This window comes from Homo sapiens, chromosome 16 (genome assembly GCF_000001405.40).
Source record: "Homo sapiens chromosome 16, GRCh38.p14 Primary Assembly".
Lineage (NCBI taxonomy): Eukaryota > Metazoa > Chordata > Mammalia > Primates > Hominidae > Homo > Homo sapiens.
In genome coordinates, this window is record NC_000016.10 from 35,165,044 (window position 1) to 35,286,939 (window position 121,896).

Here is a 121,896-nt window from a genome sequence, read left to right on the forward strand (position 1 = left end):
AAAACCATAAAAACCCTAGGCATTACCATTCAGGACATAGGCATGGGCAAGGACTTCACGTCTAAAACACCAAAAGCAATGGCAACAAAAGCCAAAGTTGACAAATGGGATCTAGTTACACTAAAGAGCTTCTGCACAGCAAAAGAAACTACCATCAGAGTGAACAGGCAACCTACAAAATGGGAGAAAATTTTCGCAACCTAGTCATCTGACAAAGGGCTAATATCCAGAATCTATAATGAACTCAAACAAATTTACAAGAAAAAAACAAACAACCCCATCAAATAGTGGGCAAAGGACATGAACAGAAACTTCACAAAAGAAGACATTTATGCAGCCAAAAAACACATGAGAAAATGCTCACCATCACTGGCCATCAGAAAAATACAAATCGAAACCACAATGAGATACCATCTCACACCAGTTAGAATGGCAATCATTAAAAAGTCAGGAAACAACAGGTGCTGGAGAGGATGTGGAGAAATAGGAACACTTTTACACTGTTGGTGGGACTGTAAACTAGTTCAACCATTGTGGAAATCAGTGTGGCAATTCCTCAGGGATCTAGAACTAGAAATACCATTTGACTCAGCCATCCCATTACTGGGTATATACCCAAAGGACTATAAATCATGCTGCTATAAAGACACACGCACACGTATGTTTATTGCGGCACTATTCACAATAGCAAAGACTTGGAACCAACCGAAATGTCCAATATTGATAGACTGTATTAAGAAAATGTGGCACATATACACCATGGAATACTATGCAGCCATAAAAAATGATGAGTTCATGTCCTTTGTAGGGACATGGATGAAATTGGAAATCATCATTCTCAGTAAACTATCGCAAGAACAAACAACCAAACACTGCATATTCTCATTCATAGGTGGGAATTGAACAATGAGAACACATGGACACAGGAAGGGGAATATCACACTCTGGGGACTGTTGTGGGGTGGGGGGAGCGGGGAGGGGGGAGGGGTAGCATTGGGAGATATACCTAATGCTCGATGACGAGTTAGTGGGTGCAGTGCACCAGCATGGCACATGTATGCATATGTAACTAACCTGCACATTGTGCACATGTACCCTAAAACTTAAAGTATAATAATAAATAAATAAATAAATAAGAAAAAAAAGAACAGAAATTATAACAAACTGTCTCTCAGACCACAGTGCAATGAAACTAGAACTCAGCATTAAGAAACTCAAAACCGTTCAACTACATGGAAACTGAAAAACCTGCTCCTGAATGACTACTGGGTCCATAACGAAATGAAGGCAGAAATAAAGATGTTCTTTGAAACCAGCGAGAACAACGACACAACATACCAGAATCTCTGGGACACATTCAAAGCAGTGTGTAGAGGGAAACTTATAGCACTAAATGCCCACAAGAGAAAGCGGGAAAGATCTAAAATTGACATCCTAACAACAAAATTAAAAGAACTAGGGAAGCAAGAGCAAACACATTCAAAAGCTAGCAGAAGGCAAGAAATAACTAAGCTTAGAGCAGAACGGAAGGAAATAGAGACACAAACAACCCTTCAAAAATCAATGAATAAAGGAGCTGGTTTTTTGAAAAGATCAACAAAATTGATAGACTGCTAGCAAGCCTAATAAAGAAGAAAAGAGAGAAGAATCAAATAGATGCAATAAAAAATGACAAAGGGGATATCACCACTGATCCCACAGAAATACAAACTACCATCAGAGAATACTATACACACCTCTACGCAAATAAACTAGAATATCTGGAAGAATTGGATAAATTCCTTGACACATACACTCTCCCAAGACTAAACCAGGAAGAAGTTGAATCTCTGAATAGACCAATAACAGGATCTGAAATTGAGGCAATAATTAGTAGCTTAGAAACCAAAAAAAAGTCCAGGACCAGATGGATTTACAGCCGAATTCTACCAGAGGTACAAGGAGGAGCTGGTAACATTCCTTCTGAAACTATTCCAATGAATAGAAAAAGAGGGAATCCTCCCTAACTCATTTTATGAGGCCAGCATCATCCTGATACCAAAGCCGGGCACAGACACAACCAAAAAAAGAGAATTTTAGACCAATATCCTTGATGAACACTGATGCAAAAATCCTCAGTAAAATACTGGCAAACCTAATCCAGCAGCACATCAAAAAGCTTATCCACCATGATCAAGTGGGCTTCATCCCTGGGATGCAAGGCTGGTACAACATACGAAAATCAATAAACGTAATCCAGCATATAAACAGAACCAAAGACAAAAACCACATGATTATCTCAATAGATACAGAAAAGGCCTTTGACAAAATTCAACAACCCTTCATGCTAAAAACTCTCAATAAATTAGGTATTGATGGGACGTATCTCAAAATAATAAGAGCTACCTATGACAAACCCACAGCCAATATCACACTGAATGGACACAAACTGGAAGCATTCCCTTTGAAAACTGGCACAAGACAGGGATGCCCTCTCTCACCACTCCTATTCAACATAGTGTTGGAAGTTCTGGCCAGGGCAATCAGGCAGGAGAAGGAAATAAAGGGCATTCAATTAGGAAAAGAGGAAGTCAAATTGTCCCTGTTTGCAGATGACATGATTGTATACCTAGAAAACCCCATCGTCTCAGCCCAAAATCTCCTTAAGCTGATAAGCAACTTCAGCAAAGTCTCAGGATACAAAATCAAGGTGCAAAAATCAGAAGCATTCTTATACACCAATAACAGACAAACAGAGAGCCAAACCATAAGTGAACTCCCATTCACAATTGCTTCAAAGAGAATAAAATACCTAGGAATCCAACTTACAAGGGAGTGAAGGACCTCTTCAAGGAGAACTACAAACCACTGCTCAATGAAATTAAAGGGGATACAAACAAGTGGAAGAACATTCCATGCTCATGGGTAGGAAGAATCAACATCGCAAAAATGGCCATACTGCCCAAGGTAATTTATAGATTCAATGCCATCCCAATCAAGCTACCAATGACTTTCTTCACAGAATTGGAAAAAACTACTGTAAAGTTCATAAGGAACCAAAAAAGAGCCCGCATTGCCAAGTCAATCCTAAGCCAAAAGAACAAAGCTAGAGGCATCACAGTAGCTGACTTCAAACTATACTACAAGGCTACAGTAACCAAAACAGCATGGTACTGGTACCAAAACAGAGATATAGACCAATGGAACAGAACAGAGCCCTCAGAAATAACGCCGCATGTCTACAACTATCTGATCTTTGACAAACCTGAGAAAAACAAGCAATGGGGAAAGGATTCCCTATTTAATAAATAGTGCTGGGAAAACTGGCTAGCCATATGTAGAAAGCTGAAACTGGATCCCTTCCTTACACCTTATACAAAGATTAATTCAAGATGAATTAAAGACTTACATGTTAGACCTAAAACCATGAAAATCCTAGAAGAAAACCTAGGCAATACCATTCAGGACATAGGCATGGTCAAGGACTTCATGGCTAAAATACCAAAAGCAATGGCAATAAAAGCCAAAATTGACAAATGGGATCTAATTAAACTAAAGAGCTTCTGCACAGCAAAAGAAACCACCATCAGCATGAACAGGCAACCTACAGAATGGGAGAAAATTTTTGCAACCTACTTATCTGACAAAGGGCTAATATCCACAATCTATGATGAACTCAAACAAATTTACAAGAAAAAAACAAACAATCCCATCAAAAATGGGCGAAGGATATGAACAGACACTTCTCAAAAGAAGACATTTATGCAGCCAAAAACCACTTGAAAGAATGCTCATCATCCCTGGCCATCAGAGAAATGCAAATCAAAACCACAATGAGATACCACCTCACACCAGTTAGAATGGCGATCATTAAAAATCAGGAAACAACAGGTGCTGGAGAGGATGTGGAGAAATAGGAACACTTTTACACTGTTGGTGGGACTGTGAACTAGTTCAACCATTGTGGAAGTCAGTGTGGCAATTCCTCAGGGATCTAGAACTAGAAATACCATTTGACCCAGCCATCCCATTACTGGGTATATACCCAAAGGATTATAAATCATGCTGCTGTAAAGACACCTACACACGTATATTTATAGCGGCACTATTCACAATAGCAAAGACTTGGACCCAACCCAAATGTCCAACAATGATAGACTGGATTAAGAAAATGTGGCACATATACACCATGGAATACTATGCAGCCATAAAAAATGATGAGTTCATGTCCTTTGTAGGGACATGGATGAAACTGGAAACCGTCATTCCCAGCAAACTATCACAAGGACAAAAAACCAAACACCGCATTTTTTTTTTTTTTTTTGCAGTAACATTCCCCTTTAATAGCCTGGTGGGACCTCCAGAGGTGGAGGGGTGGTTTGTCTGGGCCCAGCTACCCAGGCCCTTTGGCTGAACAAGCACCCAGCAGGGGGGCTAGAACAGCCAATTCATTTCCCATCGCTGAGTGGGTCGGGGGAGGCAGCGCTGACCTTAATCACATGGTGTTAATAAAAAATAACTAGGGGCACGTGGCAGGAAGGGGAGGCAAGGCCAAGGCAGGGGATTCCCCCACCGGCCGCCCCCCAAACCCCTACCGATGGCCCCCAATAAATATTTGCAGGGGATGCCAGGGCTTGCGGCCGTGGCGGGGGTGGGTATGCGCCAACCCTATTTCAGGCAGCGCTCGAAGTAGGTGGAGCCTATGTAGCCATCCCGCATGGATGGCTGCACGTTCTGCTCCAACAGCTGCCGGTTGTTCTGCAGGACCTCTGCGGCCTTCTTGTTCAGTGGGTCCTCGGGGTTGGGCTCCAAGTAGAGATACTGCAGGCCATAAATTATGGAGTTTATCGTAAGGACTGGCTTCCAGTTCTCTCTGAGGATGTTGAGGCAGACGTTGCCCTCGATTTCAATGTTGGGGTGATAGACCATTGTCTCACACTTCACCTTGGGGGGATCATGCGGGTAACCCTGGCCCACCTTAAAACTGAACACAAACTTCCCACTCTTGTAGAAGCCCTCATCAGGACAGATGACCAACTTGAAGTTGAGGAGGTCGTCTGGATCTGAGAAGCTGATATCACACGTCTTGGGCAGGTTCAGCTCGTTTATGTCCTTCTGGATCCGCAGCTGCGCCGCCGACGCCTTCTTGCTGCTGCGCTTGGTGCCTCCCGCCGACTACTCCTCCTTCTTCTGCTGCTTCAGCGAGAACAGCTTGATCATCCTACCGCTGCCGCCGCGGGGCCCGGGACCCCGGCCACCCGGCCCCCAGCCGCCGCCCGCGTCGCCTCCGCTCCTGGGACTCGCAGCTGCGGCCTCCTCCGCTACTGCCGCAACCCGCCCGGCCTGCCGCGCCGCTCCGCTCCTCTCCGCGCCCACCGCGCGGCCCGCCCGCATGTTCTGACTCATAGGTGGGAATTGAACAATGAGAACACATGGACACAGGAAGGGGAACATCACACACCGGAGACTGTTGTGGGGTGGGGGGAGGGGGGAGAGGGGAGGGATAGCATTAGGAGATATACCTAATGCTAAATGACGCGTTAATGGGTGCAGCACACCAACATGGCACATGTATACATATGTAACAAACCTGCACGTTATGCACATGTACCCTAAAACTTGAAGTATAATAATAATAATAATAATAATAAAAGAAAAATTTAATGTCATAGTATTGACTTTAGTGCATTGCAAGCCCCTTTTGCTCAGTAACACACTCACTACTGGAGAAACCAAACCCTGAAAATTCAAGAACCTGGGCATTAATAATATTGCTGACAAGTTATTTATACACTGCCTACATGAGTATTGCAGATATATGTTAAAGACAAAGATCCAAGTCAGACTGGGTCAGCTTTATTCATTCATTCATTCATTCATTCCTTCATTCATTTATCTTTTGAGACTGAGTCTCACCCTGTCTCCCAGGCTGGAGTGCAGTGGCACAATCTTGGTTCACTGCAACCTCCGCCTCCCAGATTCAAGCGATTCTCCCGCCTCAGCCTCTCAAGTAGCTGGGATTACAGGCGCCCACCACCATGCCTGGCTAATTTTTTGTATTTTTAGTAGAGATTGGGTTTCACCATATTGGCTACGCTGGTCTTGCCTGACCTCAGGTGATCTGCCTGTCTCGGCCTCCCAACGTGCTGAGATTACAGGCATGAACCACTGTGCCGGCCCTTGGCTCAGCTTTATACTTGGTCATTTTAGTTCCAATTCTTCTCTCTCAAAATATAAGTCGCTTGTTGCCATTTTGATTATTCCACATGCATTGTGATCATATGGAACTGGTGACACGTGTTCTTATTTCCCTTTCAATTACAAAATGAGCTCCATGTTCTTAGCCATCAAATCTCACCAACACCTACTTACTTTAGTTTCAACTCTGGTTCCTATTACAAAGATCACTCAAATCACAGAAAGACAAAAATGTTTTAATCAACCAAAAAAATTTTAACCCCTGGTGTCATGTAATTTGGTTTTTATTTGTTGTATTTTCAGGTCCATAAAGCCTACAAATATTAATAAAATACAGTTCATGATGACTTAATTTTTATTGAATAGTAAAATAAATACATGTCAAGAGTGGATGTGGCTTCAGGTATAACTGTCATCAGGGCTGAAGTGTTATAACCAGTGGTCAAGGAGAAATGTCAGTGTATAATCTGACTTCCTACACTGGAATTATGCATCAATGCTTTAAATGTCTGAAAAGAATCAAAGTCACAGAGGGAAATAAATGAAATGGAAGAAAATAGAAAAGTTACAAATTAGTTTAAGAAGGAATTAAACCTGGTTTTAAAATAAAGACATACAAATAAGAAAAATACTGAAGAACAATTAGGTTAGGTAGAGCAACACTGAAAGTATGATAGGAAATAAATGTATTTAGAAATATTAGTCTCTGAGTTAAGTTTATAGCTGTAGAGACCTGACAAAGAGTTGCTCCTACATTAAACAAACAAAAAAGCTGGAGAAAATGCAAATGAATGAATGGCTTGTTCCGAGCCCTTTGGAGAATTGAGGTCACAGAGGAGACAACAAACCCAACATCAAGGCATGCAGGAGCCTGCAGGTCACACAGGCCCCAGGCTTTTATGTATACCTGGAAGACCATGGAAACTAGCAAAATTAAAGCAGGACTTTTGAACTAGTTCCTGGTGGCTGTGTGTGGGTGGGTGGGTGGGTGGGTGAAGGGGAATGAGAAATCCTGGAGTCTACAGACATAGAGTTTACACCTTTGTGTATGATTTTTCTAGGAACCCTACAAGGCCTGTCAGGGAGGGTGGGGTATAATCCTGAGAATGCTTCCCCCATGGTGCTGATAGGGAGGGACCACTATCCCACCCACTGCTACAACTCTGGAGACATAGCTTTCCCATCTCTGCTATAGAACACAAGGCCGGGGAAAGAGCATCCAAACTTGAACCAGAGGGAACTGTGAAAAAACTCACTGCAGCTGATGGTGGAGAAACAAGGTCAACACCCACATCTCTGCCCAGATACATCTCCCATAAAGAAACTAAAGCATTAGTTTACAGGGCACTGTTGCAGACCCACTCACACTTCAACTAGAAGCTAGGAACGTGGACAAGGAGCCTCTCTACCACTGGGGGAGGGACAGGAATGTACTCTTGTTCTGGCATTGCATCTACAGGAGGGGCAGGAAACTTTGAAGGTCGGTAACCCCACACCCCAGTTCACAGTGCTGAGTGTGAGGCTTCCTCAGAACATCAGATATCTCCTCATTCCCTCACCCCTGCCACCAGGCTAAGAAGCACGGAATAAAAAGAACAGTGGAACATATTATAGCTGGGCCAAGTGCAAGAGACCATCTCTGGTAAGCTGCACAAAGGAAAGGCACAGTAAACCTGGGCGATATTAGCAAAGTATCATGAGAAGGATTTGAATTCCCTGGTTCTCAGAAGGATATTGCTGCCATAACAAACTCTAATCCCAGCCTACCTCTCAAACATTACCAGAAACCCCTACCTTAAGGCATACCTAAGGGAAAACTGCTCATCAATAACCTAAAAACTGCCCTCGATCAATGTCAGTGAGCTGATGAAAACAATAAAAATAAAAAACCTATTTACCCCAATACACTATCCTATACAACAATACTATTGCTTTCAATAAAAATTACAAGCCAAGACATCCCATTTTATGTTTATGTGAGATCTTTATTTGTGTCAAAACCAAATTAAGGTCAGAGCGGGGAGTTCAGGAGGCTCAGACCAAGGCGATGCCGGGCGTCACCCCTCCCGCCCACCATGGCAGCGCAGCGTTCTGGAAGGCCGAGGGGACTCTCCCGGGGAAGGCGATCACGGCAGGTGGCCTGGACGGCAGCATCCACACCTGTATTCCGTTTCCCACCGAGCACGTGAGGACCAACGAGCGCTCGCCCCCGCCGGGCACCCGGCATGGGGGCCTGTGGGGCACAGTCACAGCCACGGCGTCCTGGGCCTGAACCGCGGCCTCAGCTTCCTGCTCTGCGGCTCCATCCCCGAGGCAGAGTCAGGTTCGGGAAGTTGGAGTTCCTCTGCACCCAGATGTGGAATGCCCAGGGACTGCTGAACAGCAGGCGCGGGCTGCTGTGAGGTCTAGACACCGGCATGGCCGAGGCCATGGTGGTCGTACGTCCCATGGAGACCATCAAAGTGAAGTTCATCCACTACCAGACCTCCCCAAACCCAAGAACAGATAATTCTTCGGGGTTAGGGAGATTATGCGGGAACAAGGGCTGAGGGGACTTACCAGGGCCTCAGGGCCGCCGGGCTGAAGCAGGGCTGGAACCAGGCCATTGTTTCTTTGTCCTGACCTCCCTGCAGCAACTGGTACCAAACAGATAAGCCCATGAACCCGCTGATCACTGGGGTCTTCTGAGCCATTGCAGGCACAGCCAGCGTCTTCGGAAACACCCCTCTGGACGGGATCCCGAGGGGCTCAAGGCCTTCACAAGGGCACTGTCCCATGCCAGTCACTGACGGAGTCTGCCTGGATGTGGCCATAACATTTATCATCTACAATGAGGTGGTGAAGCTGCTCAACAAAGTGTGGAAGAAGGACTAAGCCCAGAGGGGCTGCGAGGGGACACTCCAGGCACCTGCAGAGTGGCTGCCACCCCTGTCTCACAGGATTCCAGGGCAGAAGGGCCAAAAGGCCCCTTCCCACATCCCTTGAGCTCTGCGGCCTGCTCTGTGCATTGTGGCGTCAAGTCACTGTGTCACATAGAGCCATGTCTTCCCTGTGGTCTGTGTGTGAAGCCACCACTGTGTCCACAGGTCTGGCCCAGCCATGGCTGGCTGTTCATCTGGCCTGTGAATCTGCGCCCACTTGTCCATGTGCTTACTGTGAGCCTGGGCCTGTGTTTCATGTTCTGTGTCATCTGACACTGTGCCTCGCCTGCCGGGGGTACTCATGTGGCCTGGGTCCTTGGCTTTGTAGGTCTGACTAGGTCCCAGTCCAGTGCCTTCCACCCTGCCCCAGCCTACCACAGCTGCCTCCTGGCCTTGGCCTGTTTTCACCTCATTCAAGGGGCTGCACCCCCACCTTCGCCTACCATTGGCCTTAACTGGCCCTCTGGGCCTCCCTTAGTCCAGGACAGGGTGGCACCTACGACTCTCAGGACCACCCTGCCAAGGCAGAATAAACCTAATCCTGTTGTTAGGAGTTTGAGACCAGTCTGACCAACATAGCGAAACCCCGTCTCTACTAAAAATACAAAAAATTGGCTGGGTGTGGTGGCAGGTGCCTGTAGTCCCAGCTACTGGGGAGGCTGAGGCAGGAGAATCTCTTGAACCTGGGAGGCAGAGGTTACAGTGAGCTGAGATTGTGCCATTTGCACTCCGGCCCAGGTGACAGTGGGAGACTTTGTCTCAAACAAATAAAAATTAAATTAAATTAAATTAAAATTAAAATATGATTAAATCATTATAAATTAGTTCATATTTAGTGTCAAGATAAAAAATGTCATAAGTGAACAATTTGTTGTAAAATGAGAAATAGTCGAGTAAAACTGCAATTAGAGTATAACATTTAAAAAATCACACATTTTCTTACAAATATGTTTATGTGTTCATAATATATGGTATGTAGAAACACCTACCAGTTAGTTATAATTCAGTGAGACACAAGAGCAAAATCATGCAAAAATTATAGACCTCATTGATAAAATTCTGCCTCCTCCAACTTTCCACCTGAGACTTGAGTACTCATCAGTAATGAAGCTAAGAAACAGATACCAAGGTTTGTCTTGGAGTCATTCTGTGTATATGAATTTTTGTCCCTGAGACATGGGTATAAAGAATAAATGCTATCATTTCATTTCCCTCTGGATTTATTACTGTCATGTCACCTGTAGAAGTAAGACACTAGGCTCTGGGATTGGTAGAAATGAGAGTCACCAAAGCAAAATCTGAACTTACCTAATTCCTGGAAAAGTAGAGTAGCAGCAGCTGGGTCCTAAACTTGGTAATGAGTGAGCTCATTTTCTTCAGTAACATTGCTCAGGTGCATTGTCTGGTCTCAGTACTCATCAAAAAAAAAAAAAAAAAAAAAAAAAGTTAAAGAATAACTATAGCTTCAGACATTTTTATTTTTATATCATATTACCAAATGTATTATTGCTGAATAATGAACAAATTATATGTACATGTAATGAGATGGATAAACATCACAAATATAATGTTGCATAAATTCAACCAGATTAAAAATATGCATACTATCTAATCCCATTTATTAAAACTTCAAAAAGCGAACAACATTCAGTTTCTGTCTTCAAGTAAGGGTGGAATAACTGGTGGAACTAATACACTCACAGAAAAACATAATAAATTCTTGATAAAATATTATATGTAGTAATATACAAACATCTCTACATGTAATACATATGACATGATAAGGGTAAGAATTGAATGATAATTTTAGCTTGGTCCACTGTAGCGGATATGGGGATATTAGCCACCATACCCGGCTAATTTTTTGTATTTTTAGTAGAGACGGGGTTTCACTATGTTGGCCAGATGGTCTTGAACTCCTAACCTCATGATCCGCCCGCCTTGGTCTCCTAAAGTGCTGGCGTTACAGGCGTGAGCCACTGCGCCCGGCCATATTTTTATTTTTTTAAATTTGAAGATATTTTAATATATCTCTAATACTTAAGAACTGTTTGAACAATTACGTGATAAAACAAAATTTTAAAATATTTTACAATAATGATATTTTAGCAGATGGCCATAAGGAACATTGTGTTTAATTGTATTAGAGTAATTGCTAATAAACAGGTCAGTTTTTTTTTTTCTACCACAAAACTATCTGAATTATAGATATTATCTACCACTGCTGCCACCAGGCTTGCAAGGAAGCATGGAGCCTGGGCACCTCTGTGCACCTAGCAGTGAAATCCATGGCTGGCTCTGCAGGGGAGATGTTCGAGTGGGCCACATGCCCACAGCTGTCACTCTTCACTGCACCCACCAAGGGAGTGGGGCAAGGCTCACCAGTGACAGCCCTGGAGCACAGCTGCTCTGCCTGCACCCTGGAATTTTGGCTGCTGCCCAGTGTTCTTCTGAGATTACAGCCTTGCGTAGGTCTGCATTCTGTCCTGGGGCCCCCACTGTCATCACCACTGCTGCCACTGCCACGGCCACTGCTGGGCCAGGCAGGCAATGGGTGACCAGGCACTGCCACACACCCCAATGAAGGATATTGCTGCTGCTCCTGTGGGAGAAAAACGTGGGTGGACAATGTGCCCGGCATCTGCCTGCCTCCACTGCTCCCCCTGAGGGAGCCCTGCCTTCCCTGGAACAGGCCAGCAGCACAGCTGCCCTCCTTCCATGTGATGATTTTAGCCGTGGCCTGGGGCCTTGCTGCGAGACCAGCCCTCACAGGCCTATGATCTGTCCTTGAGCTCCCACCATCTGAGTGCTCTGCTTGGCCCTGCCTGAGAGTTAAGCTGGTGACCTAGGGACCAGCCTGCTCCTACATGTCACAGTCAACACCTGCACCCTGAAGACCTGAGGACAAGTTCACTGGCCCAGTTCAGGTCAAGGACCTCCAGGACTCATTCATGCTGTATAGAGGACCATCGAGAAGCCTGAAGATTGGGAGACTGCCTAGCCCAGTCCACCACTCCTGGCACCTTATCACTCACCTCAGGGTCTGTGGCTAGGCTGACCCTACCAACTGACACCACCACAGACGGCACTCACCTATATGTGGCAAAAGGCAAAGCCTGGCCTCTCTAAAGAAAGCAGCAACATCCCTGCCTGGAAGATCAGGTGAACCACAAAAATGTCTGTATTGGGCTGAGTTAATAGGTTCTGCCCCATAGCCGCTCCTATGGAGAAGAGTGGAACAGAAGTTTTCTGTGGCTCTCGGGTACACTGTGGTCTGGAGAAAGATGACAGCGTCTGTCTGAACGGAGAGTCTTGAGCCCTAGAACAGAAGTTTGATAAGGAAGCAGATCACATTTTTTTTTTTTCTGTACAGGGTGACCAGTCTTTTGGTTTCCCTGGGCCAGGTTGAAAGAATTGCCTTGGACCACACATAAAATACACTAGCAACAGCTGATGAGCTAAAAAAAAAAAACGCAGAAAAAATTACGTAATGTTTTAAGAAAGTTTATGAATTTGTTTTGGGACACATTCAAAGCCATACTGGGCCACATGCACCTTGTGGGCCACGGGCTGGACAAGCTTGGTTTAAGATGTGTAGCTGATATATCTCCATTCCCCTCTGCAGCCTCACCAGGAACTCTCTCAGCCATCCCCAACAGGGCTAGTGTCTGTGCTCGTCATTGGGGTATTCATAGATGAACTTGGTGGTTCAGCTCTGCCCAGCTTTGTCCCCTCCTGGATGAATGGGGAAATAAAGGCACTGAACTTTTCACAAACCAGATCATCACCTGAAACAACAAAGAGCACCTCTCATTAAAGAAAGATCAAGTACATTTGCATATACTTCTGCCGCAACTGGCTGTTATCCATAACCACTATCTATGACTCATTTTGTTCCTAACATAACCCAGTTCTGCATGTACTCAGCACATATATGCAGGGCCTAGATGCGCTGGCCTCAGTAAGCATCACTGTGAGGAGAGAAATTTCCTGGAAAAAAGTGTTGCATTAAAAAAATTAACACTATGCCACTTTTCAAATTTAGGTAAAAATAAAAAGACCTTGTTTCACTTGATAATTAGGGCATGAATAGACTTCTGAATATTCAAACTCATCTAATAATGTCATGAGAGAACATGTCTGCTTTAACCAAAACAAAATACTGTTGTTATTCTGAGATTTTGGGTTGGATTTTATGTGAAAATATGTAATATTTTCATCACTTTGTGATGTACGACAGGCATACAAAAATACATTCACAAAGTATTCATGCAAAGCTTGATGAATTATTGCAGAGCAAATACACTTGTGTAGCCAAGAAAGAGAACCAGCATCACTCATGCCCTGGCAATTACTCTTTTCCTCCCTCCCTCCCTCCAATGGCAGCTAAGCTTTTAATAGCCTACATTGTACAGTAACTTTGTATTTTTATACAAAATATTTTATTACAGAAAATTTTAAACATGTACAACAGATACAAAATCGTATAACAGACCCATCACCCAACCTCAACAACTACTAATCATGTGCCATTTTGTTTTATCTATACTTCAACCTAGCTCACCCCTACTTTATTATTTTTCTATTTTTCTTTGTGAGGTCATATGTACATTGAAAGGCATGAATCTTAAATGTATGACTTTGACAGACAAATATACAATATAACATTCATAACTTTTAAGAATAGAATTTTTACCATCTCCAAAAAATTCTCTCATGCTCCTCTCTGGGCAATTTTTTTTTTTGCCCCCAGAGTTTATTTCTTTGTTGATTTTTTTTAAATTATAGGTTCATTTTGTCTGAAATTATACAATATGTATTATTTATGTGCAGCTTGTCTCACTTAGCAGGTTCATGAGAATCATCCAGGCTGTGTGCTTCAGTAGTTTGCTCCTTTGTATTGATGAGTAGTACTTGGTTGTATGAATGCTCTACACTTTGCTCATCCATTTTCTGTTGAAAAACATTTAGGTTACTTTCTGCTTTGGGTTATTATGACTAAAAGGTCTATACACATTCTTGTACAATACTTTTTATATGTAATTTAATTTCTGTATCAGCATTTAAGTGACACCGCTTTGCATTTTTTTAGTGATTGGTCCAGAGATTACAATATGTATTTTTGACATATCACAATCTACTTAGAATTAATACATTTTAATACATGTAAAATATAAAGACTTTCCTACATAACAGTTCCATTTTCCTCCTTCTATCCTTTGTGCTGCTCTTGTAAATTTTACATTGAAACACTACAAATCTCATAATACACTGTTAATTTTTTGCCTTAAGTAATTATAGGTCTTTTAAAAAATTAAGAGAAAATAATATTTTAAAAATATTTGGAAGCCAACACTTTGGGGCTATGAAAATACATTTTTTCTCCTTTAAATTTTATCCACAATTTAAAAACTCGTTAGCAACTTTTGCCTACAGTCGTTATTACTGGGGTGTTCTAGGAGTGATTTTCTGTTTTGAAGTATTCATCTACATTGGTAGATACAGTACTTGGAATTCTGTAAAGATTTTCTTTCTTCCTCCCCTCCTCATTCCCTCATTTCTTCCTTCTTTCCTTATTTATTTCATCTTTTCTATATTGGTATGGATGTGTGGATATGTATTTTATTCTTTGGTTATAATTTAATGCTATCATTGTTTATTTTGCTGCTCACATTGTTCCACCTTGGGCCATTGGGAGGTCTTACAGGGTCGCTCCTTTTGACATGCTCTCTTGTATGTTTTTAAAGCACTTTTTGAGTTTCTGGCTGTATAAGATACTCTAGGCTCAACTTGTATTTTCTATCTCCTGCCCTAGAATTATCCACTGTTACAAGTAGCCCTGGTTCTTTTTACTGAAGAACAGTATTTAGAAATCAAGATCCGAAAGTTAGGTGTGCTCATTGATACTGAAATGTCACTGCTTCTGGGCCCTATTAGCAGACAGGGTTTGGAAACGTATGTATAAACATAAACTAAGGTGTGCACACATATCTCCTTCTCTCTCTCTCTCTCTGGATGGATATATTGCAATAGAAATGTTTATTCTGATATTTCCAGCTCCAGATCAGCATGACAGGGTTCATTATAGTATACCCTTTTTATTTTCAACTTTTTTCAACTAGAGTGAGGAACAGGCACTAATAATCAATCATATATAAATATATACACTAATATGTAAAGCAGTTTCAAAATTGCTAATTCATAGCTTTACAGGAAAAAAAAACCCAACTAGAATACAGTGTTGGTGTACAGCTTTTGAGAATTACAGCATTCAATCAAAACACTGTTTTCCAAAGTGACTCAGGTCAAGAATTTTCATCCCCACCATCTTCAATAGGTTTAGGCCATACATTTGTAGTACGGTTAAACTCATTTATCACCTACTGCATTTCATCTAAATGTCCCAACTTTCTGGTTATTTTTTTCAATTTGCATCAAGGACATTTACTCTTTGTGGTCTACAGTTCAATGTGATTTGTCAACTGTTTAGAGTAACATCCGCCTTCACAGTACCACACAGAACTGTTTCATTATCCCCCGATTCTCTCATGCTGCCCCTTCTTAGCCAACACCTCCCCTCATCCCATTCTTTGGCATCCACTAATCGCTTTTGATCTTTATAATTTTCTTTTTCTACAATATCATATACATATATAGAAACATATAATATGTAGCCTTTTGGATCTGACTTCCTTCGTTTATAGAAATAAACTTAAGATTCATCAGTTTTGTGGTGTGAAGCAATAGTTCCATTTTGTTGAAAAGTAGGATTCGATTCTGTGGCTACATCACAGTTTATTGATCCACCTGTTGGGGGACATCTGGTTTATATTTAGCTTTTTGCAGCATGGCCCTTCCCCAATTCTGAGCATTCTCAAAGCTAGACCATGTATCCTCACCTCTCCCAACCTGCTTCCCCCAAGTGGTTGCTCCTGCTAAGAGGGTCAATGTGCTCCCTCCTGGCCTGGGAAGCTTCTGGACATAGAGGTATCTCCCTAGGGAGCTCCGTCCCACCCAGGAAAATACACTGGGGCAGGCCCAGGACCCAGTGGTAAGCTCAGCTGAATGGATGAGGCAGGACAGGCCTTGGAAGCAGTTTGCTAGGAGGGGAAAGCCAGCTGCCTGCAGAGCTGGGAGCCTCAGAGGCAGCCAAGAGGTATCAGCCCACTAGGATCTGAGACCCTACCCCACTCTCCGAAGAGCTCCAGGGCCTGGCAGGCACCAGGTGAATGAGGATGGCATCCTTGAGGCCCCACCTCTTCCCCTCCTGGTGTCCAGGGCTGCCAGTAACCACTTCCTCACAGCTCAACTCATGTTCCTTCTTGGGGTCTGCCTTCCTGCTGGGACTCCTGGGGAGGCTGGCGTATCATCCCCCAGGAGGGAGGCGCCAGAAGCCCAGGAAAGAAAAGGGAGGCATTCCCCTCTCCAAGTTGGCCTCACTGCCATCCACCCACAGGGACATGACCGTCACATGGAGGAGGACACTGAGGCACAGGTGAGAGCAGTGTGGCAAACACTGAGAAGAGCCAGCTCCCAGGGCTCTGGGCTGCCCTCCTGAGCATCCTGGGGTGGGAGACAGAGACCCCTGGGTGATAGAGACAACCTGTCAGGCTGTGGAAAGGGTTGTTTTCTGAGACAAGGAGACCACAGTGTTTCGATGCTGCCCACTGCCAGATGGTGCCTTCTGAAATGCAGACTGGTAACCCTCAAACTCAAGTCCACAATGCGAGAAACACCTAACACCTGCCTAGGATGGCCAGGTGGGCAGGGGCAAGCAGAAACTCAGGGTGAGGTCACTGGAGAGTGTGGTCCAGGCAGGGTTTGAGGGCTCAGTTGAGGCCAAAAATTCTGATTCCCTCCCGGGTATGCTCCTCTCCTGGGACCTGCTGCCCTGGTGTCCCCCATGTCCATCCCCCTAGCTGAGTCCTCCTCACCTCCTTTCCTGCTCTCCTGTGTGGGCTCAGGGCCTCAGCCCACATAGCATCAGTCCCTAAGTTGTAAATTTCCCCATATTCATTCCACAAAGACCTTTGTCTGCACAAGCACATCTGTCTCTTGGTCCTCCAAAACTAGAAGTCCCATCTCTCTGACCAGCCCTCCACAGCTGGGCAACATCCACCTGCCACTGCTGGAGGCCAAAACACCCCAACATTGTCCCACTGACAGCTCTCTCAAACCCACAGTCCCTCTGCAGGAAATGCTGTAGACATTGCTTTTACAGCTGCCCTCTGCTCCCACTGGGCCAGAGCATTCACCTCTGGGTGCCCTCAACCCTGGAACCACTTGTTCCCTGGCAGCCACCTGAGCCACATGCCCTGCTATCCTCACATCTACAGTAGCCCACCTCTCCAAGGGCTAGCACCAAAGTTCCCAGAGTCCAGCCCTGGCCTCCTCACTGCTCCTGGATCCCCCATAGTCCTGGGCCTCAGTCTCTCCACCTGCAGTATGGGTGCCCCTCCATCACCCCCAGCCTGCCACCCAGAGCCCAGGCCAGGAATCTAGAATCATTTTGATAGCCTGGCCTCTATTCCATCCTGTTGGGACCCGGGCTTTTGGTGTGACCTGAAGGAGATTGTCCACCAGGCATTTGTCCCTCCCCTGCCTGTTGAGGACAGAGCTTGGTGGTGAAAAGCAGGCCCATCCCTGTCTAGCCTGTGTGCTGGAAGCTGATCTCACCTGAGTCTTCAGCCTCATTCTTCAATCTTTCTCACCTCCCAAGGATGCAGCACCTACAATGCAGGAGAGGGTGGGGGGTGGGCAGTGGCCCCATGATGGCCCATATCTAAGAGCCTGCTGCTTCTCAGCTGGAATGTGCATCTTTCCCTCCCAGGGCTCAGACCCTGACCTGCCCCCAGAGAACCCCAGGTGCCTCTCATGGGCTGGGCTGGGGCCCCTCATTCACACAGCACTTCCCGGGGATGCTCTTATCTCTACCAACAAACAGCAATACCCTAGGGCAGGGATGCTGCAGCCATACCTCCTGAGACCCCCTAGCCACCCCTGGGCCATGTACCCACTCAGGGAACTTAGTGGCCTTGGTAGGCAAACACCTGTCACGCACACACTGAAGGGGCACAGTGTAAGTGGGCGAGCAGCTGCCAACAGCTGTTGGCCCTGGCACCCTCAGGGATGGTGATCAGCACTGCAGTAGCTGGGGCCCTTCCAGCCTGCAGTTTAGTACACCACCCCTGAGCCATCCTTGACCCAGACAGTGGGCCTCACAAAACTACCTCCAGATGGGAGGCAGCTGAGCTCCATGTTGTCCCTGCAGTGAAAGACCAGCTGTTCCTACTGGTTTCGACCAGGCTTGGGACCTCTTTGGGTGAGATACGACACATGAGGAAGGTACCCCGAAACCTGGCACACCAGCCCTTGACCCCCCCACCCATGGGAGGCACAGTGGGCATTCCCACATTACACACACACCAGCAAAGGCCACAGCAGACCCTGAGAGAAGAAGGATGTGACCAAGAGCCTAGGTTTCCACCACACAACCCCCAAATCAGGGTCAGAGTTCAACATTTTTCATTTTGCCAACCTACCTCTGTTCTAGGGGCTCAACTCTGTCACTATAGCATGACAGAATCTCACAGATAGCCTGAGAATGAACGGACATGGCTGCACGCCCATAAAACTTCACTGATGGACATGAAAAATGTTGATTTCAAAGGTCGTGAAGTATGATTCTTCTTTTGATTTGTTTGAACATTTGGAAATGTAAAATTCATTCTTGGCTCATGGGCCATAAAAGAGCAGGTGGGGACAGGTTGCATTTTTCTGACCTTTGGCAAAAATGGAGCTCAGAGCAGGGAAAGATGGGGTGGGGCAAACCTAACCTCCTCACAGCAGAGATTTACCCAGGAGGGGTCCCTCTCAGCACCCCATTTCCCATCCTTCATCTTGGCTTCAGGAGCAGTTCAGGTGGAGAGTGAGGGATCAGAACAGGCCTTAGCAACAAGAAGAAAGGAGTTACAGGGCCAGGCAGGCATGTAGATGGAGCTCACTCAGCAGTGCATGCTCCAGGAGCCTTTCCATTAAGCTGAGCACAGGATTGACCAGACCTGGCAGTGCCTGGGGTGGGGCTTTCCGGTATGGGCAAGGCTCTGCACCCTGCATCTTAGATGGAAATTCCACACAGCAGTTGGTTACAGAAGAAACACACTGAAGAAAAGAGCAAAGTACAAATAGGACACCAGGTCTTGCTAGTTGGGTCTCAAAGGCCAGTGGGGTGAGGAGGCCCAGGTGGGCCCACAGGGCAGACTGGTGGTGGGCTTCTGCCTGCAGAGGGACTGGGATCTCTGTCTCACAGAGGATAATGCAGGCTGTTGGGAGGAAGCTGTTAGAATAACCAGGGGAGCACAGCAGAGCTGGAGCAACAGAGCAGGTGAAGACCCTGGCTGCTTCTACCTGAGGGCAGAGAAGCTGGGGTGGGAGCACATCCCCAGGGGCAGAGGCACACAGGTGGCTGCTGGACACTGTTGAGTGAGATCCATCCACATGACTGCCTGAACCTGCATCTTCTTCCTTCTTGTAGCTGAGGTCTGTTCTGCTCCCTTGCTCTCCCCCTGAAGTATTCCTGAAGCCAAAATGAAGGATGGGGAGGTGGGTGCTGACAGCGATTCCTCTTGGGGTGAAACCACACTGGGAGGATGCTGGGCTTGGCTAAACCTCTCCCCTCCCCTGAGTTCCATTTCAGCCAGAGATTGGCAAAGTACAACCTGTCTCCACCTGTGTTTGGGCCACCTGTGAGCCCAAACGGCTCAAAGAATGGATTCTACATTTCCAAAGGGTTGAACGAATCAAGAGGAAAATTATACTTCAGGACACTTTAAAATTGGGCACAAGAATGATACAATGGACTTTGGGGACTTGGGGGTAAGAGTGGGAGGGAGGCAAGAAATAAAAGACCATAAACATGGTGCAGTGTATACTACTTGGTGATGGGTGCACCAGAATCTCACAAATCACCACCAAAAAAACTTACTCATGTAACCAAATACCACCTGTACCCCAATAACTTATAGAAAAATAAAAAGTAAAAATAAAATAAACCCTTTGTGTCCATAAGTAAGTATTTTGGAAGTGCAGCCATGCCCATTCATTCACAAGTTGTCTGCAAAATGTTTCTCATGCTCAACTGCAGATTTGAGTCTTTGAGACAGAGACCAGTTGGCAAATCTGAAAATACTGACCACTGCGCCTTTATGGGGACAGTTTCCAGCCCCTGTTTTGAGGGTTGTCTGGTGAGATTCCAGGCTCTGTGTCAAATATTTCCCCACTCAGGGCCTGCTGTGGTCTCCACTGGTGTGTCTGGAAAGTGGGGGTGCCATGAAGCTTTCTGTGGGGTTGTTGAGTTCTGCTGAGACCCATTTTCAGTTGCCTGCCTAGGGTCATCTGACTCACCCACAGAGGTCCCAGAGCCTGAGCAGGGCCTGCAGAAGCAATTCGCATTTGGCAGCAGGAACACCATGGAACTGATGGGGTAACCTGCCCAGAGATGATCCCACGGGACCCACTGTCTGAGTCAAGATTGGCTCAGGGCTTGTGTTGTGGACCACATCCTGGTTGGGCTCCAGCATTTGCAGGTGCTGAAAATCTTCCCCAAAGATGCTGGGGCCAACAGCTGCTGCAATCAGCTCACACAGCACATGCTGTGCCCCTTGAGTGTGTAAGCAGGTAAGCACCTGCTGGGGCCATGCCAGGCTGGAAGGAGGAGGGGGCTGCTTAGCTTCCTGAGTGGCGGAGGGGACCATATGTGGCCTGGGGGTCTTGGTGTGTGTGGCTGCTTCACCCTTTGCCCCAAGGGCCTTGATGGTGTCAGTAGAGAGGAGGGCACCCCCAGGAGGTGCTGTCTGAATGAAGATCCCTGCCCCACCTGTGAGGGACACCTAGGGTCCTCCTGGGGCAGGTCAGAGGCTGAGTCTCAGGAGAAAAAGACCTTTCTTTCAGCTGAGAAACAGCTGGCAACTGGATGTGGGCCATTGCAGGCCACACCCACTCACATCCTCTCCTGCATTGCTGGCCACACCCACTCACATCCCCTCCTGCAATGCAGATGCTCCATCACTGGGAAATGAGAAAGATGGAAGGATGAAGCTAAGGCACAGGTGAGACCAGATTCCAGGCACAAGGCTGGCCAGGGGTATGGCCTGCTTCCCACCCACCAAGTACTCTCCTCAACAAGTGGGTGAGGAACCAAGGTCTCTAGAATGACTTTCCTGAGGTAATACCTTGGGTTGGGGTCCCCTCAGGGTGAAGCAGAGGCTGGGTCATCCATATGGCTCTGGATGCCTGGCCTTGGGCTCTGGGTTGCAGGCTGGAGATGAGAGGTGATACCTGTGCTAAAGATGGGGAGACTGAGACACAGGGCTCTGGGGCTCCAGGTGTGGTGAGAAGTCCAGGGCTGGCCTCCTCATGCCATTGGTATTGGGGACATTGGTATTGGCTCTGGGTGAGGTGGGCCACCTCAGGTATGAGTACAACAGGGCATGTGGGCTCAGGCAGTGACCATGGGGTGAGTGGACTAAGGAGTTAAAGGCATGAGGAGGTGACAGTCACAGCCCAGTGGGAGGGGAGGGTTACTGTGGGGGCTGTAAAGGGGGTGCCAGTGGCATTTCCCTGAGAATGGTCTGTGCATGTGAGAGAGCAGTCACGGGGACCATGCCCAGGCATTTAGGCCTGGAACAGTGGCAGGTGGACTTTGCCCAGCCATAGAGGGACCCATCAGAGAGGTGGGGCTTCTGGTTTTAGAGGAGGCAAAAGATGTGCTCATACAGATAGATCACGATGGGATGGACATGGGTGGGCAGCTACAACTTGGGGAGAGTGGTGTGTGGGCTGAGGCTTGGCCCCTCTGGGGTGAATGGGCAAGGAGGTGGGGAGGAACCAGCCAGAAAGACAAAGAAGGGGTAGACCTGGGGAGCAGATCCCAGGGTGGAAGCAAATATGGGGAGGAAAGAATGCTCAGAGATGATGAACATGTTCTGGCTCTGCCTCTGCCTGAATCCTGGTCCAGAGCACACACTCCTGTGCCCTCACCCCGAGTACCTGCTTGCACCTGCCTGCTTGGCCATTCCAGGCAGGAGTTCGGTGTCTGCTCTGCCTGGGCTCAGGCTGCGGGTCACTGGAGGGCCCATCAGAAGGCACCATCTGGCAGTGGGCAGCATTGAGTCCTTGTGATCTTCTTTTCCTGGGAACCATTTCTGCCACAGCCTACTGGGCTGCCTCCAACACCCCAAGGGTCTTCTAATCTCCACCCTGGGAGGCCAAGGAGGGCAGCTCAGAGCTCTGGGAGGTAGCTTTTTCCAGCATCTGTTCACACTGTTTCCACATGTGCCTCGGTGTCCTCCTCTGAGAGATGGGCATATCCTTGTGAGGGGATAGCAGGGAGGTCTCTGTGGAGAAGGGCTGACTTCCTCATCTGTTCTAAGGGCCCAGTGCATCCCTTCTAGGGGATGCTGGCGCAGGTTCCCCAGGAGTCCTGGCAGGAAGGCAGCTCTTATCCCAGCCTCAAGGAATGTGACAAAGTAGTTGAGCTGTGAGGGAGAAGGTGGCATCAGCCCTGGGCTTCTGAATGGGGGAGGTGGGGCCTCCAGGATGTCACCGTCAGTGGGTGCTTGTCAGGCCCTGGAGCTATGCAGAAGGTGGCCTGGGGTCTCAATTCTAGCGGGCTGATGCAGCCCACCTGGCTCTGAGGCTCCAGATTCTTCAGGTAGCTGGGCTCTCTCTATTGGCCAACTGCTCCCAAGGCCTGTCCAGGCTCCTCCACCCAGCTGGGCTTCCCCCTGGGTTCTGGGCTTCCCCCTTGGTGGAAGGGAAGAGAAAGGAAGGGTACTGCCTAGGTGGTAGGTGCTCCCTGCTGGGAGATGACCTTATTTCCTGATGGGTCCCAGGCCAGCTGGGAGCACTCTGGACCTCTCAGAAGGAGCAGCCTTTTGGGGGAATTAGAGGTGGGGGACACACATCTCAGTGCTGAGAATGTTGGGGGCAGGCTTACAAGGTGTCAAGGCCCCTGGGAGCCTCATTCAGCCCAGGTAGGGGTCCTTGAAACACTCTCCCTACACAGTAGGGAAAAGAGGCTGAGGTATTAGCAGGGGCAGCCTCAGAAGATGGATTGGGTCAAATGGGCCTCTGCTTCCTGCCTTCATGTACCTTATGGCCTTCATGTGCACCTTCACTGGGAAGGGCTCCTTGCTGGACTTGAGGACAAGAAGCAGCAAAACTCTTCATTTTCACCGCCTGTCTACCAGCAATCCCACTTCCTCCATCTCCTGGCTGAAGAAGGGCAAGGAGTTCCATTGACAGCATCACATCAGGGAATCAAGGTGGGCCTGGTGGGGGAGGTTGGGGAGTGGGGTCTGCCATTGCTCACTCGCCCTTCCACAGTGAGCTGTGACATCAGCAGTGGATTGGTGTCATTAAAAACATGGTGCTCTGAAACTGCTGGTACTCCACTAGTTGAACTTGTCATGGAGGACAAGTTTGACAGCGCCCAATAGACATACATGCTGGACAGGTGGGGTGAGGACTGAGCTCCGCCCTGGCCTGCCTATGCCAAGTGTTGTCCTCACAGATCCAGTGTGCCTGCGGGGCTGCCACCAACCACAAGGTGGTGCTGGGCTGGGAGGAGCAGTTCTGCTGCAGGGTGTACTGTGACAGCGTGGAGAGGTAAGTGACAGCAGGATGGGCCCATTGGCATGTCCTACATCACCATGCTCAAGGTGGGTGCCACTCCTGGCCATGCGCCGGGCTGGGGGCAGGGTGGAGGCTCCACTTTAATAAAATTTACCAGAATTATAGATTTTAGATTTAGATTTAGATTTTAGATTTTAAAGTAGCCTATGAAAGACAAAATTATGTCACCAGCCAGGAGACAACATCTTCAGCAGTTAGCAATTCTGGATACAAACCTGCTATTGGTTCATATAGCACTACTATTAACCAAAGTCCAAAATTAGATGCAGTTTATCCTAAAGTAAGAATATATGTGTCAGTCAATACTAATGGGAATCACTCCGGTCACTCTTGTCCCTAATAATCCTTTCAGAAACATTTGCTTTACCCTCTGCAACTCTGCACTGTCTGAATTCCTACACTGACTAAAAACCTTATGGGTGAATTTATAATTAATCTCACATATTTAACGAATATGATTTTATCTTAAGATCCACCATAAAATAATGCGACAAAGTGTATTTGAATTATAGAGGTAAAATGAAAACAAATTTGGATGGGCTATTCTTGAATATGTAGAATTAGTTATTTTTGTATTTATGAGTTTTATTAACCTATATTCATTAATAATGAAAATAATGCTAAAATACATTTTTTTCTGTCAAGCTTAAACTGATACACTTGCTAGTAAAGGAATGTAAACTAAATGAACATTGATGTCTATTCAAATTTAAAAAATATTTTAACAGTTCTTTCATTATAAAAGGCTTATGCTTGATTTGGTAAATTCACTCCTCAATATTTCTTTATTTTTGATACCATCACCAACAAAAATGTTTATTATTATTATTATTATTTTATAAAGAGAAAGTCTCACTCTGTGGCCCAGGCTGCAGTGCAGTGGCATGACTATGGCTCACTGCAGTCTCAACCTCCCAGGCTGAAGCCATTCTCCTATTTCAACCTCCTGAGTAGCTGGGACTACAGGTGTGCACCACCATGCCTGACTAATTTTTAATTTTTTTTTTTTTTTGTAGAGACAGCATCTCACTGTGTTTCCTAGGCTTGTCTCAAACCCTTGAGCTCAAATGATCCTCCAACCTTGGCCTCCCAAAAAGCTAAGGTTACAGATGTGAACAACCATGCCTGGCCTGAAATTGTTTTCTTAATTCACTTTCGGGTTTCTCATTGCTAGTATGTAAATGTACACTTAAAGTTTGTATATTGGTCTTGTATCTTGTGAAATTGCTCAACTCATTATTGACTCTAGTGGGCTTTTGTGAATTCCTTACAAATGTTTATATACAAGTTTATGTCATATGCAATAAAAGACAATTCTAAGCTCTTCAAATATGGAGAATTTTGTTTATTTTTCTTATGCATTTCCCTGGGTGATACATCTTGTTCCATGATGAATAGAGTGGTCTAGTGTACATTCTTATCTTGTTCTCAAATGTCAAGCACAAACAGCCAATATTTTTACCAGTATGATGTTAGCTGTAGGTTTTTTGTTGATTCCCTTTAGCAGATCTTGGAAGTTTTAGTTTTTTGTATTCTTAGTTTCCAGGGAGATTAATCTCGATTGAGCACTGAATTTGTCAGATGCTTTTCTGTGTCTATTAAAAGGATGTTTTTGTTGTTGCTTATCATATTATTTTTGTGTATTACATTGATTTTTGAGTGTTAGGTCAATATTACATTTGTGAAATAATTCCATGTGGCCATGGTGTACAATCATTTTAATATATTACTGGATTCAGCTCACTAGTATTTTTTGAGGATATCTGTGTTTGTTTATCAGGGATATTCATTTACAATTTTCTTTACTCCTGCTGCTTTTGTTTGGCTTTAGTATCAGAGTAACACTGGCCTCATAGAATAAATTGGGAAGTGTTCCCCATAGTGTTCTATTTTCTGAAAACGTTTGTGAAGAGTTGGTATTAATTTTTCACTAAATGTTTGGTAGAATTTGTCAATTAGCTCATGTGGCTATGGACTTCTCTTTGTGAAAGATTTTTAGTTAATTGTATCTATTTATTATATGCATATTTCTATATTCTATTTCTTCTTGGATTCACTTTGATAATTTGTGTCTATCAAGGTATTTATTTCTTATGTGTAGTATTTATATTTTTATATTTTCTAAGCAGTTGACATGCAAGATTCAGGAAGTTAAATGTAGGAGATTGAGGCTTTGGTTTAATTAATGAATGACTCAAATTTTCCTCTGTCAGAAGATGAAGAATATGATGATAACTGCCTGTACATAATAATCATATTATTGCATAATCAAATGAGTTATTAAATAGAAAGAAAATTAGTGAAGGATGCCATTTGGCTTCGGATAAATCAACACAGCCCACAGTTTTTCATCAATATTTAGATAAGAGAGAATAACAAATTTTAATAGGAACGAATATTCAACAACATAATAAATAATGAATGGTATGAACAATAATAATTTGATAAATCAAAGTACTAAGTAGTTATTTAGTCAATACAATGTGTTAGTTACTATTCTAAGTCACTTACACATATTCAAAAAAAATTTTTTTTAGAGACAGGGTCTTGTTCTGTCATGCAGGCTGGAGTGCAGTGGTGTAATCAGTGCTCACTGCCACCTCAACCTCCTGTGCTGAAGTGATTCTTAGCCCTTTGAGTAGCTGCAACTACAGGTGCACACCTCTACACCTAATTTTTTATTGTTTTATAGAGATGGTTGTCTCTTATGTTGCCCAGGCTTGTACATACAGATTTAATACCTGGTAGATTAAAATATATACCACAGTATTTATTGACAAGAAAACGATTGATATATTTACAATCTTATTAGGTGACATTAAAACCATCATAGAAATGAAATGTTTTGGTATATAACACATAAATGAGCATAAAGAAAAATAACTATTTAAAAGTGTGACTAATTAGGCACAGTAATAAATAAACAACATTCTTTACTAGTGAACATGAGACACACATTGCTTTTCAACTTATGAAAAAGTTATTTAAAATAGTAATGTTTTAGGCCAAAAAATGTCATTAACTTTATGAAAGCTCATATCTTCTATTCATGAAGGTCATATTTTCTAGACTTTGTGAAATGAAAGTAGCAACTGTGAATTAATGTGTGATTAATCAGTAATACCTAGCCACATACAAATTTTATTTCAGTTCCTTCTAATTTACTTCTGCGTTAAGTGATAAATCTAAATTGAGATTATTTTTACAATCAGGTACATGCTAAAAAGGAAGCCTGGTGATTGGAGCCAAGAAACTTCAGTTCAGGTAAATAATTCCATTCTATTAGCTTAAAGTGTTCCATGAAAACAGAAATTCTGACTATGTATAGGTACTATTAACTGCAATGATAGCTATCTTTTCAGAAATTTGCAAAAAAAAAAAAAAAAAAAAACAGAATAAAATGTTATATATTAAAAATAATCTTTCTGTTCAAATTATTACCTGCATATGGTATATCTGAGGGAGAGCAATGTTCCAAGTGAAGAACTTTACAATTTCTCATAAAATATTGTTATCCATTACAAAATATCTGTGTGAAATATTTCACACATTTGTACCCTGAGGAAAAAATAATATATATTGTAAAAACTTTAAGTAAGACCACTAAAACTCCTCAAGAAGTTACAAGAATATCTGAATTCTGAAAATAATTGAAAGGGAAATGTAAACACTTCCCAGTAGCAAAATTAAATACAGGAAACCATCCAAGGGAGTAACCAAACTAAGAAGTAGGTGCTCCCTTTACATACCGACTGACTAATCACAATGATGTCAAATCAATGTGGGGTTTGTCCAACTTCCAGGTGTGTAACTATAAAAACCAGAAATAAACTCACTACAGACACTCCAAATTTGGTATTTCCCAAAGGTGAGAATAAAATTATTTATTATGCAGCAAAACAGGATATAAGCTACCAGGATGAAGGATCAGAAGAGGGACTAGAAAACTCAACATTATTATTCACATTATTTTCTGCACTTTATCATTTCAAGGTTATTTAATTTTCAAAATATGTAAAAACAAATACTGTGATTTCTATTTTTATATAATCTGAATTAGGTCAAAACAAAAACTTTTTATTTTTCTAGACTTTACTTTTATATATGTATGACAACCATTTTTTTCTTGTTCAAATTAATTATTGTTGACTATCTTACAGGAAAAAAATTAAAAAGCACAACATGTCTACCCACCCAATGTGTTCCTCTTGCGGGCTGCTCTCAAACTTAAATTCCAGCAAAATTCAATTTTTGCTGGTTTCCTATGCTTTCTTCAGTGTCTTAAATATATAACAAAAAACTAAAATGTTTAATGAGCTGGAGTGGGAAAATATTGAAGCAAGGGCTGGGGCTGGCTCGGTGTGCGGAAATCCTGTGCAAGTGAGAGCTGGCCAGCGGTGTCTGTGGAGTCCAGATGAAATCTTTTCACAGTGGATCTTTCCAGACTTTCTGTTGGCTTTCACCCAAGTGAATCATAATGAAGGAGAAGTATTTTATGCCAAGTCAAAAGGATACCCAACCAGCATGGTTTAAATGGAACCTGTACCCTTGCAGATTTACCAGTGAAAAACTGGCCCAAGAAATGGGCATTCTGGAGGCTAGAATCCAGATTTGCTTTGAGAGATAATGTCAGATAAGACAGAAGTGATTTTGACCTCAGCTTTGGACTCATGAATGCCTCTCCCAAGAAGTCAGGAAAAAGTGGGCAGCAATTATTAGATACCAGACTAGTGTCCACATCCAAGCCTTTGAGAAAAATTGCTTTCCTAGCATCACCACCAAAGAGAAACTGGTAAAACAGACAGGCATTCCAGAGTCCAGAATTCAGATCTGGTGTCAGATCAAAGGATCAGTCGTGCAGGCTAGAGCAGAAGTGGGCCTGTAAATTCTCCAGCACTAGGCCTAAGTGAGAGGCTTCACCTGACTGTTCAGCTGCAGCAAGGCCACCTGTACATCTATCCAAGAAGAACCTATCTTCTTCCTGCCTTCAATCCATTCACCAGCAAAGGGTCAGTTGTACCAGTTCTTCCTCTACCATACACATCTTATGGTCCCTGGGATCCCTCTGTGGGCTGCCCAAGTCAGGCATCAAGGGTGGCAATGCACCAGCTCATCCAGGCCCTGCATACAAAAGAGATCTCCAAACCTCCGTGGCACTCAGGGGCCATGTGTCAACAGGACCAACTCTAGGAGGCACACTCTCACATCATCAGGATCTTAACCTCTGTACCAAAGAATGTGCCAGGAGGACAAGGACCATGAGCATGCTGGCCTGGCAGGTGTGTCCTTAAAGAGGAAGCCTCAGCTTCAATGAGAATCCAAAGTAGGAGCACCACAGCTGACTGGACACCCCAAGTCTCTCCTGTGTTGGGAGCAGACACAAGCCACAAAGAAGTTTCTCTTTCTGCTTGAGCAGCAGCACCAGCCATCTGCACAGACCTTCAGCCTTTTCGATTATCTCCTGTAGATTCAGGAGTTTCACCAAAAGGCACAATCTTTTCCGAATCTGGATCCACAGAAAGAGCAAGACTGCAATGCTGAAACAACCCATTAGTCAGGAAGAATTTCCCAGAGCTCACCAGGAAATCAGCTTAGCAGGAGGCAGACCTCTTTCCCACAGTAAGCATTTGGACACACATTTACGGGCATGTCTACCCGTCAAGCTTATATTATGATGAATGAGTTAGAGGTCAAGTTATGGGAGAAAAAATGGAAATAGATCTCTTTCTTTGAACACTGCTAAAAGAAACACACAGGTAATAGACGTGTCTGGTGGATCGGGGCTTGTCCCCAAAAAGCCGGAAAGGCTGAGCGAGTGATTGAAGGCAGGGTGAGACTGGACACCCATGGAGAGGTCACAGGATCCAGGCCATGCCCACCGAGGATGACATAGCCCTTCTGAAGGCCCAAGGGAGATGGCTCAGGATGCCAAAGACTCAAGCAGCCAATCTGATCTGTGCACAAACTGCTGAATCTCAGCGTCATTTGCAAGGAAGGCCTGGCCAGCTGCAGGAATCAAAGACACTAGAGGCAGGCAGCCAGCAGGGGGGTCAGGAGGGCTGTCTACTCCGGATACAGGAGTCCACTGGCAGGCAGGCTACAGGCTTCTCAGGTGCTGGCCCTAGAGCTATCAGTCTCTCGGTCGTTCAGGGCAAGGGGTATGATCTCTGTAGACATCCATGTAACAGAGGCTCAACTCCTTCATCCTCAGAAGCAAAGGCTAGTGGAGACCAAATAGGGCTTGAAAGGTAAATCCCCTAAAAAGGCAGAATGTCCTGGGCTTTGGCCTCTCCCCTTCAAGCACAACCGGATCATCACCTCTTTTCAGACTTCTCACTATGCTGAGAACCGGAACAAGACTCCTAACTCCCCCTCCTCACCTCTGCACTCCTGCACTCTTACCGGGCAGACCAGAAACCAGGAGACCTGAACTCTGGCCAAGCTCGGGGAGAAGAGAATCCAAAGAGGGCGGGAGCGGTGAGGGCTGAGCTCCTACGGGTGCCCCGGCCCAAGGCTTCAGGTCCAGACTGCGGTCCAAGTGGCACTCGGTGCAGGTTCTGCGATGTCGCTGGAAGGCCTGGAACAGCCTCTGCAGCTAGCTGCCGCTTCTTCCTTTTCTTAAGCGCCAAAAACGTGAACACTTCCCCCAAGGTTTTCAGATACGCCCAGGCGCCCCCAGCTGGAGGTGGGGATAATGGCATTCTACAACATGGTTTATCACCTCGCCCGCCAGGGCAGCAACCAGCCCCCGCCTCGCCAACCCAGCTGCCCCAGGCTGGAGGCGATCCTGTCGAGCCTCCTCCCTGCAGCTCCACTCCTCCTCCTTATCTTCTTCCTCAACCACTGGCATAGTTTTGGTCATCCTCCTTGTCGTCACAATGGGGCGCCTGACACCATGGAGACCCGGGAACCCCACTGATCTTGGGTCCTGCAGGGGTCAGGCGACCGTGCAGGAAGACCAGAAGGAAAGTAATCTGCCGCATCCAGAATGAACAGAACAAAACCCCCGCACTCCAGGAAGAAGTCAGGAGCCCAGTGGGGGCTGCAGGTCCAGCCCACAACAACCTAGACATGTGGGGTGCTCCATGGCTCACGCTTATGTCCTGCAGGCTGAAGCCCGCGCCAGGGTCCGCAGTCTTTGTTCCGGACGCAGAACCAGTGCTTCAGCTGGTTACCGAGGCGTCCCCGAAGGGGAAAGGGTGGACACGGTGAGAATCTACAGCACAGCAGATCACTTCGTCCTGGCAGCGACCAGCCCTGCCCGAGCGGCACCAGCAGCCTCCATGTTAGAGGCAGTACCATCAGACTTCCCCCCTACAGCATCTCTCCTGCTTTTTTTTTCCCTCACGGCTCTAATCTCCTGCTTTTGTTCATCCTCCTTGTCACAGTGGGGCACCTGGCACTATAGAGACTCAGAAAATCCGCAGATGTGGGGGGTCCTGCAGCATCCAGGCAGACATGCCGGCAGTCAGAGAGGAAAGTCCTCTGAAGCCTCTAGAAGGAATGGAACAGGACCCAGCACTGCAGGAAGAAGTGGGGCACCCAGTGGCGGATGCAGGCCCCACACACCGCCGCGGTAAACGTATAAGGCTTTCCCTGGCCCTTGCCTGTTTCCTAGAAGCTGAAGCCGCGCGGAGGCCCAGGTTCGCCCTTCCACACACGGAATAAGCTGTTGGACTGGCTGCCTCACCTAGGACCCGAGTTGCGCCAGAGAAAATCGCGGATGCTGCTTTCCCGCGGGCTGCAGTGTCTGTCACTTTAGCGACCGCAATAACACTTCTCCCACAGGGACTCCGCGGTGCCCAGCTCTCCAGCCTGGGGATTCTCATCACACAGTGATTCCAAAAGAAATGATCTACAATGGCATGACCAAGCGCCACAAACAGACAAACATCTGAGGGATGTCCATTGGTCACTTTGATTTTTCAAAGGTGACAATTGTCCCTCCTTGAAATCTTAAGAGAGCATGAACAGGCTATTCTAATGGATGTGCAATTTACACTAAAACTGATTGAAAGGTGAATTCTGATTCCAAGGTACTTTGTATTCTCAAATTGTGTCTGCTTCCCCTGACCCCCTCAAAATGGGAGTGATGACTACTTGTCTTCTTAGCACTGTGGGGACACAAAGCCTTAGATGGAAGTGTGTCAAAAACAACATTCCATAAAAGGCCATCACTTCCAATTTTCAAGAAAGGTTGGAAACCAACCATGATGTATGAAGCACTGTCAGCCAAATTGAGCAATTAGTAATACAAAATGAATGGTATAAACTATTCTACATGTGTGTGGCCATGATGGCAATTTACACATCGAAAAAACATGGCCAAATTCAGGAAGAGGAATCTGTAAACTCACGGCTGTTGGGAAGCTTAATGTCTGTGTACCGGAACCTATCAAAGTTACTTCTCCATGCCAGTCTGTCCAAACAAACCTTGAGTTGTTTATTTCTATGGAATTCCTGTAGAATCCTAATGAGCATGACCTTCTGGACCCATCTTCACAGCTCTGGTGCCAGTGGATTTGCACTTGCTCGTGTTTCTCCCTATTTTGTTAAGGGTGGAAATATTTAGTGACATGGTGGGTTGGAAAGGTACTGAAATAATGGCTGGGGCCTCCTGGGTGGGTGAGTCAGGGCTCCGGCAGCCTAAGACTTTTTACAATAAGTAAGTTATAGGTAAAGTTAGAAAAAATAAAAAGAAAATGGAAATCATTCTTTCTTTGCCCACCATAAAGAGAAACACACAGGGTCTAGACATGCCTGTTGGAGCCAGCTTGTCTTGGGAAAGTGGGAAGCACTGAGCAGGAGCACTGGGGATGGAGGGCAGTTGAGATGGGGCTCCCAGGGAGATGCAGCCACGGTCAGGGCCTGGCCCACTCAGGCTGGCAAAGACCTTCTGAAGGCCAGAAAAGACGGCCCAGAACACTGAAGGCTCAAGCGGCTCATCTGAGCCAAAGATCTGTCCAGTTGGCCCTGAATCTCAGCAGCCTTGCTGACGGTGGGGCAGGGGGTCCCTGATCAGCCCTGAGGATCTTAGTCACTGGAGGAAGGCGGCTGCCTGTGGATAGGGCAGAAGAGCTGCCTACTGCGAATGTGGGAGTCCACTGCCCGGCAGATGGAGAGAGCCTCTGCGGGTGTGGACCCTAGTGCTGTCAGTCTGTGGGTCTGTCAAGGTGGGCATGCGGACTTCTGTGGCCACGCCTATCTACCAGAGCCTTATCTCCTCAGTCTGCTCAAGTGTAGGACAGTGGAGACAGGGTAGAATTTGAATGGGAGGCCCCCTAAAAAGACAGTGTCATGAACTTTGGCCTCTCCTCTCCTCTCTGAGCAGAACAAAATGAACACCTCTGTCCTGTCTCCTCGCAGTGCCCAACAAAGGAGCAGGGCTCTTGGCGATCACATCCCTCTGATCTGCCTCCCCAACCTTGCACACTTCTCAAGCGGGACATAGAACAGGCCGTTACAATCTTGCCACAACCAGACAAGGAGCGAGGCAGGAGAGGGCAAGGGCGGTGGAGGCATGGGCTGTACTTCCACTGGTGCCCCAGACCCAGGCTGCATTCACAGGCTGCAGTCTAAGGGGTACTCGGCGTGGCTCCCTGCTCCCCTCAGCGGCCTGGATCAGCTGCTGTGGCTGATCATTTCCGAAGGTTTGCATTTATCATTTCCGAAGGCTTTCACAGAATCCCTGGTGACCTCTGGCAGGGGGTGGTTATCTGGTGACCAGCAGCAGGGCCCGTGGCCTTGCCCCCAAGCTGCAGCCAGCAATCCCCGTGCCCACCCAGGCACTAAGCATTTGCGGTGGGCCTCTTTCTGGAAGCTCCCCTTCTCCTGGTAGCCCTCTGTTTTCCTCACCCCGGTACTTCTGGCCATCCCTCTTGTCATCACAATGGGACAACTGGGTGCTGGAGACTTGGAAATCACCATGCAGACCTGCAGTCCATCCCAGGCCCTGCCAACAGGGCAGCGAATCAGGGAGAAATGTTGTCTTCTGCCTCCTGGAAGACCAGAACAGATCCGCGCACCTTTAAGTTGTGCCCCAGTGTAGGCTATAGGCACAGCTCACGATAAGACCGGAAGGTGAGAGCTCCCTGGTCCGCCCTTTTTTTCCTGGAGGCTGGGGCTTGCCTGGCCAAGGTCGCCCTTCATGAGAGGGAATCAGAACTTTGTGTGGATGCCTAACCCCGCCGGGTCAGCGCTGGAGAGAATCACTGCTGAGGCTTTCCTGCCGGCTGCAGTGACTGCCCCTTTAGGGTCCCTGCAAAAACACCACCCCTGCAAGGAATCCACCGTGTCCTGCTTGCCAGCCTAGGTTTACTGATCATCTGGTGATTCCAGAGAAAACAATCTACAGTGGAATGACCAAGTTCTAGAAAGAGGAAAACACAAACAATCTGTGGAAAGTCCGTTTGTCGTCTAGATTTTTAAAAGATACACATTTTCCCTTCTTGTTATATTGAGTAGTGCATGAAGCCGATATAATAGATGTACAATCACACTATAGCTGATTGAAGGGTGAATTCTTATTCTAAGGTACTTTGTGGTCCCAAATTTGTCTGTGCCCACCCCCAGAATTCCCTTAAAAGCAAATATTTATCATTGAGAGTGGATGAAGAAAGAAACTAGGTAGGCAGATAGAGCAAAGAGTCCTCGGCAGAACTCCCCTTCTAACGAAAACCAGCCCAAGACACCACTTCTCTTTAAGAAAGAACAGCTCTGTAAGATCAGGCTGCAATCATAGATAAGGAGGCTTGAAAGCTTTCATGGACAGGGATGCCTGCAGCTGCACTGCCCATCTTGGGCCAGACACATGCAACATGAGGGGCTCCTCCCCTCTTCATTGGACATGTAGAGTGGGAAAGAGATGAGCAACTTGTAATAGCTCAGGCCAAGAACCCGCCTGCATAATAAAAGGGTGGGATGTGGGCTGTCAGAAATTTGTGCTCTATGCAGATGACACACCTGGTCCTAACAGGTTTTTCACACCCTATGTGGATAAGATACTCCTTCCCACTAGCTCATATATAAAAACCCTTGCATTTCACTGCAGAATGGCAACTCTTTTTCAGGATCCCTCTCTGCAGCAGAGAGCTATTCTCTTTCACCTATTAAACTTCTGATCTAACCTCACCCTTGGCATGTCTGCATTCTTGATTTCCTCAGTTGTGAGACCAAGAAGTTCAAGTGTCACCCCAGACAATGAGGCTGCTGAATTATCACTCGTCTCATTGCCTGTTGGTATATGGAAACTTCAATGAAAATGTGTCCAAAAGGACATTTCATAAAGTGCTCTCTTTTCCAATCCTCAAGCAATATGGGAAACTATCCATGATGTATTAAAAACTTTTGGCTGAAATGCACAATTTCTAACACAAAATGAATGCTATTAATTATTTGATGTATGTGTATTATGGCCATTTGGACATCACCACACACTGCCAAATTTAGTAAGAGGGACTTGTGAACTCGTGACTGTTAGGAAGCTTAACTTTTGCATACTGTCACCTATGAAAGTTAGTTCTATCTGCATTTCTCCAAAGCAACCTTGAAATGTCTATCCTGTATAAAATTTCTGTATAATCCCAGGGAGGTTCACCCTTCTGGCCCTGCCCTCACAGCACTGGTATCAATGGAATTGCATTTGCTCATGCTTCCCCCAATTTCCTTGAGGTCATAAACATTTAGTAACAGGGTGAAACAAGAAGGTACTAAAACAAGGGCTGAGGGCTTCTGGGTGGGTGTGTAGAGATCTCCTGCAGCCTGGACCTCTTCACAATAAATAGGTTGTAGGTCAAGTTAGAAAAAGATGGAAATTATTCTCTTTCTTTGAACACCACATAGATGAATGCACAGAATCTCATGTGTCTGTGAAGCCAGGCTTGTTCTGGGAAAGTGAAAAGGGCTGAGCAGGAGCCCTGGCAATGGAGGGTGGGTGAGAGGTGGTCCCCAAGGAGAGACCACTAGGGTCAGTACTTGGCACACTGAGGCTGGCAGGCGCCTTCTGAAGGCCAAGGGAGATGGCCCAGGACACAAGGCTGAAGCAACCCATTTGAGCCAAGATCTGTTTAAGTCCTCCTGAATCTCAGTAGCCTAGCCAAGGTGGGCATGATCATCCCTGGGTATCAGAGACACTGGAGGTTGGCAGCTGGTGGGTGGGGTGGGACAACTGTCTACCACACTGGCATGATTTCACTGGCAGGCCAACTGCAGGGAGTGGATAAAGAGAGAGTTCTGTTTGGAAAACTCCCTTGGTGGATCATGAAGGAGGTGAAGTATTTTGCATGACCTCAAACCCAGCTTGTGGGATAGCAATTCCAGTGAAGCTGGGACAAGCTGGTACTGCTCAACAAGGCCTCCCTAGACAACACGTCCCTTTTTCACCACAGCTGGGCCTGGATTGGGATGCGGACACCCATAGAATCCAGAGGATTGGACCCTGGTCAGTGGTGGTGCTGGTGTGTAGCATAAAGGCAGCTCCGGCACGCCCTCCAGGTTCGAGGAGGAGCCAGCCTCTCCTATGGGGCCCTGGGCAAGTCATGCCCTCTTTGGTCCTCTGTTTCCTCATCTGGGAAATGCAGGAAGCCTGTTGTGCAGGCCTCACAGGGTCATGATAAGGTGCAAAGGAGGAAGGAAATTTGAGAGTTTTTGTGGCTACCTCTTCCTGAAAGAGGTCAGAACAATGGTGATAGCCACATGTGACTGAATCCTTGGGAGAACCTGTGAGGAAGGTGTTGTTCCCATCACACTTCCCAGATGAGGAAATAGTCTTAGGGAGGCCTGGCTGTATGTCCAAAGTTACGAACACATTGAATGTTGGAGCTGGGAGTAAATCTAGAATCAGGGCTCACTGGAGGTGGTGGGAGCATTGCACCAGCTGACTCAGGTGGTTATTTAAGATCTGAGGTCAGGAGAACAGAGGTATAACTGTGAGGGAAGCACAGTCTTACTGCCCCTGTTTCTGACTCTGCTAACTGGAGACGTTTTTAGAGAGTCCAGATGGGGTTGCAGCAGCAGGTGAGTTGGCCTGTGGCAGGGAGGGGCTCCAGGGAGTCAAGGACAAGGCTCCTCCCCCCAAGCTGGAGTTCTCCACATCAAGAGAGGAGAGTGTCTTCCTCTTCCGGCCCTGCCCACCTGTGCCCACAGTGCTTGGAATGCCTTCATTAGAGAGACCAGAGGCAGAGACTGGGAGAGCTTGGCTCAGAGTGAATTTGGGGAAGAGTGCAGCTAGGGATGACCTGACTTTGTGACTTATTAAAATCCCACCACAGAAGTAACTAGGAGGTTCTTGGTGTCTTTGGAGGCCAGCTGTGGAAAGAGGAGAGAAAGATTTCGGGCAAGGAGGCTGAGGGTCCTTGGTGGCTCTAAGTGGGAAACTTGGGTAGGAGGGTCAAGGAGATGTGGGTTCGTGAGAGTTCAAAGCACAGGCCTTGTGCGGGACGCTGAGAATTGGTAGTCATCATTGCTACCACCTTGATGGCACAAGGAGCTGTGCCCTTTCTGGGCACACTTCTCACTGACATGCAGATGCTGGAAGTTCGCAGAGAGGATTATATGAATGTGCGTGAGACTGGGAGAAGCAGGCAGGGTGGGGACCAGGATCCTGAAACTTGTAAGGACAGAGTCCTGGACTGAGCCCTGAGATTGCAGCACTTGACAAACCTTCTTTCCTGAGAGCCTACCAGGTGCCCCTGTGAATGGGGTGTCAGGTCCATCTTATCTATAAGTGATGGAGGCTCCAGCAAAGACACCACCCTGTTCCTTGAGTAGTGAAGCTGCAGAACTGAGGCTCAGCCTCTGCCTTAGGTGGTGCCCATTGGAGAAGAGAGAAATTGGGCCCCTCCTAAGACAGGCAGTTCCTACATGGTTGAGTACCTTCTTTGTTTCCAAATCCTCAGTTTTTCTGTCTATCATCACAGAGAATCAGGGCAAAAGTTCACTGAGCCTCAGTGTCCCTTCTGTAGAACCCAGAACTTGGTGAAGGTCCAAGTCCTGTTTTATGCTCATGCCGTGACCCTGGTGGCCCTGGTGGTGGTGCAGCATAGGAAGTACATGGGATGAGGGCTAGTCATGGGCCAGGGAACCTTTCTGAGGGATCTTGGCTGTCCACCTTCTAGGAAAATATAATCCACACTAAGTAAAGGAGTGAGATGAGCCTCTGGGGCCCTCACTGTGAGGGAGGGTGGGGATGTGAAAGTCAGAGACCACCCTAGGGAGAACACTACCTGGCTCCATCCTCTGCATCTTGGATTTGTTGGGAAGGTTTGTTTTATAGAGAAGGAGGAGACCCATTGCAGTGGAGGGTTTGATTAGGGAACTAGAATCAATTATAAGTTCTTATAGGAGGGACTGTTTATATCCAACTCTGAGAACCGGTTGGCACTACATGGGATTGGAGGGGATGATGGAACCCCTTAAGGGATAAGCCCCAGAGACTGGCTTCTGCCTCCTCCCTCCCCCACAATTTCCCTTTATCATCTTCCACCCAGGACCTGTCAGAATCCTGTCCTTCTGTCTGTCTCTAGATCAAAATCCTCCAAGAAATGCAGCTGCTTCAGTGACAAGAGATAATTGTCATCTTCCAACTGAAGAAGAATTTGGGGTTTGGTTCCAGTTCATGAAGTGTGACACAGTCAGAATAAAAGGTGAGAGCGTAGCAGATTAGCAGAGGGTAGGAGAAGACTCCATCTTGCGGCCAGCTTCAGAAAGCCTGTGGCTATGGCTCCCTGGTCAACATTTGGCCCTGTTGCATGGGGACCCCTGGGCAGGCAGTGGGAAGCCTGAGGTGTGGCTCCTGGTAGCCTCACAGCTGCCACTATTTCCTGAAACTCCTACTTGTTCTGTCAGCTGAGCCCCCATCCCAGGAGGCCAGCAACACCCCAAAGACCAAGAACAGGCCATGGTGAATCTCACTGGCACTGAGTGCCTGGGCTGGCAGGGGCAGAGTGCCTCAGGGCTCAGTGATATTTGGGCTGAGCATGGGCTTTGGGAGTCAGACAGCTGCACTGGGCTCCCAGCTGCACCGTGACCAGCCTTGTGTCTGGGGCAGGGGCCTCACTGCTCCGGAATTTGAGACACCATAGTCATAAATTGAACACAGCCTTCTAACTGCTTTTTCTTTTTTATCTATCTTTCTCTATATGCTACTGATCTCTGTGTTTATTTAAATTAAAAAACAAGTTTTTTAAATTAATAAATATGTTATACAATGTGTATTATTCTTCCTCATGATATTTTTTACTACATTGTATGATTCCACACATATGAGGTACTTATGGTAGTTCCATTAACAGGAACACAAAGTGGAAGAGTAGCTTCCAGGGGCCAAAGGGAAGGTAAAGGGGGGCTGTTGTTTAACAGGAACAGAGTTTCAGTTTTGCAAAATGAATAAAATTCCCTATGAATGTGGATGATGGTTGCAGAACAATGTCAGTGTGATTATTTCCTCTGAGCTGCACGTTAAAAAATTGTTAAAATAATTAATTTTATGTATATTTTACCACAATGTAAAAAAAGACTTTTAAAAATGAACAGACTATAGAAATCTGCAACAGTGTAAATAAATATCACAAACATAATCTTGCAATAAAAAAATTGATGTAAACGTATCTATATTATATAATTTCATTCATATTAAATCCAAAAATCAAAACTGAGGTTCTGGCTTCCACTAATGGTGAAGTAGCTAGCTGAACTAACACTCTCATAGAGAAAAATAGTGAACCCTGGATAAAATAGTATATATTGTGGGGAAAAGAAAGAGAGATCAGATTGTTACTGTGTCTATGTAGAAAAGGAAGACATAAGAAACTCCATTTTGATCTGTACTAAGAAAAATTATTCTGGTTTGAGATGCTGTTAATCTGTAACTTTAGCCCCAACCCTGTGCCCACAGAAACATATGCTGTATTGAATCAAGGTTTAAGGGATTTAGGGCTGTGCAGGATGTGCCTTGTTAACAGTATGTTTGCAGGCAGTATGCTTGGTAAAAGTCATCACCATTCTCCATTCTCGAGTAACCAGGGGCACAATGCACTCTGGAAAGCAGCAGGGTCCTCTGCCCAAGAAGGGTATTGTCCATGGTTTCCCCCAACTAAGACAGCCTGAGGTATGGCCTCGTGGGAAAGGAAAAACCTTACCATCCCTTAGCTCAACACCTGTAAAAGGTCTGTGCTAAGGAGGAGTAGTGAAAGAGGGAGGCCTCTTTGCAGTTGAGATAAGAGGGAGGCTTCTGTCTCCTGCTCGTCCTTGGGAATGGAATGTCTCTGTGTAAAGCTGACCATTCCCATTCATTCTATTCTGAGATAGGAGAAAACTGCCCTGTGGCTGGAGGTGAGATAGGCTGGCAGCAATACTGTTCTGTTACTCTTTGCTACACTGAGATGTTTGTGTAAAGTGAAACACAAATCTAGCCTACGTGCACATCAGGGCACAATACCTTTCCTTGAACTTTTTCATGATGCATATTCCTTTGCTCACATGTTTTCCTGCTGACCTTCTCCCCACCATCACCCTGTTCTCCTGCTGCACTCCCCTTGCAAAGATAGTAAAAATAGTAATCAGTAAATACTGAGGGAACTCAGAGACCACAGAGACCAGAGCCAGTGCGGGTCCTTGCACATTGAGCGCAGGTCCCCTGGACCCACTGTTCTTTCTCTATACTTTGTCTTTGTGTCTTATTTCTTTTCCCAGTCTCTCGTCTCCACCTGATGAGAAATACCCACAGGTGTGGAGGGGCAGGCCCCCTTTACAAAAAACTCCATTTTGATCTTTCTTTTCCCCACATATATCATTTTAGAGACACTTCTATTTTGCATACATATATGAGTATATGTATATAAGAACTGAATGAGGATTTCATCTGTGCTCTCCATAGGAAAAATAACTATTGAAGCTAGAATCCAGCCCAATTAACACCCTCTTTAAAATACAACACTCTTCCAAGGGACACAACAGAAACCAGAGTCTCTATAACTCTTGTACGCAGTCTGTGTGCACAATTTTTAAATCCATGAGATGTGTGAAGACACATGAGAACGTAATACTTACACAAGATAAAAAGCAGGCAGTAGACATCTCCAGGAAGTAACTAGCAGACAAGAATTTGAAGGCAGGTATTATAACTATGCTCATGGGGGCAAAGGAAAATATTCTCATAAATAAACAGATGTGGAACCTCAGCAGAGAAATGAAAAGTAGCCAAATATAAAAATATAAAATAAAAACAATAATTTTGAGCTTATCTATAGATCAGAAACAGAAGACAAAGCAATAGAAATTATCTGATGTGAAGATGGAAGTTAAAAAGAAGAAAAAGCTTAAAGAAAATGGACAGAGCATTACAGACCTGTGGAATGATTGAGTCTGACAAAAGGGAAGAGACAGAAAAAATTAAATGGGTACAAAAGTAAATCAACAAAATTTACAGAAAATAAACAGAGCCTTAGAGACCTGTGGAATGATTGAGTCTGAGGAGAGAAGAGAGACAGAAGAATTAGATGGTGTACACAAGTAAATCAACAAGGAATACCTGAAGACTTCGAAAAATTGTTCAAAAACCCAAATTTTTATATCCAAAGGTCCACCTCCTGCCCCCTGCAAAAATACAAATAAAACGATGCCCAGGCCATGTTGTGATTTAGGAAACTAGCAGGGCAGGACTTTCAATTTACTTGATATGATTTATCATTTTTGTTATTTATAAGAATGGAAATAGGTTCTCCTTAGAGTATTTTTCTTGGAGAAAGTCTGCCATGTGAGGCACAGGTGACAGTTATTAAAGGTGGATGACTTTTCCAGCCTTGTCTTAAATGTTCCATATTTTACTTTAGAAATTATTTATATTTGTTTCTTCCAAAGCCTGCAGTAATATTGATGCTCCAGAAAGATGCCCCACGGAGATTCTGCTCGTGTTTCTGCCCTGCAGGGAGCTGAGGCTGTGCCTATGACAGTTTCAACAGCGTGTAGTCTTGGAGTACTTAATCTGAAAAACTTAATGGAAACATGAATTAAGAGAATGATCACTGTTTAGTTATATCAGCAAACTATTAAAAGTGGTCCAATGGGGCTGTTTTTAAAAAGAAATATTAAAAGATTTTCCAAGGGAGCCCTATTCAGGGCAGAAACGCAGACACTGTCCCTGACCTCACCACACAAATTTCCCTCATGTGTTGGGAGCGACCAAGGGGCGCTCTGGCCCTGCTGACCTACGTTAATCACGGCCCGGAGGTTCACACTAGGATCCCGAGGCCTGGGAAGCAGCCTGGGTCGGGTCAGAGGAGTGGTGGAGGTAGCTCCCCAAGCCCCTTCCTGTGGCTGTTTTCTGACTGAATGTAACAGGGTCAGGTCTTTCCCCTGGGACGTTTTCTCCTCTTTATTGCAGTGGCGGAAGCGTCCCCGTGAGAGGCCCGACCCAGGTGTGGGCCCTGCCACCGGCCAGGGGTCCAAGGGGCGCTCCTGGGGTGAAGGAGGATTTGTGACAACCCAGAGCACAGCGGAAATGGTGGTTTTGAAAAAGCAAACGGCAGGTGACTAGTGACAGGAAGTTTTCATTTCTGGCAGTGAACTGATGGCTTCAGATACTCGCGAGGGAGCTTTTCGAGGGGATCCCAAGAAGCCTGGGAACTGGCGGGTCCGCGGCCATTTGCCAACCTCTCGGGAGGGGTGCACTGCGCATGTGTGAAATGATAGGCCTGGTAGCCCATTCCTAGCGACGCGCTGCCACTGCGCATGTCTGAATGGGCAGTCCCATTACCCTACCCCTAGGGACGGGTGCACTGCGCATGTCTGAAAGGGCAAGCCCGTTACCCCACCCCTAGGGACGGGCTGCACAACGCATGTCTGAAAGAACAGGCTCTTGACCCTACCCCAACGGACGGGGGCATTGCGCATGTATGAAAGGGCGGGACCGCCCCATAGGGACCCCACCCATAGGGACGGGCTGCATTGCGCATGTCTGCAAGGGCGTGGCAAGGGGAGGAATGAGCGGGAAGGGGCGGGGCTGAGTGGACTGGCGGGACGAGAAAAGGGGCGGGGCGTGCCCAATCCGGCCGAGGAGCGTTACCATGGCAACCGTGCCGCGGAGGCCTTGAGAGGCCACACGCCCTATGTTGGTCTGCGAGAAATCAAACTTCGAACAGGACAAGCCCGAAGCCCGCTTCTCCGGGAGACGGGGTGCCACAATTGCAAGGTAAAACTAGCAGACATAGTTGCACTGTCTCCCCAGGCGGGAGAGATTTGGGAACAGCAAGGCTTCCCTCCCCATGGCCAAAGGGCTCGGCTGCATGGAAGGGCTGGGCAGGGAGCAGAATAGTCTTAAGGCATTGCATTAGTTACAGTGTCTGGTCCGCTCCTCGCAGATTGGTTGCAGGGCAGAGGGTCTGCAATGTCGGCCTGCTCCGGGCTGGGGGAGCGCGTAGCTCTGGGGAGGGGCAGGGCGGTGCCCGCCTCGCGGGACATGCTAGGAGTTGCAGTTTCTTCACTGGTTCCCAACGGTGGATGGCGGAGCTGCAGGATGACAACACAGATTGAGACAGGAGAGGACGCGGGGGCGCATCCCTAGAGGGAGGGGCAGGGTGGTGTAAGCGGCTTCACTTGCAAAGCTTTGCTGGCCATTGATTCCATGCCAAACCGTCGCCAAGGGGACTGAGTCAGGAGAGGAACTTGAGGGGCAGGTCTGGGTTGGGCAGTGAGGAGGGTGTGTTGCTGTGAAGTGCACCCCGCATTTGCCCAAATCAGGAGTGTCTGGTCCTCACTCACCCGCCTTCCGTCTACTCAGCTCGACTTTCTATCCTACCGGCACCCAGGGTCTTTCCACAGCATCGCGCCTCCTCCAGCCCCTGGAGCCGCCAGCTTTCTTAAGTGGCTATGGGAACTAGCCTGAGGTCCCAGACGCTGTCCACTGTGCTGCTGCCCTCCGCTATCTCCAAGCAGAGCGCAGGTTCAGCTGCCTTTGAAAGACACCTACCGCCTGGCCTGGGGATGCACAAGTTCAGAGCTTTGCAGGGAGAGACCATGGGCTGGGGCTTCGCCCAATTGTCACCCTCACCAGTGCCTTTTTTGCAGATGTGGACGTGGAGGCATGAGGGAGGGTAATTATTTGGTTACCAAGGTGCTGCTAAGAGCAGAGGAGAAAACCCCAATTCCCAGTCATGTGTCTGGTGTGACATTTCACCAACCCATTTAAGTGAGCAGGCCCCCAAATACCTACCTAAAATTTTTGATGGTTTAGGCATTTTACACTTAAAATCACTGGCCTCATGTCGACTGAAGCCTAACTGGCCACTGTCTCAAACACACAGATGATGACCTGATCCCTCAGGAATAGATTTGTGGGAGTAACTTTCAACGTATGGAGCACTTGTGTGGGGGAGTCTTTCATACCTGTCAGGTTTCACATCTCTGCTTTGCGTGAAAAGCTCATCATCCACAGCAGTCAGGGATGTGCCTTTACTTGCTGGGGCTGATCTGTTGAAATTTATGTCTAAACAGTGGAAACACCCAGGAGCATTTCTGCTTTCATGTAGCCCCTTAATAATTGACGCCCTAAAGTCCTGTGTCTTCAGGGACAGTTCCTTTGATTCCTGCATGGTACCAGCTTTCATGCTGTTAAATCTAATCTGTAAAAAATCTGAGTGTTAATCTCCATGAAAATAAGATCTTGTTCTTTCTCATTTAAATGCCCTTCCTTTTTTTCTCTTTTCTAATGTTCTGAGTAGGATTTCCAGTACTGTGTTGAAAGAAGTAGTGAGAGTGGGCATCTTTATCTTAAAATAAATCTTAGAAAAAAAGATTCCAACATTTCACCATTTTCTATAGTGTTAGCTATGGGCTTGTCCTATAGTTAATAAAGAATGTATTTCTTTATCATGAGGTATATTCTTTCTGTATACCTAATTCCTTATACATTTTATTAGAAATGGATTTTAAATTTTGTCAAAATAATTTTAGGCATGCATAAAAATGTCATGATTTTTAATCTTTTTATTGTATAAATAAAGTGTATGGCATTTATTAATTTCCACATACTAAAATATTCTTACATCCCAGGAATAAATCCAACTTGATCATAATACATGATGCTTTTAAAGTGCTTTTGAATTTCATTTGCGTCTTTGTGGATGATTTTGCATCTATGTTCATTGGGGATATTGGCCTTTAATTTTTTTTCTTTTAATGTCCGTCTCTGGCTTTGGTATCAGGGTAATGCTGGCTTCATAAAATGGGTTTGGCAGTATTCCTTTTTCTTCAATTTTTTCAAAGATTTGATTCTTTTTAAATGTTTGGTAAAATTCAGCAGCAATCAGATCTAAACTTCTTACTCATTACTGATCTATTCATACTTTCTATTTTTTATGGTTCAGTCTTGGTAGGTTGTACATGTCTAGAAATTTATTCATGTCTTCTACTTTATCCAATTTGTTGGGATATAATTGTACATAGGAGTGTATGTACATAGTAGTCTTATAACCTTTTGTATTTCTGTTTTACCAGTTGTATTGTCTTCCCTTTTATTCTGATTTTATTTATTTGAGCATTTTTTTCTTAGTCTAGCTAAATATATGTCAGTTTTGTGATTCCAAAAATCTCTTACTTTTTTTCTACATTTTCTGTTGTTTTTCTAGTCTCCATTATATTTATTTCTGCTCTAATTTTTTTATTATTAATTTCATCACCTGGTAACTTTGGGATAATTTCTTTCTCTTCTAGTTTCTTGAGTTATATCATTATTTGTTTTTTTTGTGATCTGTCTTCTCTTCAGATGAAGGTGTATACTGCCACTCAATCTCACTGGGATTGGCACCCATATGCACTATGGTCATTTTGCTTGAGTCCATCAAACTTCTGATCCTAAGATTGCACCTTTGGCATACTGGTAAGCAGCAGTGCTAAAAGCCCACACGATGAGTAGGGGTTTTACAGTGAGAGAATTACCCACATGTTTTGGGAGGGACTAATATCAAATGCTCTTTTTCCTTTTTATTACTCATCAGTGCCTAAACCATAAGTCACAAGGAAGGTGCACCTCATCATGAGAATGCATGTGACAGCAGCAAAGGAAGCAGCAGCTCAGAAAAGACAAGGCCACTGTTCTTGCTTGCGTGACAGTAGCACTTGTTAGGGCAACTGAGTGACATGCATAATTCTCTCCAAAGTAAAAGTCCCTTTTGTTTCTGCAGTTTTACAAAAGACCATCCCTGGGCCTACCCTGAGAGTGTGGAATAATAAATAATGTTCAGATGACTACCCACACATTTAGTAATGATAACCATATCAGATAAAGTGACCACAGGTTTATAGCCAGACTCTTTGTAATCAGGACTGAACTGCAGACTGATTAAGGTGCTGTGTTTTCACTGCCTTGGCAGGCAAGTGTCTTGCAAACTGCCTGCCAAACACAGGCTAAACATGATGACCCATCATGCTGGAGCACAGTCAATTGACCATTTATGTCTAGGTGATGAGTGTGCTTAAGTGTGGGTAGGGAAGGCAACTCATGATAAAGGCCACAAACTTCTATTTAGACCAAAGCAAAAGCCCAACAGCAACTGGTGGTTCTGACTGAGGTGACTTTTAATGTATCGTGAAACCAGTAGGCCAAAAGCAGTTAAAGTTGAGCAGATGTCCTCAGTCATGGGTGGTTAATCCAGTTAGTGTTGTGAATTGTTTGATTAGCCTCTCCTTTACCCCATTGGCGAGGGAGAAATTACCACTCTAGGGCTACTGGAACAATTAAAACCATGGCATCAATCATTGGACAGATGAGACTGACAGCAGTTATTCATTACATATAATCATGGAAGGAGGAAAGTATGTAAGGTAAACACATCCACACAGGGATTGCACTTGGGAGCAGAGAGAAGAAACAGGAGGTGTCGGGAAAGGCTTTGTAGTATCAAGAGGGTGAGATGCTCCTGGTTTCTACAGGATGTTGTTATTGATTGGTCTGAATAATTCTGTGATCTTGGGGGAAACTGAAACACATTATACCACCAACTGCTAAGACTGCAGTAACATATTCTAATAGTGTAATGCTGTAATGTGTTATTTACTATAATACTAATTACAGTATGTTCTCACTTTGTTGATAGATTCTTGGAAACTGTGACTTTTTATTACTATATAAATGAAACCAAACTTACCATTGGCTAATGATATAAACAAGAGTTACTTTCCTATGATATATAGTTTTTTATTTCACTTAAAATCAGTTTCCAAAAACCTATCAATGACATTAAGTGAGCACTTACTGAACTTCTGTTTTAGTGATGTGTAATAGAAAGTAGCTATATAAAATATACTATTCATGCAGAAAACTGTACTTTGTGCTACACATTACAGTCATGAAACACAAAACAATGTTCTAGAAATGGACAGACCATATATATTACGTTGTTTTGTTGTAAGTAGGTAAATGTAAACCTACCTTTAAAGGCCAAAAGAGTTGAGAGGTTGAAGAGGCTGACAAATCAAGTTTCTTAGGAGAAAATATTTAAGAGGGACTTATGAATAGAAGCTATGTATCAGATGGATGAAGATGGTGGATCCCCACACTGTTACCAACCCTCCCCCCAAAACCCAGACACTTATCCCAGGAAAGGGATGTGAAGGACAATTGAAATCACTATATGAATTTGCCTAAGGTTTGGATTTATTCTAAGTACTTGTTCACAATAAATTCAAGGTTGTTTTGACTTAAGAGTAGAGCTTACAGAAACAGTAGGTTTCAATATATAACAAAGGTACTTGAACCCCCCGCCACAAAAAACATTAGAAGTACCTGTGTTATAATTTTAATTTTTTTTCAGTAATTTAAAATCTTAAAATCTTGTTATGTTAAATTAAGTAATCTTAAGTTTCTCACTAAAAATTAACATTGCTAAGCATTAAAATAATAGTTTTAAGTGCCAGGCGCGGTGGCTCACGCCTGTAATCCCAGCACTTTGGGAGGCCGAAGCAGGGGATCATGAGATCAGGAGATGGAGACCATCCTGGCCAGCATGGTGAAACCTCGTCTCTACTAAAAAATACAAAAAATTAGGCGGGTGTGGTGGCAGGCGCCTGTAGTCCCAGCTACTCAGGAGGCTGAGGCAGGAGAATGGCATGAACCTGGGTGGCAGAGCTTGCAGTGAGCCAAGATCGCGCCACTGCATTCCAGCCTGGGCGACAGAACGAGACTCTGTCTCAAAAAAAAAAAAAGTTTTAAGAAAGTTTTTACCCCAGCACCAGTGATTGGATAATAGAGCTCCAGGCCCCACCTCTTTGGGGTGAAAAGTTCCAAGCTGCAGCCCTTTTCAGGCAGGCCTTCCTCCTTATTCTGAAGCCTGGCCCTCACTGTAGGACATTTGCATTTAACCTTGTATATAACATTATTTTTTTTATAAATTATATGTATGTGGCCAGGAGTTCAAGAGCAGCGTGTACAACATACACACTGGGAAGGGTATGTATGTCGTACAATAAAATGAAAAAAATTAGCCAGGCATTGTCGTGCATGTCTGTGGTCCCAGCTACTTCATGACCAAATGGAACTATTTCACAAATGCAATGTTGACCAATCCAATAATCAATGCATTAAACAAAGTGATAGGATAAAGGAAAGTAACAGAAACATCCCTTCAACAGCCACAAAGAACATTTGACCAATCCAATATTCATTCACAATTAATCACCCTGGAAAGGAGGAGTACAAGCACATTTCCTAGATCTGCTAAAGGGCATCAGTGAAAAACTTATGGCTAACCCCATAATAATAAAATAATGGTTGTGTCTTGACATTTGAAAACAAGACAAAAATATTAACATCCAAAGAAATTACATAAGAAAAATAAAATTATCCATGTGGGAAAATAAGAGGTTAGAATTCTCTATCATTGCAGATGACATAACATGAATATAAAAGTTTATAAGAAATTCATTAAAACCCACTACAACCAATAAATGAGTTGAGCAAGGTAACAAGATACAAAATCAATATACAAAGTTCAATTGTACTTTTATGTACTAGCAATGATCAACCTGAAAATAAAATTAAGAAAACAATTCCATTCGTGTATATATGAAAAAGAAAGAAATATTTAGGAGTAGATTTAATCAAGTGCAATTTTACAGTAAAAATAAAAACTTTGCTAAAATAGATTTTTTTAAAAAGTGAAAAAAATTGGCACTGATGCTCATTTAGTTAATCTTATTCCATTATTTAGTGTATCCATTTAAACTCCACACAATAAAATAAAATGTATTTTGGCATTATTTTTAGAGTAATAAATACAGCTTGGCAGAAAACTCATAAATATAAAAGGAACTAATTCTACATGTCCAGAATGGCCTATCCTAATTTTTCTGTTTTACATATACTATAAATCAAATAGATTTTGTTCCATATTGTGAAGCACAAATTCAAAGTTTTCTTTTTTTTTTTTTTTTGAGACAGAGTCTCCCTCTGTCACCCAGGCTGGAGTGCAGTGGCGCCATCTCGGCTCACTGCAAGCTCCGCCTCCCAGATTCATGCCATTCTCCTGTCTCAGCCTCCCAAGTAGATGGGACTACAGGCGCCAGCCACCACCCCCGGCTAATTCTTTGTATTTTCAGTAGAGACAGGGTTTCACTGTGTTAGCCAGGATGGTCTCAATCTCCTGATCTCATGATCCGCCCACCTTGGCCTCCTAAAGTGCTGGGATTACAGGCGTGAGCCACCATGCCCGGCCTCATGTAATCTTACTTTAGGAGAAACCGCCTCTAACTTTAGGCATTTGCTCATAGCAGGTGCTAAATGAACCAATGCCAAATTAGCATTGTTTTTAGGGTAATAAATCTGCATATCTACAGTGAGAACTCACTGTAGAGGATTTTGTCTTCTGAGCAATGACATGATTCTATCTTTCATGGGCTACTCCAGAACTTCTATAATGATGGTAGAGTTCAGTGAAGTGGAGCCTCAGGCCTGCCATCCCCATGCTTCTGGCAAGCAGCAGCATCTCCCCTGAGCATGGTGGCATAGGGCATGCCATTAAAACCACCTTGCTGCTGTTCATCTCCACATACTAAGTTGCTGTACACTTTGCAGTGGAATTCCACCTTGCTGCATCTGGTTGGCCAGAAGCCCTGCAGATAGAATGGAATGGTCAGAAGGGCACATTGAGAGAATAGATGGGAGCTTAGAGGCTGCCCACCTTGCTGGCCCCTGCCCATGGGTCACAGCCCTCACCCAGCTGTCCAGCTTGTATGTCTGCTGAAGGCTGCTGAACTTGTTCTCCATCACAGAGGTGGTGTGACAGCAGTCTGAGGGCACCACACTCCATGACTGGGCTCTACTGCTGGTGCTGTGGGAAGGCAGGTGACCCAAAGACAGGTCCTGCCTTCCACTTCCAGGCCACACTCCCACCAACTTCCAGGCCCACCTTGATATTCTGATGTGATGCTCTTTTCAGAGCTCTTCTTATTGCCTGGGACAATTTTATATTATTATATCATAAATATGATAAAAATATGATATTAGGACATCACAATATTATGATATCATAATTCATATGTATTTATAACATCACAATGTATTATGACATCATAATCTGTATTATGACACCATTGTCTATTATGATGTCATAATTTCCATGTATTGTGACATCACAATATATTATGACTCCATAATGTGCATGTATTAAAACATCACAATATATTACGATAGCATAATGGATAGGGATTATGACATCACACCATATTACAACATCATAATTTGTATGTGTTATGACATCACAATATATCATGACATCATAATTTATATGTATTATGATGAATTCATACATATTACATAATTTGCATGTAATACGATGTATTACAAATTATTATGTAATTCGTATGTATTACATATGTGTTAGATTGTTCTGGATGTCCTGGGCTCTAGGGGGCAGGCGGTAGGTGGGAGGAGACACCCAGGTTGCAGAGGGAGTGATTGGGACACAGGGCCCTGGGGTTCCAGGAGCAGTAAAGAGGCCAAGACTGGCCTGTGGGGACTTAGATGTTGGCTCTGGGTGAGGTTGTTACCGCAGATGTGAGCACAGCAGTGCTCATGGGCTCAGGTGGCTGTTGTGTGGAAGATGGACAGAGGGGTTAAGGTACCAGGAGACAAAAGCTATAGCCCAGCAGGAGGGGAGGGTGGCTGTGGGGGCAGTAAAAGGGGTGCCAACAGCAGTTTTGGTGGATGGGCAGTGGGTGTGAGAGAGCAGGCAGGGGGATAATGCCCAGGCATTCTGGCTTGGAACAGTGGCAGGTGGACTTTGCCCAGCTGCGGAGGGGTCTGTCAGGGAGATAGGGCTTCTGATTTCAGAGGAGACCAGAGGTGTGCTCATGCAGATGAGGGTCCTCATGGGATGGACATGGAAGGGGCAGCTACAACCTGGGGACAAATGGTGGTGGGCTGAGCCTCTGGGACTTCTGGAGTGAGCAGGCAAGAACGTGAGGAGGAGCCAGGCAGGGAGCCAGAGGCAGAGGGTAAAGAGTAAAGTAGAGCCCAGGAAAGGGGCAGATCCAGCAAGTAGATGAAAATTTCCCCTCACCTGCCCCATTGGCCTCTGTCCCTGCCCACACGCCCTAGTGCCCTCGCCCTGAGTCTCTGCTTGTCTCTGCCTACCTGGCCATCCCAGACAGGTGTGGGGTAATTGTGAGGGTAACTGAAGGGCCACTTTCAGAAGGCACAGTCTAGAAGTGAACAGCATTGAGTCACTGTCGTCTCCCAGTCCTGGGAAGAGCATCTGCCACAACCCGCTGAGCTGTCTTCATCACCAATGGGTCGCCTTCCCCACCCCTGGAGGTCCAGAGGACAGCTCAGAGCTGTGATTGGTGCCTCTTCCCAGTGTCTCTCTACACTGCTCCTGCCTGTGCCTCAGCATCCTCCTCTGAGAGGTGGGCCTGTCGCTGCACGTGAATGGCGAGCAGGTCACTGTGGGGAAGGGCCTCCTCCTTCCTCTTTCCTGGGCTCCTGGTGCCTGTCTCCTGGGGGTATGGCAATCCAGCCTACCCATGAGTCCAGGCAAAAAGGCAGCCCTACTCCAGCCCCCAGAAAGAAGAAAAACTAGTTGAGCTTTCGGGGGAGGAATGGTGAAAGCCTGCACACTAGGACAAAAAAGAGTTGAGGCCTCCAGGAGGCCATGCTTACTGGTGCCTGCTGGGCCCTGGAGCTGTGCAGGAGGTGGCTTAGGGACTCAGAGACTTGTGGGCCAAGGCTTCTCAGCTGCTTCTGAGGCTCCTAGCTCTGCAAGGGGCTGGGTTTCCCCTCCTGGTAAAGTGCTCTCACTGCCTGTCCTGGCTTGTTCACTTAGCTGGGCTACCTGCTGGGCCACCTTCCTCATGGGCCCTCCCATTGTGCCTCCCTGGGTGGGTGGGGGCTCCCCTGTAGAGACTCCCTTATTCCCTGAGGCTTTCAGTCCAGGAAGAAGCACCCCAACTTCTCAGCAGGAGTAGCCACTTGGGGGAAGCAGAGGGAATGGGATGGGACACTTGGCCCATCTCTGAGCATGACTGGATGGGAACATCGTGTTGTAGCTCCTGGGAGCCTCAGGCAGTGCAGGAAGAGGTCCTTGAAAGGCCAACACTCTACCTACACAGAAGGGAAAACTGAGGCTGGGGGTGGGCAGGGCGACCTTGAATTGGGGGTCTGGTCAGATGGGTCTCTGCTCCTCACCTCAGCTATAGCCTTCATGCACACTTCCATCAGGAGAGGCCCCTTACTGGACTTGGCCCCAGTGGATGGACAGGAAACTTCCAGCGATGGTGGCCACCCAAACCAACTTTCACTGCCTGGCTCCTGGCAACCCCACCGTCTCCATCTTCTGGCTCCCATTTATCTGCTTTTTTATTTTTAGGAAATTGTGGGCATCAGCTCAGGATAGGCAGCAGGAGCTACCACTCAAATTTCTGGTCTCCTTTAATTAGTTCTGTGAGAGGAGATTCTAGGGTGAGGGCAAACCTAGATGAGGCCTTAGTAGAGGGTGGATTCAGGCAGGGCTGCAACAGAAAGTGAGCCTCATGCATCCGATGTCTGTGATGGTGGAGTATTTCCAGCTCTGTTTTTCCTAAGCCTGCCTAATAGAAACTTGACTCCTTGAGTTTGTATAATTTTTAATCTATTTTAGCCATTTTCCTATCAATTTTTATAACACACAATAACAAGGAATTTAACCGAAACTCTTAGCGTTTTTTAGGAAAATTATATGAGAATCTAAAAAGTTTATTTTTACTAAGGTAAAAGAAATAGGAATAATTCAACAACAGCAATAATTCTTCTGTCCACGAGTAGCCCTTTAGTTAGTGACATCGGAACTCACAACAGTCTATGGGAAGTGGAACAAATGCAGCTAAAATCCCCTGTACACCTCCCTTCTTTCTTCTGATCACAGAATGTTGAATTCAATTTGCTCTAGAATGAAAGTATCTGGACAGTATAAACCATACATGTTTCATCTGTTTTTCTAATGGTCATATGATAGAGTTTAGACGTTTGTTCCAAATCTCATATTGAATGTTAATCCCTAATGTTACAGTTGGGGCCTGATGGGAGGTGTTTGAATCATGGGGATGGATTTCTCATGGCTGCGTGCTGTCCATGTCATGGTGAGTACTCGCGAGATCTGGTGGTTTAAAAGTATGTTGTATCCCTCCCCCATCTTTCTTGTTCCCACTCCTACCATGTGAGATGCCTGCTTCAATTTCATCTTTCACCATGATTGTAAGCCAATTCATGGACCCCTTCCAAACCTGCAGAATCACATCACTAAGAGAGAGGCCTAGAATCAGAAATGATTTGTATGTACATTGAAACTGCACAGGCAATGCTTCTCTAAGTGGCTGTCAGCTTAGGCTTCCAACCGTAGTCACATGACCACTTTAAAGACATACCATCACCTGTGCCCTCCCCACAGATACTGTCTGTTGATCTTGGTGGGACCATCCATATGGTTTAAATTAGGAAGTCAAATTGTCCCTTTTTGATGATTACATAATATTATATACAGAAAAATCTAAAGATCACCAAAAACTTTTAGATTTGTTAAATGAATTTAATAATGTTGCAGGACATGAAAATCAATGCACAAAAATTAGTAGTATTTTTATATACTAATAATTATCAAGCTGAGAACCTAATTAAAAAGTCAATTTCTTTTTACAATAGCTACAAAAAAGGTTGAAATACCTAGAAATACAATTAATCAAATAGGCGAAAGATCTCTATAAGGAAAACTACAAAACACTGATGAAATAAATTGTATAAGACACAGACAATGAGAAAAACATCCGTGCTCATGGACTGGAAGAATTATTATCATTAAAATGACCATAGTGCCTCAAACAATCTACATATTAAATGTAATTCCTACCAAAATGCCAATTGTTTTTATAGAATTGGAACAAAATTTAAATTCATATGGAACCATAGAAAAGCCTAAATAGCCAAAGCAAATTTAAGCAAAGACAACATACATTACCTGACTCAGAATTATACTGGAAGGCTTTAATAACCAAAACAGCATGGTACTGATATAAATAGATACATAGATCAATGGAACAGAATAGAGAACCTAGAAATAAAGCCACATACCTACACACAACTGATCTCTTACAAAGTCAACAAAAACATACATGGGAAAATGACATTCTAATCAACATATTGTGCTAGAAAAATTATATTAGTATATGCAGAAGCATGAAATGGAATCCCTAACCCTCACCATATACAAAAATCAACTCAATATGGATTAGAAGACTAAAATGTAAGACCTGAAATGATAACAATTTTAGAAGAAACCCTATGATAAACTCAGCTGGACATTGGCATGAACAAATAATTCATGACTAAGATCTCAAAAGCAGATGCAACAATAACAAAAATATATAAATGGAAACATAGACCAATGGGCCCATGAAAGAGGAAGGAGGCAGCCCCTTCCCCACAGTGATTTAATTAAACTAAAAAGCTCCTGAAAAGAAGCTTTATTTAACAGGTGACCAGACAACCTATGGAATATGAAAAATATTTGCGAACTATGCATGTAACAAAGAACTAATGTCCAGAATATACAAGGAAATCAAACATCTCAACAAGAATAAAACAAGTAACCTCATTAAAAAGCAGTCAAATAATGGGAACATATATTTTTCAAAAAGAAGACAACAATAGCCAATAAGCATGTAAAAAATGCTCAACATTGCCAATGATCAGAGAAATGCCAATTAAAAACCATTTTACATCATTCATAATGGCTAATTATTTAAAAAGCAGAAAAATGACATATACTGGCAAGGATACAGAGAAAAGAGAATACTTATACATTGTGTGTGAGAATGTAAATTTCTACAAACTCTATGGAAAACAGTATGGAGATTTCTCAAAAAACTAAAAATAGAACTTCCATTTGATCCAGCATTCTCACTACTGGGTATCTACCCAAAGGAAAATAAATCATTACATAAAGAAGATAGCCACACCCATATATTTATTACAGCACTATTCACAATAGCAAAGATAGGGAGTCAATTTAAATTTATCAATCAATGATTGAATAAAGAAAATTTGCTATACATTTATACCATGGAATACTACTCAGCCATAAAGAAAAATAAAATCATGTCTTTTGCAGCAACATGAATGGAACTGGAGGCCATAACTGTAAGTGAAATAACACAGAAACAGAAAAAAATACTAAATTTTCTCACTTATATGTGGGAGCTCAAAAATGCATACACTTGGATATAGAGACTGGAAAAATAAACACTGGAGACTCAGAAAGATGAAAGATTGGTAGAGGGTTTAGGAATGACAAAATACCTCATTGGGACAATGAGCACTGTTCAGATGATTGTTACATCGAAAGACCCTACTTCACCACTATGCAACATATCCATGTAATGAAACTGCATTTGTAATTAATAAAGAGAAAAAAAAACTGACTGTTATCAAGAGGGCAGAGTGAATAGATCTCATAATTTTCATTAGTATTTAGGCAGAAAAATAATTATACAAAATAAATAAAGTATACATATATATAGAAGTCTCTTAATTCTCTTACATTTATATATATATATATATATATATATAGTTCTTTTTTTTTTTTTTTTTTTTTGAGCCAAAGTCTCGCTTTGTTTCTCAGGCTGGAGTACAGTGGTGTGATTTCGGCTCACTGCAACCTCTGGTTACCAGGTTCAAGCAATTCTCCTGCCTCAGCCTCCTGAGTAGCTGAGCCACCATGCCCGGACAATAATATTGTATTTTAAGAATGGTATAAAGAGATAATTTGATGAATTAGAGTAGTTAGTACTTATCACAGAGAATATGCAAGGAAAGATTCTAAGCCATTAGACATTTGTAGACAGAATATTTAGCAGTGTAAAATAAATAACAGGAAGATTCACTGGCAATGACAAATTGACATATTTTAATCATATTAGATGATATTAAAGCCATTATAAAATTTACTGTTTTGTTTCATAATAAAGGGTCATAATGTTAAATAATTTCATTAAAAAGTTTGACTAATTAGGCATATATATAAATGGGCAGCATGTTGACCAGTAAACAGAGAATACACATTATTTTCAAACACCAAACAAAATTATTTTGTATTTATTTATTTTTGGTGGGGGGAGCGGTTTATTAGCTGGGGATATAGTGGGGTCCTCTCCCTGGGAGGTGGGGTCTTCCGCTGGTCACACCCGGCAGTGGTCCAGGAGGCGCCATGCAATTCAGTGCTGGGCTCAGGTGGGGGCCGGGCCTTGGAGAAGGTGAACTGTGCAGGGTAGCAGTAGCTGTGGGGCTGTCGCTGCCCACTGCGCCCTGCTGCACTGGGTCCCTGGTGCTCCTCAGGCTCCCGCCGAGCCTGAGTCTCTATAAGGCAGTGGCCATCTAGCCTAGAGCCTTATCCTAAGAGCCCAGTTTGACGCAGGCCAGGCATTTCCGCTTACTCCCGCTAGGTTGGACTTTGCGCTCAGATTGCATCCAGTCCACCTTCTGGCCGCTTGTATGCCTGAGCTTAAATTACAGCCTCACAAATGTTCCAGCTGGGAAGGCCGTGTCCATGGTGCCGTACACACTGGTCTCCCAGAAGGCCACTGCACAGGCGGGTGGATTCCTCCAGGGTCACCTGCAGGCCCTGGCGCTGGGCCCCATGAGCTCGGCCCTGCCTGAGCCCCTCTTGCCCACCCCCGGGGCTAGCGGGATCCGCAGCCCTCGCTTCCTTCCGCTGTCACCCAGGCCCTGCGAAGCGGGTATGCACCCCTCAGCTTTCCGAGCCCGCGGGGAGCCGCCTCCTCCCCTTTCCTGCCCCTGGGGCCCATGGCCGCAGAACGCCAGGCAGAGGCGAAGAAACAGGGAGATGTCCCTTTCTCCAAATTGACCTTGGGGTCCGCCTGGTCCTCTCCACTCCCTCCCACCCTGCCCACACTGGGCCCCTGCCCAGGCCGGGAAGCAGTCCTGTTGCCCACTCCCACCCTTCACCCCTTTTCCGACTCATTCTCTCTTTCCACTGGGTTTCCAACAGGACACTCTTTCCTCCCTACTGTTCCCGGAGACCCTCTGTGCTTCTCTTGATCAACCTCCTCCCTGACCGCTTCTCTCTCCCCATCCTGAATCTCTGGGCTCCCACAAGGTGCCTTCCATCCCGGGGCCCAGGCAAAACCGACAAAATTATTTCAAATGGGAACATTTGAATTCCACTGAATTCATGTCAGCATAAACCCTTCTGGTCAGATTTTAAAGAATTACGAAATGATAATAGCAACTATCAATTTGAAGTGTAACCAGGGTTAAGAATACCCATCATTTTACCACCACCACTAAGGAAACCCTGTTAGAGCTAACAAACTAGTACAGTAAAATTGCAGCATACAATATTAACATGAAAATCAGTTGTATTTTGATACAGTAACAACAAAATACCTGAAAAAGGAAGAAAACAATTCCGTTTACAATATTATCAAATAGAATGAAATACTTAGTTCATTAAATAGAATGAGTTTAACCAAGAAAATTAAAGATCTGCATACTGAAAACTATAAAATGTTGATGAAAGAAATTGAAGAATACAAAATGAGAACTATATCCTGTGTTCATGGATTCTAAAAAATAATATTGTTAAAAATCTATAGTGCACAAAGTCATCTACAGAGTTAAAGAAATTTCTATCAAAATTTTAATGCCATTAAAATAAATGTAGAACAAACAATTGTAAAATTAGTATGGAGCCACAAAAGACGCCAAATAGCCAAATACTGAGAACAAAAAGGCTGAAAGCCTCAAACTTCCTGATTTCAAACTATATTACAAAGCTATAGTCATTAAAATAAAATAGTGTAGTATCTACATGAGAACCAGTGGAACAGAATAGAGGACCCAGAAATAAATGCACGCGTATACAATCAACTGATCCCACAGAATTAGGAGAAGATAGACACATCAAGAAATGGTGTAGAAAAAACTAGATATGCGCACACAAAAAGTGAACCCTTCTCTTATATAATTAGAAAAAATGAGCTTAAAATAAATTAAATACTTAAACATAAGAACTGAAATTATGAATCCTCTAAAAAAATAGAGAAAAAGCTCCTTGACACTGGTCATGGCAATGATGTTTTGGATTCTACACAAAGAACACAAGCAACAAAAGCAAAAATAAAAAAGTGATACTATATCAAAGCAAGAAGTTACTGCATGGTAAAAGAAAAAATCAACAAAATACAAAGACAATATATGGGATGGGAGAAAATATTTGTAAACCATATTAGGATAATAAGTTACTATTCAAAAAATATATAATACTAATCAATACAAAAAAACCAGCAGAACAAAAAATCCATTTCCTTGATTAATTGGGCAAAATATCAATTTTTTCCAAAGACATAGAAATGGCCAGCAAGTATATAAAAAGTATATATAAAAATCTCAACATCACTAATTCTCGGAGTAATTAAAATCAAAATTACAATGAGATATCATCTTATCATTGTGTTAGGAGAGCTATTATCAAAAAGTCAAAAGAACAAAGTGTTAGGGTGCACAGAAAGGAGAATATTTGCACACAGTTGCTGAGCATATTCATTGGTGCAGCCATTATACAAAAAAAAAAAGAAAGAAAAAAACAGTATGGAGTTTCCTTAAAATTTTTAAACTAGAAGTACCATTAATCTCAATTTGGAGTATATTGCCAATGGACATAAAATAAGCATAGCCAAGGGTATCTGCACTTCTCTGATACAAATAAATGGATAAACTGTAAGAGAATTTCAGCCTTAATAAGGAATGAAATTCTTTCATTTACAACAATATTGATATACCTGAAGACATTGTGCTAAGTGACATAAATGAAATACAGAAAGACAAATACTGCATGATCTCATTTGTATGTGGAATATTTAAAAAAAGAAAAAAACAGAGAACAAGGGTAGTTACCATGGGCTAGGAAGTGGGGAAAACTGGGGAGATATCCATCAAAGGGTGCATACCTTCAGTTATATAATGAAAAACTGCCGGGGACCTAATGTGCAGAATGGTGACTGTAGTTAATAATAATGTGTAGTTGAAATTTATTACTAAAGTAGATCTCAGATGCTTTCACCACACACACTGAAATGTATAAAGTAACTATGTGAGGGGATAGATATGTTAACCAGCTTCATTGAGATAATTTAAAGATGTATACACATCTCAAAGCACTCTATTATACACCCTAAATAGATACACTTTTAAATACGTAAATCATAGTTCAATAAATGTGGAAAAAATTAAGAGTAATCAGCAGGTCATATCTAGCCACATGTAAACTTTATTTAAAACTCTCTTGGCCACTGTTTCTGGCTCAACCCGAGAACTTCCGGACCACTTCTGGCCCCTTAACTTCGACGCTCCTCCTGCTGTTCCTGTAGCTGAGGAAGATATAATAGTTCCCATGGGTGGCCAGGTGCAATGGCTTATGCCTGTAATCCCAGCACTTTGGGAGGCCGAGATGGGCAGATCACCTGAGGTCAGGAGTTCAAGACCAGCCAGGACAACATGGTGAAACCCCATCTCTACTAAAAATACAAAAATTAGCTGGGCCTGGTGGCGTGAACCTGTAATCTCAGCTACTCAGGAGGCTGAGGCAGGAGAATCACTTGAACCCGGGAGTCAGAGGTTGCAGTGAGCCAAGATTGCACCACTGCACTCCAGCCCAGGCAACAGAGTGAGACTCTGACTTAAAAAAAAAAAAAGTTCCCAGGGATTTTCTGCTTCCCAGGTGGTGCAGATCAGGCAGGACCATCAGCCATCCCCTTGCTTGTTGCCCACAGCCCCGTTTGGCTCCAGGCAACGTGTGTCAGGGAGTGTTGGCGGGGGCTGCAGCAGCCAGCCTGGGCGAGGCTGCCTTTCGCTGCCTGCACTTTGATGTCTGATAAGGCCCCAGTGCAGCCCCTCCTCACACTACCTGTGAAGGCAATGTAACTGCAGAAGATACTGAGGAAGACAATGAAAAAAAAATGCCACCCATGTATTAGAGTAATTGTCATTAGATCACTTATGTTGCAGACAGGGTCACTGTTTATATTTTTTTATTTTTTTATTTTTAAATTTAATTTAAATTTTATTATTATTATACTTTAAGTTTTAGGGTACATGTGCACAATGTGCAGGTTAGTTACATATGTATACATGTGCCATGCTGGTGCGCTGCACCCACTAACTCGTCATCGAGCATTAGGTATATCTCCCAATGCTACCCCTCCCCCCTCCCCCCACCCCACAACAGTCCCCAGAGTGTGATGTTCCCCTTCCTGTGTCCATGTGTTCTCATTGTTCAATTCCCACCTATGAATGAGAATATGCAGTGTTTGGTTGTTTGTTCTTGCGATAGTTTACTGAGAATGATGATTTCCAATTTCATCCATGTCCCTACAAAGGACATGAACTCATCATTTTTTATGGCTGCATAGTATTCCATGGTGTATATGTGCCACATTTTCTTAATACAGTCTATCAATATTGGACATTTGGGTTGGTTCCAAGTCTTTGCTATTGTGAATAGTGCCGCAATAAACATACGTGTGCATGTGTCTTTATAGCAGCATGATTTATAGTCCTTTGGGTATATACCGAGTAATGGGATGGCTGGGTCAAATGGTATTTCTAGTTCTAGATCCCTGAGGAATCGCCACACTGACTTCCACAATGGTTGAACTAGTTTGCAGTCCCACCAGCAGTGTAAAAGTGTTCCTATTTCTCCACATCCTTTCCAGCACCTGTTGTTTCCTGACTTTTTAATGATTGCCATTCTAACTGGTGTGAGATGGTATCTCATTGTGGTTTTGATTTGCATTTCTCTGATGGCCAGTGATGATGAGCATTTTTTCATGTGTCTTTTGGCTGCATAAATGTCTTCTTTTCAGAAGTGTCTGTTCATATCCTTTGCCCACTTTTTGATAGGGTTGTTTGTTTTTTTCTTGTAAATTTGTTTGAGTTCATTGTAGATTCTGGATATTAGTCCTTTGTCAGATGAGTAGGTTGCAAAAATTTTCTCCCAGTTTGTAGGTTGCCTGTTTACTCTGATGGTAGTTTCTTTTGCTGTGCAGAAGCTCTTTAGTTTAATTAGATCCCATTTGTCAATTTTGTCTTTTGTTGCCATTGTTTTTGGTGTTTTAGACATGAAGTTCTTGCCCATGCCTATGTCCTGAATGGTAATGCCTAGGTTTTCTCCTAGGGTTTTTATGGTTTTAGGTCTAACATTTAAGTCTTTAATCCATCTTCAATTAATTTTTGTATAAAGTGTAAGGAAGGGATCCAGTTTCAGCTTTCTACATATGGCTAGCCATTTTTCCCAGCACCATTTATTAAAGAGCGAATCCTTTCTCCATTGCTTGTTTTTCTCAGGTTTGTCAAAGATCAGATAGTTGTAGATATGTGGCGTTATTTCTGAGGGCTCTGTTCTGTTCCATTGATCTATATCTCTGTTTCGGTCCCACTACCGTGCTGTTTTGGTTACTGTAGCCTTGTAGTATAGTTTGAAGTCAGGTAGCGTGATGCCTCCAGCTTTGTTCTTTTGGCTTAGGATTGACTTGGCGATGCGGGCTCTTTTTTGGTTCCATATGAACTTTAAAGCAGTTTTTTCCAATTCTGTGAAGAAAGTCATTGGTAGCTTGATGGGGATGGCATTGAATCTGTAAATTACCTTGGGCAGTATGGCCATTTTCATGATATTAATTCTTCCTACCCATGAGCATGGAATGTTCTTCCATTTGTTTGTATCCTCTTTTATTTCCCTGAGCAGTGGTTTGTAGTTCTCCTTGAAGAGGTCCTTCACATCCCTTGTAAGTTGGATTCCTAGGTATTTTATTCTCTTTGAAGCAATAGTGAATGGGAGTTCACTCATGATTTGGCTCTCTGTTTTTCTGTTGTTGGTGTATAAAAAGAAAGAAGAATCAAATAGACACAATAAAAAATGATAAAGGGGATATCACCACCAATCCCAAAGAAATACAAACTACCGTCAGAGAATACTACAAACACCTCTACGCAAATACACTAGAAAATGTAGAAGAAATGGATAAATTCCTCGACACATACACTCTCCCAAGACTAAACCAGGAAGAAGTTGAATCTCTGAATAGACCAATAACAGGAGCTGAAATTGTGGCAATAATCAATAGTTTACCAACCAAAAAGAGTCCAGGACCAGATGGATTCACAGATGGATTCTGGCCAGGGCAATTAGGCAGGAGAAGGAAATAAAGGGTATTCAATTAGGAAAAGAGGAAGTCAAATTGTCCCTGTTTGCAGACGACATGATTGTATATCTAGAAAACCCCATTGTCTCAGCCCAATCTCCTTAAGCTGACAAGCAACTTCAGCAAAGTCTCAGGATACAAAATCAATGTACAAAAATCACAAGCATTCTTATACACCTGCTCCTGCCTAATTGCCCTGGCCAGAACTTCCAACACTATGTTGAATAGGAGTGGTGAGAAGTCATCCCTGTCTTGTGTCAGTTTTCAAAGGGAATGCTTCCAGTTTTTGCCCACTCAGTATGACATTGGCTGTGGGTTTGTCATAGATAGCTCTTATTATTTTGAAATACATCCCATCAATACCTAATTTATTGAGAGTTTTTAGCATGAAGCGTTGTTGAATTTTGTCAAAGGCCTTTTCTGCATCTATTGAGATAATCATGTGGTTTTTGTCTTTGGTTCTGTTTATATGCTGGATTACATTTATTGATTTGGGTATATTGAACCAGCCTTGCATCCCAGGGATGACGCCCACTTGATCATGGTGGATAAGCTTTTTGATGTGCTGCTGGATTCGGTTTGTCAGTATTTTATTGAGGATTTTTGCATCAATGTTCATCAAGGATATTGGTCTAAAATTCTCTTTTTTGATTGTGTCTCTGCCTGGCTTTGGTATCAGGATGATGCTGGCCTCATAAAATGAGTTAGGGAGGATTCCTTCTTTTTCTATTGATTGGAATAGTTTCAGAAGGAATGGTACCAGTTCCTCCTTGTAGCTCTGGTAGAATTCGGCTGTGAATCCATCTGGTCCTGGACTCTTTTTGGTTGGTAAGCTATTGATTATTGCCACAATTTCAGATCCTGTTATTGGTCTATTCAGAGATTCAACTTCTTCCTGGTTTAGTCTTGGGAGAGTGTATGTGTCGAGGAATTTATCCATTTCTTCTACATTTTCTAGTTTATTTGTGTAGAGGTGTTTGTAGTATTCTCTGATGGTAGTTTGTATTTCTGTGGGATCGGTGGTGATATCCCCTTTATCATTTTTTATTGCATCTATTTGATTCTTCTCTCTTTTCTTCTTTATTAGTCTTGCTAGTGGTCTATCAATTTTGTTGATCCTTTCAAAAAACCAGCTCCTGGATTCATTAATTTTTTGAAGGGTTTTTTGTGTCTCTATTTCCTTCAGTTCTGCTCTGATTTTAGTTATTTCTTGCCTTCTGCTAGCTTTTGAATGTGTTGGCTCTTGCTTTTCTAGTTATTTTAATTGCGATGTTAGGGTGTCAATTTTGGATCTTTCCTGCTTTCTCTTGTGTTCATGTAGTGCTATAAATTTCCCTCTTCACACTGCTTTGAATGCATCCCAGAGATTCTGGTATGTTGTGTCTTTGTTCTCGTTGGTTTCAAAGAACATCTTTATTTCTGCCTTCATTTTGTTATGTACCCAGTAGTCATTCAGGAGCAGGTTGTTCAATTTCCATGTAGTTGAGCGGTTTTGAGTGAGATTCTGAATCCTGAGTTCTAGTTTGATTGCACTGTGGTCTGTGAGATAGTTTGTTATAATTTCTGTTCTTTTACATTTGCTGAGGAGAGCTTTATTTCCAAGTATGTGGTCAATTTTGGAATAGGTGTGGTGTGGTGCTGAAAAAAATGTAGATTCTTTTGACTTGGGGTGGAGAGTTCTGTAGATGTCTATTAGGTCCACTTGGTGCAGAGCTGATATCAATTCCTGGGTATCCTTGTTGACTTTCTGTCTCGTTGTCTAATGTTGACAGTGGGGTGTAAAATCTCCCCTTATTAATGTGTGGGAGTCTAAGTCTCTTTGTAGGACACTCAGGACTTGCTTTATGAATCTGGGTGCTCCTGTATTGGGTGCATATATATTTAGGATAGTTAGCTCTTCTTGTTGAATTGATCCCTTTACCATTAAGTAATGGCCTTCTTTGTCTTTTTTGATCTTTGTTGGTTAAAGTCCGTTTTATCAGAGACTAGGATTGCAACCCCTGCCTTTTTTTGTTTTCCATTTGCTTGGAAGATCTTCCTCCATCCCTTTATTTTGAGCGTATGCGTGTCCCTGCACGTGAGATGGGTTTCCTGAATACAGCACACTGATGGGTCTTGACTCTTTATCAAATTTGCCAGTCTGTGTCTTTTAATTTGAGCATTTAGTCCATTTACATTTAAGGTTAATATTGTTATGTGTGAATTTGATCCTGTCATTATGATGTTAGCTGGTTATTTTGCTCGTTAGTTGATGCAGTTTCTTCCTAGTCTCGATGGTCTTTACATTTTGGCATGATTTTGCAGAAGCTGGTAGCAGTTGTTCCTTTCCATGTTTAGTACTTCCTTCAGGAGCTCTTTTAGGGCAGGCCTGGTGGTGACAAAATCTCTCAGCATTTGCTTGTCTGTAAAGTATTTTATTTCTCCTTCACTTATGAAGCTTAGTTTGGCTGGATATGAAATTCTGGGTTGAAAATTCTTTTCTTTAAGAATGTTGAATATTGGCCCCCACTCTCTTCTGGCTTGTAGAGTTTCTGCCAAGAGATCCGCTGTTAGTGTGATGGGCTTCCCTTTGTAGGTAACCCGACCTTTCTCTCTGGCTGCCCTTAACATTTTTTCCTTCATTTCAACTTTGGTGAATCTGACAATTATGTGTCTTGGAGTTGCTCTTCTCGAGGAGTATCTTTTTGGCGTTCTCTGTATTTCCTGAATCTGAATGTTGGCCTGCCTTGCTAGATTGGGGAAGTTCTCCTGGATAATATCCTGCAGAGTGTTTTCCAACTTGGTTTCATTCTCCCCGTCACTTTCAGGTACACCAATCAGAAGTAGATTTGGTCTTTTCACATAGTCCCATATTTCTTGGAGGCTTTGCTCGTTTCTTTTTATTCCTTTTTCTCTTAACTTCCCTTCTCACTTCATTTCATTCATTTCATCTTCCATCGCTGATACCCTTTCTTCCAGTTGATTGCATTGGCTCCTGAGGCTTCTGCATTCTTCACATAGTTCTCGAGCCTTGGTTTTCAGCTCCATCAGCTCCTTTAAGCACTCCTCTGTATTGGTTATTCTAGTTATATATTCTTCTAAAATTTTTTCAAAGTTTTCAACTTCTTTGCCTTTGGTTTGAATGTCCTCCCATAGCTCGGAGTAATTTGATGGTCTGAAGCCTTCTTCTCTCAGCTCATCAAAGTCATTCTCCGTCCAGCTTTGTTCCGTTGCTGGTGAGGAACTGCATTCCTTTGGAGGAGGAGAGGCACTCTGCTTTTTAGAGTTTCCAGTTTTTCTGCTCTGTTTTTTCCCCATCTTTGTGGTTTTATCTACTTTTGGTCTTTGATGATGGTGATGTACAGATGGGTTTTTGATGTGGATGTCCTTTCTGTTTGTTAGTCTTCCTTCTAACAGACAGGACCCTCAGTTGCAGGTCTGTTGGAGTACCCTGCCATGTGAGGTGTCAGTCTGCCCCTGCTAGGGGTTGCCTCCCAGTTAGGATGCTCGGGAGTCAGGGGTCAGAGACCCACTTGAGGAGGCAAACTGCCCGTTCTCAGATCTCCAGCTGCGTGCTGGGAGAACCACTGCTCTCTTGAAAGCTGTCAGACAGGGACACTTAAGTCTGCAGAGGTTACTGCTGTCTTTTTGTTTGTCTGTGCCCTGCCCCCAGAGGTGGAGCCTACAGAGGCAGGCAGGCCTCCTTGAGCTGTGGTGGGTTTCACCCAGTTGGAGCTTCCCGGCTGCTTTGTTTACCTAAGCAAGCCTGGGCAATGACGGGCGCCCCTCCCCCAGCCTCACTACCGCCTTGCAGTTGGATCTCAGACTGCTGTGCTAGCAATCAGTGAGACTCCGTGGGCGTAGGACCCTCTGAGCCAGGTGCAGGACACAATCTCCTGGTGCGCCGTTTTTTAAGCCCTTCGGAAAAGCACAGTATTCGGGTGGGAGTGACCAGATCTTCCAGGTGCCTTCTGTCACCCCTTTCTTTGACTAGGAAAGGGAACTCTCTGACTCCCTGCGCTTCCCGAGTGAGGCAATGCCTCGCCCTGCTTCGGCACACGCATGTTGCGGGCACCCTCTGACCTGCGCCCACTGTCTGGCACTCCCTAGTGAAATGAACCGGGTACCTCAGATGGAAATGCAGAAATCACCCATCTTCTGCATCGCTCATGCTGGGAGCTGTAGACCGGAGCTGTTCCTATTCGGCCATCTTGGCTCCTCCCTCTATTAAAATAAATTTTTTAAAAAACTGAAAAAAACAGACATCAGTGTTCATTTAGTTAATAGTATTCCATTATCAAGTGTATCCATTTAAACTCCAGAAAATAAAATAAAATGTATTTTAGCATTATTTTTATTGTAATAAATACAGGTTGGTAGAAAACTCATAAATATGAAAGGAACTAATTCTACATGTCCAGAATGCCCATCCTAATTTTTTGTTTTACATCTATTATAAATCAGATAGATTCTGTTCCATATTTTATAGTGGACCTTAACATAAAACTTAAATTGTTTAATTTGTGAGATTGATTATAAGCTCACCAGGGAGGTTTTCACTCAGTGTGGGAATTCAGAGAGCATAAAGTTGCAAAAGCAGAAGCAAATGTTTTGAATAAATCCTGAAGGACAATACTCACAGGAGTGGTTCCCACTTTTATCAGTTGACTCATATAATCTTACTTTAGGAGAAACTGCCTCTAATTGTAGACACTGGTTCATAGCAGATGCTAAATGAACCAGCACCAAGTTCATATTCAGAACTGCTCACTGCAGAGGATTTTGTCTCCTGGCTGATGACATGATTGTGTCTTTCAGAAGGTACTCCACAACTTCTATAATGATGGTAGAGTTCAGTGAAGGGGAGCCCCAGGTCTGCCATCCCCATGTTCCTGGACAGCAGCAGCATCTCCCCTGAGCATGGTGACATAGGCATGCCATTGACACCCACCTAGCTGCTGTTCACCTCCACATAGTAGGTCACTGTACACTTTGCAGTGGAACTCCACCTTGCTGTGTCTGGTTGGCCAGAAGCCCAGTGGGTAGAATGGGATGGTCAAGAGAGCACATTGAGAGAATAGATGAGAGCTCAGAGGCTGCCCACCTTCCTGACCCCTGCCCATGGGCCACAGCCCTCACCCAGCTGTCCAGCGTGTATGTCTGCTGAAGGCTGTTGAACTTGTTCTCCATCACAGAGGTGGAGTGACAGCAGTCTGAGGGCACCATACTCCATGAGCAGGCTCTACTGCTGGTGCCACAGCTCCAGGTGGAAGTGTGGGTGAATGGAGGACAGGTCCCACCTTTCACAATCAGGCCACATTCCCACCAACTTCCAGGGACCCCTTGATGTCCTGATGTGATGCTCTGCTTAGAACCCTTGTGGTTCTTCAGCCAGGAGATGGAGAGAGTGGGGTTGCCAGTAGCCAGGCAGCGAAAGTTGGTTTGGGTGGCCAGCATGGTTGGCAGTTTCCTGTCCATCTACTGGAGCCAAGTCCAGTAAAAGGCCTCTGCTTGTGGAAGTGCAAGTGAGGGCCGTAGCTGAGGTGAGGCGCGGAGGCCCATCTGACCAGACCCTGAATCCAAGGCTGCCCTTTCTCAACCCCAGCCTCAGTTTTTCCTCCTGTATAGGGAGAGTGTTGGCCTTTCAAGGACCTCTGCCTGGGCTGCATGAGGCTCCCAGGAACTTCAAAACAATGTCCCTGCCCCGTCATGCTCACAGCCGGGCCATGTGTTCCCTCCCATTCCCTCTGCTTCTCCCAAGTTGCTGCTCCTGCTGAGAGGTCGGGGTGCTTCATCCTGGCCTGATAGCCTCAGGGCATAAGGGAGTCTCCAGGGAAGCCCCCACCCACCCAGGGAGGCACACTGGGAGGACCCCCCAGGACGGAGACCCAGCAGGCAGCTCAGCTAAGTGAACGAGCCAGGACAGGCATTGGGAGCACTTTACCAGGAGGGAAAACTCAGCCCCTTACAGAGCTGGGAGTCTCAGAAGCAGCTGAGAAGCCTTAGCCTGCAAGCCTCTGAGCCCTGAAGCCACCTCCTGCAGAGCTCCAGGGCACAGCGGGCACTGGTGAGGATGGCGTCCTGGAGCCCTCAGGTCTTTTTTTGTCTTAGTGTCCAGTGCTGTTACCATTCCCTCCCACACAGCTCAACGAATTTTTCTTACTTCTTAGGACTGGGGTGGGTCAGCCTTCCTGTCTGGACTCGTGGGTAGGCTGGATTGCCTTACCCCCAGGACAGAGGCACTGGGGGCCTAGGAAAGAGGACGGAGGGAGCCCCTTTCCAACAGTGACCTCCTTGCCATTCACGTGCAGCAACAGGCCCACCTCTCAGAGGAGGATGCTGAGGCAGAGGCAGGAGCAATGTAGAGAGACACTGGGAAGAGACACCTATCACAGCTCCAAGCTGTCCTCTAGGCATCCAGGGGTGAGGGAAGGAGGTCCCTGGGTGATGAAGACAGTTCAGTGGGCTGTGGCAGAAACTGTTCCCAGGACTTGGAGATGACAATGACTCAACGCTGCCCACTTCTAGACTGTACCTTCTGAAAGTGGCCCTTTAGTTACTCCCACAGCTCTAGCCCACACCTGCCTAGGATGGCCAGGTAGGCAGAGGCAAGCAGAGACTCAGGGCGAGGGCACTAGGGTATGTGGGCAGGGGGAGAGGCCAATGGGGCAGGTGAGCAGAAATTTTCATCCTGTTCCTGGGTCTACTCCTCTCCTTGGGCCTACTTTCCTTTTTTTCTCTCTCCTGTGTCTCCCTGGCTGATTCTTTCTCACTTTCTTGCCTGCTTATCCCAGAGGTCCCAGGGGCTCAGCCCACCACCAATGGTCCCCAGGTTGTAGCTGCCCCTTCGATTTCCATCCCACAAGGACCCTCATCTGCATGAGCACATCTCTGGGATCCTCTGAAACCAGAAGCCCCACCTCCCTGACAGACCCCTCCACAGCTGGGCAAAGTCCACCTGCCACTCTTCCAGGCCAGAATGCCTAGGCATTGTCTCCCTTCCTGATCTCTCACGCCCACAGTCCATCCCCCAAAAATGCTGTTGGCACCCCTTTTACAGCCCCCACAGCCACCCTCCCCTCCTGCTGGGCTGTAGCTTTTATCTCCTGGTGCCTTAACCCTTCCATCCATCTGCCCCACGGCAGCCACCTGAGTCCATACCAACTGCTGTGCTCACACCTGCAGTAGTCACCTCACCCAGAACCCCAACATAAAAGTCTCCACAGGCCAGTCCTGGCCTCCTCACAGCTCCTGGGACCCCAAGAGGCCTTGCCTTAATCTCCCCATCTGCAGCATGGGCATCTCCTCCCACCCCCAGCCAGCCACCCAGAGCCCAGCACAAAGCATCGAGGGACATCTGGATGGCCCAGCCCCACCTTCACCCTGAGGGGATGTCAACCATTGTGTGACTCCAAGGAGGTCATCCCCAGGCCTCAGTTTCTCCCCTGCTACTCAAGGCCACAGCTAGTTGGAAGGAAAGCAGGCCTCACCCCTAGACAATCTGTGTGCATGGAATCTGATCTTGCCTGTGTCTTAGCTTGGTCCTCCCATCTTCCCCACCTCCCAAGGATGGAGCATCTGCAATGTAGGGGAAGGTGGGAGTGGACAGTGGCCCCAGGATGGCCCAAGTCCAGATGCCTGCTGCTTCTCAGCTGGGGGCAATGGATTTCTGTCTGGATCTCAGTCTTTGTTGTGCCCCAGGGAACCCCAGGTGGCCCTCACAGGTGGGGCTGGAACCCCCTTTTCAGGCATTATCTCCTGGGGTGAACTCCTATTCACCAAGATCAGGGAGACCCTCAGAGCAGGGGTGCTGCACCCACACCTCCTGAGACCCCAGCAGCTCCTGGCCATGCACCCACTCAGGGAACTCAGTGGCCCTGGACCCCTCCATCCAGTTTCATGCAGCCCCAGAAGGCAAACATGGCCAAGTGCGTGGCTCACACCTGTAATCTCAGCACTTTGGGAGGCTGAAGCGAACGGCTTGCTTGAGCCCAAGATTTCAAGACCAACCTGGGCAACATGGCAAAACCCCATCTCTACAAAAAAATTATTAAAAATTAGCTGGTCATGGAGGTACATGCGTATAGTCCCAGTTAGGAGGTTGGGGTGGAAGGATCACTTGAGCCCAGGAGGTCAAGGCTGCAGTGAGCCATGACTGTGCCACTGCACTCCAGCCTGAGTGACAGAGTGAGACCATGTCTGAAAATAAAAAAAAGCACTCACCTGTCACATAGACAACAAAAGGGCACAGCATGCATGGGGTGAGCCCTGGCAGCTCTAGGACCCAGCATCCTGCTGAGAGGCATCCAGCACCCACAGCTCCTGGGGCCCCACAAAGATGTGATCCAGGAAACCAGTCCTGTGCCATTGTTGACCAAGAGAGTGGCTTCATCAAACCAACTGTTGTAGAAGACCAACTGCTCTTGTTGGCTGGGCTCAGGCCTGGGACCTCTGCAAGTCAGGTGGGTGACTGGCAGGAAGATACCCCAAAACCTGGCACAATGAGGCTCAACACCCCCATGGTAGGCAAAGTGATACCCCCACTTTACTGACACACCAGCATGGGTCTGAGACTTAGTAGGTGCTCAATAAACATTAGTAGATCAATGAACGCTCATTAATTTGGACAGTAAAATTGTGTCTATGGTACTCCAAGAGAAGACTGATACGATAGTCTCCCATTATCTACTGTTTTGCTTTCTGGGGTCTCGGTTACCTGCAGTCTGAAAATACTATATAGAAATTTCCAGAAGTAAACAACTCATAAATTTTAAATTGTTCACCAATTTTGAGTAGCTTGATGAAATCTCACACTCACCTGGGATGTGAATCATCTTTGCTCAATGTTTTCACTCTGTACCTGCTACTTGCCTGTTAGTCATGTTAGTAGCTGTCTCGATTATCAGATTGACTGCTATGTTATTGTAATGCATGGGTTCAACAAACTCTTATTTTGCTTCATAATGATTCCAAGGCACAGAGCAGTGATACTGGGAATTCAGATATGCCAAAGAAAAGCCATAAAGTGCTTTTTTAAAAAACGAAAACCCAAAAGTTCTAAGCTTAATAAGAAAAGAAAAACAATCTTGTAGGCTGAGGTTGCTAATGTCTATTGTAGGAACAAATCTCCTAGTGGGAAATTGTGAAGAAGCAAAACGAAATTTGTGTATAGTATAGGTAAGGTGTGGTACTATCTTTGGTTTCAGGCATTCAGTGGGTTCTTGGAACATACATAGTCCCCGCAGACAGGGGGGGATACTGTACTTGACTTTCTTAGTTTCATCTGTTGTCAGCAGTAGAAAAATACAGCTATAGGCAAAATGTATATTGTCTCACTTGGGAGCAAACTTTGTGAGACTGAGTGGGCTTCTATTTGTTGAACGAGCAAAAAGAAGCAGCCTTGTATGTGGGGAGCAACCTGCTCATGCCACTGTCTCCATGGGTCTACAGCTGCCACCCCCGCCTTGCCTACTGTCCTCTCAAAGGCCTGGAGTTGACAGAACACAACCCACACACTGCTCAGAGCCTTAGGGACATGCCTAGAGCCACTGGTTTAACTTAAAAACCCAAATAAGGCTGAACTGAGTCAGTTGGCTACTAAGCTGGAGAACTATATGGAAGAGTGAAGACTGTCTGAGGGCCTTTGGATATCTCTGAAGGTTTTGTTGGAGTGGGTGAGCTGATGTCCCATCAGTATTGAGAATATTAATAATAACATCAAAGATATTAATAAGAATGCCAATAATAATTCATGCCAGTTACCCAGCATGTGCCAGGACTTGCATTCATTTCAGGAGTATGACTCTGTTGAATCATCAGACAGATCTATGAGGTGAATGCCCTTATGCCCACTGCACTGAGGACTGGCCTCACTCAGGCCAGAAGCAGCAGGTCTCCATCGAGATCACACAGCTGCTGAGCTGCAAAGCCCCACCAACCTCATCACTAGGCTTGTGATGTTATAGCATCACATCTCTTCCCATTTGGGAATTTCTGTGCTCTGGGTCTAGGTATCAGTGATATAACAACCCAGTGGGAAGAGTGTGTCAGTACTTCTGAGGATGCCCAGGCTCCACCAAGTTTCCTGACCCATGCTGTTAGGAAAATACTATATCACTTGGATGTTCTCCCAATGCCTGTTCTCTTTTCTGTCTCAGTAAAGGGCCCCACTACATCTCTGGAAATTCTTCTGACTTGACTAACATGTAGCAGTAGTCTTGAAGATCCTTTGCCCTTTCATGCAACAAATCAACAGGTCCTATAGCCTCATGCTCAAATGTATCCCCAATCCACCTACTTCATTCTGATTCTGCATCACCCAGTCAAAGCCACCATCACTTTCACCTGACCTGTGACAAAAGACTGCTTGTTTCCATATTTGCCCTCTTTAGAATGCATTCTCCATAAAACACCTGGAAAAAACTTTTGAACATCTGATTCTTATTGTGCCTCTTGCTTAAAACCCTCCAATGACTTCTCACTGCATAGGGAATGAAATCACAGTCAGGTTTACATGTCTTACCAAGACCCTGTGAGTTCACCTCCTCCCCTTGCTTTTTGTGCCCCCTTTTTGGTCTGTGGTTTCTCAAACTCACCGTATTCACTCACATTTCAGGACCCTTGCTCCACAGAATTCTTTGCCTGGAATTTTCTTCCCAGAATCTTTGCATGTCATTCCCTCTGTTGCTGAGTTACCGGGATCTCAATGTAAACGTTACGTACTGACAGAGGCTGCTGTGAACTGAATTGCGTGCTTCCCAAAATTCATATGTTGATACTGTCACCCCCGGTACCTAAGGATGTGACTACATTTGGAGATAGCATCATCAAAGAGGTAATTATATTAAAATGAGGTATTTGGGGGTAGAGATGAGGGAGTGGGGAGATGGTCAAATTATACAAAATTTCAGCTAGACAGGAGGAATAAGGACATCAGATCTATTGCATTTGGTGACTACAGTTAATGTAATCTGTTCTTGAACATTGCTAACACTGTAGATTTTGAGTGCTCTCACAACAGAAAAATGATGGGTATGTGCAGTAACACATATGCCAATTAGCTTGGGTCAACCATTCCACAATGTATGCATATTTAAAAACAGTTCCACAAATGTAGACAATTTTTATTAGTTACTAGTTACAATAAAAAATGTTTTAAAATGATGACATTAGGGTGGGCCCTGATCCAATCTAACTGATGTCTCCATACAAGAGGAGATAAGGATACAAATGTGCACACACAGAGAAATGACCACGTGAGGACACAAGGAGAAGGTGGCCACTTACAACCCTAGGAGAGAAGCCTTGGGGGCAACACACCCTGCCCACACCTTGACCCTGGACTTCATCCCCCAGATAAAGTCCTTCATCCTCCAGATAAAGTCCTTCATCCTCCTTCATCATATGGAACCTTCTGACCCTGAATACTCTCCAAATGCTGTAATGTACCAAGGTGAAGGGACAGCACAGACCTCAGGGTGAAAAGTTTAAAGAAAGTAACATTTTCCCATTGCCCTGTCCCATCCCCAACACACACCTGTGCCAGCCTTTATTGGTCTTTTGTATTCCCCTGTCCTGGATATAGGGTAACTTATTAATCTGTGTTTATGTATAGGATAACATAAAACAAAGATAAACAATAAAATAAAAATAAACAGCAAAACTCAACTAATAGTGTTTGGGCAGGGTGACAGTGAAGGCAGGAAGATCACATAACAATGGAGGTGGAGTTCTTGGAGCTCAGTCCACATCCTGTTGTGTTTCTACATCAGAATCTATAGTAGCAGTATTCAGGTTTTGTGGTTTTGTCCTTGCCTGCCCCATAAGTGCCAGAGGGGATTATTCTAATCAGGGTGAGGAACTGGTAACTTGCACTTTGCAAGTGAGACAATCTTCCTTGCCATTTGCCACAGTGGCATGGCAGAATTTATCATGAGTGTCTCTATCCTCTAATGTGCAAAAAGTTCAACTCTGTAGGTGAGGTTCTGTTGGCTGCCAATTTGGAAGCATCTGCCTTCATGCTCTTGTCTAGGATGGTAACATCTCTCTGCCAATAGCTGATACAATTCTCAAAATCCCGTAGTCCTGTTTTCCAGTTAAGGTTCACTGGAACTATGCGGGCAGATTTACATAGCTCAGTTCTTCCAGCAGCCAAAAAATACTTGATATTGTTTTCCTCTGAAGCCTCTGAGAGAGGGAGTCAGCCTCCACCTAGAGGTGGCCCTTAGAATTTTTGACACATAGTCTCCCTGACACTACTACTTAACGCTGATTTGAAAGTCAGTGACAAGCTTGCTCCCAAGCTCCTGTCAAATTGAATCCTGACAGATCAAGGGCTTGGGGTTTCCCAGCTTGATATTCCAATATTGAACTGAGTAAATTTGAGTTCTATAAGACATCAGAAGGCTACTTAGAATACAACACATTCTAAGAGAAAATTGGGCTGCCACAGGAACATTAGCTGTAAAAAAAAATATATGTTCTTTGGTGAAAATTTTATGCTCCTTGATATGGATTGGCTGTGTCCCCACCCAAATCTCATATTGAATTTTAGCTCCTGTAATTCCCAAGTGTGGTGGGAGCGACCCTGTGAGAAATAATTGAATCATGGGGGCAGTTTCCCCATACTGTTCTCAAGGTAATGAATAAGTCTCAAGAGATCTGGTTGTTTTATAAGGAGAAACCCCTTTTGCTTTACTTTACTTTACTTTCATTCTCTCTCCTTTTGTCTGCCACCATGTGAGATATGCCTTTCACCTTCTGCCATAATTGTGAGACCTCCCCAGCCATGTGGAACTGTGAGTCTATTAAACGTCTTTTTTTGTAAATTGCCCAGTCTTGGATATGTCTTTATCAGCAGTGTGAAAACGAACGAATACGCCCCCTCCACTGTTTGAAGCAAAACTGCTGGCTCTATGGGGTCTTCAATTCACTAAATATTTCCTAAATGCCTGGCCCTAATCCCCTGACAAGTCAAGAAAGCTGCCACCTTTTGGTGCTCGCTGGGCTGCTATGGATGTCTAAATTTAGTGCCAACCACACAGAACCTGAAGCAGGGGTGGTTGTTCCACTTAATGGTAAGAGCTCAGGTTTGTGGGTCATTGCCCATGTTCTAACTGTTTGGTCTTTCACATTGAAACTAAAGGCTATTTGAGTAAGGACATCCTTTTTTGGCTTCAAATCAGAAAGAATTTCAGCTGCTGATCTGTCAGGTCATTCATTTAGGAGTCCACTGTAAGGGTCTGTTCGCTGAAAATACTAACCACAGTTAAGCCAAAAACCAAGCCTGAATCCATGTGTAATGCAGAGGTCATCACTGCATGCCAGGCTTGTGTTTCTTGTTGCAAGTTGACCTATTTGTCTCATGGTTCAGAAGGCCCCAGACCATTCCCAGCATGATAATGGCACTGGCCTTTGGCCTACCTCCTGAGGTATCAATCATGTCTCATCACTATTGACATCTTTAGCATAATAGTCAGCTGACTCCAGCCACACCATATGTCCCTTGAAGCTCATTCGTGTAACCTTTAGGCTTTTGAGACTACTTGCATTTTAATCACATTATAGCTTTTATCACTAAATCTATTAACGTGGCCAAACTATTTGATTTTACTTTCTTTTTTTCTCTTGTTCCACAAATGTTGGCTAATTTGTTGATTGAATGTGACTGTCCCCTCAGAACCCCGAAATCTCTTCTTGACTGACTCCAAGATGAAGAGAACATAATTGAAGTCTATAGGCATCCATTTTCAAAATTTGAGATTTCTCACTGACCATTACTGGACGAGATGTGCCTTTCTTTTCCTCAACTGCACACCAGGAAAATCTTGTTGCTAGATTCTCTGAATGGCAGTCCAGCCCATAGAGGGGTTGTGGTACCCAACTTACTTATGGTGAACTTTTATATAGAAGTTCTTGTGTCCATATCATCTGGCTCTACTAGAAAAAAAAAATGACTACAAGACAGCATGGGTGACTAGACCTACTTAAAATTATAGGTACTGGAATAGGGCACACAAATTCTGTGAATGTAGATGGAGGACAAAAACCCAAAACCTAAAAATGAACAAATTAGACCCCAGCAACTACAGAAATGGAGGGACATTAATAACTTTTTGTCTTTCTGAACTATCCCTAGTGAGACCCAGGGAAGAGTTGGGGAATCCTGTTGGGGCAGAAGGAGGAAGAGTATTAGTTAGACCAAATGGTAGAACAGGACCTGTGGGTTCAGCCTCTCTTAGGAATTCCATCCCTCTGTGATATAGGCATGGAATCCCAGGGAGCATCCTGCACTCTCAGTGTCCAGCTGTCTGAGGCCACACTTGTTTCTGATGATAGAGAACAATTGCTTTTTTCTGAGAGACTTAGCACTCCATGGCTGAGGTAAGCTGCATTCTATAGAGCATTGATTCCATTTTCTCATTACTCTGTGGTTCCTTCTTTAATTTTTAATCTAGAGATGAAATTATATTTGCCAATATTTGTGTAAAATAGAAATATAAGTCTGGCAAGTAGACCATTAGATGCAGCCCTCAGCAGAAATTCTTGCCTGTTTCTCTTCTCACTTTTATTCAACTATTGGCACAGAGAGATGCCCTGATATGTGGTCTCTCAGGAGTAATTAGAACATTGTACTTCTAGAAAAGCTGATGGGACAGGGCAGGGCTCAGAGTGAGGATCAAAGCTTCTGTCCAAATCTCTCAGTCTCTATCTGTATGTGGTAGCTGGACTCAGGAAAGACCCTAGAGCTCTGGAAGGGATCATTAAGAGAAAACAAAATCCCTGTAAATTAGAGTGCCAGGGAACATGTTCATCAGTCACCTTCAGGGTCAGATGCTCAGGGCTGAGCCTGTGTGGGAGGGCGCAGAGCAGTGCATGCCTGGGAAAACCTCTGATTATGTATGAGTGATGAGGCTCTGCCTCAAGGAGAAGTCCTGTATCTGACAGAACATGCTGTTTCTGTGCGTGTGAGATTCAGTGCCCTTCCTCAGCAGAGCACCACTGAGTGAATAATTGTTTTAGGATCCAGCATATGGAGGCCAATTTTATTTTGAATTTCTCATAGACAGAAACAGAAAGGATAATTTTCCACTTTGAAATTGAGTAAGAGTGTCATAAACATCAGTAAAAAAGTCACAGGAGAAAAATCTGGGGTCTTATTTATCCCCAGAAACCACAAAAATCCTGATACAACCTGTAAGAATTCACCTTGTAAAAACTTGTTTTTTTTTTTCAGTATAGATTTATCTTTCATTTGACCTTCATTTTATTGCAGGTTATAATTACTACATGATTTTTTACCTTTATGATAGAAACATCAGATTCCTAAACCCAAATCATTAATGATGGCTCCCCAGCTGTAGTTTTTATTGCCAATTTACGTTTTGCTATGATCTGAATTTGTGTCTCCTTCTAAAAACTCATTTGTAAAAGTTTAATCCCTAATGTGATAGTTTTAAAACATGGAGCTTTTTGGGATGTGACTAACTCAGGAGGGCTTCATCCTCGTTAATGTAATTAATACCCTGTAATAAAGGTTGAAGCGAGCACCCTTGTCCCTTCTGCCATGTGCAGACACAGCAAGAAGGCATCATTTATGAGAAATGGGACCCTCACCAGACACTGAATTTGCTGGTGCTTTGATCTTGAACTTTCCAGCTTCCAGAACTGTGACCAATACATTTCTGTTATTTATACATGACCCAGTCTAATGTACTTTGTTTTAGCAGCCTGAACAAAGACACTTTCTCATGTACTGTGGTTTATTTTTGAATTTATACTTCCACTGAGCTATCCATATATTCATTAATCAACTTGTCTCATAGAGTGTAATAGCCACTCTAATTATTTTTTTCAAAGTGTTCTCAGCTGTTCTTATTTGTGTTTTCATCTATAGGAGTTCTGCAATAAAATGCCTGCTTTCTCCACCAGATGGTATGTCTATTGGGACAAAATTAAATTTTTGAACTACTTGTAACAAATTGATGATTGAGTAATATTGAGTTTTTCTATCTTAGAACATGATGTGGTTTTCCACTTTTTTATGCTGATTTTCTCATATTTCAAAAACTTTTTATGATCTTTCTCATACTTTTTACAAATTTTTGTTAGATTTATGTATGGCTAGTTTATTTTACTTTGTACTGTTAAAAAGTAAACTGTAGCACAATACAAATTTTAAAAGTTTTATTGGCTGGGAATGATGGCTTATATCTGTGATTCCAGCACTTTGAGAGGCCAAGGTGAGAGATTACTTGAGCCCAGGAGTTTGAGGCCAGCCTGGGAAACATAGTAAGACCCTATCTCTATGAAAAAATAAGAAGAAATTAGCTGGGTGTAGAGGTCCATTCCTGTACTTGTAGCTACTCATGGGGTAAGGTGGGAGGATGGCTTGAGCTCAGGATGTAAGGCTTCAGAGAGCTCCGATTCTGTCTATGCATTCCAGCATGGGCGACAGAGCAGGAATCTGTTTCAAAAAACATTTTCTTGAGTAGGAAGCAACTAATGAATTGTGGAACATGAGACCAAAAAAGGTTTAGCATTTAAATGACAAAGTGTCAGAGGTAAGATTGTATTGAAAATATGCAGAAGGAAAATATTAAAGTTATTTGATTAGTTGCAGTTAAAAAACTGTCTTTTTTGGTTTACCTTATAGACATATATTACTATACCTTCTTGGGTACTTCTGATAAACTTAAGTTCTGTTATTGTTGATTTTTAATACAGGTATTCACAAAAATAGCTCACATTATGTTTTGCTTGTTTGCAAGTCAACAAGATGAGGTCACCGAAAAGGTCTAACTGATTCTGTCTGCTCAGGAATGTTTCAGGCTTGGTCTCCCTTTTAATTTACCTCGTAAATCATTTTGTAATTTTTATCTCCTACCCATTCTGTAACTTGTTAATTACTTTTATACACATGTAATATCTTTTATGTGTGATTTCTAAGTATATTACTAGTGAACATTGACTGTTACAAGGCATACCTTGTCTTATTGCAATTTATTGTGCTTCCCAAGTGTTGGATTTCTTACAAATTGAGGGGTTTTGGCAACCTTACCTTCAGTGACTCTGTCAACAATATTTTTTCCAACACCATGTGATCTGTGTGTGTGTGTGTATCTTTGTCAGCATTTTTATCAATAAAGTACATTTTTTATTAAGGTATATACATTGTTATTGTAAACCTAGTCTGTTTCAGTCTTATTCTACAGTACAGTGTAAATATCTCTTTTATATGCACTGAGAAACAAGAAAAGCTGTGTGACTCACATTATTGTGATATTTGTCTTATTGCACTGCTCTAGAGCAAAACTAGATATCTCCAAGGTATATTTGTATATTTTCATTGAATTGGCTCCATTTACTGGAATGATAAATCACTATTCTTCGACTAAAACAAGAGCTGTGGAGTGTGGAGAGGTCAGGATGAAAATAAAGAAGAAGTGAATATAAAAAGGCCCATAACTCACACATAGAGTAAATACAAGTTCAGTATGGATGAAATACAAAATTATCTAAAATTGAATATTCTCAAAAACATTAATGTTTGTATCATTATGTGTATGAAAATTATCAGGCAAAGAACAAAAGTACATTTAGATGATGAAAGATTTCATCTCACTGTAAAATTCAAGAAGAAAAATATAAATATAGCAATATGTGAAATAAATGACAATATATTACATTTAATGTCCTACAATACAGTACGATCAACTGAAATGTATAAAATAGAAGAAAGTTTAAATTTAGAAAATTTACAATGAAGCAAATGTGAGTTGGGTGAAGAATAAATAAGTATAATCAATTACATTTAACATATCTTGACTTCAATTTATGTAAAAAATATTAATAGTAAACACCTTGTGTAGTGATTTCACCATAATTTTATTAAACTATAAAAATATATTGACATTTTTTCATAGGGAGTACTATTAAAGGTTTGTGGATATTAGTCCTCCATGGATTCAGCGTGGGAGAGTGAGAGGTTACAACCTTTTCTAAATTAAAAGAGAAGAATATAATTTTATATTTATTTTTCTACAATTTAAAATATGCAAAGGCATATGAATGATTACATTCCAATATTTGTTTGATAATACAGAAATGCAAGACTTTTTCAGACATCCAAAAGACATCAAACGTCTAACAAGAAATATAAAATTTGTTTAGAATCTTAGCCCTCTACAAAATGCAGGTTTCACCATTTTGAGTATGTTGTTCAAGTCCCTTTCCTATGACTGCTTCAGGTTTTGTCATGTATTAACATAGTGCATCTAAAATTGTCATTGTTGCTTATCTGGAAGAATCTGAGAAGTAGCAGGTTATTATTCTCATTCCAAGAGCTGCATTCTCTGCTGAATAGGGTGTGGGTGCAGCCAGCTCAAGCCTCATCTGATCCACTGAGAGGCTCAGTTATCTCCTGCCCAGGCAAGGGGTGGGCTTCTCTATCCATGGCTGGATCCCCAGGGCCAGGAGTGTGGCTGAGGCAAGCCATTTCTTAGCAGGAAAGACATAACCTGCCTGGGTGGCCATAATATAGAATGTCTGCACTTGAGCGCACAGAGGTCCCAAGAGCCAAGCAAGCCGAGTGAGCTGCTCCCAGGTCAGTGGAGAATGGACCTGCTGCACCAACACCTGGAGTAGGTCTTGATAAATGGCCTTTGACCTACCTTGCAAAGTCACGAAGCTTTCTGAAGTGACGGCTATTGAACTCCTGGAGCCTGAGGCCTGTGCCGCTTGTTGCACCCAGTGTGAGCCATGAAAGGCCTTCTGTGGTGGGCCTCACAGGTCTCCTGGATTTCACTGCTGTGCACAGGGGTGGAGGACTTTAGTTTCCTTTTCAACATCAAGCTGCGCTCCTCTCCTGGACAGGTCCCTGCAGAGGAAGCATGTGAGCGAGAGACTCTCCAGAAAAGTGCCCACAGACCCTCATTTCCACAACCTCCCTTGCACCTTCAGGTGAACTTCATTTGTCTCTTCTCCATCCTGACCATCTCAGCACTTTAATGAAGTGAAGCTTAACCTCTTTTGAGTCCCCACATATTCTCTAAGTGCCAGGATCTCAAGAAATTTCCCAGTCTCTAAGAAGCCTCCTTGCTGTTCCAGCCCTGTATAAAAGTCTCCTATTTGTTTGCCCTTTGGGGCAAAAAAAAAAAAAAAAATTCTACTTGCTCTGTCTTGGCAGCCGTCCTTGGAACTGATTTTCCTTTTCTTGGAGTTTCCCTCATGTGAGCTCGACTCCGGTTCTGTTGATCTGTTGATAAAACGAGAGTTTGAGTTAGTGCCTCCAACCAAACACCCTAAGACTTAGTTCATCCTGAACACACAGGAGCTGAAGTTGCCACCAAACCAAGCTCTGCTCTGTTCTCCAAAGTCCAGGATCTCTAAGGCCCTGGCTGCCAAAGAGCTCCCAGTTTCCTTGCCAGGGGAAACGGTGTTGCTGCCATCTCTTTTTACCTTCAAAGAGTCTAATTTTACCAGATCTAGCTGTGCTGTTTCTGTCTTTGAGCTTAGTTTATTCAGAATTCTTCTCCTCATTTGGCTTTGATCCTAGCACAACATGGAGTTTAGGTGACTCAACTCTTCCAGGCACAGAGTCCCATAATCTGTCTCTGACAAGTATTTGTGGATCAGTCTTTCAAGTGAAGTTCTTCTGCCACTGTCATGAGTGAATACATTTCTCAAAGTGTCCTCGGGAATGTAAGCCATTTCCCATTTCCAATTTCAAAATAAAACCCCACCAAAGACCATACTTCAGTATCCCTGATTCCAAACCTCCTTCCAGCCTCCATAGGAACAGCCCAAGGCCATACCCTGCCTTTGCATGTGCTCCTCACTGGAATGGGAGGAAGGGGTCTTGCCTTTTTCTTTGAATAATCTCTTCACCTGAGCCCTTTTCTGTAAAGGAGATCTGTTGGAAAGAAGGCTGGTCAGTGGGGCACTGGATGGAGGAGCAGTGGGGAATCAGGGTCTTCATTTCCTTTTCCCGTGTTCAAGCTCAAGTGAAACATGCTCTGTCTTACACGTCCAGATTCAGACTATGTGTTATCCTGCTGGCCTGCCTTTTATATGCCCGTCAGCTGGCCATGTCTTACTGTTATTGGCTGAATAGTTTTCTTTTTCCTGCTACTCATTAGGGCCTCAATTAGAAAAGTTTCATGCCATATAGTTTTACTAGGGACCTAAACAAAGTTAAGGGGAGACATTTTCTGGGTCTTATCATAGTGTCCAAAAAAAAAAACCCTAAAAAACAAAACAAAACAAAAAAACAAAGCCGGGGCACAGGAATCAGAAGATAAGGGAATCATTTATTCTAATTTCTGTCCCAATTCCTACCTGGTAGTAATTAAGTTACTGCTTATTTTTCAAGATGCAGAATTAAACATACTTATATTGAAATGTGTCATATATTTTGCAAAGAAAGAAAATTTTACATAATGTTAAAATCATGTACATGGATATTATAATTTCTCAAATGCTTGGAAATGTCAAATTAAAATTATGGTTGATTGTATTAGATACAAACATATATTATAAAATAAAAATATAGAGAAAAGTAAATACCAAATAAAATGGCCCTTTCTACCTTAACGATAGGGATGATAGTTAGATCAAATACAATGGAATTGAATTGATTAGATTAGAGCTGATGCTAACTTAATCAGCCCCTGATTCCTGAGGTAGCAAAAAGTCTAGGTGGAGAGAGAAACTTCCCTATTTGTCACCCTTCCTCAGTCATCCTAGGAGCTCCACTTTTTTCTGTAGTATTTATTCAACCTCCCTAGTAAAAATGGACTTGGTCCCAAACAGGTAACCCAACTGACCACAAGAAAAACAGCCTAGATCCTGAGCATTCAGCTCCTATACTCACACAACAGACACCACCTGAGTCCCACCAAAGCCTGTGTGGTTTCCTAACATCCACCATCGAGATATTCCAGAGCAGCCTCTAAAAATTGCTTACACGAGATGGGACAAGGTATGGTGGAGCTCCAGGATCAGGACAGCTGCCTCATCCCTTCCTACTGTGAAGTCTGTATCTGCTGGTTAGAGCTCTCAAACCATAGAAGGTTTAGTGTATGTCCCAGCAAGTGTCACCTAAAAGGACCTTCTTGTTTTTCCCTCTTCTGAGAAAAGGATGCTGAAATGAGACCTTTTATGTCAGAGACTACTCGGCCTCCACTCTAAAATGACTTGGTTGATGGAAGAACTGATTCCCTGAGGAGGGGAAAGATTCAGGGAAGAGCCTGTCCTGGGTGAGTCTGTGTTTCCCCAGCTGTGCCGTCTATGCAAATAGTGCAACCCAAAAAAATATCAGATGGTAGACATATGGACACTGCCTAACAAAACTGTCTGAATTTAAATAAGATTTAAATGGAACTTATAATAGCATTATACATTGATACCATAATATCATATAAAATTTATTTGACATATAAACAAATTTTGATATATTATTTTATCATAATATCATAAAGCAGTTATTTACACAAGAGCAGATAATGTTCTTAAGTTCCATTAAATTTATATGTTAATGTTGTTACAAAATTTAACTCAATTGTCTTATAAAATTACCTAACACAGTTTTATATGTTATTATGATAAGACATACAAATTATGTCCTAATATAGTCTTATGTCATAATACATACAAATTATGATGTTACAATCTATTGTGATATCATAATATATGAATTTTGATGTCATAATATATTGTGACATCATAATATGTACTAATTATGTCATAATATATCGTTATAATATATAGATTATGATATATTGTGATGTCATGACACAAATGATATACTATATTGTGATTATATAACATCATATTTATGATATGATAACAAAGTTTTGTCAGGTAATTTTATGAAAATATTGAGTTAAATTTTGTAACAACTAACATATAAAGAAGCTTACAATCATGGTGAAAGATGAAAGAGGAGCAGGCATCTCATGTGGTAAGAGTGGGAGAAAGAAAGATGGGGGAGAGATACATCTCACTTTGAACCACCAGCTCTCGTGGGTAATTACCATGACAAGGACAGCAGAGAGCTATGAGAAATCCATCCCTGTAATTCAACCACCTTCCATCAGGCCCCACCTGTAACATTAGGGATTAAAATTCAATATGAGATTTGGAACAAACATCTAAACTATATCATATGACCATTAGAAAAACAGATGAAACATTCATGGTTTCTACTGTCCAGATACTTTCATTCCAGAGCAAATGGCTAAATGATTGAATTCAACATTCTGTAGTCAGAAGAGAGAAGGGAGGTGTAGAGGGGACTTTGGCTGCATTTGTTCCACTTCCCTCAGGCTGTTGTTGTGAGTTCTAATGTTACCACCAGAAAGGCTATTCATGGACAGAAGAATTATTGCTATTGTTGTGATTATTCCTGTTTCTTTTACCTTAGTAAAAATAATTTTTTTAGCTTCTCATATAATTTTCCTAAAAAAACCCTAAGAGTTTGGTTAAATTCCTTGTAATTGTGTGTTATAAAAACTAACAGGGAAATGGCTAAAATAGATTAAAATCACACAAACTCAAGGAGTCAAGTTTCCATTGGGCAGACTTAGGAAAGACAGAACTGGAAATACTCCACCATCATAGACGTCAGACGCATGAGGCCCACTTTCTGTCGCAGCTCTGCCCAGATCCATCCTCTCCTAAGACCTCATCCAGGTTTGCCCTCACCCTAGAATCCTCTCTCACAGAATTAATTAAAGGAGACCAGAAATTTGAGTGGTGGCTCCTGCTGCCTCTCCTGAGCTGGTGCCCACAATTTCCTGAAAATAAAAAGCAGATAAATGGGAGCCAGAAGATGGAGAGGGTGGGGTTGCCAGGAGCCAGGCAGTGAAAGTTGGTTTGGGTGGCCACCATCGCTGGAAGTTTCCTGTCCATCCACTGGGGCCAAGTCCAGTAAGGTGCCTCTGCTGGTGGAAGTGCACATGAAGGCCATAGCTCCTGAGGTGAGGAGCAGAGACCCATCTGACCAGACCCCCAATTCAAGGTCGCCCTGCCCACCCCCAGCCTCAGTTTTCCCTTCTGTGTAGGTAGAGTGTTGGCCTTTCAAGGACCTCTTCCTGCACTCCATGAGGCTCCCAGGAGCTACAACACAATGTCCCTGCCCAGTCATGCTCAGAGTTGGGCCAAGTGTCCCATCCCATTCCCTCTGCTTCCCCCAGTGGCTACTCCTGCTGAGAAGTTGGGGTGCTTCATCCTGGACTGAAAGCCTCGGGGAAGAAGAGAGTTTCCAGAGGAGCCCCCACCCACCCAGAGAGGCACAATGGGAGCTCCCACGAAGACGGAGGCCCAGCAGGTAGCCCAGCTAAGTGAACAAGCCAGGACAGGCATTGGGAGCACTTTACCAGGAGGGCAAACCCAGCCCCTTGCAGAGCTGGGAGCCTCAGAAGCAGCTGAGAAGCCTTGGCCCACAAGTCTCTGAGTCCCTAAGCCACCTCCTGCACAGCTCCAGGGCCCAGCAGGCACCAGTAAGCATGGCCTCCTGGAGGCCTCAACTCTTTTTTGTCCTAGTGTGCAGGCTTTCACCATTCCTCCCCCGAAAGCTCAACTAGTTTTTCTTCTTTCTGGGGGCTGGAGTAGGGCTGCCTTTTTGCCTGGACTCATGGGTAGGCTAGATTGCCATACCCCCAGGAGACAGGCACCAGGAGCCCAGGAAAGAGGAAGGAGGAGGCCCTTCCCCACAGTGACCTGCTCGCCATTCACGTGCAGCGACAGGCCCACCTCTCAGAGGAGGATGCTGAGGCACAGGCAGGAGCAGTGTAGAGAGACACTGGGAAGAGGCACCAATCACAGCTCTGAGCTGTCCTCTGGACCTCCAGGGGTGGGGGAAGGAGACCCGTTGGTGATGAAGACAGCTCAGCGGGTTGTGGCAGAGGCTCTTCCCAGGACTGGGAGACGACAGTGACTCAATGCTGTTCACTTCTAGACTGTGCCTTCTGAAAGTGGCCCTTCAGTTACCCTCACAGTTACCCCACACCTGTCTGGGATGGCCAGGTAGGCAGAGCAAGCAGAGACTCAGGGCGAGGGCACTAGGGCGTGTGGGCAGGGACAGAGGCCAACGGGGCAGGTGAGGGGAAATTTTCATCTACTTGCTGGATCTGCCCCTTTCCTGGGCTCTACTTTACTCTTTACCCTCTGCCTCTGGCTCCCTGCCTGGCTCCTCCTCACGTTCTTGCCTCCTCACTCCAGAAGTCCCAGGGGCTCAGCCCACCACCATTTGTCCCCAGGTTGTAGCTGCCCCTTCCATGTCCATCCCATGAGGACCTTCATCTGCATGAGCACACCTCTGGTCTCCTCTGAAATCAGAAGCCCTATCTCCCTGACAGACCCTTCCGCAGCTGGGCAAAGTCCACCTGCCACTGTTCCAGGCCAGAATGCCTGGGCATTATCCCCGTGCCTGCTCTCTCACACCCACTGCCCATCCACCAAAACTGCTGTTGGCACCCCTTTTACTGCCCCCACAGCCACCCTCCCCTCCTGCTGTGCTATAGCTTTTGTCTCCTTGTGCCTTAACCCCTCTGTCCATCTGCCCCACGGCAGTCACCTGAGCCCCCGATCACTGGTGTGCTCACATCTGCAGTAACAATCTCACCCAGAGCCAACATCTAAGTCCCCACAGGCCTGTCCTGACCTCTTTACTGCTCCTGGAACCCCAGGGCCCTGTGCCCCAATCACTCCCTCTGCAACCTGGGTGCCTGCTCCCACCCCCAGCCTGCCCCCCAGAGCCCAGGGCATCCAGAGCAATCTAATACACATGTAATACATATGAATTACATAATAATTTGTAATACATCATATTATGTGCAAATTATGTAACATGAATTCATCATAATACATATAAATTATGATGTCATGATATATTGTGATGTCATAACACATATGAATTGTTAAGTCATAATTATAGTGATGTCACAACACATACGAATTACGATGTCATAATATGGTGTGATGTCATAATATCTACTCATGATGACATCATAATATATTGTGATGTCTTAATACAAGCACATCATGGCATCATGATATATTGTGATGTCACAGTGGATGCATATTATAACATCGTAATATACAATGATGTCACAATACATAGTGTTTATGATGTCATAATATATTGTGATGTTATATGAATTATGTGATGTTACATGAATTATACTGTAATATATTGTGATGTCATATCATCTTTATATTTATCATATTTATCATAATATATTTTGATGTTATAAATACATATGAATTATGATGTCATAATTTGATGTCATAGTATTTATCATATTTATGATATAATAATATAAAATTTTCTCAGGTAATGAGAAGAACATTGAAAAGAGCATCACATCAGAATATCGAGGTGGGCCTGGAAGTTGGTGGGAGTGTGGCCTGGATGTGGAAGGCGGGACCTGTCTTTGGCTCACCTGCCTTCCCACAGCTCACCTGGAGCTGTGGCACCAGCATTAGAGCCCGGTCATGGAGTGTGGTGCCCTCAGACTGCTGTCACACCACCTCTGTGATGGAGAACAAGTTCAGCAGCCTTCAGTAGACATACAAGCTGGACAGCCAGGTGAGGGCTGTGACCCATGGGCAGGGGCAGCAAGGTGGGCAACCTCTAAGCTCCCATTTATTCTCTCAATGTGCTCTCCTGACCATCCCATTCTACCTGTAGGGCTTCTGGCCAACCAGACGCAGCAAGATGGAATTCCACTGCAAAGTGTACAGCAACTTAGTATGTGGAGATGAACAGCAGCAAGGTGTTTTTAATGGCATGCCCTATGCCACCATGCTCAGGGGAGATGCTGCTGCTTGCCAGAAGCATGGGGATGGCAGGCCTGAGGCTCCACTTCACTGAACTCTACCATCATTATAGAAGTTTTGGAGTAGCCTACGAAAGACAGAATCATGTCATTGGTCAGAAGACAAAATCCTGTACAGTGAGTAGTTCTCACTGTAGATATGTAGATTTATTACCCTAAAAACAATGCTAATTTGGCATTGGTTCATGTAGCACCTGCTATGAACAAATGCCTAAAATTAGAAGCAGTTTCTCCTAAAGTAAGATTACATGAGGCCAGGCGTGGTGGTTCACGCCTGTAATCCCAGCACTTCAGGAGGCCAAGGCGGGCGGATCACGAGGTCAGGAGATTGAGACCATCCTGGCTAACAGAGTGAAACCCCGTCTCTACTAAAAATACCAAAAATTAGCCGGGGGTGGTGGCTGGCACCTGTAGTCCCATCTACTCGGGAGGCTGAGGCAGGAGAATGGCGTGAACCTGGAAGGCTTGTTGACCAATGACGGTCAACAAGCATGTAAAAAATGTTCAACATTGCCAATGATCAGAGAAATGCTAATTAAAAATCACAATGAAATTTTGTACAATTTTTTACAATCACATTTTACACTTTCATAATGGCTAATTATTACAAAGCAGAAAAAGGATAGATATTGGCAAGCATACAGAGATTTTTCAGAAAACTAAATAGAATTTCCATTTGATCCAGCACTCCCACTATTGGGTATCTACTTAAAGGAAAATAATTCATTATGTAAAGAAGATACCCACACTCATATGTTTATTGAAGCACTATTGACAGTAGCAAAGATAGCATATCTTCAATTTAAATTTATCAATCAATTGAAATTTATCAATGACTGACTATACATTTATACCATGGAATACTACTCAGTCAGAAAGAATAAAATCATCTTTTGCAGCCACATGAATGGAACTGGAGGCCATTATTGTAAGTGAAATAACTCAGAAACAGAAAATCAAATACTGAAGTTTCCCACTTATAAGTGGTAGCTCAATAATACATACACTTGGATATAGAGACTGGAAGAATACACACTGGAGACTCAGAAAGATGGGAGGTTGGTAGAGGGTTTAGGAATGAGAAAATACCTAATTGGGACAATGAGTACCATTCAGATGATTGTTACACAAAAGCCCATACTTCATCACTGTACAACATGTTCCTGTAATGAAACTGCATTTGTACTAACATACTAATAAAGAGAAAAAGACCCTGACTTTCATCAAGAGGGCAGACTGCATAGACCACATAATTTTCATAAATATTTAGATTATGCAGAAAAATAATTTTAATAAAAATAAATACAAAATGATATTGTATTTTAAGAATGGTGTAAAAAGAAAATTTGTTGAATTAGAGTAGTTAGTACTTAGCAGATACAATATGTTAGGCAAGATTGTAAGCCATTAGACATTTGTAGACAGAATATTTAACAGTGTAAAATAAGTAACACAAAGATTCATTGGCAATGACAAATTGACATATTTTAATCATATTAGATGATATTAAAACCATTACAAAGTTTACTATTTTGTGTCATAATAAAGGATCATAACGTTAAATAACTTCTTTCAAAAGTTTGACTAATTAGGCATGTAGATAAATGGCAGCATGTTGACCAGTATATAGAGGATACACACCATTTTCAAAGACCGAACAAAAATTTAATTCATTTTTATTTATTTTTGGTAGGAGAAGCAGCTGTATTAGCTGGGGATATAGTGGGGTTCTCTCCCTGGGAGGTGGGGTCTTCCACTGGTCACCCGCGACAGTGGTCCAGGAGGCGCCATGCAGTGCTGGGCTCAGCTGGGGGCCGGGCCTTGGAGAAGACGAACTGTACAGGGAAGCAGTAGCTGTGGGGTCCTCACCTCCCACTCCCCCCAGCTGTACTGGGTCCCTGGTGCTCCTTAGGCTCCCGCCAAGCCGCCGTCTCTATAGGATACTTACTATCAGTGCCGGAACCTTCTCCTCAGAACCCAGTTTGACTCAGGCCAGGCATTTCCGCTTCCTCCCCTTGGGCTGGACTTTGCGCTCGGGTTTCTTCCAATCCTTCTTCCTGCCGCTTTTCTGCCCCAGCTTAAATTCCAGGCTCACGAATGTTCCAGCTGGGAAGGGCGTGTCCACCGTGCCTTCCATACTGTTCTCCCGGAAGGCCACTGCATGAGCGGGTGGCTACCTCCAGGGCTACTTGGAGACCATTGCGCTGGGCCCCCTGAGCTCGGCCCCGCCCACGCCCTCCGCTCCCACCCGCGGGGTCAGCGGGATCCGCAGCCATCGCTTGCTTATGCCACCACCCCGGCCCTGTGAAACGGGTGTGCGCCTCTCAGCTCTCCGAGCCCGCCGGGAGCCGCATTCTCCCCTGCTCTGCCCCTGGGGGTGCCTGCCATGCCCGCAAAACTCTGGGCAGAGGTGAAGGAACCGGGAAATGTCCCTTTCTCCCAATTGACCTTAGGATCCTCCTGGTCCTCTCCACTCCCTCCCACCCTGCCCGCACTGTTCACTGGGGCTTGCAGTTTTAGCAAATTTCCCTGCCCACTGCCCTGGCGGGGAAGCAGTCCTGTTGCTCACTCCCACCCTTCATCTCTTTTCTGGCGCGTTCTCTGTCCCCACTGGGTCTGACACGACCCCTCTCCTTGCTGCTGTTCCTGACCCCCTCTCTGCCTCCCCTGCTTAGCCTCTTCCTTGAGCGCTTCTCCCTCCCCGTCCTGAATCTCCTGGCTCCCTCGGGGCGCCGCCCATCCCAGAGGGCAGGCAAAACCCACACAATTATTTTTAGTGGAACATTTGAATTCCACTGAATTCATGACGGCAGAAACCCATCTGGTCAGATTTAAAGAATTATGAAATGATAATAGCAACTATCAATTTAAAATGTATCCAGGGTTAAGAATGCCCACCATTTTACCGACAACAACAACAACAACAACAACAACAAAACCCTGTTATAGATAACAAACTAATTCAGTAGAGTTGCAGGATACAATATTAACATGAAAATCAGTTGTATTTTGATACAGTAACAACAAAATATCTGAAAAAAGGAATAAAAATAATTCCATTTACAACATCAAATAGAAAGAAATATGTAATTTATTACATAGAATGAGTTTAACAAAGAATATTAAAGATCTGCATACTGAAAACTAAAATGTTGATGAAACAAATTGAAGAATACAAAATGAGAAATATATACTGTGTTCATGGATTCGAAAAATTAATATTGTTAAAATACCTGTACTACACAAACTCTTCTGCAGAGTTAAATAACTTCCTATCAAAATTTTAATGCCATTAAAATAAATGTAGAACAAACAATTGTAAAATTTATATGGAGCCACACAATACCCTAAATAGCCAAACACTGATAGGAACAAAAAGGCTGAAAGCCTCAAACTTCCTGATTTCAAACTATGTTACAGAGCTATAGTCATCAAAGTACTATGGTATCTACATAAAAACCAATGGAACAGAATAGAGGACCCAGAAATAAAGTCATACATATTCAGTCGAGTGATCTCACATAATTAGGAAAAGATAGACACATCAAGAAATGGTGTGGGAAAAACTAGATATGCATACACAAAAAGTGAACCTTTCTCTTATACCACCACAAAAATGAGTTTAAAATAAAGACTTAAACATAAGAACTGAAATCATGAATCCTCTATAAAAAAATAGGAAAAGTGCTCCTTAACACTAGTCGTGGCAATGATGTTTTGGATTCAACACAAAGAAGACAAGCAACAAAAGCAAAAATTAAAATGTGGAACTATATCAAAGGAAAAAGTTTCTGCACAATAAAGGAAACAATCAACAAAATATAAAGGCAATATATGGGATGGGAGAAAATATTTGTAAACCATATGTAGGATAATATGTTGCTATCCAAAATATATTTAATACTACTCAATATGAAGAAAAAAAAAACCTTCACAGGAGAACGAAACACAAGCCAATTCCCTGATTAATTGGGGAAAATATCTAAATAGCCATTTTTTCCAAAGACATACAAATGGCCAGCAGGTATATAAAAAGATTCTCAACATTACTAATTATAAGAGTAATTACAATGAAAATCATAGTAAGATATAACCTTATCATGGTTTTAGGATAGCTATTATCAAAAAGTTACAAGATAAAATGTGTTAGGGTGCAAAGAAAATAGGATACTTGTAGACAGTTGCTGAGCATGTCCATTGGTGCAGCCATTATAAAAAAACAGTATGGAGATTCCTTAACATTTTTAAACTTGATCTACCCTTAATCCCAATTCAGAATATATAGCCAAAGGACATAAAATCAGTATCGCCAAGGGTATCTGCACTCCTCTGATACAAACAAATGGATAAACTGTGAGAGAGAGATAATTTCAGCTTTAATAATGAAATTCTTTCACTTATGACAATATTGATGAATCTTGAAGACATTATGCTAAGTGAAATATGCCAAATACAGAAAGACAAATACTGCATGATCTCGCATGTGGAATCTAAAAAAAAAAAAAAAAAAGAAACAATAGAATGGTAGTTACCACAGGCTAGAAAGTGGGGAAAAGTGGGGAGATACCATTGAAAGCAGCATACCTTCAGTTATATAATGAAAAACTGCTGGGGACCTAATGTGCAGAATGGTGACTATATTTAATAACAACGTGTAGTTGAAATTTGTTACAAAATTAGATCTAAAGTGCTTTCATCACACACAAAGAAATGTATAAAGTATGTGAGGGGATAGATTAACCAGCTTCACTGAGATAATTTAAAGATGTATACACACCTCAAAGCACTCTATTATATATACCCTAAATATATACACTTTTCAATGTGTAAATCATAGCTCAATAAATGTGAAAAAAATTAAGAGTAATCAGCAGGTCATATCTAGCCACATGTAAACTTTATTGAAAACTCTCTTGGCCGCCATTTCTGGCTCAACCCAGGAACGGCCCAAGAGCTTCTGGCCCCTTGACTTCTGCAACACTCCTCCTGCTGTTCCTCCAGCTGGGGAAGATGTCATAGTTCCCAGGAGTTTTCTGGTTTCCAGGCCCTGCAGCTCGGGCAGGGCCATCAGCATTCCCCTTGCTCATTGCTCACAACCCTGTATGGCTCCAGGTAACGCGTGTCAGGGCCTCCTTGTGAGGGCCACAGCAGCCAGCCATGGCCAGGCTGGCTTTTGTCGCTGGCATTCCCGTGGCCTCTGGCTCCGCAGACGTCCTTTAGGGCCCCAGCACAGCCCCTACTCACATTACCAGTGAAGACAATGTAATGCAGAAGACACTGAGGAGGAAAATAAGACAAAACATTGGCCCCCATGTATTAGGGTAATTGCCATTAGATCACCTGTGTTGTATACGGGGTCACTGTTTATTATTACTGCTGTAAAACCGGCTACAATTGGAAGAGAAAATGATCTAGAGCATACTCTTTCTTTGAATCCCTGAAGTTGGTGTCTGTAAGTTTCAGGCAGAAATTTGACCATGACTAGCAAACTTATGTCCTTGTAGATCAGGACGGTCAAAATGGAACAATTGTTAGTGAAAAACGGATTGTTCAAGTGAAAGCTAAATGTGACCCTTACATACTTGAGCATACATAGACATGAAATGAAAATTGGAGAGACTGTGTTACCCTTTCGCATTCACCCTGGCAGTGATACCTGTGATGGCTGTGACCCACAGCAGGTCAGAGCTCACTTTCACCTTGATAAGAAAGGTGAATGTTTGTTGGTCCAACACTAAGAAGAAAAAGATTTGGAAATAAGAAAATAATTTTAAAAATGTGAGTAAAATATGGTTTACAGAATACAGACTATGAAGATGAATAGACACTAAAGCTTCCAAAATATAAAAATAGAGCTGGAAAATGTAGTGAGAAGATTGGAAGTGAAGGAACTTTCCAAAAAGATGATGCTTCTGCATCTATTCATTCTGAAATTACTGACAGCAACAAAGGTCAGAAGACGTTGAAGAAGATGGGTTGGAAAAAAGGAGATGGACTGAGGAAGATGATGGGGGAATGAAAACTCCAATTTAGTGTCAAGTTCACCAACACACATAGGCTCGGAGACAGGAAATCCATCCTCAATTGAAGATGTTCACCTTCTCCGAAACAAAACAAACAAACAACAACAACAACAAAAAACTGGGACAAAGCATGAGAAAGGTTTGCTGAAAAGTTCCCAGAAACTAAACCTTGAAAAGATGACCCAGGAACCATGCCTTGAGTAAAAGGGACTGTAGAGTGAAGTTTAATGATAGAAAAAATCTCAAGCTTTTTAAAAAATACAATTTGGAAACACTTATTTTATTTTATTTTTTGTGGAACATTTCTCCCCAAAAAAGTCTGTGGCACAAGGGAACTCTGTCACAGTTTACCTCTTCCTGATTTTGAAATGTGTAATAAAGTTTAGTTTGCAGCTTTTTAAAACCAGCTGTTAAACTAATAAATAATGACTGAATCAAGTTATACAGTAAGTGGACTAAAATTTACAGGGCACAGATAAGTTTATCAAACTTCATTATTTTATCTTGTCATTTACAACTTCAATATAAGCAAAAAGTCATATATGCAAAACACATATAACAACTAATAACTTAAATGTACATTTGTCTTTGTCTCCTTATAGTCACGGTAAGGCGTACAGCAAAAAAAAAGTAGTTTATAAAAATAAATCTGACTATATGCATCTTCGTTTATGCCCTTTAGAACCTAGATAAAAGAACTTCTTGTACTTGAAACAGCCTAAATAATATTATTGAAGAACTAATGAACAGGTGACATATTGTAGAAAATTAGTCTGTTATTGTTGTCTTCTGTGAAGAATCTGTTTATTTGTGCTATATATTCAGCATTTATATTTGGCTTGTTTCATAGCTAATGAGATATTTAGATATGAACAACTGAGTACAGTGTTGAAATAGTGTGCTGGCATTTGTAGTTTTCATAAATATTATTGCAGGCAGTGGAGTTGTGCCAGAGAAATCTGATTTCTAGTACAAAAGAAATACTTAGCCAAGGCCTTAAGTTTAGGATATTTATTGAAAATGTCCTCAATTGCAATAAAAACATTATAACATTAAAAAATCCTCTTTTGAACAATTCTAAATTAAACAAAAAATTCAAATGATGCCTTTTATGGAGGTAGGGAAGTGCTAATGAGGTAGAATGGTAATCGAAGCCAAAAGATCTTAATTCAGGTAAATAATTTTGCTCATATTAGTTTTATGTTAAATGAAACAATAATTGTAACCATATACTATTTACTGCAGTGCAGTATTTCAGAAATTCGTGCATAATACATAATTAATTTTCTAATGGTAAAAAAGGAATCACATTCTGTGAATTATTAAGGGAGGAGACAACCCCTCATATTGTCTTATGCCCAATTTCTGCCCCCAAAGAAAGAAGAAGTAAAAACTAAAAGGAAGAAATGAAATCCACAGGCAGACAGCTCGTTGCTGCACCCTGGGCCTGGTTAAAGATTGACCCCTGACCTAATCGGTTATGTTATCGATAGGTTTCAGACATTGTATGGAAAAGCATTGTGAAAATCCCTGTCCTGTTCTGTTCAGTTCTGATTACTGGTGCATGCAGCCCCCCAGTCATGTACCCCCTGCTTGCTCAATCGATCATGACCCTCTCATGCAGACCCCCTTAGAGTTGTAAGCCCTTAAAAGGGACGGGAATTGCTCACTTGGGGAGTTCAGTTTTTGGAGACATGAGTCTTGCTGATGATCCCAGCTGAATAAAGCCCTTTCTTCTTTAACTAGGTGTCTGAGGGGTTTTGTCGGCAGGTTGTCCTGCTACATTATTACAATATGGTCTATGGAAGAGAGCAGTATTTCAAATGAAGAAACATGGAATTTCTCATGAGGGGATGATCTAAGCCATAGAAAATCTATGTAAAATATTTTACTCATGTATGCAACTGTTGACATTTCTGCTTCTTAGGAAAACAACATGCTTTAAAAACTTAATGCAGATACTAAAATCACCAAGAAGTTACAAGAATTCACAAAATGCCTAATATAGTTGAAAGAAAATTATGGAAACTTTTCATGACCAGAAGAAAATAAAGGTAATGATCCACAGAAGTAACAACCTAAGAGGCCATTGCTCCATTCAGATGCATCTGATCAGAAGGATGTCAGATCCATGTGTGTTGCTCAGCTTCTGAGGAGGCATATGGAATAAATCCAGGTAAACTGCCTTCAGGCATCCCAAGTATGCTGTGTTCCATATGTGAGAACTAAATTATGAATTACATTGCACAAAAGGAGATACACTACTAGTGTGAAGCCTTAGATAAATTATACAGCACATAAAACTCAGATATAAGGTTTATATTTAAATGTTTGCCAACATAATAAAAAAACATGAAACCAAAATACTGTGGGAAAAAACTATGAGCTTGTCCAGTCATATTTGGAAAAGAGGCAAATGAAAAGTAAACTATTGAAAATATAGTAAAACAATTTAATGTACAGCATACAAATTACACATTAAAATAGACTGAGCTGATGAGCAGTCTACTACACTGAAATGTTGAGCACAATTAACGTAGTCATATACTTTATAGAGTGCAAATTAATACAAAATACAAATATTTATATGAAGATTAGATGAGAAGAAACAAAAATGATTTAATTGTTTTACTAGATTATATAAACAGGAAGGCAATATTGAAAGGATTGGTGACTCATAAGTTTCAGAAATTGGAAACAAGACATGAATCCTATTAAAGTTTAGTGTGTAATGTGTCAAAAAAGATAAAAAATACTTAAAGAATGGTTTTGGTTATTGTGAATGGTGCTTTAATAAACATGGGAGTCCAATTATCTTTCTGAAGATTGATTTCATTTCCTTTTGACATATAACCAGTGGTGAGATTTCTGGGTCATGTATATGGTAGTTCTTTTTATAATTTCTTGAAAAACCTCCATGCTGTTTTCCCTAATGTTTGTACCAATTTACACTCTCACCAATAGTGTATAAGTGCCCATCTACAGATGAATGAAGAAAATGTTACACACACACACACACACACACACACACGAATAATGTTCAGTAATAAAACAGAATGAGCTATCATTCATGTTAACATGGATGTATCTAGAGGACATTATGTTAAGTGAAAAAGCCAGTCACAGAAAGAAAAAGACCACATGATGTCACTCATATGTGAAATCTTAAAAAATTGATCTCATAGAAGTAGAGGGTAGAATGGTGGTTACCAGAGGCTAGGGAGAGTGAAGGAATGAAGGGATGGGGAGAGGATTGTCAAAGTTCCAAAGTTACAGTTAGAGAGAATAAATTCTGGTGTTCTATTACATAGTAGGGTGACTATAGCTAATAATAATGTACTATTCTGTTGGAAACAGGCTCCCAAATCTGGCCATAAACAGGCCCCAAATCTGGCCATAAACAAAATCTCTGCAGCACTGTGACATGCTTGTGATGGCTATGACACTCACGCTGAAGGCTGTTGGCTTACCAGAATGAAGGCAAGGAACACCTGGCCCACCCGGGGTGGAAAACCGCTTAAGGTGTTCCTGAACCACAAAAAATAGCATGAGCTATCTGTGCCTCAGGGACATGTTCCTGCTGCGGATAACTAGCCAGAGCCCATCCCCTTGTCTCATGTTTTAGTTAATCTATAATCTATAGAAACAGTGTTTATCACTGGCTTGCTGTCAATAAATATGTGTGTAAAACTCTGTTTGTGGCTCTCAGCTCTGAAGGCTGTCAGCCCCTGATTCCCACTCCGAGCTCTAGATTTCTGTGTGTGTTTCTTTAATTCCTCTAGCGCCACTGGGTTAGGGTCTCCATGACACAGCTGGTCTCAGCACTGTTTATTCCAACACAGCTAGTAGAGAGGTTTTTATTAGCACAGATAAATGTTTAAAGTGCTAGATATGCAAATTACCCTGATTAGGTCATTGTACAGTGTATGAATGCATTGAAATATCACACTGCACCCCATAAATATGTACAATTATTATGTATCATTATATATAAAATAAATCTTAAAAGAATAATGATCAAAATGCAAGGCATCAAAAAGAAAAAAACTCCTAAAAGTAGTGAGATAGAAGACAGATAACCTATGAAGCTGAGGGCCAACTCTTACCTCTCTATCAAGTCAGAAAACAGAAAAATTAATATCAGTAAAATATTAAAAGCTTCTGGACAGCATAGAAATTTATTAACAGAGTGAAAGGACAATCTAGAAAAGAAAATATGTGCGTGCATTTGCCAAGGAATTAATATCCAAATTACATGAGACTCAACTCAGCAGCAATAAAAATAAAAAAAAACCCAACTGAAGAGTGAGCAAAAGACCTGAATAGACATTTTTCCAAAGAAGACACAAAGAAATGCTCAACATCACCAATCATCTGGAAAATGCAATCCAGAATAACGTGAGATAGCACCTCGCCCCATGTAGAATTATGAAAAAGACGAAAGATAACAAGGTTGAATGAGGATGTGGAGAAAAGGGAACACTTATGCACTGTTGATGCGAATGTAAATTTAGTCCATTTTCAGATTTATTCATCTCTTAGAAACGTGCATGGAAAACTATGCAGGTTTCTTAAAACGAAAATAAAAACAAAACAAAAAACAAAAAGCAAAAACCTAAAAATGGAACTACCATACCATCCAGCATTCCCACTATTGAGTATATTGGAAAGGAGCAAAATAAATTTGTTTAGATACTTGGGGATATTGGTTTGCATGTGACTAGCCAAATTTATTTCACAAAGGAAGCTCCCACCATAGAGATTCACTTCAGAGTTCATGAAGTATTTTGAGGCTACAAGTATATTAATGTATTTGTTAGGGGGAAGAGCATAAGAACTTTAAGTGTTATAAATTCAGATAATGGAATGTAATTCATAGAATATAATTCAGTTTGGGGGGCATGGGAGGAAGCACACATTCTTCACATATAAGTGTAATGTGCAATAGTATTTCTTGCTCTTAAATGTGAGCAGTTTTTAATTTGGGTTGGGTTAGAATTAGTTAAATTTAAATCTAATAAAGAGGTTTGTTGTAATACTGAGGCAATATAATACCCTTAAAATGAAAGTTACAATATAGTTCTTGTAAAAGGTAACTAAATATTTTTTTCTGTTGGAAATAGTTGATTTCTGAGTAATGGTACTAGCGTTGATGACATTTTAACAGTAATTAGCTATTTTGGCACTTAAAACTTGAGTGAAAACATTTTGTTTCTCTTCAAACCAAAGCAAAATCATAATGTTGTTTTGTGTCACTTTGGAGCAACTGTACCCTGCCTCTTGTGTTTTGTAAACTCATTGACTCATTCTTTAGTGTGCCACCAAGTACCTTTTTCTTGAGAGTCAAAATATATTTGTTTCCCAATAACCAAAAAGGTACAATAGTGTAAAGGTGGTTTTTAAAAACATAACTAAGTGTGGTGGCATATGCCTTTAGTCCCAGCCACTCAGGAGGCTGAGTCAGGAAGATCCTTTGAGCCCAGGCTGTAACGCACCATGATTATGTTTGTGACTAGCTGCTGCACTCCAATCTTGGCAACATAGTGATACCTCATCTCTAAAACAAAGAAAACAAAACAAATGACATTTAAGCACTATTGCTTAATTTTAAATTGACAGTCTTTAATTGATTGTTTTGGATAAGACATTCTGGGGCTTCTCGAATCTTGGCCAAAACCCAGTTGTTTTGGAAAATTGTTTTAAATTCAGCATATTTATGTATTTTGAATAAAAATATACTACAGGGAAATTTTCAAATTTTTCATTATATTAGTCTTTTTGAAAGAGAACAACTTAGGTAAGCTAAATATATAATGCTCCATTTTTTCATGCTCTATTAAGAAGGAAACAGATTCCATATATCTAAATCAATGTTTCTCCAGAATCATGACTTTGTCTGAAAAAAAAATTATCCGTGGATAAAATTCAAAACTACATTGCTGTAAGAAAAGTTACAAGGTAAAGTTTAGAGACATAAATAATTTAATTTGGACTCAAAAACTGAATTTGTTTAACATTGCTACATAATTTGAGTGAAGTTTTCTCCTGCTCCATTTTTCTTGACCTATATAAATACATTTTAAGAAATCAAGATCTATGAACGTCAACCAGCATTGACATTGGATTGTGTGATTACAATAGAAGGTGAGCTGTCTCTTTGTTATTAATAATTAGGTCTTGAAGGTCATGGAATAGCTAAACAGGGAAGTAACATGTTGCTTTAGGACTAAAAAAGAAGTAAGACACTGAAGCTTAATACCTTAATGACCCAGAAGACCTAAATTTATGAAGCCACATAAAATAAAAATGTTAATTTATTGGTTTCTTCACAGAATTATATTTTAATGACTCTATAAATACATTCCAAATAGTCAGAGACTAATGAGAAAGAATTCTTACTAAACAAATGCTTAAAAATAACAATTCTTTTTGTTTATGTTTTGCACTTTTTATAGAGATCGGTCTTTTTGTTGTGTCCTGGCTCAGAAAGTGAGATTTGTTTTTTCATCTAAATGAGCTAAAAGACCAGCCTCTGAGAATTGATTTGGGGGCCTGAAGACATTCTTCTGCCAGATAAGATGGAGTCAGAACAATTTACTCTGTGAAGATCCTGTGGATGTGGCCTTATGTTGTGATATTGAGGTTTCCTGTAGTTTCTAACCCTAAAACCTCATTATCTGATGTACCCATTGATTCCAAATGGTTCACAGTAACAGATTTTTGCTCAGCTTTCTTTAGGATTCCAGTTGGAAAAAACTCACTGTTCATTTGTCTTTCTGTGAAAAGAATCAAAAGTACCCTTGGATGGTGATTTCCCAAGGGTTTACTGAAGCACTTTCTTATTTATTTCTGGTTATTACCTCAAGACTTAATGAATCTGCATTTTCCTGGAAACTCTATTCTCATTCAGCATGTAGATAATTGGTTGTTACACTAGAGTACACTAAAGAGTGCTCTGAAATTAACAGAGTATTAGAACACTTCTAGACCCACAAATTAGAAAATCTAGACAAAATGGATAAAATAGTTTTATTTGACTAAAATCAAGGTTAAGTGTTTGTTCTTATTTTGCTCAGTCTGTGAGCTGTATTGGACATGGATAATCCAATGGAAGACTTACTTCTTGAAACACTTTCCTGTTGAAGACCCCACTCATGATTTTTTTTTGACCTTTTCCATTCTACTCATTCTTTTCCACCACATCTCCAGTAATTCTTAGTCCTCTTCTCTCCCTACGTCCCTCTCTTCTCAGAGTGGTCCCACATAGTTTCAAAGTTTTAGGTACCATGTCTCTGCTGATGACTCCCAGGCCTGGGGCCTCTTCCCTGAGGGGAGCACCAGAAGTTATCCCTGACTACTTTTTTCCTTCTCACATCCCCATGAAATCCCACCACAAGTCCTGTCATAACAAGTAGGAGTTGCTGAGCAGGCGTTGCTGGGACATGTGACTATTGCAACAGCAGAAATACATCAGAGACCTCCTTCCTACTGAGCCTGTATATGACTTCCAGTCTTCTTTAGCACAGGGTTCCAGACAGCCACAAATTCAGTGTTGTCAGCTTACAAGATCAAAGCTAACATTGTACAGCACAGTAGAAACTGTACCAGAAGCTTCCATAAAAATTTAGCCACCAAAAGTATATGATGAGCTCTGTGCAAGAACTTGAGATCCCAAAATTCTTCCTGGTAAGGACTCAGAGCCAGATGGCTGCATTTTCTTTCTCTTAACTTATTCCCCTTCTAACCATATAAATATATTAAAATTGCAACGTTGGCCACACCAATATAAATAAGTGAATAAATAATGTAATATTGTAAAAAAAGACAAAACAACTTGCACAGTCTGATGACAGCTCTGTCACATATGTTCATTAAAAATGTTCAAGAGAGAATTTGGAAAGTATAAATTTTAAAAATAAAAATAATACTTTTAGTTTGTTTAAAGTTAAAAAAAAATGTTTGACAATAATTTGACACATAGAAAATTTAAATCTTAGCTATCCTGAAACTTCAAGTCTCTAGAATGAGTCCTTCTCCAAAGGTTCATGTCACTCAAATATTATTACAGTTTAGTAACTTTTAATGCAAAAAACTTTTAATGAATAATGCATTTTATGAAATATTATAGATTTACAGAGAAAGGACTAATCACTATAATACTACATATATTAATTTTATAACATTATATATCTTATTATATATGCACTATTGTTGTAACCGAGTGAGTTATAGAGAAAAGCCACACTTTGAGACTAATTCAGGAGTCCTTTATTTGCCAGTGACCAAGAGATGGCTAGTGCTCAAAATTCTCTTGGCCCTGAAGAAGGGGCTAGATTTTCTTTAATACTTTGGCTTAGAAAGGGGAGGGGGAGCCTAGCTGAAGCAATCTTACAGAAGCAAAACAGGCAGCAAAGTTGAAAAGATAAATTGTTACAGGAAAACAAACAGTTCCAGGTACAGGGGTCTTAAATCTATCACAAGGTGATAGACGTGGGGGCTTTGGGTGCTGTCAACCAGATACAAATGTGGGGGCTTTGGGTACTATCAACTGGGCGAATTCCTGGGAACTGCGGATGTAACTTGCCACAGTATCTTATCAGTAATTGCATTCTTGGATGTGCTGGGAATCAGCTTGCACAGGTTAAGTCCTTGAGGAAGGTGGGTGGGTAAGGGGCTGCAAGTGAAGGAGCCAAAATGGAGTCTGTCTGGCTCTCTCAGCTAAGGGAGTCAATTCAGGTTAAAACAAGGTAGGATATCACATTTCCCACTTGTGTTTTTGGGGAATCAAATCACTGATTCCTCAGTTATAACAAGGGGGCTATATTGGGCTTTAAGATACATAAGCTTGACAGAAGCTATGTGCTGCTTTACCGAAACCTATTTAATATACAAGGCCCAAAGACTAAACCTACCAATAGGAAGAGAAGGGGTCCAGCTAACCCAGTGATTAGAGTAGTTAACCATGGATTCCAGTTAAACATGCTTTGGTACCAGGGGGTGTTATTTTCCCGTTCCTGCTGGCGTCTATCTAGAGTCTCTTGAACTTTTTGAAGAGTATCTTTTATGACTCCAGACTGATTGGCTTAGAAGCAACAACTCTCTCCCAGAGCTGCGCATAACTCTCCTTGAGAGAGAAATAGCAGATCTAAGCCTCAGCGGTTTTGAAGAAATACTTCAGCTAGAGACTCTACCTGGGTATGTAGTATATTTATGGCTGATTGGAGATGGCTTAAATCAGCATCTACTTGTTGAGGTAGGGACATTAGCCCAGTTTCTCCCTGAACCAGGGCAGCCATGCCAATGGCTGCTGACCCAGCTATGCTTAGGCCGACCAGGAGGGGAACAAGGAGTGGGGCAGCTCAGTGAAACTTGGGATGCAGTTCAGGGGGAGTGATGAGAAGTTGTCCTTCTGGCCCACTGTACATGTAGGCCTGGGGGAGCACATGCACCAACACACACAGGAGAGGTCCTGGTTCAGTCCCACTGATGCAGCAAGTGAGACCTGAAGTGCAGGCTAGCCTGGTATTGTTAGGTGCCTTGTAGGAGACTGAGGTGCTTAAGGAAGTAAGTAGAGACTGATTACAGGTAGCCTGAAAGGGAGAAGAAGATAAGTTATATCCAGTGCTAATTAGACAATCACCTGAATCAGTTAAAGACCCTATTGGCTTAGGAGGGCTCCATGAGACCAGGATTTTCTTCTGGATGGTGAACGTAATTCCAACATCAAATCCTAGGATATAAAGTCTTAATACCCATGACATGCTGTAATACCATTGAGCTAAATTAGGGTTATGGATGGTTATAGTAAGAAGATTGCAATTTCCCCTAGTACAGTTTAGGATGGGAAGCACGAGGTATGGAAAGGGTTGAAGATCGGGCTGATCTCCCACAGTAGGTGGCCAAAGTTGCACGTATCCAGTCAGGGCAGAAAAACTGGTAAGAATCTCGACAACTAGAGCCAGGGTGATTTCCAGGACAGAGGTAAAAGTCAGCATTTTGGAGTCCTTTTTCTGCACCTTTGGAGCTTCCACATCAAGTCTGGCTTTAGGAGTATCCAAACCCTGCAGCAAAGTTGATGTTTCCTGCTCCTATGATCAGCAGATTGTGTTGCTCTTCGAGGGTATGGGCAGGCTCTGGGAACAGAGCACATAAATCAACTGCAAAAGAGACTTCCTTGGAGGTCCCCGCCTTCCAGGTGGTGTTTGCAAACACACGTCCTGTCGTGAAAGAAGTAAGGAGAAAAGAGTAGGAAGGAGCAGAAGGCATGACAGGCTGAAACAAACAAAAGAGGTAAAGAATTAATTTAATGGCTTCAGTCGACTTAGACACAGTTTTAAGGGGCCTGTCCCAGGCTTGGGGACCCATGTTTCTTGCTGGGCTTTGTTGGTCTTCTTGATGTGAGGGTGATGAATCCAAGCAGGAATGCTGTCTACTTTCAGAGCTTTTGGCATGGTGAGGATAACAGTATGAGGTCCTTTCCAGGCAGGAGTGAGTCCTTCCTTCTGGAACTTTTTAACATATACCAGGTCACCCAGCTGGAAAGAGTGGCAGATCCCTGTCTGGTCAGGAACTGGATTGGGATGTGCTCCCTGGACAAGTGGCTGGATGATGTCTTATACCTGTTGGAGAGACTGCAGATACTGTAACAAATTAGCTTGTGAGATTTCTGCTAAATGGGTATCCCTTAGTTTGGGCAAGACAGGCAGAGCCCTCCCATACATGATTTCAAAAGGTGAAAACCCAGCCTGGTAAGGGGTACATCTTACTTTAAGAAGGGCTAGAGGAAGGAGCTTTACCCAATTCTCACCAGTCTCTAGGATTAATTTTGTAAGAGTACTTTTTAGGGTGCGATTCATGTGTTCTATCTGCCCAGAGCTCTGGGGTCAATAGGCACAATGGAGTTTCCATTGAATGTTTAATGTCTTACTGACTGACTGAGCTGTGGACGAGGTGAAGGCCAGTCCATTATCAGACCCTATGGCAGCAGGCAGCCCATGTCGAGGGATGATTTCATTGAGTAAAAGCTTAACTACCATGGTGGCAGTCTCGTTTTTGGTGGCAAATGCTTCAGTCCATCCAGAAAAGGTGTCTACTAGCACCAGGAGCTATTTATACTCTGCCCGGTGTGGTTTTATCTCTGTAAAGTCAATTTCCCACCTTTCTCCTGGTAAGTCTCCCCAGAGGCAGTGGCCTGGGCTGGTTTAGGACCTGGCCTGGTATTTACCTGAGCACAAGCTGTACACCGGAGAGCTGCTTGGTTAGTTAAGTCCAAAGGTGGGGTATCTTGAAATGGCTCCTTAGAAGCTGGGCCAGTTTTGCTCCTTGCAAATGGGTGGTAGAATGCAGACGACTGATTAAAGTTTCCCCGAGGACTCGGGGCATGAAGATTCTGGAATCAGGAAGAATCCACCAACCTTCCTGATTTTTACTGGCCTGAAGATCCGAAGCCTGTTTTTTCTCCTTTGGGGAGTATTCTGGGTGGCCCGGCAAGTCAGGCTGCAGAAAGGATATAGCGGGCAGCAGGGTCAAAGGTGTGACTGGGTACTGAGCTGCCTCTTTAGCTGCAGAGTCTGCTCTTTGGTTACCACGAGCAACGGCCGTGTCTTCTTTTTGATGTCCTTTGCAGTGAATTACAGCCACTTGTTGAGGGAGCCAAACAGCTTCAAGCAAGGCCAAAATTTCTTCTTTATTTTTGATAGTTTTTCCTGCTGAGGTGAGTAGCCCACACTCCTGATAGATGGCTCTGTGTACATGCACAGTAGCAAAAGTATACCTGCTGTCAGTGTAGATATTAACGCGTTTGTTCTTACCCCATCAGAGGGCTTGAGTGAGGACAACTAATTCAGCCCTCTATGCTAAGGTGCCTGCTGGCAGCACCTGGGCCCACACTATGTCTGTTGCTGTAGTAACGGTTGCACCAGCCTTTCGTACTCCTTGTTCAAGGAAGTTGCTACCATCTGTAACTATGGTGGCATCCACCTCCTTTAAAGGCACATCTTGGAGATCAGGTCGGCCAGTTTCCATAGTCACTAACAGTTCCTGGCAGTCATGGATAGGTGGGGTAAGGTCTGAATCAGGGAACAAGGTACCTGGATTTAAACACCTTGTGGGAGAGAAAGTTAAACGAGGCTGATCTAACAGTAAATTGTGATACTGCAGGATGCGAGCGTTCAACATCCATTTGCCAGAAGCACTTCTTAACAATGTCTCTATGGCATGAGGAGCCATAAGGGTTAAATTTTGACCTAGAGTCAGTTTATCAGCCTCTTGAACCAGGCTTGCTGTGGCTGCTATGGCTCACAGACAACTTGGCCACCCAGAGGCCACAGGGTCCAGTCTCTTAGACAAATAGGCCACTGGGTATCACCATGGCCCCAAAGTTTGAGTGAGTACCCCTTTAGTGACTCCCTGGCTTTCATGAACAAAAAGGTAAAATGGCTTTTAGATATTTGGAGGGCTAGAGCAGGGGCCTCAGTTAATGCTTTCTTAAGGTTTTGAAACGCCTCCTCCTCTGTGTCAGTCCAAACTAGTGGGCCATTTCCTCCACTAGTGGAGTATAGGGGCTTGCCAATTTCCATGAAACCTGATATCCGTAGACAACACTATCCCATGGCCACCAGGAATTCACATACCTGTCTCTTGGTGGTGGGAATGGGGATCCACAGGATGGTTTCCTTTCAGGCACTGGCGAGTGCCCTTTTTCTCTTGTCTATCACATACCCCAGGTAGGAAATCCTGGGGAGACAAAGCTGGGCCTTCTTAGCTGAGACCCGGTACCTGAGTTCCTGGGGAAGGCAAAGCAGGTCCCTAGTATGTTGCAGGCAGCTGTCAGTAGTTTCAGTAGCTAGTAAAAGGTCATCCACATACTGGAGAAGAGTGCAGTTAGGGTGACTGGCATGGAACGGTATGAGATCTTGTTGGAGGGCTTCTCTACAAAGTGTGGGGGAATTTTTAAAACCCTGGGGTAACCGAGCCCAGGTTAATTAGGTGGTGTCTCCCAAGCCAGGATCTGTCCATTCAAAAGCAAAGATAGGTTGGCTTTTGGGGGCCAGAGGAATAGCAAAGAGGGCATCCTTTAAGTCAAGGACAGTGTATACTGTATGTTCTGGCAGGAGCAGGCTGAGTAAAGTATAAGGGCTAGGGACAGTCGGATGGACAGTAACTGTCCACTTGTTAACTTCCTGCAAGTCCTGTACTGCCTGGTAATCATTTGTTATGGGTTTCTGGACTGGCAAAAATGGAGTATTCCAGGTGGACTGACATGGTGTGAGTATACCAGCTTGTAACAGTCACTGAATATGGAGATTGATCCCCTCTCAGCCCACTGACTCACAGGATATTGTTTTACCTGGAATGGCAGGGCAGTGGCCAGGAGTTCTACAACTACCAGTGGATGATGCTTTGCTAGTCCTGGGGGTTTGACTCAGACCAAACTCAAGGAAAGAGAGTCTGTAGATCCAATAGGAGAGGATTAGCTTCATTCTTCAGCAGTTGTGAGGGTGAAACAAAGAGATATTCCTCCAACAGAGGGGTAGTAAACAGGAGTCGGGCAGTAGGGGGCATTGTGTCCCCTAACGTGAGGTGAGCTTGTTGGCCTGAGAAAGAGATAGATGCCTGTAGCTTATGGAGCAGGTCTTGTCTGAGAAGGGGAATGGGGCACTCTGGGACTACAAGAAATGAGAGGGTTACTCTTTTCTGTCCCAAACTCACTTCTTGTGAGTGTGTGACAGGATATTCCTGAATAGCTCCAGTAGCCCCTTGTACAGCCACCTTTTTATTAGAGACACTGCTCAAGGGTGTGTGCAGTACCAAGTGTTCTGCCCCAGTATCTACTAGGAAGCGTGTGTGCTGGCCCCCCACTGTAGCAGTCACCATGGGTTCCTGGGGGGCCAAATGAGAGGGAGCCCTGGTCCCATCAGTCATCAGACTCCTCCGCTGTGGGGAGGGTGAGGACCTTTTTCTTTTCTGGTTTTTCCTCTGGCTTTAATGGGCATTCCTTCTTCCAGTGTCCAATCTGCTTGCAATAAGCGCATTGGTTTCTTTGTAGGGAAGCCCACTCGCTTTTCTGGCTTTTCTGGTGTGGACCTAGGGTCCCCTGGCTAGTGCTCTGTGATGGGGGCCCTTCCTTTTTGGCTTCCTGGATGGCCACCATTAAGATTTTTGCTTGTCTTTTGGGTGCTTTATCAGCAGGCTTTTCAGCTGCCTGAGCTGCCTGTTTTTGCTTTTCAAACTCTCGATTGTCAAAAACTCTCTGGGCTACTTCTAAAAGCTGGCTAATGTTCATTCCAGCAAATCCCTCCAGCTTTTGTAATTTTCTTTTAATATCAGGGGCTGACTGAGCCACTAATGCCAAATTAATATCCCGACTATTCTTGGGAGCCACCAGGTCAAAAGGGGTGTAAGTCTGAAAGGCCTCCTGGAGGCATTCTAAAAACGCTCCAGGTGACTCATCAGGCCCCTGAACCACCTCAGTTGTCTTAGACAGATTCATGGGTTTTTGAGCAGCTCCCTTGATACCCACAAGAAGATACCAGTGAAAATCATTTAAAGCTCTCTTTCCACCCGAGGAGTTTGGATCCCAATTAGGCTGGGTAGATGGAGGAACCTCCTCTAGGAGGTTTTGGGCTTCCTCCTCTGGTCTACCGGCTGATGTAAGGAAATACTTTCTGGCCTCTCTTCAGATATGGTCCCTCTCTTCAGAGGTGAAAAGGGTTAAAAGGAGTTGCTGACAGTCATCCCAGGTGGGCCGGTGAGTCCAGAGCATGAGCTCCATCAGTGAGGTCAAGATCTGGGACTTTTCAGAGAAGTGGGGATTATGAGCCTTCCAGTTGTACAGGTCAGAAGTAGAGAAGGGGACATAAACTAAAAATAGAGCAGAGTGCTCCTCACCTAGAGGGATTTGTGCTTCTCTCATTGGGAGGAGGGGGACTACCTCCTCCTGCCAAGGCTATAATTGGGAGGCTACAGGTGGAGAGGCCACAGGGGATGTAGTTGAAGAGACTAGGGAAGATTCTGGGGGAGCAGGAGGGTTATAGGGCAGTGGAAATGGGTGAGGAAAACTTTCCTCTTCTTCAGAAGGAGGCAGTACAGGAGGAGCTGAGCGAGCTGAGGGTTGGGAAGACAGTGAGGTCTGGCTCAAAAGGACCTTGGAGGTAGGATTATAAATTGCGCATGAGCAGAGCCAAGTGGGAGGGCTCTGGACCAAGTTCAGCCATTGATCTATGTAGGGAAACTGATCAGGGTGACTGGGAGTTCCAGCAATGACCCACCACACAGCCTGAACAGCTGTGAGATTCAGTGACCCTTCTAGGTGCCACCCGGTTCCAAACTGTGGCCATTCTACTTCACAGAGTGTCCAGAGTTTGCCTTTTTTAAGGTGGACCCCATAATCCTCTGAGAAGCCTAGAGAGAAATTTTGTAACATACATTGGAGAGGGCTCCAATCTCTATGAGGCTGGGAAGAAGAGTTTCCCATTCTGGAGGCAATTTAACAAGGTTTGAGCAGAAATATTAAACCCAGCATTGACAGAGAAATTCACAACCTGGGGGACTGTAGTATCAGAAGAAAAGAAGTATTATAACCAGAAGAAGTAGGAAAACAACTATAGCCAACACTTCTTGCCACATAAGGTCTGTCTTCTTACACTTTGAGATCTAGGGAGAGAGGAAAAGAGGTGGGTCCGAGGCCAGTGGGACCTATGTGATCCCCCTCTCTTTTTTGACTTATAGCCCAAATATTTTTGGTGTCTCCATGACTTGAAGGCAAAAAGTTCAAACTTGGCCTTTTCTTTTAAGGGTTTTAGGAGGGAGAGCAGAGCCAAGTCTTGGAGGTGCTGGACTTGCTGTGATACAGGAAAATGAGATGTGTGGGGTAAGGGATGGGGATATGGAGGAAAGGGGCCACTCAGATCTTTCCTAAGGTAGGAGAATAGCCACAGAAGAATAGAATAGGAGTCCAGAAGGAGTAAAGCAGTATGGGCTTAGGTTTCTCTGTACAGTGCCTTATCCAAGGGCATGGGAAAATTTACAGGATGACAGAAAACGTGAATAAGGAGGTCTGCAGGGTAGCTATTTCAAAACCACCACTGGTCTAAGGAGGAGGTGGTCCAGTCATTGGGCACAGGGTATGGCAATTCAAATGCCAGCAACCTTTATGGTGCCAGAAGTCCCAAAGAGGCTAATGTTTCCCACACCCTTCCCCATAACAACACCTGATTTGTTTCTGACAGAAAAGGCAGGACTGGGATGACCAGCCCAAACAACTAATGAGAGATTTGACCTCCTGGGATAGAAAATCTGTACTGAGGACCTTGAAGAAGTCCTTGCCCAGTCATCTTGGGCAGTATCAATGACCTGACATAGGAAACTTAGACAAACAGCAGACAGCACAATAGACACTGGGATATAAAAACAGTTATGACAGTGTTTATAGACAGACAAGGGGAGGGGTTCCCGTGATGGGATCAGTCAAATGCCCACCTGGCTGCTCCCCTTGTGGGGACTTAGGCTCCTCTTGGCATTGGCAGGCTGGTATAAATCCCCAGCTCAGATCGAGCTACGCCCGATGCTGCCCTAAGCCTTATGAGGTCACCACGGAACTGCAGGTGAGGGCCCACTCGAACTCCATAGCTTTTACCATACAGCTACAAACTGGAAATTCAAGTGCAAGCCCTTCAACTCCACATTCACTCACTAACTCACTCACTCAGAGTTTATTACAATTTTTTTATACCCGTTTAAACAGAGGTCTCCTTGAGACCTGAACGAGAAAAGAAGAGACAGAGAGAGAGAGAGAGAGTCTTAACAGGAAGCCTGACAGAAACCAGCATCCTGGAGTGTGTATGGAGTCTGAGGGAGGGCCCTTGTCAGGGCCGTTTCCCTCCCAGAGAAACAGAGTCAGATCTGACTTAACTTCCCAGGACCAGAGACTGAAGATTCAGGAGTTGAATTTGGTGGGCACACACCAGCAGTCGATCCATTCCCCTCTGGAAGACTGTGGCCTATGGGGCCCTGGAGCGTCTTCAGGTGATGCCTCCCCTATAAGCCCGCCATCTGTCTGGGGGATCCTGGAATGAGTCCAGCACTCACCCAGTGGAGAAATCTCACTGGGGCCTCCAAATGTTGTAACCGAGTGAGTTATAGAAAAACACCACACTTTGAGACTAATTCAGGAGTCCTTTATTTGCCGGTGACTGAGAGATGGCTAGCGCTCAAAATTCTCTCAGCCCCAAAGAAGGGGCTAGATTTTCTTTTATCCTTTGTTTAGAAAGGGGAGGGGGAGCCTAGCTGAAGCAATCTTACAGAAGCAAAACAGGCAACAAAGTTGAAAAGATAAATGGGTACAGGAAAACAAACAGTTCCAGGTGCAGGGCTTTAAATCTATCACAAGGTGATAGATGCAGGGGCTTTGGGTGCTGTCAACCGGACACAAACATGGGGGCTTTGGGTAATATCAACTGGGTGAACTCCTGGGAACTGCGTATATAACTTGCCACAGTATCTTATCAGTAATTGCATTCTTGGATGTGCTGGGAGTCAGCTTGCACAAGTTAAGTCCTTGAGGAAGGGGGGTAGGTAAGGGACTGCAACTGAAGGAGCCAAAATGGAGTCTGTCTGGCTCTCTCAGCTAAGGGAGTCAATTCAGGTTAAAACACGGTAGGATATCACACTATTGGACACCTACAATGAGTCAAGCACTGCTATGAGAATTTTGCATTTATTGTCTCAAGAATTCTCTTTGAGGTAGAGTTCAGTATCTTCAATTAAGAGGCTAATTTATAAACAATGCATATATTTGATGAAGAAACTAAAACATGAAAGGCTTTTAAAATTACAATGTTGAATAACAGAACACTACAGAAGTATGTACAGCATGCATCATTACAGAAAGTTGAGGAAGAAACTAAAACATGAAAGACTTTTTAAATTACAATGTTGAATAAGAGAACATTACAGAAGTATATACAGCATGGATCTTTACAGAAAGTTTTAAAACTTACAAAGTTAAACAATGTATTATTTATATACCTACATATGTAGTATAATTAATAATAAAAGTCAAATGGATTATACTTTCTCAAAACTTAAGATGAATGATGATTTTCTGAGGTAGAGCAGCAAATAATTATATTTGGGAAACACTGTGTAGACAATACAGACAGCTTCAAATGTAGGGGTAAAGTTTTATTAAGTAGTTGATAGGTACAGGGTGTTGAATTTATTTTTCTACACTCACACACAAACGCACACACACACACGATTTGGCCCTTGAAGTCCATGAATAACACATCTGTGAATTCAAACCAACCTTGAATAAAATATGTAGTTAAGCATACAATGTTTACTTTTGTACTGAACATGTACAGATATTATTGTCATTATCCCTCAGCAATACAGAACTATTTACATAGCATTTATGTTGCTTTAGATATAATAAGTAATCTAGAGATGAATTAAGTATTATACAGGAGATTGTGCCTAGGTTATATGAAAATAATCCTTCTCTTGGCCGGGTGTGGTGGGTTACGCCTGTAATCCCATCACTGTGGGAGGCCAAGGCAGGTGGATCACCTGAGGCCAGGAGTTCAAGACCAGCCTGCCTGACATGGTGAAACCCCGTCTCTACTAAAAATACAAAAAATTAGCTTGGCATGGTGGTGGGCACCTGTAATGCCAGCTACTCAGGAGGCTGAGGCAGGAGAATCGCTTGAAACCGAGAGGTGGAGGTTGCGGTGAGCCGAGATCGCATCACTGCAATCCAGCCTTGGTGACAAGAGCAAAACTTCCTCTCAAAAAAAAAAAAAAGGTAATAATCCTTCTCTTTATATAAGAAACTTGAACATCTAGAATTTTGGTATCCCAAGGGTGTCTTGGAACAAATCCCCTATGGATACTTGCTTATCCATAAGGACAAACATGTAATAAACAACTATGTGTGTGTGCCTGTGTATGTGTATTTGTATGTATAATTTTACACATACAAATATATAATATAATACTAGTGCTTGATATTATAATTTTTATTATAAATGCTTGATATAAACAAGCATTACATTTCTATGGCATACAGTACAGTGTTTCATTTAAAGTCATTTTCCATCTGTACAACAAACCCCCATGACACAGGTTTACCTATGTAACAAATCTGCACTTTTACATCTGAACTTAAAATAGAAGTTTGAAAAATGTCATTTTTCAAGATCCTATTGATGACATTAAGTGGACACTTATTGAACACTCGTTTTTGTGATGTTTAGTATAAGCCAGTTATGTATGGATTTATGCAGTCTCATTTTACTTTCTTGTTGTTGCTTATGCCTTTTTATGTCATATTCAAGAAAATATTGTCAAGATCAAAGTAATAATTCTCCCACCTTGTAAAATGTACTTGGAATATTTTATTCAAAAACTTTTATAATTATAGTTTTTACATTGAAATATTTAAGATAGTTTTATATACGGTGCAAGAGAAGGGTCCTACTTTGTTATTTTTCTTTTGGTGGATAGTCAGTTTTCCAACACCATTTGTTGAAAAGATTATTCTTTCTCCATTGTATGGTCATAGCAACCCAAGTGCAGGTCATCTGATTATATTCACAAGGGTTTATTTTGGGGTTTCTATTCTATTTCATCACCTCTTTGTCTTTATACTATTACCTTATTGTTTTAATTTCTGTAACTTTGTGATATGTCTTGAAATCAGAAAATATGATGTCTTTAACTTTATACTTTTCTTTCTTTCTTTCCTTCTTTCTTTCCTTCCTTCCTTCTTTTCTTTCTTTCTTTCTTTCTTTCTTTCTTTCTTTCTTTCTTTCTTTCTCTCTTTCTCCTTTCTCTCTCTCTTTCTTTTCTTTCTTTCTTTCTTTCTTTCTTTCTTTCTTTCTTTCTTTCTTTCTTTCTTTTTTGACAGAGACTCACTCTGTTACTCAGGCTGGAGTGCAGTGGCACAATCTCAGCTCACTGCATTCTCTGCCTTCCAGATTCAAGCAATTCCCTGCCTCAGCCTGCCGAGTAGCTGGGATTACAAGTGCCCACTGCCACACCCGACTAATTTTTGTATTTTAGTAGAGACGCGATTTCACCTTCTTGGCCAGGCTGGTCTTGAACTCCAGACCTCTTGATCCACCCACCTTGGCCTCCCAAAATGCTGGGATTACAGGTGTGAGCCACCGCACCTGACCAACTCTATACTTCCTTTCTAAAGCTATGGTGGCTATTTATGGTGGCTTGAGATTTTATGTAAATTTTAGATTTTTTTAATGTTTCAGTAAAAAAGTACCATTGTAATTTTCATAGGGATTACATTGAACCTGTATGTCAATGTAGGCAGTGTTAACATTTTAACAATATGAAGTCATCCGACTCTTGAGCAAGAGTGGGTTCAAAGGTGTATTGCTTAAGTTATGCATATTTTGGGATATGACAGTTTTCTTTCTGATTTTAGCTACTAGTTTCATTTTATTGTGGCCAGAAAGAATACATTGTATAGTCTCAGTCTTCTTAGATGTAATAAGACTTGTTTTGTGTCCTAATGTGTTGTCTATTCTTAAGGGTGTGTCATGTGATTGGGAATATTGTTTATTCTTCTATGGTTGACTGAAAAGCTCTACATATGTCTATTAGGTCTAATTGGTCTTTAATGTTGTTCAAGTTTTCTTTTGTACTGATCTTTTACCTGTTTTTTCTATTTATTATTAAAAGTGGGGTATTAAAGTCTCCCACAATTATTGTGTTGATGTATATTTCTTGCTTTGCTTTGGTCAATATTTACTTTACATATTTGGGAACCCTTATATTATGTGCATATTTATATTTATACCTCCTAGAGATTCCTGGCAAATAGACTCTTTTATCATTATATCATATTATTCCTTGTCTCTTTTGACAGTTTTAATCTGAGGCACATTTGGGTTAAAATAAGTATGATGACTCTGTCCTATTTTGGTACTATTCATGTGGATTATCTTTTTTCATTCTATTTCTTTCAGCCTATTTAATTCCTTAGACCAAAAGTGAGTCTCCTAAAAACAGCATATTTTTGGATATTGTTTACTGTGAATCCACTTATGCATTTTATGCCTTTTGTATAGAAAGTTTAATGAATTTATATTTAAAGTAATTACTGTAGAAAAAGAATTTCTATTGCCATTCAATTATTTTCTGTTTCTTATAGTTATGTTTTTTTCTCCTTTTCCTTCTTACTGCCTTTTTTTGTGCATTGTTGATTTTGAATGGATATATTTTGATTTCTTTTTTATCTTCTTTTGTGTACTTCCCATAGATATTTTCTTTGTGATCATCAGGAGGAATAGAGAGTATATAAAACACTTTAAAATTATGTAAATATATTTTATCTCATAACAACTTAACTTTAATTGAATACAAAAAACTACCTCTTTACATCTCTTCTTTGCCTTATTATGTTAAAACAATAAAATTTTACCTTATTAATTTTTACAACATATACATTTTTATATTGTGTACTTATTAACAAACATATTTGCAAATTTTTAGTGTTTTTATTTTTACAATTTTATAGCAGAATTATGTGTATTTTATACACTATCATTATGATAATAGAAAATTCTCTATTTTTTGTATATTTACCTTTAACAGAGAGTTCCTTATTTTTACATGGTTTTATAATTAGCTGTCTAGCATTGCTTTATTTTTCAACATAAAAGTCTCTTTTTAGCATTTCTAATATGGATGTTCTAGTGATGATGAACATCATGTATGTTTTTTAAATTTTAGTAACAGGTGGACTTACTATGGCTACTATACTAGTCTTTTAAAACTGCTATAAAAACTATCTGAGACTGAATAATTTATAAATAAAAGAAGTTTAATTGACTGACAGTTCTACAGGCTTAACAGGAAGCATGACTTGGAGGACTCAGGAAACTTACAATTATGGTGGAAGGGAAAGGGAAAACAAGCATGTCCTCATAATGGTGGAGCAGGAGAGAGAAAGAGGGGGGGAAGTGCCACACTTTTCAATCATCAGATCTCGTAAGTAGTCACTCACTATCATGAGAACAGTATGGGGAAAATCCACCCCCATGATCCCATCACCTTTCATCAGGTCCCTCCCTTGACACATGGGGGTTACATCTTGACTTGAGATTTGGGTGGAAGCACAGAGCTAAATCATATCAGTTATATTGTTACTTGTGTTTCCTTTTTGTAGCTATTATTTTTTGTCATTTTCTCCCTTACTGCTTTTCTTGTGTTTCATAGATTCTTTTCTTTTGTAGTGATATGCTTTGGTTCCTTTCTGATTTTCTTTTCTGTATTTCTATGGGTATTTTTGTGGTTATCAGGTTGATTAAATAAAACATCCCGAAGTTACAATATATTTTAAGCTGGTAAAAAATTAACTTTCATTGCATACAAAATGTTCTCTCTGCATCTCTCCTCAAACTTAATTAAACTAAAGAGTTTCTGCACAGCAAAAGAAACTACCATCAGAGTGAACAGGCAACCTACAAAATGGGAGAAAATTTTCACAACTTACTCATGTGACAAAGGGCTAATATCCAGAATCTACAATGAACTCAAACAAATTTACAAGAAAAAAACAAACAACCCCATCAAAAAGTGGGCAAAGGATATGAACAGACACTTTTCAAAAGAAGATATTTATGAAGCCAAAAGACATGAAAAAATGCTCATCATCACTGGCCATTAGAGAAATGCAAATCAAAACCACAATGAGATATCATCTCACACCAGTTAGAATGGCAATCATTAAAAAGTCAGGAAACAACAGGTGCTGGAGAGGATGTGGAGAAATAGGAACACTTTTACACTGTTGGTGGGACTGTAAACTAGTTCGACCACTGTGGAAGTCAGTGTGGCGATTCCTCAGGGATCTAGAACTAGAAATACCATTTGACCCAGCCATCGCATTACTGGGTATATACCCAAATGACTATAAATCATGCTGCTATAAAGAAACATGCACACGTATGTTTATACTGGCACTATTCACAATAGCAAAGACTTGGAACCAACCCAAATGTCCAACAATGATAGACTGGATTAAGAAAATGTGGCACATATACACCATGGAATACTATGCAGCCATAAAAAATGATGAGTTCATGTCCTTTGTAGGGACATGGATGAAATTGGAAACTATCATCTCAGCAAACTATCGCAAGGAGAAAAAACCAAACACTGCATGTTCTCACTCATAGATGGGAATTGAACAATGAGAACACATGGACACAGGAAGGGGAACGTCACACTCTGGGGACTGTTGTGGGGTGGGGGGAGGGGGGAGGGATAGCATTAGGAGATATACCTAACGCTAAATGACGAGTTAATGGGTGCAGCACACCAGCATGACACATGTATACATATGTAACTAACCTGCACATTGTGCACATGTACCCTAAAACTTAAAGTATAATAATAATAAAGAAAAGAAAAAAAACTTAAATTACCTTATATATTTGTTTTTATATTTTTATATAACATATCCATTAAGAAAGGTTTATAATTGTTTTTATGCTCTAGCCATTCAGGTTCTATAAAAGAAATAGAATGCTTTATGCATCATCATTATGATGCTACAGAATTATATATTTGTATATTTATATACCATTCGTAGAAAGCTATACAATTATATCATTTTGTTGTCTTTTTTTAAGGCAGAGTCTCACTGTCCCACAGGCTAGAGTGCAGCAGTTTGACCACAGCTCACTGAAACCTAGAACTCTCAGGCTCAAGTGACCCTCCTCTTTAGCTTTTTGAGTAGCTGAAACCACAGGCCTGCAACACACCATGTCCAGCTAATTTTTAAAATTTTTTGTAGAGATGCAGTCTCAACATGTTGCGCAGGCTGGTCTTGAACTACTGGGCTCAAGCAATTCTTCCATAGTGCTGGGATTACAGGTGTGAACCACCACACCTGGGCTGAGTTTGTGTTTCTGTCTGGCATCTCCTATTCACTCTAGGATGTGAATAGGGGTTGTACATTGTATCTGAGTTCAAGTATAAATGGTGAGAAGAAAAGTAAGAAGCAAGTACCATAGGAAGGTATAGAAGGTGACCAAACAGGTGGGGTGAATAAGTGTCCCTGAGGAGTGTGATATGTGTTGGGTTTTGGTAGATGGAAATTGAGCAGAGAAGAACATTCCAGAAAGAGAGAGGAGACCAGAGGCCCAAATCAGAGACAAATGGGAGGTCAGTGGCAAATTTGGTACCGTTTTTCATAGTAATAAAATTTCTGCACCTGTCTGGGTGCCTGGTCTTCAGTTCTACTTGCAGAATCTCTGCATGCCGTTTAAACTTTTTGAGCTCTGGTGTCTCATTTCAGCCTCTTCTTGTTTTGGAGACAGATCTCAGGTCCGGGAGGCCCAATTTGATGAGCTCTTGAACCAAATGAGGCATCGAAGCCATGAGGAAATACTAAAGTTTCATCTAAGAAAGGCCAAAGATTTTCTGAAGAACATGAAATCCAGGTCGGCTGACGAGATGCCAAAAGACAGAAAAGGCTGGCCTGAAATTTATAATTATGGTCACAGGCAGCCCACTCAGGTGCCTAGCAGCTTAGTCAGCAAGCTAAGGACTAAAGTTTTGCCTCTAACTTAAGGGAGTCTTGTGGTCCTTTGTAGCTTTGCTCTCAGCCCACATAGAAGCTTTAAAAGAGAATGTTGAAACGTTTGTAGAGGATGGTTTTAAGGCAATGTACTTTAAAGTGTGACATAAATTGTGTGTTGAAAAAAGTAAAATTGTTGAGTTTTTTTATGCATAGAAGATAAATTGTTACTATCTTAAGCAAGACTCATAATTATGAGATGTTTTATGTAAGTCTCTTGGTAATTACAAGAAAAAAGTTATAATAGATACAAAAAAGAAAAGAGATCAAAGCATATAACAGTAATAAAAGCAAAAAAAAAAACAAAAACACAAAGGAAGACAGCATAAAAAAAACAAAGAAACTACTAAATGATCAGACAACAATTAACAAAATGACAGTAATATGTACTTACTTATCAATATTTTTAAATATAAAAAGTCAAATTACCCAACAAAAACACATTGCTGTGGTATGAATGTCCCTTCCAAAACTTATGTTGAAATTTAACTCATTGTTATGTAATTAGGAGGATAGACATTTATTAATTTACTAGGTCATGAGGGCTCTACTCCATGAATGAATTAATGTCATTATTTCCAGGATGGATTAGTTATCATGAGAGTGGTTCCGTCATAAAAGAAAGCTCTCTGATATACACCTTCTGCCCTCTTTATGCCTTTGACCATTTTGTGACTTGGAAATATGGTTCTTATCAGATGGCAATGGCATGTTCTTGGACTTTCGGCATCTAAAAAAATGAGCTAAGTAAACTTTCTTCTTTATAAATTGCCCACTCTAGAATATTCTGTTATTGAAACAGAAAATGAACTAAAACATTCACAAAATGTCTAAAGAGATTAAAAACTTCAATGCTATCCCCATCAAGCTACCATTGACTTTCTTCACAGAATTAGGACAAGATATTTTAAATTTCATATAAAACAAAAAAAGAGCTCACATAGACAAGACAATCCTAAGCAAAAAGAACAAAGCTGGAGGCATCATGCTACCTGACTTCAATCTGTACTACAAGGCTACAGCAACCAAAACAGCATTGTACTGGTACCAAAACAGATATATATACCAGTGGAACAGAACAGAGGCCTCAGAAATAACAGCACATATCTACAACCATCTGATCTTTGAGAAACCTGACAAAAACAAGCAATGGGGAAAAGATTTCCTATTTAATAAATGGTGTTGGGAAAACTGGCTAGCTATATGCAGAAAACTGAAACTGGACCCCTTCCTTACACCTTATAAAAAATTAACTCAAGATGGATTAAAGACTTAAACATAAGACCTAAAACCATAAAAACCCTAGAAGAAAACCTAGGCAATACAATTCAGGACATAGGCATTGGCAAATACTTTGTGACTAAATCAGCAAAAGCAATGGCAACAGAAGCCAAAATTGACAAATGGAATCTAATTAAGCCATCTCACACCCGTTTGAATGGCGATCATTAAAAAGTCAGGAAACAACAGATGCTTAAGATCATGTGGAGAAATACGAACGCTTTTACATTGTTGGTGGGAGTGTAAATTAGTTCAACCGTTGTGAAAGATAGTGTGGTGATTCCTCAAGGATCTTGAACCAGAAATACCACTTGACCCAGAAATCTCATTACTGGGTATATACCCAAAGGATTATAAATCATTATACTATAAATGCACACAATAAACATGCACACGTACATTTATTGCAGCACTTTTCACAATAGCAAAGACTTGGAACCAACCCAAATGCCCATTAATGATAGACTGGATAAAGAAAATGTGGCACATATACACCATGGAATACTATGCAGCCATAAAAAAGGATGAGTTCATGTCGTTTGCAGTGGCATGGTTGAAGCTGGGAGCCATGATTCTCAGCAAACTAACACAAGAACAGAAAACCAAACACCACATGTTCTCACTCATAAGTGGGAGTTGAACAATGAGATCACATGGACACAGCGAAGAGAACATCACACACCAGGGCCTGTCATGAGGTGGGGGGATAGGGGAGGGATAGCATTAGGAGAAATACCTAATGTAGATGACAAGTTAATGGGTGTAGCAAACCACCATGGCACGTGTATACCTAAGTAACAAACCTGCATGTTCTGCACATGTACCCAAGAACTTAAAGTATAATAAAAAAAGACATTAAAAAATATAATAGTATGTTGTACACCAGAAACATTTTTTAGATTTAAGGTCACACACAGGTTAATGGTTAAATAATTAAAAAAATTACTATGCCAATAATAACTAAAAGAGTGTATTAGTGGCTATATTTATATCAGACAAAATAGACTTCTAGAAACAATCTGTCACAAGATATAAAGAAGTTCACTATATAATGACAACAAGCTAATTTATCAAAAGGTTATAACAATTTATATATGCATCCAACATTGGAGCACATAAATATGTAGACATATTTATATATGTATATAAAAATATCTATATAATATCTATATAATAATATATATTTTATATATTACTGTAGAAAAAACAGACCATTATGATAATAATGGAAGCTATTATTACTCTACTGAAAGCAATAAATTATTCAGACAGAAAGTTAGAAAGAAAACAATGTACTTGTTGCAGCTACTTGGGAGGCTGAGGCAGGAGCATGGAGTGAACTCGGGAAGGGGAGCTTGCACTCCAGCCTGGACGACAGAGCAAGACTCCGTCTCAAACAAACAAACAAACAAAATCCTTTCAGATCTCTTATTACCCGACTTTAGCCATGTCAAGCAGCCAATATTTCTAGCTTCTGAACTTTACCAAAGGTAACCCCCTAGGTGCTTAGAGAAAGGAAAATTTAAGACAGTCCGACGAGGAGAAGAGAATAGACAAGGTCACTCAGATACTAAACCAGAAATGACTTATTCTGAAGGTGGGGAATCGAACAACAGACAGTCACTGTGAAAGTGCAAGACCCT

The 121,896-nt window shown here is 42.9% G+C and overlaps 3 long non-coding RNA genes and 9 pseudogenes across 6 annotated transcripts, besides 1 other annotated feature; 6 read left to right on the top strand and 6 right to left on the bottom strand.

The window, feature by feature from the left end:
- Positions 1-4,387: 4,387 nt before the first annotated feature.
- UBE2MP1 (ubiquitin conjugating enzyme E2 M pseudogene 1) lies at positions 4,388-5,348 on the bottom strand (annotated as a pseudogene). The gene has a single exon (NR_002837.1). The product of NR_002837.1 is annotated as a ubiquitin conjugating enzyme E2 M pseudogene 1 (transcript).
- On the top strand, positions 8,514-9,048 carry SLC25A1P4 (solute carrier family 25 member 1 pseudogene 4; annotated as a pseudogene).
- LOC112268173 (uncharacterized) lies at positions 30,716-32,505 on the top strand. 2 transcript variants are annotated; one of them, NR_157262.1, is made up of 2 exons: positions 30,716-31,000; positions 31,181-32,505. It is a non-coding gene; the product is annotated as an uncharacterized LOC112268173 (long non-coding RNA). The 2 variants fall into 2 exon arrangements; NR_157261.1 differs by having other exon boundaries at positions 30,716-32,505.
- Positions 42,860-43,193, bottom strand: TP53TG3GP (TP53 target 3 family member G, pseudogene; annotated as a pseudogene).
- On the top strand, positions 42,906-79,667 carry LOC105371200 (uncharacterized). Of its 2 annotated transcripts, NR_188628.1 has the most exons (5): positions 42,906-42,978; positions 73,117-73,335; positions 76,766-76,883; positions 78,397-78,434; positions 79,227-79,667. It is a non-coding gene; the product is annotated as an uncharacterized LOC105371200 (long non-coding RNA). The 2 variants fall into 2 exon arrangements; NR_188627.1 differs by lacking the exon at positions 76,766-76,883.
- RARRES2P5 (retinoic acid receptor responder 2 pseudogene 5) lies at positions 56,540-57,005 on the bottom strand (annotated as a pseudogene).
- Positions 56,595-56,889: an enhancer, noted in NCBI's record as "tiled region #3600; HepG2 Activating DNase matched - State 12:CtcfO". NCBI's record gives its function as "activates a minimal TATA promoter and a strong SV40 promoter by Sharpr-MPRA in HepG2 cells {active_cell/tissue: HepG2}" and the evidence as "EXISTENCE:reporter gene assay evidence [ECO:0000049][PMID:27701403]".
- FGFR3P5 (fibroblast growth factor receptor 3 pseudogene 5) lies at positions 67,415-68,006 on the bottom strand (annotated as a pseudogene).
- Positions 79,668-80,649: 982 nt separating the features above from the next.
- FRG2JP (FSHD region gene 2 family member J, pseudogene) lies at positions 80,650-82,513 on the bottom strand (annotated as a pseudogene).
- Positions 82,514-87,837: 5,324 nt separating this feature from the next.
- Positions 87,838-89,244, top strand: LOC124903769 (uncharacterized). The gene is made up of 2 exons (XR_007065192.1): positions 87,838-88,092; positions 88,195-89,244. It is a non-coding gene; the product is annotated as an uncharacterized LOC124903769 (long non-coding RNA).
- On the bottom strand, positions 90,149-90,590 carry RARRES2P6 (retinoic acid receptor responder 2 pseudogene 6; annotated as a pseudogene).
- AGGF1P8 (angiogenic factor with G-patch and FHA domains 1 pseudogene 8) lies at positions 93,586-94,738 on the top strand (annotated as a pseudogene).
- On the top strand, positions 99,020-99,153 carry C2orf69P5 (chromosome 2 open reading frame 69 pseudogene 5; annotated as a pseudogene).